The 144,179-nt window shown below is 40.3% G+C and overlaps 6 protein-coding genes and 1 long non-coding RNA gene across 13 annotated transcripts in view; 1 reads left to right on the top strand and 6 right to left on the bottom strand.

Annotated features, from left to right (window-relative positions):
• LOC306894157 (uncharacterized protein) overlaps positions 1-12,688 on the bottom strand; it is a 35,971-nt gene extending 23,283 nt beyond the window's left edge. The window contains exons 1-8 of one of the 3 annotated variants that reach the window (XM_079456453.1): positions 12,422-12,688; positions 12,067-12,174; positions 11,882-11,992; positions 11,696-11,806; positions 11,502-11,603; positions 11,279-11,428; positions 10,509-10,624; positions 9,781-10,438 (exon numbers count right to left, since the gene is read on the bottom strand). In XM_079456453.1, the coding sequence (XP_079312579.1) occupies positions 10,370-10,438; positions 10,509-10,624; positions 11,279-11,428; positions 11,502-11,603; positions 11,696-11,806; positions 11,882-11,992; positions 12,067-12,174; positions 12,422-12,632 (978 nt within the window). In that variant the 5' untranslated portion in view covers positions 12,633-12,688 and the 3' untranslated portion in view covers positions 9,781-10,369. Of the gene's footprint in view, positions 1-9,780; positions 10,439-10,508; positions 10,625-11,278; positions 11,429-11,501; positions 11,604-11,695; positions 11,807-11,881; positions 11,993-12,066; positions 12,175-12,421 lie in introns of those variants that run through there. The other 2 variants (XM_079456451.1, XM_079456454.1) reach the window with 2 other exon arrangements.
• LOC306894156 (uncharacterized protein) lies at positions 1,351-6,741 on the top strand. Its single transcript, XM_079456450.1, has 2 exons — positions 1,351-1,412; positions 3,476-6,741. The coding sequence occupies exon 2, from the start codon at positions 3,493-3,495 to the stop codon at positions 4,612-4,614; it is 1,122 nt and encodes a 373-aa protein (XP_079312576.1). The 5' UTR covers positions 1,351-1,412; positions 3,476-3,492; the 3' UTR covers positions 4,615-6,741.
• A 12,652-nt stretch (positions 12,689-25,340) lies between the features above and the next one.
• LOC306894559 (uncharacterized protein) lies at positions 25,341-28,174 on the bottom strand. Of its 2 annotated transcripts, none has more exons than XM_079457214.1 (9): positions 27,907-28,174; positions 27,551-27,661; positions 27,366-27,476; positions 27,163-27,273; positions 26,977-27,087; positions 26,783-26,884; positions 26,560-26,709; positions 25,999-26,114; positions 25,341-25,928 (listed from the first exon to the last, which is right to left on the bottom strand). In XM_079457214.1, exons 1-9 carry the CDS (start codon positions 28,115-28,117, stop codon positions 25,860-25,862), a joined length of 1,092 nt encoding a protein of 363 aa, XP_079313340.1. In that variant the 5' UTR covers positions 28,118-28,174; the 3' UTR covers positions 25,341-25,859. The 2 variants fall into 2 exon arrangements, 1 of the variants encoding a protein (XP_079313340.1); XR_013786703.1 differs by having other exon boundaries at positions 25,424-25,928; positions 25,999-26,467; positions 27,907-28,137.
• A 7,524-nt stretch (positions 28,175-35,698) lies between these two features.
• On the bottom strand, positions 35,699-94,224 carry LOC306894155 (uncharacterized protein). Its single transcript, XM_079456449.1, has 11 exons — positions 93,988-94,224; positions 93,790-93,897; positions 93,592-93,699; positions 93,237-93,347; positions 37,591-37,701; positions 37,406-37,516; positions 37,220-37,330; positions 37,020-37,127; positions 36,797-36,946; positions 36,026-36,141; positions 35,699-35,953 (listed from the first exon to the last, which is right to left on the bottom strand). Exons 1-11 carry the CDS (start codon positions 94,196-94,198, stop codon positions 35,885-35,887), a joined length of 1,314 nt encoding a protein of 437 aa, XP_079312575.1. The 5' UTR covers positions 94,199-94,224; the 3' UTR covers positions 35,699-35,884.
• Positions 59,598-64,281, bottom strand: LOC306894081 (uncharacterized protein). The gene is made up of 2 exons (XM_079456320.1): positions 64,235-64,281; positions 59,598-61,556 (listed from the first exon to the last, which is right to left on the bottom strand). The coding sequence occupies exon 2, from the start codon at positions 61,552-61,554 to the stop codon at positions 59,767-59,769; it is 1,788 nt and encodes a 595-aa protein (XP_079312446.1). The 5' UTR covers positions 61,555-61,556; positions 64,235-64,281; the 3' UTR covers positions 59,598-59,766.
• Positions 94,225-116,235: 22,011 nt separating the features above from the next.
• LOC306894842 lies at positions 116,236-121,294 on the bottom strand. The gene is made up of 4 exons (XR_013786735.1): positions 121,171-121,294; positions 119,993-120,061; positions 118,785-118,993; positions 116,236-117,779 (listed from the first exon to the last, which is right to left on the bottom strand). It is a non-coding gene; the product is annotated as an uncharacterized lncRNA (long non-coding RNA).
• An 11,377-nt stretch (positions 121,295-132,671) lies between these two features.
• On the bottom strand, positions 132,672-134,812 carry LOC306894154 (uncharacterized protein). 4 transcript variants are annotated; one of them, XM_079456447.1, is made up of 8 exons: positions 134,701-134,779; positions 134,544-134,609; positions 134,185-134,295; positions 134,002-134,112; positions 133,819-133,929; positions 133,597-133,746; positions 133,061-133,176; positions 132,672-132,990 (listed from the first exon to the last, which is right to left on the bottom strand). In XM_079456447.1, exons 3-8 carry the CDS (start codon positions 134,255-134,257, stop codon positions 132,919-132,921), a joined length of 633 nt encoding a protein of 210 aa, XP_079312573.1. In that variant the 5' UTR covers positions 134,258-134,295; positions 134,544-134,609; positions 134,701-134,779; the 3' UTR covers positions 132,672-132,918. The 4 variants fall into 4 exon arrangements, with proteins under 4 accessions (XP_079312573.1, XP_079312571.1, XP_079312574.1 ...); XM_079456445.1 differs by having other exon boundaries at positions 134,544-134,812; XM_079456448.1 differs by having other exon boundaries at positions 134,185-134,227; positions 134,544-134,810.
• Between the last annotated feature and the right edge of the window lie 9,367 nt (positions 134,813-144,179).

Raw genomic sequence — 144,179 nt, 5'->3', positions numbered from 1 at the left:
TCTCGATCAGGGGTGGGGAACCTTGATCCCGGAGGGCCACTGTCCTGCAGTGTTTATCTCCAACCTAATCAAACACACATGAACTAGCTCATCAGAGTCTTCAGGATTACTAGAAACTTGTTTGAGCTGGTTGGAGATAAACTCTGCAGGACAGTGGCCCTCCAGGATTAAGGTTCTCCACCCATGATATAGAGTGAGAAAAGGACTGTGAGAATTACTATGAACCCCTCACATCCAGCCATCATCTCTTTGAAATGTTGCTGTCTGGTCACACTACAGAGCAATGAGTAACAAAACAACCCAAACTTTTTTCCCTACTATGTCATGAACAGTAAGATGTTCTGCCCACTGTGCAATGAATAGTAACCATGTGTAATACTAATAATATCCACCTGATAATACTTTTATAAAATTTTTACATTTTATTTCGTTATGCTGTATATAGCACATATTTTGTACATACAATATATATACACGCATAGTTTTACACTCTTATTCTTATTTCTATTCTATTCTAAACTGTGTATTGTAGTGTGTTATGGACTTTTGTGCACTGGATGCTTCTGTCACCGAACAAATGTCTTGTATGTGCATATATACTTTTAAATAAAGCTCTTTCTGATTCTGTTTTTTTAGAGAATGTGATGGACAACAGGCATCTCAGAATCTTTTGTCATCTTTTGAATATTTTTGTAACAACACTTTTTAAATGTCATGATTTTATATTTTACATGGAAGAGTTTTATTTAGTAATTTAATAACGTTAATTATTAATGTATTTTGCCATCATAACCTTTTACGTAAGTACATATGTGAAGTAATCAGACATGATTAGTGTAGATTTTCAATAATGTCTTTCAGCTATATAATTTTATATAAATCTGGGCCGTGACCTGAATCAACAGTATTTACGGTAGCCTACTCTTAAAAAGGAAAGATCTCCACCTTTTGAAAAAAAAGATATTACAGTACACTTAGTGAATTACATTTTAAATTTCAGGCGGTTTTGACAGTACGATCTTTGATGTTGTGCCGTTAGTTTTTGTAAACAGTATTTTGACTTATTTCCGTCTTCGACCCACCGCAAAGTGCGCATGTGCGTCTGAGAGCGCATGTGTCTTAATGCGCATTAATGAATTTCACTATAATCTTTCACGAGGTCCCATTCAGTCTTTTTAAAGATATTGACCTTACATTTTCACAGAATGTTCGTTGCATTAACGGCATAAGTTGGTTTGTCAACTGCACTGGGAGACACGAGATGGCGATCAGCACCTAAACATGATGTTGCGAGCGAGGCACGCATGCGCAGTGTGAGTGATGACGCGCATGAATCACTTCCGGCCGGAGCGGCTGTATTCCTTCTAGCCACAGCCCATGCGAGCCGATAGCCTCTATTCTGAATAACTGAGGTAAGTACGTCTGTCTTTTTATAAAATCTTATAGTTTCTTTCATAGCTTTGATAAAGCTTCATTTTCTCTTCAATATGGATGGGAAATGAAGCCTCACTGGAGATTGAAAGCGTTGAGAGTATCGAAAACAGCGCCGTCTGTTTGCTATTAAAAACATTGCAGCTAAAAGCCTGTTGAGAAGAAGCGTCGTCATAAGATGTTTAATGCACAAGTGTGCGCGTTTAGTTTCGCCCCAATTTTATGGAGCGATTTAAGTCTCATTAATTATTCACGCGTAAAACAAGATACACACATGCGTAAACAGTTTCGCATGCATAAAACCTAATTTACGTGCACATATTATGTATTTACATTTTTCTATTACATTTTCAACTATTTTCTCACAAATTACGTTTCGCAAACATACAACTGCGCACATAACTTTCGAAAAGTGTTTGTCTTGTCTTGTTTTACGAATGTGCAAATCGTCACACACGTGTGTGTTTTGAGACTCCTGGCGACGCAACCCCTTCTACTTCGGTTGTCGTACTCTTTAGCCAATCAGATTCAAGCTTACCCTTCAACCAATCACAACCCGCTGAGGCTTGCGCAGCTTTGTGGGTACAATTTATTATATTTTTTACTGTTAAATAAAATACAATACTCAATTTACTTTACTGCTGTCCACCTGATCTCATTTCACTATGCGTTCTGTCAAGTCAGTTTGAAATACTCTAATGTTTCCCCTGACTTTGTAGTTCTTTCTTCATGTAAATTATATAGTCTAGTTAGACATACGTGTTATGTTCCTTATTGGCTTCTGTAAACGCCATTGAAGGGATTATTTTACTAATTCAGATTAAATGGAAAGATATATTAGCCTATATAGACCCATACTAATAAATTACTACATTTAAAGTTAACTAGTATTATCAGATTTTAATTTTAAAAAACGACACAAACCGTCTTTGACAATACTACTGACCGCAGATAGAAACACTGTAAGGTAAATAGACATGCCATACAGCAATGAATCGCAAAATGGGAGGAAACTGAAGATTTGCAGTGGATTAAAAAACTTTATTCCACATGTAACCAAAATCATCTATGTTCATGTAACAACTCTATTATTTTGGATTGGCAACCACATAAACACATCGTAATGGTAACGTAAGCAACATTTAAAAACATAAAAACAGACAAGCCTACAAAACAAAATATGTGCCGCCTGCACCAAAGCTGCGCAGAGCCGTTTTCATTGAGTCCTGTAATTGGTTGAATGGTAAGCTTGAATCTGATTGGCTAAAGAGTACGACAACCCAAGTGGAAGGGGTTGCGTCGCCAGGAGAGTCTCAAAAAACACACACACACGTGTGTGGCGATTTGCACATTCGTAAAACAAGACAAACGCGTACATTTTAACTTTTCGAAAGTTATGTGCGCAGTTGTATGTTTGCGAAACGTAATTTGTGAGAGAAAAAAGTTTTGTTTTACGCACGTGAATTGCTTTTCGTAAATGTAAATATATACTATGTGCACGTAAATTAGGTTTTATGCATGCGAAACTGTTTACGCATGTGTGTATCTTGTTTTACGCATGAATAATTAATGAGACTAAAATCGCTCCATACAATTTCTCCATATATTTATTAATTTACCCATTTTGGGGGGCGGAAAGTGTTTGTCGTCGATCACGTGACTTCAGTTAAGCACGTTTCACAGTTGGAAACAAAAATAAATTCTTCTGAAGTTTCGGTGCTTTAACTACAAATTCAACTAGGAAATGATGCTTCTTTGAATCAGTTGTTGAACCAAAATAATTGACGAAATTGTTTCAAAGAACCTTTTAGACACACTGGCAGCAGGAAAAAATCGCTTTCTGAATGAATTGCAGTGTTTTTCATTATAAATTAATCATTATTTTAAGCTCTTCTGTAGATTTCTGATCAAAAGAAAAGATTGTGTTTTGAACCGGCTGATGTAAATGCAGAATTTGTTATTAATTTTAACTGTTTTGTTATTTAAAATGTGTTTTTTCCACCCTGAGTTGACCAATTAAGAAAATGTAATGTGTTCATTTCAGATATATCGGAAGTGAACATGGTCAGTCAATCTAAACTGAATGAAGCCGATGAGAAACAGCAGTATGTTAAACCAATACAGAATGCTTCCCAAAAAGGAACTCTAGGAATGGAAGACAAAAAGCGTGGAAAGAGAACACCAAAAGACGGACGGATGAAAACTCATAGTGAAAAGAAACCTTTCACGTGCCGTGAATGTGGAAAGAGTTTTACATTGGCAAGTTACTTTCGGACACACATGAGAACATGTCATCAGTGTGGTAAAAGGTTTTCAAACTCTGGTAACCTTAAGATACACATGAGAACTCACACTGGAGAGAAACCGTTTACATGCCAACAGTGTGGAAAGAGATTCACAAATGATGGTGACCTTAAGACGCACATAAGAACTCACACTGGAGAGAAACCATTTACATGCCAACAGTGTGGAAAGAGTTTTACATGTGGTGGTAACCTCGGGAGACACATGAGAATTCACACTGGAGAGAAACCATTCACATGTCAACAATGTGGAACGAGTTTTAAACACTCAGATAGCCTTAAGACACACATGAGAATTCACACTGGAGAGAAACCGTACACATGCCAACAGTGTGGAAGGAGTTTCACATGTGGCGGTAACCTTGGGAAACACATGAGGATTCACACTGAGAAACCATTTGCATGCCTTCAGTGTGGAAAGAGTTTCATAAATGAAGGTCACCTTAAGACACACATGAGAATTCACACTGGAGAGAAACCGTTTACATGCCAACAGTGTGGAAAGAGTTTTACAATTAAAAGTAACCTTAACGGACACATGAGAATTCACGCTGAAGAGAAACCATTTACATGCCTTCAGTGTGGAAAGTGTTTTACATCTGGTGGTAACTTTAGTAAACACATGAGAATTCACACTGGAGAGAAACCATTTACATGCCTTCAGTGTGGAAAGAGTTTTACAATTATAAGTAACCTTAAGACACACATGAGAATTCACACTGGAGAGAAACCTTTTGCATGTCATCAGTGTGAAAAGAGATTTACCCAAACAGTTCACCTTAATAGACACATGAAAATTCACATCGGAGAGAAACATTTCACATCAGTTGACAGTGTGGAAAGAGTTTCAGCTGTGAAATTACCCTTAAGACACACATGAGAACTCGCACTGGAATTAAACCCTTTGTCTGCCTTAAGTTAGGAAAGTCTTTCAAAAGTGAATGTGTCCTTAAAAAACACATGAGATATCACACTAGTGAGGAAACCTTCAACTGATCAGTGCAGGCAAACAAAAACTTTATTTCTACATCACATCTAGAGATAGCGCTTTTGTGTACTCTCCATGAAACATGTTATAGTAGGCTACAGCTATTTTGTTCAAACATTATAAACTGAAATGGACAAAATCCATAAAGAATGTCCTCTAAAAAAAATCTTCACCCATCTAGTTACATAGGGCTGATAGGTAATTATAACGGTTGTTATTTTTTTGGTATAGTACGATAAAACTGATTACATCTGCAATTGATGATGCTGATTATTCTACCTTGGGTAAATTCATCCATAAATGGAGATGTTCAGCATCGGGGTCAGCTGTGGCCTAGTGGTCAGAGCGTTGGGCTTGTGATCAGAAGGTTCTAATCTCAGTACCAGCAGGTCATGACTGAAGTGCCCTTGAGCAAGACACCTTACCCCTGATTGCTCTGCAGTAATGTGACACTGTAAACCAAGTACTTGTAAGTCGCTTTGGATAAAAGCTTCTGCCAAATGAATAAATTTAAATGTTCAGTACTCCTGATAGCACACTCCATCTGGCTTTTGTCTATTTCACGTCTGCAATACATAGTTTGCTCATCTGCAAGAAGTCTCGGAGACGTCAGTACATCTTTAATACGTCTGCTAAAGATCTGCTAAACATCTTAGAAAGAGCAGTTTTACATCCATTCTAAATCATAAATATCTTATCTCTAACCCCAGACATCTCCGAGACGTATTGCGGATGTGAAATAGACGTAAGCCAGATGTGTGTGTGCTATCAGGGACAGTTACTAAAGAGACCCTACAAACGCTATTCTTTAAAAGGTATCGCACTGCCTGATAGACTTTGTCCTTGACATAGTCAACTGTCAACAGGTGTTTTTCCTAATGCTTTTAGGTTTGTAGACCAATTTGTAACATTACAGATTTTAAGTGAGATTTCGATCAAACTCAACTCGCGTTAGTCCGTAACAAAGTATTTAAGAAAATATACTTACCGGTGCCAGACAGTCCTTGCAGAGTTTTAACAGTTGGAATTGCCCCACTTTTTAACAAAAGCTTCCGTGCATAGCCGGTCTTGATCTCTCCCAGATTCGTGAAATGCGCTGCACACACTTGAATATTCAGACTGTACTTTTCTGGAACAGTATTGTACATAAAATGTAACCATTCATTTTTAGGGCAAATTAAGTTTTGGAAGCATTTGTTTCGCAACGAAACACAAATGGCTGCACTGGCGAAGGACCGGTACAATGAGATTTAAAAGACAGGCCACCTTACTTGCGTTTGGGCGGTCTTAGTCAAGTCATACCACGAACTGACGTAGATTCGCCGAGGTGTGGTTACACAAGACGTTTCAGGCAGGTATAGGTTCGCATTCGCTTCCAGATAAAATACATCTTTTGTTCCGACACTAAATATTTTGTTATTTTACGTGTCAAATACATTCATGGGCAACTTATAACACACCAAAGACAAAGAAAAACACGTATTTCCGGCGAATCACCCCTTTAATATAAGGTTGGGAAGAAATATCAACTCAGCTTGCAGACAAGGTCATAATACTGAAACAGCATTATTAAATGTAACCCTGGATATAGACACATCTATCAATACTTTGTAACGGCATTGCACTACTAGCATTTCTCGTTAGAAACACATCCAATATTTAATTTCTTTAAAAACCCCTCAATGTAATACTCATTTTAACCTTAGCAGTCCGCCATTTTCGTTTTCAGTGATGTTAAATGGTTGCACGCACAGGCGAGACACCGGCATTAATGTAGATACACTAATCAGGTAAGCCGGAGCAGGTTATGTTCCAGGGATTGTTCATTTCAAGGAAATGTTACTAAGCTTCGGCTGTGTGTACTTTTAACGAACACATGGGGGTGTGGAAGCACAGATTACGTAGTCTATAATATATTATCATTTTTGCAGTATCGCTATAATTATATTTCCAGTCACACCCATTGCGATTGAGCATTCACAACTGATTTTATGCCAAAAAAATATTTGTAATAAAATAATCTTTAAATAACATAACGTGAGCTGTTCTTATTAAATGTAAGGCTAAATGTGTTTACATTGAATACTTTACATGCTTTTTATAAGGTTTATTGTTAAATCTCCAAATATGATTGGATGCATAAATAGTATGCACACCTAACAATTCTTGTAACTTCAGAAGAATTTATTTAGAATTTGCATCTCATTGCTCTTCCCCACTAACTATACAATTTGACGCATCGCAGGGCAGATGTGGTGTAGTGTTAGAGAGATAACCCAAAGGTTTCATGTTTGATTCCCAGTCTGGCATGCCTGATTATCAGGGTAAGTTTTATTCTAGGTTAGTGTTTACAGATTGAATGTCCCTTTATCACTTTAATTCAGAGACATTATAAATTACATTAAAAGACTTTCATACTATCTGTATTTCTTAATCATGTATTTGAACCTCAGCCTGCTCTATGGTATTGAAAGAGCTGTCTCTAAGTTATTGGTCTTTTAAGATATAGGCCTTTTACACCCCATTTAACATTTGGAAAGCTATGGCCTTTTAGCAAACAAAGTCAAACGAATAATGTGTATTTGTGTAAAACAATATTTGTGTATTTGAATGGGATATATCTTAGGCTATATGAGATATTGGACATGTGACTGGGCCTAACATTTAAAACCATTTCTAACACATGTAAACAGTGTCCTGCGCTGTCTCACATCTGTCAAAGCAGAAATAAAACCGCTGCTCTCTGCATGTTTTCTCCGGTCGTGCTCATATAACATTGCATGCACTTATTTGTCTTTTGTCTGCAATGAGCTGAAGCAGGGGGCCAGATGAGCCACATGCAGCTCAAGAGCCACGGGTTGCGGACCCCTGCCCTAACGTTATTCTTTGGAAAGGTATTGCACTGCCTGATAGACCTCGTCCTTGACATCGTCAACTGTTCACAAGCGTTTTTCCTAAGGCTTTTAAATGTGCTGTCGTGGAGATTCTTTCAAAGGAAAGAAACCGACTCCTCTCTAATAGAGAATTATAGGCCAATTTGTAACATTACAGTTTTTAATAATATTTTTTTAAAGTTGCATTACAACAACTTTATCAATACTTAGATAAATATAATATTTGGAAGAAATATCAAGTCAGGTTTTAGACAAGGTCATAATACGGAAACAGCATTATTAAATGTAACCCTGGATAGAAATACATGTACAGTATGTCTCAATACTATGAAAAAAAAGTCTCGACTCCCATCCGAATCGCGAACCAGATTTACATCAATACATATAGTCCTCGCCTAAATTTAGCTAGGACTGCCCGGTAAAACTTCACTCTTCTCCCCAAACACAATAGCTTGTGAGCTTCATTCACAGTAGACCAATCGCATCAGACTAGCCTTGCGCAAAGAGGGGATTCATTTGAGAGTCAGTCAAGTAGTAAGGTAAAATTAACTGTCTATTATTACAAAATAAGTGTTTTACACCATCTATATAAATACATTTGTTGGACACTCCATATACCAAAGTATGACCTTAAAAATCCCTAGTTATGTACTCTTTAACCTCCGGTACACATTTACAAACAATAGAGTGCCTAGTTTCCACTTCCTGTTTTTTGCAAACAATGTTTAGGCTGACGGCATTTTCATGCCAATAAGAATCGAGAGCACTGCTGATGCGGGCGCGCATAGCAGATTACTTTCGCGACAGGATAATGGACCTAAATGCGAGGAAACCACACGCTCATTTGAAACCCTCACATAGGACACGTATAACCAGGGTTCTAAATTAACTTTTTTGATCACCAGCCAATGTGGCTGGTAACTTTCTAAAGTTACCAGCCAATCAGAATTTCCACTAGCCAATTTTTTTCGGGTGAAAATATGAGTAACACTGAATGCATTTGATCATTTTATTAACAATTTTGGCATGAAAAATACATATAAAGTACAATACATACAACAACGTTTTGTTTTTTTCTTTCGCGTACATGCGGCAATCCTGACAAAACATGACGACATTTTCGTGATCAAACACAAGCCATTCACGACCCGTCAGCCATTTGGCATTAAATTTTCTTTTCTTCGTTTCTCTGTTGATATCCTCATCCCCTGCCTCGTTCCTCTTCTCGCCCCCAGAAGTCTGTCCCAACCACCACCTCATTTAGTTTAGCTAATCTTAACTTTATACTTTACTTTGCTAGCTAGCTAGCTATCTAGCTAAACTCTGTCTTATTTCAGTCTGCTCCCTGCTCTGGCTCCGTTCGTTTCCATGGTTTCTCGCGCTGGTTTCACTACAAACTGCGCGCAGCCAATGGGCTTATGAAACGTCACCACGTAGCATTACGAAACAGTGTTCTTGGGAAATGTAGGAAGTACTGTCAGGTGGATAAATGCATAGGATAAATGACCGAGAACAGAGCCTTATGTATCATGCATGTAATGCCTCATGCATCACCGGCCAAACTGGCTAGTAAGTTTTTATTAACACCCGCCAAAATGAATTTTTACCCGCATTTGGCGGGTTGGCGGGTGTTAATTTAGAACCCTGCGAGCAAATTGGAACAGTTGAATTCACATTTCCCACTATATACTTAATTACATTTATCCAGGGCTTCATTTGTGCTGGAACAAGCCGGATTCGGGGCACCTCTGAAATCCCAACCAGCACCAAATTTTGCATATCAAGCGCTAATGGAACTGTTGGTGCTGACAAATATTAATTGTTACCATTGATTCCTCAGCAGTTCTTTTAGTAGTTTAAGAATGACTTGTGAAACTATGTAGAACACAGGTTCTAGACATGATGCACACGCATCACAAATGAGTGACCGTGTATGGGGAGGAGGTGAAGTTTAGTCCGAAGGCGGGACTATTTCTAGTGACGTGGATACCTGTCAGATACTCTGACTAGGCCACCTCTTGTTTGCATGATTCAGATTTGACTCCCTTTTTACAAGCCAATAACTATCCAGTTACCTTCAGACTTACAACTGTCAAACACTGCAACGCTCCATGAAATGGAATTTTCATGATCTAATTTTTCCTACTCTGACGTAATTTTCATTAAGGCAAAATATTTCTTGATTTACACCAGACTGTCACTTCCAACCTGTATGGCCTTCTGCAGAACAAATTTTGAAGATGTTGGCAACAAAACCTTTGATCCCAATTCACTTGCAATAGATTTATATCCATACAATAGAAGTCAAAAGAGAACAACGGTTATTGGTTTCAAACGTGTACAAATATCTTCATTTGGGTTTTGTAGAAGACAGAAAACCACACCTTTAAAAGGGCGACAGGGTGAGTATGACAATATAGATTTTTAAGGCAAGCCATTCCTTAACAGGACAAACGGCATAATAGGGTTGTTTACACTTGTTTGGTATGTGTCAATGGATGGTAAATGACAGAACTGGTATCAACAGGTTTAAGCTTTGGCCCAGAAAAACATTGACCCAAGATTTTCAAATTTAAAAACAGAACAAATTTTTATTCTCATTCCTTACATTTGACTTCCTTTCAGACATCAGAGAGAGGTGGAAATATATGTTAAGGACAGAAAGGACGATGTGGCTTTTGGGTTGGTGTTGTAGAAGCTGGTGTAACAGTTGTGTCTGGTTGAAATCAAGACATGGTCACATTCACAACAGACTAGGACATGGGACAAGAGAGGAAAACAGGGATTCCCTGCCATTGCATCTGCATGACATACTTCCCTCCCTGAAAAACACACACACAAGTTGGCTTTATAGCTTTTAACCTTACACAAGAGAAAATTAACCATAAGTACCTTTTGGGTAACACCACATCCATTATAGGGTGTAGCATAAACAAGACCTCCATGAGTGTGTGAAGTGTGTCCACAGTTAGGCGGCAAATGGCCAAGAGGAACCGGTGCAGAACTATCTGTGAGAAATTAAAGGTGACTCAATGCTGAAAATCTCATTACACTTTTCATTAAGTGTCCAGTGAAATTAAGTAGAATCTAGCAATGAGGTTTCAAATTGCAACCAACGGCTCACTGCATCCCTTTCAAAGCACCGTGGTAAAGGCCAAAGAGGTAATTGTTTTTTCGCTTTTGCCAAAGAATTCCATAAAACTAAGAGCAACAGTTAGATTTTATAGTATATTTGAGCATCCTATAAAGCAGTGTCTCAAACTTTTTCTGCCCTTCCCCATTTGGAGGTAGGGAAGGGTGCCGCTTCAATAAACATCCCGACATGAAATAGTTCTCCAAGGCTACTGTGGTTCCTTGTGACATTTTCTTCGCAGTCTGGTGTTTTATGCAAGGCTTACATTTAAGTGTCGATTTGTTTTGAGTGCACGGTCAATAAATAAAGGAATTCATAAAAATGACCCAATTTCCTCCAGTTTGTTGCGCCCCATCTGTCATGTCTCTATTCCCCACCAGTGGGGCCCCCCCACACTTTGAGAAATGTTGCTATAAAGCATCCTATATTGAGCCCAACTGACACAGGAAGTAGAAACATTACAGCAAACAGTTTAGTGAGTGATGGTCATCAAATAAGTAACAAAACCAAACAGGAATTCCCAACTTACCTCGACAAAGCTCAACTTGGTCCACACCAGAACCAAAGAGTTGCAAATTCATAAAATCCTTATCACACTTCAGCTTTGGAGACATTTCATCCCAGGGTACTTCAGATGGGGCTTCGAAGTGTCCTTGCATTACAGCGCTTCTCGGCAGATCTGAAATACAATGCAAGTGATTGGTAACAGTGTATATGAATCCATAAACACAATGTACAAGTGCATTACATACAAGAGACGCTGTCGTTGATGTTTCCAAAATCAGCAAACTGGTCATAAAGTGTCTCTTGATCTGACATATCAGATAACGGTTCCCCTTCATCACTAGCTTCATCTGCAATCCAAGCCAAGCGATTCATACACATTTGATTCCATATATACAACAATGAATCCATTTATACAACAATGTACCAGTGCATTACAAACCAAAGAAGGTGTCGTCATCAATGGGGTAGTCAAAATCAGCAAACTGGTCATCAAGTCGCTCTTGATCTGACATATCAGAGAATGTTTTATCCCCTTCATCACTAGCTTCATCTGCAATACAAATGCAAGCGATTCATAACCGACATTAAATCCATATACACCATGACTCACAAGTGCATTACATACCAAATAAGGTGTCGTCATCAATGGGGTTGTCAAAATCAGCAAACTGGTCATCAAGTCTCTCTTGATCTGACATATCAGAGAATGTTTTATCCCCTTCGTCACTAGCTTCATCTGCAATACAATGCTAGCGATTCGTAACCGACATTAAATCCATATACACCATGACGCACAAGTGCATTACATACCAAAGAAGCTGTCGTCATCGATGTTTCCAAAATCAGCAAACTGGTCATCAAGTCTCTCTTGGTCTGACATATCAGAAAGCGTTTTATCCCCTTCATCACTAGCTTCATCTGCAATACAATGCAAGCGATTCGTAACAAACATTTAAAGTCCCAGTGAAAATAAAATTACTTTGTCTATCTTTTCAAGAAATGTTTCAGCGTATATTGTTATTAGTTTATCAGTGTAGGTCACAATTCCATTTCCCTCTGAAATGTATCAAAATACTGAAGAACAACTGCAACTTCCGGTTCACATGGACTTTTAATCCTTTTTTAATCCACATACACTGCAATGATGCACAAGTGCATTACATACCAAAGAAGGTGTCGTCATCAATGGGGTTGTCAAAATCAGCAAACTGGTCATAAAGTGTCTCTTGATCTGACATATCAGATAACGTTTCCCCTTCATCACTAGTCGTTTCTGTCCAAGACAAACTTCTGCAGTGTATTAAAGTACTGAGTGTACTGACCGTAAACACAAGTAGAATAACAAATTCATTTCCTCTGCTTTTGCAAAACGCCATTGTGTGCACAAAGATACGCTACTAGTGCACAAACAGTCTACTGTGCTGCTTTATGAGATCCCATATTGCTCGTTTGGTCAATTGTAATGTCCATGGCCAATCACAAACTTAGTTTAATCACTGACGTATAAGGTTCAGGTGTTTCATCTTCATGTGAGACTCTACGCAGAGGAACTGAGTCTGACAGACAAATGGGAATTATTCTGCGTAGCTAAAGTCTAGCACGAGCGTTGCTTGGTTTGAGTTTTCTTTATTTCTTCTCTTTTTTGAAATAGTTTGATGATTTGTGAACGTTTATACATGACATCTTTTTTATCCTGGTAAGGATATTTAGGTCTATAACGTCCCTGTGCAAAAGGCTTTAACAAAAAATAAATGTTGAACTGATTTGTAATAAAATAAAGGATATATTGATCTGTACATGAATACTGTGGCTCTATTTTACAGGCCATTAGCATTTGAAGAAAGAAACAGAATAATGTAGAAATGAAACACTGCTTCTTCACTGTATGAATGAAATAAACACACTGATTTAAAATAAAGATGCAAAAGAGATTTAAGGCTGGTGATTTAGATCCGACTGTTTACTTTCCATTAAAACACAACGGACTGTTTTCATGTGTTTTTGACGTAACCTCGTATTTCATAGTGAAACGCGCAGAAAGACACAATAGAGAACTTGCTTGTAGCCTCACGCTGTATGAGAACTGGAGTCTGTGTGCATGTCGACTGAGAAATACAGAGAAACTTCACTTATTTTCATTGTGTAAGAAGCAAATATGAGAATTCTTCAGAAAATATCAATTTCGATTTTCACGACTATACGGGTAAATGAGATCACGCTCTCAAATAGCAAAACTATAATATGTCACGACTACGCCACCCCAGCATTGACCCAGCTGGGGAAATACCCCTACAAGGGCACACAAGTTCGTTTCTCTCTCTCCCACAATCACAAGACAATGAGACGTGAATCCGTACAGAAAAATATAATTCTTTACTTGATAATCATAAATCATTTAAAAGGCTGTCAGTGAAACAATGGTGCTAGCTGGCCAGGCCACTGGTTTGTATATGAGCAACGGAGCTCAATCACTACACAGACATGCAGGCTCTTGTGACGGAGCTGGGGTGCACCATTAGCTGGGCAGGCTTCGCGGTGGGCCTCAAATTAGCCTGCAAATGAGGACAGCGTGCCCACAACTTCGCAAGCACACACACACTGTGAAAACTACAAGAATACCTCTACCGCACACTTAAAAAGGAGAATTTCCGTCACCAGGCATAAGATGGCTAGCCTGCCCACTTTTGGGTCACCCCACTCCTGCGAAAGAAAGAAGAAAACCAATTAACAAAGTATATAACTGCAGCCTCTCAGAAAACAGCATTAATTGTTAATGTTGCCAACAATAAGCAATCAACGGCAAATACCAAAACCATTGCTTACCGATAGTAGCAAGGCAAAAAGCACAAACACAAATAAATCAATTATATCCAAATCTAAACCCAAGCCAAATATTACAATAAGAAAAAGAAACAAACAAGCGTAAAGTAGCCTTACGCAACACGGCTTATATAAGTCGAAGTATATATGAACTAAACATATATTTTTTATCATTTTTATATCTTCCTCGCCTGTGTTTTATACACACTAAACACAACATAAACTCCAGGCCTGGTCCTCTCTCACTGACGGTCCGGTCACTCTTATGCTCCCGATCTCCTCCGTGATACGAGACTCTCGGCTCTCGTCCCGCCTACTTCACTACAGTATAGCATTGTGACTTATCTATGGTGATATGTATCGTATCACAAGGCCTTTGCCAATACACAGCCCTGATATAATGAGAGTTACAGTTAGAAACACTGTAAATAATAAGCAGTTGAATATTTATCCATCATGAATGAGACCAAAGAAATTGAACATTGTTAGATGTTTTTATGACAACTGCTTAAGAACACGAGAGATCCAGAACTACACACAACAGAAACTCAGAGGACTAAAGAACACAGAGGTTGGTTTCTGTTTTTAAATCTTTATTTCTGACAGTGGAGGAATTATTAAGCTTTCATTTATCTGATAAACCACAAATGCAGAAGATTAGAACTGAAAGTGAATCACTAAACTGCATCAAGTGATCATAACTTGATCTGGTTGTGATCTGGTAAAGGTTCAATAGAATCACATGTTTGGCTATAAGGTGACCATCGTTCTGCTTTGAGTTTGTAGAGCACAGCATTTTGACCCTTTTTCACATTTTCATCAGTCTGATGGTTTTTTATCGTCTTATTGAAAAGAAAACATGCATTTGTTCTTTTACTCGACTACATGAGACACAGTCTGTTGGTTTTTAGTTGTTATTCTTTCTTTTACTCGACTATATTTTTGGGGGCATCGTTTCTGCTGTACTGAACTTAAAGTGACAGCAGCTTTATAAATCACAGTCTGTTATTATTGTTAATAAAACAAGAAAAGACAAAGAAAATCGTCACTAAATGCTCTTGACTGGTGTGACTCTAATAAGGATTGATCTATATTCAATTTATACAGTGAAGACTATGTAGTGTTATTTCACATCTGATGACTTTTATTTTGTACCTGAAAATGTTTTGCATTGATTCTTGATTTATACTTGATTCATTCAATCTAAACCACTGAGATATCATGGCAGTAATGATTTTAATTAAAAAACACATCATTCGGTAACAAAAATTATTATAATAAACATTCATTTGCTCTCTGGATTGCACAATATATAGTGAATAATTTACAGTTTTTCTGCTGAAAATGTCATTACTGTAGTCTGAGTGAATTTATGTTGTAATTTAAACAGAATAAAGTTAAAATATTCTCTTAGGATGTGTTCATTTTATATGGCAAACACTTTTATCCAAAGCAATACTCAGTGCACTGAATGACTGTGTTCCCTGAAAATGAAACTAAGAACTTGTCTTGTGATGTTGTTTTGTACAGAGGCGGACAGAGTACACAGGTTCGTTACTTGAGTAAAAGTACAGATACCCCTTGCTAAATTTTACTCAAGTACAAGTAAAAGTACTACAGTCAGATGTGTACTTAAGTAAAAGTACTGAAGTACATGTTTTTAAAAGTACTTGAGTATCAAGAGTACAAGAGTACATTTTCTAAATATTGCATTTATACTGCCACGGTGCTTACATTTATGTACAGAAAAGTCCTACATGGAGTTATGAAAAATGTTAATACCTTGGAGAATGTTAAAGGAATTTAAAGTAAAATAAAGTAATTTTCTTTTTTTTAACATGTTACTTTATTTAACATTTCTCACTTGGCAACAAGGCAAAAGCACAATGGCAACGTTCTGACAAACCTCTGCTAGAGTTTTAATGGATTTTTGCATCCACATTTGAACCGAACCGTTTTAAACACACCCCATACTCAAGAACATCAAAGCAAATACTCCGCTTACATTAATGTGTAATATTAGAAAATAAAATTCAGCTAAACATTTGTGTGTACATGTGAGCTTCTCTGTTTCTCTGTGGCCCACAGAAAATAACCCACAGCCAGATGTTGTCATAACCACCACCAACGACTACGTTAATCGACTATGAGACTAAAATATAAACCAACCATTGATCAGATTCAGCAAACAAGATTAAATATATAACATGTCTTACCTTGGAAGCGTAGATATCGTTTTACATTATAAATGAAATACAACAACAATAGTGTAAATTATTCAATTTATTACACACTGTTAACGATTTGCTTGTATTTTTACAGTACGTTACTGGCAGCACGGTTGCCAGTAAGTTACTGTATTTTGATATACAGTGCTGTAATAGATTACTACAGTACAAAAAATATTGCTGTATAGATACAACACAGTACTTTACTGTATTTTTACAATATTTTTACTGCAATTTACTGTAATACCTATATTGACAAATTACTATTTAATTCGTATTGGCAATAATTACAAATATTATTATATATTTTAGCTAGTTTGGATATAAATCTGTAGTTATTAATATTATAAAACTGCTATACTTGACATTATGAATCAAAAGGCAATCCAGGCAAATTTTTTATTGAATCATTTCATTGAAACAAAAAGTATTAAAACATTTAAAACAGTATTGAAGAATGATGTATTACATTAACAACATATAATGACTATGTACAGTAGTCAACATTTAAAGTGGATCAAAAAGGCGAGAACAACACCTATTCTTGTAACTTTTTTGACCCACTTCAAATGTTGACTACTATATATATTACAATATTTAAGTGAGCAAAAATATTCATGCATTACATATCAAAACAAACAATAGCAACAAAGTGACAGGTGTCATCTAACACTGGCAAAGAAAACACTGGTCTGTAGTCAAAATGTTCAGGTGTGTGAGTGTTGTGTGGGTGTGGGTATTTTTGTCGAGAAACTACATGACTTGCAGTTGTAACTGGACATCCTGGGATGACTTGCTTGGTTTAAAAATGACCAAATCCAGCCAAAATATCAATGGTGAGACTGTAACACAAAAAGCCAAAAATAACAAAATCTGTTAGCCATTGAAATAAGTACAAATTGTGAAGTAAATGGTGAAAGAAAATTCAGTAACACTTTACTATAAGGTTTTATTCCATAACATTTATTAATGGTTTAGATAATATGAACTAACAATGAACAATATATTTTTCAACATTAATAATATTTGAGAATTCATTATGAATTAACTAATGTGAACAGCGATCAATTGATTGATTTAAAAATGTATTGCCAAATTTTAAAATGTATTAACATCCTATGTTAACAAATAGAACCTTATTGTAAGTGTTACTAAAAAGTCAGAAGTAAAACCAGAAACAAATTTGAATAAAAGTTGTATTATATATACATGGTCAATACTTACAGAAACTCATAAGCCCAGGGTGCAAAAGTGGACCAAACTGTGACGTTAGAGCTGTAAGAAGAAATATATAATGATATGTTACTTGCTGAAATTTAGAAACCATTCTGTTTATTATATACGCTTAAGATAGTCAATCAAAAATGTAGCAAAATGATCATTTAAATGTTTTCTCCTCTATACATTAACATTAAGAGTTCAAATATTTGGGATTGCATTTTCTATACCGTTGGTGTAGCAAAAGTCTATGTGTTTTTGGAAATGCATTTAAAGCTGATCGCGCTCCTCTTTCCGTACAGCGTCATTACGTAAAGGCGGAGTCAGCAGCGCTCTTTAGCAAAGTACGTGCATTGATTTGAGGTGTTGGAAGCAATATCGCTACATATATATTGTCATACAAAACGTTTTGGCCAACTGAATGTAAAACACTCTAAAGAACATCATATCTGCTTCTGCGGATATACCGTAAATACAGAAATAAGCGCCGCAAACACATTTATAAATCTGTTAGTAATGAAATCTGTATGGATCGCACTCATCACAGTTAAATATGACGTTTCATTTTGTGTAAAGCAGTTTGGTAGCTGTGTGGGCTACTTTACAGTGACTTTGTTATTTCGTGTGAGATTTATTTAGGAGGAGTCTTAGTTGAATTGGTCAAAGATTATTTTATTTGAACACAAACGCGAGTTTATCTATTACCAAATACAAGTCGGTTTAGCTTGCCATTATAAACGAACTTCAACTATTCGACAGAAAATAAACTCACCAAAACCCTCATAAATGGTTGAAATAATCCTATATTCATTAAGTGAGATGTGTAAAACGGGTTTAAGCAGTGGGCTGACTTAGTTTAATTTCTGAGGTAGAAGCAACGTTTGTTGGCGACCATATCTCTCTCATTCCACGTTTAAAACAACACTGTGACAAACTGTTGTGCAAAATACAAAAACAAAATAATTTTTTTGTATGAAACACATAAAATAAACCAAACTAAAAACTTACCAAACTGCCAGAAATCGATTATCCTCCTCCAGCTGCAGCCAGGATGGGCTCTGTGTGATTTGACGTGATGACGTTGTGGCACACTTTCGTTACACGTTACAGCAAAGCTACAGCGAGGTTACAGCGAGACCAAAATTTACTGTAAAAGTTTCCCGCTCAATGAAAATTACCCAGAATGCATTATGAGCTGCAGTATTTTACTGTAATATACAGATGCAGTATTGTACTGTGGATTTTTACAGTAATGTGCTGCTAATCTACAGCGACATCTAACAGTGCAATTATTAAATGGATGCCAACTAATTGGGAAAATAAAGACCTGCCCACTACCCCTGACCTCACACTTGATTCCAAAACCACTGTTAGCCATTTTGTGAGCAGTTGTTTATTTTATCGAAAATAAATGCCTGTATATGATCTAAAATGTGGAAAATGCAGACAAACGAGTTCAGCCAAAAAGAATTTCGAACCAACATTACGATGATGTCACGTCAAAACTACATATCATCGGTCTTACCGACTACGTCAATGAAGCTATGGTGACTTAACGGTGTTTATACATTCTCAAATACACATGCTTCCGACGCCTATGCTACATGTACAGATCAGTGTGAAGTAGTTTAATTATCTTTAATGAGTCTCATTATGCACACGTACTTTGTTTCAACAATGTTTTCTGAACGCTAGGGCCATACACAAACGCCGCCCCTGAAATCAATAAACCTAAAACAGCAAAGAAGGCGATATAGCAATGTTCTGACACACCTCTGAACCTGACCGTGTTATACACGCAGCATAGAGCAAAGAAGAGAAAATAATAATGATTAAAGAAAATCAGCTGACCGGTCGCGATGTTTTCAAGTCAAAAAAATATTTTGAAATATGTTATATTTAGCATTTTATATGATGCTATTGGCTATCCTTACCCTTAACTTTATTCTTTATTCATATAAAAATACCCCAAATCGCATGAAAATAACACACAAATCGCATATTCTTCAATCGTGCACGTATTACCTTCTTGCTTTATCACGGATGTCCGGAAGTGTACACAGGACGCGTAGGACTACGTGAGATGATTGACAGCTGTACAGCAAATGATAGAGCTCTGAGGTCTGGGTGATTGTTGCTGATAGGCTCGCCCAATAAGTGGTGCCTGCACAATCCAATCACGTTTGAGGAGGAAAAAACTAATTGATGGTTTCCGAGATTTTTATTTTTTCCTTTTTAGAAGTAACGTGTACTTACGGTTATGGATAGAAATGTAGCGGAGTAAAGAGTACAATATTTTCCTCTCAAATGTACTTGAGTAAAGTCATGAGTACTCCCCAAAAATGATACTCAAGTAAAGTACAGATCCCTCAAAATTGTACTTAAGTACTGTACTCGAGTAAATGTACTCGGTTACTGTCCGGCTCTGGTTTTGTACAATTGTAAAACTGTGTTTAACAGATAGTTTTGTTCACTTCAGATATGATGGAAGTGAATAAGGACAGTCAAGATGAAGTAAAAGATGCGGATCAGAAACATCAACGTGCCAAGATTCCAGAAAGTTTCACTTGAAGAAGCTCTGAGAACAGGAGACAAAAAGAGTGAAAAACAGCACATGAGAATTCCAGAAACCTCACGCATGTCTACAGTGTGGAAAGAGTTTCAGCTGTGAAATTACCCTTAAGACACACATGAGAACTCGCACTGGAATTAAACCCTTTGTCTGACTTCAGTTAGGAAAGTCTTTCAAAAGTGAATGTGTCCTTAAAAAACACATGAGATATCACACTAGTGAGGAAACCTTCAACTGATCAGTGCAGGCAAACAAAAACTTTATTTCTACATCACATCTAGAGATAGCGCTTTTGTGTACTCTCCATGAAACATGTTATAGTAGGCTACAGCTATTTTGTTCAAACATTATAAACTGAAATGGACAAAATCCATAAAGAATGTCCTCTAAAAAAAAAATCTTCACCCATCTAGTTACATAGGGCTGATAGGTAATTATAACGGTTGTTATTTTTTTGGTATAGTACGATAAAACTGATTACATCTGCAATTGATGATGCTGATTATTCTACCTTGGGTAAATTCATCCATAAATGGAGATGTTCAGCATCGGGGTCAGCTGTGGCCTAGTGGTCAGAGCGTTGGGCTTGTGATCAGAAGGTTCTAATCTCAGTACCAGCAGGTCATGACTGAAGTGCCCTTGAGCAAGACACCTTACCCCTGATTGCTCTGCAGTAATGTGACACTGTAAACCAAGTACTTGTAAGTCGCTTTGGATAAAAGCTTCTGCCAAATGAATAAATGTTAATGTTCAGTACTCCTGATAGCACACTCCATCTGGCTTTTGTCTATTTCACGTCTGCAATACATAGTTTGCTCATCTGCAAGAAGTCTCGGAGACGTCAGTACATCTTTAATACGTCTGCTAAAGATCTGCTAAACATCTTAGAAAGAGCAGTTTTACATCCATTCTAAATCATAAATATCTTATCTCTGACCCCAGACATCTCCGAGACGTATTGCGGATGTGAAATAGACGTAAGCCAGATGTGTGTGTGCTATCAGGGACAGTTACTAAAGAGACCCTACAAACGCTATTCTTTAAAAGGTATCGCACTGCCTGATAGACTTTGTCCTTGACATATTCAACTGTCAACAGGTGTTTTTCCTAATGCTTTTAGGTTTGTAGACCAATTTGTAACATTACAGATTTTAAGTGAGATTTCGATCAAACTCAACTCGCGTTAGTCCGTAACAAAGTATTTAAGAAAATATACTTACCGGTGCCAGACAGTCCTTGCAGAGTTTTAACAGTTGGAATTGCCCCACTTTTTAACAAAAGCTTCCGTGCATAGCCGGTCTTGATCTCTCCCAGATTCGTGAAATGCGCTGCACACACTTGAATATTCAGACTGTACTTTTCTGGAACAGTATTGTACATAAAATGTAACCATTCATTTTTAGGGCAAATTAAGTTTTGGAAGCATTTGTTTCGCAACGAAACACAAATGGCTGCACTGGCGAAGGACCGGTACAATGAGATTTAAAAGACAGGCCACCTTACTTGCGTTTGGGCGGTCTTAGTCAAGTCATACCACGAACTGACGTAGATTCGCCGAGGTGTGGTTACACAAGACGTTTCAGGCAGGTATAGGTTCGCATTCGCTTCCAGATAAAATACATCTTTTGTTCCGACACTAAATATTTTGTTATTTTACGTGTCAAATACATGCATGGGCAACTTATAACACACCAAAGACAAAGAAAAACACGTATTTCCGGTGAATCACCCCTTTAAAATAAGGTTGGGAAGAAATATCAACTCAGCTTTCAGACAAGGTCATAATACTGAAACAGCATTATTAAATGTAACCCTGGATATAGACACATCTATCAATACTTTGTAACGGCATTGCACTACTAGCATTTTTCGTTAGAAACACATCCAATATTTAATTTCTTTAAAAACCCCTCAATGTAATACTAATTTTAACCTTAGCAGTCCGCCATTTTCGTTTTCAGTGATGTTAAATGGTTGCACGCACAGGCGAGACACCGGCATTAATGTAGATACACTAATCAGGTGAGCCGGAGCAGGTTATGTTCCAGGGATTGTTCATTTCAAGGAAATGTTACTAAGCTTCAGATGTGTGTACTTTTAACGAACACATGGGGGTGTGGAAGCACAGATTACGTAGCCTATAATATATTATCATTTTTGCAGTATCGCAATAATTATATTTCCAGTCACACCCATTGCGATTGAGCATTCACAACTGATTTTATGCCAAAAAATATTTGTAATAAAATAATCTTTAAATAACATAACGTGAGCTGTTCTTATTAAATGTAAGGCTAAATGTGTTTACATTGAATACTTTACATGCTTTTTATAAGGTTTATTGTTAAATCTCCAAATATGATTGGATGCATAAATAGTATGCACACCTAACAATTCTTGTAACTTCAGAAGAATTTATTTAGAATTTGCATCTCATTACTCTTCCCCACTAACTATACAATATTTGACGCATCGCAGGGCAGATGTGTAGTGTTAGAGAGATAACCCAAAGGTTTCATGTTTGATTCCCAGTCTGGCATGCCTGATTATCAGGGTAAGTTTTATTCTAGGTTAGTGTTTACAGATTGAATGTCCCTTTATCACTTTAATTCAGAGACATTATAAATTACATTAAAAGACTTTCATACTATCTGTATTTCTTAATCATGTTTTTGAACCTCAGCCTGCTCTACGGTATTGAAAGAGCTGTCTTATTGGTCTTTTAAGATATAGGCCTTTTACACCCCATTTAACATTTGGAAAGCTATGGCCTTTTAGCAAACAAAGTCAAACGAATAATGTGTATTTGTGTAAAACAATATTTGTGTATTTGAATGGGATATATCTTAGGCTATATGAAATATTGGACATGTGACTGGGCCTAACATTTAAAACCATTTCTAACACATGTAAACAGTGTCCTGCGCTGTCTCACATCCGTCAAAGCAGAAATAAAACCGCTGCTCTCTGCATGTTTTCTCCGGTCGTGCTCATATAACATTGCATGCACTTATTTGTCTTTTGTCTGCAATGAGCTGAAGCAGGGGGCCAGATGAGCCACATGCAGCTCAAGAGCCACGGGTTGCGGACCCCTGCCCTAACGTTATTCTTTGGAAAGGTATTGCACTGCCTGATAGACCTCGTTCTTGACATAGTCAACTGTTCACAAGCGTTTTTCCTAAGGCTTTTAAATGTGCTGTCGTGGAGATTCTTTCAAAGGAAAGAAACAGACTCCTCTCTAATAGAGAATTATAGGCCAATTTGTAACATTACAGTTTTTAATAATATTTTTTTAAAGTTGCATTACAACAACTTTATCAATACTTAGATAAATATAATATTTGGAAGAAATATCAAGTCAGGTTTTAGACAAGGTCATAATACGGAAACAGCATTATTAAATGTAACCCTGGATAGAAATACACGTACAGTATGTCTCAATACTATGAAAAAAAAGTCTCGACTCCCATCCGAATCGCGAACCAGATTTAATCAATACCTCCGGTACACATTTACAAACAATAGAGTGCCTAGTTTCCACTTCCTGTTTTTTGCAAACAATGTTTAGACTGACGGCATTTTAATGCCAATAAGAATCGAGAGCACTGCTGATGCGGGCGCGCATAGCAGATTACTTTCGCGACAGGATAATGGACCTAAATGCGAGGAAACAGGAGCCCCACACGCTCATTTGAAACCCTCACATAGGACACGTATAACCAGGGTTCTAAATTAACTTTTTTGATCACCAGCCAATGTGGCTGGTAACTTTCTAAAGTTACCAGCCAATCAGAATTTCCACTAGCCAATTTTTTTCGGGTGAAAATATGAGTAACACTGAATGCATTTGATCATTTTATTAACAATTTTGGCATGAAAAATACATATAAAGTACAATACATACAACAACGTTTTGTTTTTTTCTTTCGCGTACATGCGGCAATCCTGACAAAACATGACGACATTTTCGTGATCAAACACAAGCCATTCACGACCCGTCAGCCATTTGGCATTAAAATTTCTTTTCTTCGTTTCTTTGTTGATATCCTCATCCCCTGCCTCGTTCCTCTTCTCGCCCCCAGAAGTCTGTCCCAACCACCACCTCATTTAGTTTAGCTAATCTTAACTTTATACTTTACTTTGCTAGCTAGCTAGCTAGCTATCTAGCTAAACTCTGTCTTATTTCAGTCTGCTCCCTGCCCTGGCTCCGTTCGTTTCCATGGTTTCTCGCGCTGGTTTCACTACAAACTGCGCGCAGCCAATGGGCTTACGTCACCACGTAGCATTACGAAACAGTGTTCTTGGGAAATGTAGGAAGTACTGTCAGGTGGATAAATGCATAGGATAAATGACCGAGAACAGAGCCTTATGTATCATGCATGTAATGCCTCATGCATCACCGGCCAAACTGGCTAGTAAGTTTTTATTAACACCCACCAAAATGAATTTTTACCCGCATTTGGCAGGTTGGCGGGTGTTAATTTAGAACCCTGCGTATAACCATTTCCAACAGTCTTGCACTACATCCGCTCACCTTCTGCTTGATCAATTACTTTGAATTTTGTCAGTCGCGGGACTTGCTGTTGTAATGAACTTAAAATGTCATTGGTTTCTTCCTTTTTTCCGGAAGTCACTCCTTTTGATTGTGATCATCTTGGTATTAAAGAGGTAGTTTTAGCTTGTATGTATTTGGAGCAAATTGGAACAGTTGAATTCACACTTAATTACATTTATCCAGGGCTTCATTTGTGCTGGAACAAGCCGGATCCGGGGCACCTCTGATATCCCAACCAGCACCAAATTTTGCATATCAAGCGCTAATGGAACTGTTGGTGCTGACAAATATCAATTGTTACCATTGATTCCTCAGCAGTTCTTTTAGTAGTTTAAGAATGACTTGTGAAACTATGTAGAGCACAGGTTCTAGACATGATGCACACGCATCACAAATGAGTGACCGTGTATGGGGAGGAGGTGAAGTTTAGTCCGAAGGCGGGACTATTTCTAGTGACGTGGATACCTGTCAGATACTCTGACTAGGCCACCTCTTGTTTGCATGATTCAGATTTGACTCCCTTTTTACAAGCCAATAACTATCCAGTTACCTTCAGACTTACAACTGTCAAACACTGCAACGCTCCATGTAATTTTCATGATTTTATTTTTCCTACTCTGACGTAATTTTCCTTAAGGCAAAATATTTCTTGATTTACACAGACTGTCACTTCCAACCTGTATGGCCTTCTGCAGAAGAAATTTTGAAGATGTTGGCAACAAAACTTTTGGTCCCAATTCACTTGCAATAGATTTATATCCATACAATAGAAGTCAAAAGAGAACAACGTTTATTGGTTTCAAACATGTACAAATAGCTTCATTTGGGTTTTGCAGAAGACAGAAAACCACACCTTTAAAAGGGCGACAGGGTGAGTATGACAATATAGATTTTTAAGGCAAGCCATTCCTTAACAGGACAAACGGCATAATAGGTTTGTTTACACTTGTTTGGTATGTGTCAATGGATGGTAAATGACAGAATTGGTATCAACAGGTTTAAGCTTTGGCCCAGAAAAACATTGACTCAAGATTTTCAAATTTAAAAACAGAACAAATTTTTATTCTCATTCCTTACATTTGACTTTATTTCAGACATCAGAGAGAGGTGGAAAGATATGTTAAGGACAGAAAGGACTATGTGGCTTTTGGGTTGGTGTTGTAACAGTTGTGTCTGGTTGAAATCAAGACATGGTCACATTCACAACAGACTAGGACATGGGACAAGAGAGGAAAACAGGGATTCCCTGCCATTGCATCTGCATGACATACTTCCCTCCCTGAAAAACAAACGGTCAAGTTGTCTTTATAGATTTTAACCTTACACAAGAGCAAATTAACCATAAGTACCTTTTGTGTAACACCACATCCATTATAGGGTGTAGCATAAACAAGACCTCCATGAGTGTGTGAAGTGTGTCCACAGTTAGGCGGCAAATGACCAAGAGGAACCGGTGCAGAACTAGCTGTGAGAAATTAAAGGTGACTCAATGCTGAAAATCTCGTTACACTTTTCATTAAGGGTCCAGTGAAATCAAGTAGAATCTAGCAGTGAGGTTTCAAATTGCAACATGAAATAGTTCTCCAAGGCTACTGTGGTTCCTTGTGACATTTTCTTCGCAGTCTGGTGTTTTATGCAAGGCTTACATTTAAGTGTCGATTTGTTTTGAGTGCACGGTCAATAAATAAAGGAATTCATAAAAATGACCCAATTTCCTCCAGTTTGTTGCGCCCCATCTGTCATGTCTCTATTCACCACCAGTGGGGCCCCCCCACACTTTGAGAAATATTGCTATAAAGCATCCTATATTGAGCCCAACTGACACAGGAAGTAGAAACATTACAGCAAACAGTTTAGTGAGTGATGGTCATCAAATAAGTAACAAAACCAAACAGGAATTCCCAACTTACCTCGACAAAGCTCAACTTGGTCCACACCAGAACCAAAGAGTTGCAAATTCATAAAATCCTTATCACACTTCAGCTTTGGAGACATTTCATCCCAGGGTACTTCAGATGGGGCTTCGAAGTGTCCTTGCATTACAGCGCTTCTCGGCAGATCTGAAATACAATGCAAGTGATTGGTAACAGTGTATATGAATCCATAAACACAATGTACAAGTGCATTACATACAAGAGACGCTGTCGTTGATGTTTCCAAAATCAGCAAACTGGTCATAAAGTGTCTCTTGATCTGACATATCAGATAACGGTTCCCCTTCATCACTAGCTTCATCTGCAATCCAAGCCAAGCGATTCATACACATTTGATTCCATATATACAACAATGAATCCATTTATACAACAATGTACCAGTGCATTACAAACCAAAGAAGGTGTCGTCATCAATGGGGTTGTCAAAATCAGCAAACTGGTCATCAAGTCGCTCTTGATCTGACATATCAGAAAGAGTTTTATCCCCTTCATCACTAGCTTCATCTGCAATACAAATGCAAGCGATTCATAACCGACATTAAATCCATATACACCATGACTAACAAGTGCATTACATACCAAAGGCAGCGTAGTCATGAATGGGGTTGTCAAAATCAGCAAACTGGTCATCAAGTCTCTCTTGATCTGACATATCAGAAAGAGTTTTATCCCCTTCATCACTAGCTTCATCTGCAATCCAAGCCAAGCGATTCATACACATTTGATTCCATATATACAACAATGAATCCATTTATACAACAATGCACAAGTGCATTACAAACCAAAGAAGGTGTCGTCATCAATGGGGTTGTCAAAATCAGCAAACTGGTCATCAAGTCTCTCTTGATCTGACATATCAGAGAATGTTTTATCCCCTTCGTCACTAGCTTCATCTGCAATACAATGCAAGCGATTCGTAACCGACATTAAATCCATATACACCATGACGCACAAGTGCATTACATACCAAAGGCGGCATCGTCATCAATGGGGCTGTCAAAATCAGCAAACTGGTCATCAAGTGTCTCTTGATCTGACATATCAGAAAGCGTTTTATCCCCTTCATCACTAGCTTCATCTGCAATACAATGCAAGCGATTCGTAACAAACATTTAAAGTCCCAGTGAAAATAAAATTACTTTGGCTATCTTTAAGAAATGTTTCAGCGTATATTGTTATTAGTTTATCAGTGTAGGTCACAATTCCATTTCCCTCTGAAATGTATCAAAATACTGAACAACAACTGCAACTTCCGGTTCACATGGACTTTTAATCCTTTTTTAATCCACATACAATGCAATGATGCACAAGTGCATTACATACCAAAGAAGGTGTCGTCATCAATGGGGCTGTCAAAATCAGCAAACTGGTCATAAAGTGTCTCTTGATCTGACATATCAGATAACGTTTCCCCTTCATCACTAGTCGTTTCTGTCCAAGACAAACTTCTGCAGTGTATTAAAGTACTGAGTGTACTGACCGTAAACACAAGTAGAATAACAAATTCATTTCCTCTGCTTTTGCAAAACGCCATTGTGTGCACAAAGATACGCTGCTAGTGCATAAACAGTCTACTGTGCTGCTTTATGAGATCCCATGTTGCTCGTTTGGTCAATTGTAATGTCCATGGCCAATCACAAACTTAGTTTAATCACTGACGTATAAGGTTCAGGTGTTTCATCTTCATGTGAGACTCTACGCAGAGGAACTGAGTCTGACAGACAAATGGGAATTATTCTGCGTAGCGAAAGTCTAGCACGAGCGTTGCTTGGTTTGAGTTTTCTTTATTTCTTCTCTTTTTTGAAATAGTTTGATGATTTGTGAACGTTTATACATGACAACTGTTTTATCCTGGTAAGGATATTTAGGTCTATAACGTCCCTGTGCAAAAGGCTTTAACAAAAAATAAATGTTGAACTGATTTGTAATAAAATAAAGGATATATTGATCTGTGCATGAATACTGTGGCTCTATTTTACAGGCCATTAGCATTTGAAGAAAGAAACGGAATAATGTAGAAATGAAACACTGCTTCTTCACTGTATGAATGAAATAAACACACTGATTTAAAATAAAGATGCAAAAGAGATTTAAGGCTGGTGATTTAGATCCGACTGTTTACTTTCCATTAAAACACAACGGACTGTTTTCATGTGTTTTTGACGTAACCTCGTATTTCATAGTGAAACGCGCAGAAAGACACAATAGAGAACTTGCTTGTAGCCTCACGCTGTATGAGAACTGGAGTCTGTGTGCATGTCGACTGAGAAATACAGAGAAACTTCACTTATTTTCATTGTGTAAGAAGCAAATATGAGAATTCTTCAGAAAATATCGATTTCGATTTTCACGACTATACGGGTAAATGAGATCACGCTCTCAAATAGCAAAACTATAATATGTCACGACTACGCCACCCCAGCATTGACCCAGCTGGGGAAATACCCCTACAAGGGCACACAAGTTCGTTTCTCTCTCTCCCACAATCACAAGACAATGAGACGTGAATCCGTACAGAAAAATATAATTCTTTATTTGATAATCATAAATCATTTAAAAGGCTGTCAGTGAAACAATGGTGCTAGCTGGCCAGGCCACTGGTTTGTATATGAGCAGCGGAGCTCAATCACTACACAGACATGCAGGCTCTTGTGACGGAGCTGGGGTGCACCATTAGCTGGGCAGGCTTAGCGGTGGGCCTCAAATTAGCCTGCAAATGAGGACAGCGTGCCCACAACTTCGCAAGCACACACACACTGTGAAAACTACAAGAATACCTCTACCGCACACTTAAAAAGGAGAATTTCCGTCACCAGGCATAAGATGGCTAGCCTGCCCACTTTTGGGTCACCCCACTCCTGCGAAAGAAAGAAGAAAACCAATTAACAAAGTATATAACTGCAGCCTCTCAGAAAACAGCATTAATTGTTAATGTTGCCAACAATAAGCAATCAACGGCAAATACCAAAACCATTGCTTACCGATAGTAGCAAGGCAAAAAGCACAAACACAAATAAATCAATTATATCCAAATCTAAACCCAAGCCAAATATTACAATAAGAAAAAGAAACAAACAAGCGTAAAGTAGCCTTACGCAACACGGCTTATATAAGTCGAAGTATATATGAACTAAACATATATTTTTTATCATTTTTATATCTTCCTCGCCTGTGTTTTATACACACTAAACACAACATAAACTCCAGGCCTGGTCCTCTCTCACTGACGGTCCGGTCACTCTTATGCTCCCGATCTCCTCCGTGATACGAGACTCTCGGCTCTCGTCCCGCCTACTTCACTACAGTATAGCATTGTGACTTATCTATGGTGATATGTATCGTATCACAAGGCATTTGTCAATACACAGCCCTAATATAATGAGAGCTAAAGTTAGAAACACTGTAAATAATAAGCAGTTGAATATTTATCCATCATGAATGAGACCAAAGAAATTGAACATTGTTAGATGTTTTTATGACAACTGCTTAAGAACACGAGAGATCCAGAACTACACACAACAGAAACTCAGAGGACTAAAGAACACAGAGGTTGGTTTCTGTTTTTAAATCTTTATTTCTGACAGTGGAGGAATTATTAAGCTTTCATTTATCTGATAAACCACAAATGCAGAAGATTAGAACTGAAAGTGAATCACTAAACTGCATCAAGTGATCATAACTTGATCTGGTTGTGATCTGGTAAAGGTTCAATAGAATCACATGTTTGGCTATAAGGTGACCATCGTTCTGCTTTGAGTTTGTAGAGCACAGCATTTTGACCCTTTTTCACATTTTCATCAGTCTGATGGTTTTTTATCGTCTTATTGAAAAGAAAACATGCATTTGTTCTTTTACTCGACTACATGAGACACAGTCTGTTGGTTTTTAGTTGTTATTCTTTCTTTTACTCGACTATATTTTTGGGGGCATCGTTTCTGCTGTACTGAACTTAAAGTGACAGCAGCTTTATAAATCACAGTCTGTTATTATTGTTAATAAAACAAGAAAAGACAAAGAAAATCGTCACTCAATGCTCTTGACTGGTGTGACTCTAATAAGGATTGATCTATATTCAATTTATACAGTGAAGACTATGTAGTGTTATTTCACATCTGATGACTTTTATTTTGTACCTGAAAATGTTTTGCATTGATTCTTGATTTATACTTGATTCATTCAATCTAAACCACTGAGATATCATGGCAGTAATGATTTTAATTAAAAAACACATAATTCGGTTAAAAAATTATTATAATAAACATTCATTTGCTCTCTGGATTGCACAATATATAGTGAATAATTTAATGTTTTTCTGCTGAAAATGTCATTACTGTAGTCTGAGTGAATTTATGTTGTAATTTAAACAGAATAAAGTTAAAATATTGTCTTAGGATGTGGTCATTTTATATGGCAAACACTTTTATCCAAAGCAATACTCAGTGCACTGAATGACTGTGTTCGCTGAAAATGAAACTATGATCTTGTCTTGTGATGTTGTTTTGTACAATTGTAAAACTGTGTTTAACAGATAGTTTTGTTCACTTCAGATATGATGGAAGTGAATAAGGACAGTCAAGATGAAGTAAAAGATGCTGATCAGAAACATCAACGTACACAAAGATTCCAGAAAGTTTCACTTGAAGAAGCTCTGAGAACAGGAGACAAAAAGAGTGAAAAACAGCACATGAGAATTCCAGAAACCTCACGCATGTCTACAGTGTGGAAAGAGTTTCAGCTGTGAAATTACCCTTAAGACACACATGAGAACTCGCACTGGAATTAAACCCTTTGTCTGACTTCAGTTAGGAAAGACTTTCAAAAGTGAATGTGTCCTTAAAAAACACATGAGATGTCACACCAGTGAGGAAACCTTCAACTGATCAGTGCAGGCAAACAAAAACTTTATTTCTACATCACATCTAGAGATAGCGCTTTTGTGTACTGTCCATGAAACATGTTATAGTAGGCTACAGCTATTTTGTTCAAACATTATAAACTGAAATGGACAAAATCCATAAAGAATGTCCTCTAAAAAAAATCTTCACCCATCTAGTTACATAGGGCTGATAGGTAATTATAACGGTTGTTATTTTTTGGTATAGTACGATAAAACTGATTACATCTGCAATTGATGATGCTGATTATTCTACCTTGGGTAAATTCATCCATAAATGGAGATGTTCAGCATCGGGGTCAGCTGTGGCCTAGTGGTCAGAGCGTTGGGCTTGTGATCAGAAGGTTCTAATCTCAGTACCAGCAGGTCATGACTGAAGTGCCCTTGAGCAAGACACCTTACCCCTGATTGCTCTGCAGTAATGTGACACTGTAAACCAAGTACTTGTAAGTCACTTTGGATAAAAGCTTCTGCCAAATGAATAAATGTAAATGTTAAGTACTCCTGATAGCACACTCCATCTGGCTTTTGTCTATTTCACGTCTGCAATACATAGTTTGCTCATCTGCAAGAAGTCTCGGAGACGTCAGTACATCTTTAATACGTCTGCTAAAGATCTGCTAAACATCTTAGAAAGAGCAGTTTTACATCCATTCTAAATCATAAATATCTTATCTCTGACCCCAGACATCTCCGAGACGTATTGCGGATGTGAAATAGACGTAAGCCAGATGTCTGTGTGCTATCAGGGACAGTTACTAAAGAGACCCTACCAACGCTATTCTTTAAAAGTTATCGCACTGCCTGATAGACTTTGTCCTTGACATAGTCAACTGTCAACAGGTGTTTTTCCTAATGCTTTTAGGTTTGTAGACCAATTTGTAACATTACAGATTTTAAGTGAGATTTCGATCAAACTCAACTCGCGTTAGTCCGTAACAAAGTATTTAAGAAAATATACTTACCGGTGCCAGACAGTCCTTGCAGAGTTTTGGAATTGCCCCACTTTTTAACAAAAGCTTCCGTGCATAGCCGGTCTTGATCTCTCCCAGATTCGTGAAATGCGCTGCACACACTTGAATATTCAGACTGTACTTTTCTGGAACAGTATTGTACATAAAATGTAACCATTCATTTTTAGGGCAAATTAAGTTTTGGAAGCATTTGTTTCGCAACGAAACACAAATGGCTGCACTGGCGAAGGACCGGTACAATGAGATTTAAAAGACAGGCCACCTTACTTGCGTTTGGGCGGTCTTAGTCAAGTCATACCACGAACTGACGTAGATTCGCCGAGGTGTGGTTACACAAGACGTTTCAGGCAGGTATAGGTTCGCATTCGCTTCCAGATAAAATACATCTTTTGTTCCGACACTAAATATTTTGTTATTTTACGTGTCAAATACATGCATGGGCAACTTATAACACACCAAAGACAAAGAAAAACACGTATTTCCAGTGAATCACCCCTTTAAAATAAGGTTGGGAAGAAATATCAAGTCAGCTTGCAGACAAGGTCATAATACTGAAACAGCATTATTAAATGTAACCCTGGATATAGACACATCTATCAATACTTTGTAACGGCATTGCACTACTAGCATTTTTCGTTAGAAACACATCCAATATTTAATTTCTTTAAAAACCCCTCAATGTAATACTAATTTTAACCTTAGCAGTCCGCCATTTTCGTTTTCAGTGATGTTAAATGGTTGCACGCACAGGCGAGACACCGGCATTAATGTAGATACACTAATCAGGTGAGCCGGAGCAGGTTATGTTCCAGGGATTGTTCATTTCAAGGAAATGTTACTAAGCTTCGGCTGTGTGTACTTTTAACGAACACATGGGGGTGTGGAAGCACAGATTACGTAGTCTATAATATATTATCATTTTTGCAGTATCGCTATAATTATATTTCCAGTCACACCCATTGCGATTGAGCATTCACAACTGATTTTATGCCAAAAAATATTTGTAATAAAATAATCTTTAAATAACATAACGTGAGCTGTTCTTATTAAATGTAAGGCTAAATGTGTTTACATTGAATACTTTACATGCTTTTTATAAGGTTTACTGTTAAATCTCCAAATATGATTGGATGCATAAATAGTATGCACACCTAACAATTCTTGTAACTTCAGAAGAATTTATTTAGAATTTGCATCTCATTACTCTTCCCCACTAACTATACAATATTTGACGCATCGCAGGGCAGATGTGGTGTAGTGTTAGAGAGATAACCCAAAGGTTTCATGTTTGATTCCCAGTCTGGCATGCCTGATTATCAGGGTAAGTTTTATTCTAGGTTAGTGTTTACAGATTGAATGTCCCTTTATCACTTTAATTCAGAGACATTATAAATTACATTAAAAGACTTTCATACTATCTGTATTTCTTAATCATGTTTTTGAACCTCAGCCTGCTCTACGGTATTGAAAGAGCTGTCTCTAAGTTATTGGTCTTTTAAGATATAGGCCTTTTACACCCCATTTAACATTTGGAAAGCTATGGCCTTTTAGCAAACAAAGTCAAACGAATAATGTGTATTTGTGTAAAACAATATTTGTGTATTTGAATGGGATATATCTTAGGCTATATGAAATATTGGACATGTGACTGGGCCTAACATTTAAAACCATTTCTAACACATGTAAACAGTGTCCTGCGCTGTCTCACATCTGTCAAAGCAGAAATAAAACCGCTGCTCTCTGCATGTTTTCTCCGGTCGTGCTCATATAACATTGCATGCACTTATTTGTCTTTTGTCTGCAATGAGCTGAAGCAGGGGGCCAGATGAGCCACATGCAGCTCAAGAGCCACGGGTTGCGGACCCCTGCCCTAACGTTATTCTTTGGAAAGGTATTGCACTGCCTGATAGACCTCGTTCTTGACATAGTCAAATGTTCACAAGCGTTTTTCCTAAGGCTTTTAAATGTGCTGTCGTGGAGATTCTTTCAAAGGAAAGAAACAGACTCCTCTCTAATAGAGAATTATAGGCCAATTTGTAACATTACAGTTTTTAATAACATTTTTTTAAAGTTGCATTACAACAACTTTATCAATACTTAGATAAATATAATATTTGGAAGAAATATCAAGTCAGGTTTTAGACAAGGTCATAATACGGAAACAGCATTATTAAATGTAACCCTGGATAGAAATACATGTACAGTATGTCTCAATACTATGAAAGAAAAGTCTCGACTCCCATCCGAATCGCGAACCAGATTTACGTCAATACATATAGTCCTCGCCTAAATTTAGCTAGGACTGCCCGGTAAAACTTCACTCTTCTCCCCAAACACAATAGCTTGTGAGCTTCATTCACAGTAGACCAATCGCATCAGACTAGCCTTGCGCAAAGAGGGGATTCATTTGAGAGTCAGTCAAGTAGTAAGGTCAAATGAACTGTCTATTATTACAAAATAAGTGTTTTACACCATCTATATAAATACATTTGTTGGACACTCCATATACCAAAGTATGACCTTAAAAATCCCTAGTTATGTACTCTTTAACCTCCGGTACACATTTACAAACAATAGAATGCCTAGTTTCCACTTCCTGTTTTTTGCAAACAATGTTTAGACTGACGGCATTTTAATGCCAATAAGAATCGAGAGCACTGCTGATGCGGGCGCGCATAGCAGATTACTTTCGCGACAGGATAATGGACCTAAATGCGAGGAAACCACACGCTCATTTGAAACCCTCACATAGGACGCGTATAACCATTTCCAACAGTCTTGCACTACATCCGCTCACCTTCTGCTTGATCAATTACTTTGAATTTTGTCAGTCGCGGGACTTGCTGTGGTAATTAACTTAAAATGTCATTGGTTTCTTCCTTTTTTCCGGAAGTCACTCCTTTTGATTGTGATCATCTTGGTATTAAAGAGGTAGTTTTAGCTTGTATGTATTTGGAGCGAATTGGAACACCGTTGAATTCACATTTCCCACTATATACTTAATTACATTTACCCAGGGCTTCATTTGTACAACTGGAACAAGCCGGATCCGGGGCACCTCTGAAATCCCACCCAGCACCAAATTTTGCATATCCTCAAGCGCTAATGGAACTGTTGGTGCTGACAAATATCAATTGCTACCATTGATTGTTTACACTTGTTTGGTATGTGTCAATGGATGGTAAATGACAGAACTGGTATCAACAGGTTTAAGCTTTGGCCCAGAAAAACATTGACCCAAGATTTTCAAATTTAAAAACAGAACAAATTTTTATTCTCATTCCTTACATTTGACTTCCTTTCAGACATCAGAGAGAGGTGGAAATATATGTTAAGGACAGAAAGGACGATGTGGCTTTTGGGTTGGTGTTGTAGAAGCTGGTGTAACAGTTGTGTCTGGTTGAAATCAAGACATGGTCACATTCACAACAGACTAGGACATGGGACAAGAGAGGAAAACAGGGATTCCCTGCCATTGCATCTGCATGACATACTTCCCTCCCTGAAAAACACAAACACACAAGTTGGCTTTATAGCTTTTAACCTTACACAAGAGAAAATTAACCATAAGTACCTTTTGAGTAACACCACATCCATTATAGGGTGTAGCATAAACAAGACCTCCATGAGTGTGTGAAGTGTGTCCACAGTTAGGCGGCAAATGGCCAAGAGGAACCGGTGCAGAACTATCTGTGAGAAATTAAAGGTGACTCAATGCTGAAAATCTCATTACACTTTTCATTAAGTGTCCAGTGAAATTAAGTAGAATCTAGCAGTGAGGTTTCAAATTGCAACCAACGGCTCACTGCATCCCTTTCAAAGCACCGTGGTAAAGGCCGAAGAGGTAATTGTTTTCGCTTTTGCCAAAGAATTCCATAAAACTAAGAGCAACAGTTAGATTTTATAGTATATTTGAGCATCCTATAAAGCAGTGTCTCAAACTTTTTCTGCCCTTCCCCATTTGGAGGTAGTGAAGGGTGCCGCTTCAATAAACATCCCGACATGAAATAGTTCTCCAAGGCTACTGTGGTTCCTTGTGACATTTTCTTCGCAGTCTGGTGTTTTATGCAAGGCTTACATTTAAGTGTGTCGATTTGTTTTGAGTGCACGGTCAATAAATAAAGGAATTCATAAAAATGACCCAATTTCCTCCAGTTTTTTACGCCCCATCTGTCATGTCTCTATTCCCCACCAGTGGGGCCCGCCCCACACTTTGAGAAATGTTGCTATAAAGCATCCTATATTGAGCCCAACTGACACAGGAAGTAGAAACATTACAGCAAACAGTTTAGTGAGTGATGGTCATCAAATAAGTAACAAAACCAAACAGGAATTCCCAACTTACCTCGACAAAGCTCAACTTGGTCCACACCAGAACCAAAGAGTTGCAAATTCATAAAATCCTTATCACACTTCAGCTTTGGAGACATTTCATCCCAGGGTACATCAGATGGGGCTTCAAATGGTTTTTGCATTACAGCGCTTCTCGGCAGATCTGAAATACAATGCAAGTGATTGGTAACAGTGTATATGAATCCATAAACACAATGTACAAGTGCATTACATACAAGAGACGCTGTCGTCAATGATGTTTCCAAAATCAGCAAACTGGTCATCAAGTCTCTCTTGATCTGACATATCAGAAAGAGTTTTATCCCCTTCATCACTAGCTTCATCTGCAATCCAAGCCAAGCGATTCATACACATTTGATTCCATATATACAACAATGAATCCATTTATACAACAATGTACCAGTGCATTACAAACCAAAGAAGGTGTCGTCATCAATGGGGTTGTCAAAATCAGCAAACTGGTCATCAAGTCGCTCTTGATCTGACATATCAGAAAGAGTTTTATCCCCTTCATCACTAGCTTCATCTGCAATACAAATGCAAGCGATTCATAACCGACATTAAATCCATATACACCATGACTAACAAGTGCATTACATACCAAAGGCAGCGTAGTCATGAATGGGGTTGTCAAAATCAGCAAACTGGTCATCAAGTCTCTCTTGATCTGACATATCAGAGAATGTTTTATCCCCTTCATCACTAGCTTCATCTGCAATACAATGCAAGCGATTCGTAACCGACATTAAATCCATATACACCATGACGCACAAGTGCATTACATACCAAAGGCGGCATCGTCATCAATGGGGCTGTCAAAATCAGCAAACTGGTCATCAAGTGTCTCTTGATCTGACATATCAGAAAGCGTTTTATCCCCTTCATCACTAGCTTCATCTGCAATACAATGCAAGCGATTCGTAACAAACATTTAAAGTCCCAGTGAAAATAAAATTACTTTGTCTATCTTTTCAAGAAATGTTTCAGCGTATATTGTTATTAGTTTATCAGTGTAGGTCACGATTCCATTTCCCTCTGAAATGTATCAAAATACTGAAGAACAACTGCAACTTCCGGTTCACATGGACCCAATCATTTTTTAATCCACATACACTGCAATGATGCACAAGTGCATTACATACCAAAGAAGGTGTCATCATCAATGGGGTTGTCAAAATCAGCCAACTGGTCATAAAGTGTCTCTTGATCTGACATATCAGATAACGTTTCCCCTTCATCACTAGTCGTTTCTGTCCAAGACAAACTTCTGCAGTGTATTAAAGTACTGAGTGTACTGACCGTAAACACAAGTAGAATAACAAATTCATTTCCTCTGCTTTTGCAAAACGCCATTGTGTGCACAAAGATACGCTACTAGTGCACAAACAGTCTACTGTGCTGCTTTATGAGATCCCATATTGCTCGTTTGGTCAATTGTAATGTCCATAGCCAATCACAAACTTAGTTTAATCACTGACGTATAAGGTTCAGGTGTTTCATCTTCATGTGAGACTCTGCGCAGAGGAACTGAGTCTGACAGACAAATGGGAATTATTCTGCGTAGCGAAAGTCTAGCACGAGCGTTGCTTGGTTTGAGTTTTCTTTATTTCTTCTCTTTTTTGAAATAGTTTGATGATTTGTGAACGTTTATACATGAAATCTGTTTTATCCTGGTAAGGATATTTAGGTCTATAACGTCCCTGTGCAAAAGGCTTTAACAAAAAATAAATGTTGAACTGATTTGTAATAAAATAAAGGATATATTGATCTGTGCATGAATACTGTGGCTCTATTTTACAGGCCATTAGCATTTGAAGAAAGAAACGGAATAATGTAGAAATGAAACACTGCTTCTTCGCTGTATGAATGAAATAAACACACTGATTTAAAATAAAGATGCAAAAGAGATTTAAGGCTGGTGATTTAGATCCGACTCTTTACTTTCCATTAAAACACAACGGACTGTTTTCATGTGTTTTTGACGTAACCTCGTATTTCATAGTGAAACGCGCAGAAAGACACAATAGAGAACTTGCTTGTAGCCTCACGCTGTATGAGAACTGGAGTCTGTGTGCATGTCGACTGAGAAATACAGAGAAACTTCACTTATTTTCATTGTGTAAGAAGCAAATATGAGAATTCTTCAGAAAATATCAATTTCGATTTTCACGACTATACGGGTAAATGAGATCACGCTCTCAAATAGCAAAACTATAATATGTCACGACTACGCCACCCCAGCATTGACCCAGCTGGGGAAATACCCCTACAAGGGCACACAAGTTCGTTTCTCTCTCTCCCACAATCACAAGACAATGAGATGTGAATCCGTACAGAAAAATATAATTCTTTATTTGATAATCATAAATCATTTAAAAGGCTGTCAGTGAAACAATGGTGCTAGCTGGCCAGGCCACTGGTTTGTATATGAGCAACGGAGCTCAATCACTACACAGACATGCAGGCTCTTGTGACGGAGCTGGGGTGCACCATTAGCTGGGCAGGCTTAGCGGTGGGCCTCAAATTAGCCTGCAAATGAGGACAGCGTGCCCACAACTTCGCAAGCACACACACACTGTGAAAACTACAAGAATACCTCTACCGCACACTTAAAAAGGAGAATTTCCGTCACCAGGCATAAGATGGCTAGCCTGCCCACTTTTGGGTCACCCCACTCCTGCGAAAGAAAGAAGAAAACCAATTAACAAAGTATATAACTGCAGCCTCTCAGAAAACAGCATTAATTGTTAATGTTGCCAACAATAAGCAATCAACGGCAAATACCAAAACCATTGCTTACCGATAGTAGCAAGGCAAAAAGCACAAACACAAATAAATCAATTATATCCAAATCTAAACCCAAGCCAAATATTACAATAAGAAAAAGAAACAAACAAGCGTAAAGTAGCCTTACGCAACACGGCTTATATAAGTCGAAGTATATATGAACTAAACATATATTTTTTATCATTTTTATATCTTCCTCGCCTGTGTTTTATACACACTAAACACAACATAAACTCCAGGCCTGGTCCTCTCTCACTGACGGTCCGGTCACTCTTATGCTCCCGATCTCCTCCGTGATACGAGACTCTCGGCTCTCGTCCCGCCTACTTCACTACAGTATTGCATTGTGACTTATCTATGGTGATATGTATCGGATTGTGGTGATGCGATTGCCTGACCCACCTATGTTTGAGGAAATGGTACGGTCCGGGGGTATAAAGGTAGATAGGACTGGCATGTCACACAGGTGTGTCCTATAGGGCTTCCGGGAGTACTTTTATTTCCGGTGGGTTGGGCTACACGTCCAAGAGGTAAGAGCTACCAGTGGCAGTTAAAGTGTTGATATTTAATGTCAAACAGGGTAAATGGAGATGCATTTAAATTACAGTGTGGTTGAGGAGTACTGCGGGCATTTGTGAATGGCCATGTATTTTCGAGAGCCATTAGTGAAGTCTGCGTCAAGTGCGTGGTGCATTACGGGTCATTAGCTGCAGGTGTGTTACTCATTTTCACGTATAGGGTTGTGGGAATGTATTTTCCCTCTAAATTCATTTGCTTGTTATATTTTTGCAGTGACTTTGGGTGTTGGAGGTGTTGCAGCAGGCTGAACCGACGCCAGTTCGCAGGCTGATACCGGCGCTATTTGGGGCTGTGATTCTCCCTTATGGACTAGCGCTATCGTACCTGCATGTATAACGACTGCTTGAACTGGAGTGTTTTCCGAGATAGACAGTGCCACTATTGTTCGCACTGATTCGTCCAACTTACCATTTCTCCTACCTGACTGCCTAGTGGATTCCTGAACCGGGTTGTTTCCAGACCCGTTACTTTTAGTGCGACGCTTAATTTACCTTCCACTTTCATTTCACTGCGTAGCGGATGTATGAAGCTGACTGTTCCGGACCGAAGTGGACAGTCCGTAGAGTCGTGTTTATTTCCGTTTTTGCTCTTTCACTCGTTGCCGTGCCTGGGACAGCGTCTTTGTCCCGGTTGGTGTGGAGGATCTATTCCCATTTAGCTGGCAGTTATTTCCAGTGTATAATAACCATTCAGTGTCTGTTGACGTGCTTCGATATCGCGTTCTGCGTGTCTATAGGCACGACATTTGGCTCTCTTTCTCGGAGGACTGGTGATTACCGGACTAGCTATTATTATCGATGTCATTTTGGGCGTAACTTGTTTTGTTTAAATTGATTTTGTTTAATTCGTTTTGTTTAAAATTTATTTTGTTTAATTCGTTTTGTTTAAGTGATTTTGTTTACTTCGTTTTGCCTAAGTGATTTGGTTTTGTTTAAGTGATTTTGTTTACTTCGTTTTGCTTAAGTGATTTGGTTTAATTTGTTTTGCTTAAGTGATTTGGTTTAATTTGTTTTGTGTAAGTGATTTGGTTTACTTCGTTTTGCTTAAGTGATTTTGTTTACTTCGTTTTGCTTAAGTGATTTTGTTTACTTCGTTTGTTTTGTTTAAGTGATTTGGTTTAATTTGTTTTGTTTAAGTGATTTGGTTTAATTTGTTTTGTGTAAGTGATTTTGGGATTGAGTTTATTAATTTTCTTTTCGTTCCAGAATTAGGGGGAATTAGTCGCGGTCGAGATCCTCTGTATGTGGTGCTGTGGTTGACTTGTTTGTAGTGTCCACAATATCGAAACATTTGGCGTGTGGTGACGTGAGTGAGCACAACGGTTGTCGGATCAATCAGACGACTTTCCCCAATTCTGGGTTGGACGTTTTAAGTGTGTGTATGCTTTGTACGAAGATGATGGCCTGTTTCTTTTAATGACTTTAATTAAATGTGATTTTGTATTTTAGATGGTGTGTGTGAAATAAATTGTTTACCAGCTTCCCTTTTGTCTGCTACCTGTCTCAGCCAATAACGAACCTGTGAGCTTTTGGTGATTTACTTAATTTTGGGTCCCTGGCCCTATCCGGGGTGGCGTAGTCGGCTCATGCTTTGATTAATCTCCTTTCACCGTATGCCATCGCCACATTTGGCGTAGTCGGCAGGGTCTTGGCTGTTGTACGGGTACAGACGTAGGGATTTGTATTTTTTTTTCACACATATATATATTTTCTTTCTTCTACTTGACCATATGGTGGAGACGCGTCTGGTGATTACCCCTTATATTGTGTAGAGATGGAGGCTGAATTACAGGAAATGAGAGACCTTGTGGCTCAGTTGAAGGCCGATAACGATCGACTGCGACAGGAGCAGACACCGGTTGAGTTGCTTGATCCTGGCGCAGGCTCTAGTAGTGCGTCACGGCCATTAACGCCTATATCTGTAGGATCCAATGTTAACACCGTTGAGCGCTTTGTTTTTGTTCCTCGTGAACGGCGCTGTCCCAAATTTAATGGTAGGTCTGGTGTAGGCATTGACGAGTGGGTCGAAGAAGCTCAGGCGTGCATGCGCATGCGGACGATGACGGCTGTCGAGCAGGCTTTCTTTTTGTTTGATCATCTTGAGGGAGAGGCTCGGGATGAGATTAAATATCGGCCGAGCCCTGATAAAGATAATCCTGAGAAGATTATTTCTGCGTTGCGTGAAGTGTATGGCTGTCTCGAGTCCTATATTACGCTTCAAGAAGCCTTTTACTCACGGCGACAGTTGGAGGGAGAAACGTTACAAGAGTTCTCCCTGGCGCTCTTGAGTTTATTTGATAAGCTTAAACAACAGTCTCCGCATGCCATTTTAGATGCGCAGGTGGTAGTTAGGGATCAGTTTATTGAATGTGTGTTGGATAATGCCTTGCGCAGAGAATTGAAACAATTGGTAAGGCGTCAGCCTGCTGCAACACTGTTAGATGTCCGAGGGGAAGCAATTCGCTGGGAGAGAGAGGGAGTGCCAGGCGGTGTACGGGGGCGCAGTCAGTCTGTTCCTTTGGTGCAGGGACATCAATGTGGCGTTAAAGATGATTCTGGGGTAAATCCTGAGCAGGGACATCATTCACAGGAATTTAGGGAGTTGAAGGACATGCTGATTCGACAGCAACAGCAAATTGATCAGCTTTCTCAGACTTTAGCCCGTAACCATAGTCCCCAGTCTCATGGTCAGCCACTGCGTTCTAGTTACGTGATTTGCAGACGGTGTCAACAGCCTGGCCATTTTGCTCGAGACTGTCAGTGGCAGCCCCATTCGTCTGGCCCTCAAAACCATTCCCGGGGTAACCTGATATCTCGTGATGCTAGGTCAAGTGTCCCTAACCAGCCGGAAAACTAGTACCCACCGGACTGCAGAGTCTCAGTTCGGTTGGAGGTAAGAATGGCTCTTGTGATTTTCGTGCCAGCGGTTCTGTGCCTCGTTTAGTCTCCTCATGCCCACATTTAGTTGCAAATATTGGCGGTGTGCCCATACCCTGTTTGATAGACACTGGTTCCATGGTATCGACCATTACAGAGAGTTGTTTTCGGTCTGGATTCGAACCATGGGGCCAGCGTCGATTACAAAACTGTCATTGGTTACAGCTTAGAGCAGCCAATGGACTGGAAATCCCTTATATAGGGTATATGGAATTGGACGTTGAACTGTGTGATCGTGTGGTATCAGGGTGTGGCATATTGGTTGTGCGTGATCCACCTGGGGGTAATTCTAGTGTTCCTGGGATTTTGGGAATGAATGTTCTTGGTCGCTGTTATCGTGAGCTTTTCGGGCAGTACGGACCGACCCTATTTGAGCTACCATTAGTGACCCAAGACGTGGGAATATCTCGGGCCTTCCAAGCCTGTCAGAAAGTAGATGGCGTTCTGGCATACGGGGGCAATGTAAGAGTCCGTGGGCATCGGGTTTGTCGCGTTCCAGGGGGCACTATGAAGTTTGTAACAGCAACATGTTCGTCCATGTTTAGAGATAAGATCGTGTTATTCGAGCCCCTTGACACTGGTCTGCCTGCTGGCTTATTGGCCTCTCCGTCGTTAGTGTATGTCGACGGTGGTTTGGTTTGGGTGCCTGTTGTCAATGTGGGTGTTCTCGACGCTGTTTTATACCCGAAAACCATCCTCGGGAAGTTGCGGGAAGTGTATCTGGTGGATTCACCTGCCGGACTGACTGAGGTATCTGCGGTTCCTGCTATCACAGTGACTTGTGATATGATGGCAGCCCCTGAGGCAGCACAGGTCGAGAACATAGAACTGTCAGGGCTGTCGGATGAGGAACAGGGCAAGGTTAGGGCTCTCCTTCAGGAATTCCAGGCGGTGTTCTCTGCTGGGGAGGGAGACTTGGGTTGTACCGACCTCCTGTCCCATGAAATTCCTTTAATCGACGAGACGCCTGTTCGACAACGCTATAGACGGATTCCTCCATCTGAATATGAGTTAGTTAAGACTCATATTGGCCAGCTTTTAGACACCCAAGTGATCCGGGAAAGTTGTAGCCCGTACGCCTCCCCATTAGTATTGGTTAAGAAGAAGGACGGTGGCCTACGCATGTGCGTAGACTACCGCCAACTCAATGCTAAAACTCGGAAAGATTCGTTTCCACTGCCTCGAATCGATGAGACATTGGATTCATTGACAGGGGCTCGCTGGTTCACTACGCTAGATCTGGCCAGCGGATATAATCAAGTCCCGGTTGCAGAGGCTGATCGCTACAAAACAGCTTTTTGTACACCTTTTGGTTTATATGAATGGAACCGTATGCCTTTTGGTTTGTGTAACGCACCAGGCACCTTCCAGCGGTTGATGCAACGGCTGTTTGGCGACCAGCAACATCAGTCTCTCCTGCTGTATCTAGACGATATTATTGTCTATTCCTCCTCTGTGCAACATCATTTACAGAGGTTGAGGATGGTGCTGGAACGGTTGCGGGCTGCTGATCTTAAGGTAAACTTGGCCAAGTGTGCATTTTTTAGAGAAAAGGTGCAGTACTTAGGACACGTAATATCCCCCCAAGGAGTGGCCACAGACCCGGCAAAGGTTGAGGTTGTGGCGCAGTGGCCACGCCCCAAGACTGTGTCAGAGCTACGTACCTTTCTGGGATTTGGTAGTTACTATCGGCGATTTGTGGAAGGGTTTGCTCAGATAGCAGCACCGTTGCATCGGCTGGTAGGGGAGGTAGGACAAGGGAAGGGGAGAACTAAGATACAGGAGTTGGATGCGTTATGGTCCGAACAGTGTGAACAAGCATTCCGGACCCTGAAAGCTAAGCTTGCCACCACACCAGTCCTGGCATATGCTGATTTTAAGTTACCGTTTATCTTGGAAGTCGATGCCAGCTATGTAGGGTTAGGTGCTGTACTGTCTCAAGAGATTGGGGGCAAGGTGAGACCAGTGGCCTATGCCAGCCGTAGCCTGCGTCCTGCAGAGCGTAACACTGCTACCTATAGTTCTATGCGGCTTGAGTTTTTGGCTCTAAAATGGGCCATGGCTGAAAAGTTTCGTGAGTACTTATTGGGCCATCGTTGTATCGTTCGTACAGACAATAACCCCCTTAGTCATTTGGCGACTGCTAAGTTAGGTGCCACCGAACAGCGATGGGCAGCTGAACTAGCGGCCTTTGATTTCGAAGTGCAGTACCGATCCGGGAGATCTAACCAGAATGCGGATGCGCTATCACGCATGACTCCTAAGGAACGGTACCTGGAAAGGGAAGGCTCGTTGGGAACATTAGTTCCTGAACTGCTTAGGCGTGCTGGAGTGGTGGATCGGGCAGACTCCCCCACTGTGAGGGCCATGCAGGTGATGCCAAATCGATCTAGACCAGAGTTGGCTCGATTACAGGAGGAGGATCCCATTATCAGTTCAGCTTTTAAATTTTGGCGCCAAGGGCAAGGCCCAGGGCCCCAAGAACGACGACAGTTACCCAAGCTAGTGTTGGTGTTACTCCGGCAATGGGAGCGGTTGGAGGAACTGGGGGGCCTATTATATCGACGGGTTTGCAGTCCTGATGGTGGTGCAAAGGTGTTGCAGCTGGTGCTGCCTGTTGTGTTACAGACTGAAGTGTTGACCCAACTGCATCAGTGTCATGGGCACCAAGGCACCGAGCGCACTTTGGAACTGGTGCGACAGCGGTGCTACTGGCCTGGGATGTCGGCCGATGTAGCCCGTTGGATACAGCAATGTGAGCGGTGCCAGCAAGCCAAAGAGGCTGCCCCAGTCCCCAGAAGCTACATGGCCCATCTGTTAGCTTCCCGTCCAAATGAGATAGTGGCCATTGATTTTACGGTCCTAGAACCTTCTCGTTCGGGGCATGAAAACGTGTTAATAATGACAGACATTTTTAGTAAATTCACAGTGGCAATCCCTACTCGGGACCAACAGGCGGCGACTGTGGCTCGCGTCCTGGTTGACGAATGGTTCTTTAAGTTTGGGGTCCCAGGCCGTATCCATTCGGACCAGGGACGTAACTTCGAATCGCATCTTATCCAGCAGTTGTGCACCCTTTACCAGGTGGGTAAGTCTCGTACTACCGCATACCATCCAGCTGGTAATGGCCAGTGTGAACGGTTTAACCGTACCCTGCACAATTTGTTGCGGACCTTGCCCACTGGAAGGAAGAGGGATTGGGCCTCTTGTTTGTCCCAGGTGGTATTTTGCTATAATACCACTCCCCATCAAGCCACCGGTGAGAGTCCTTATTTTTTGATGTTCGGGCAAGAGCCTAGACTGCCTGTGGATTTCTTGCTTGGTCGGGTGCAAGAACCAGTGGCTGGTGGAGTCCATCATTGGATGGAAGAGCATCAGGCTTGCCTTAAAGTGGCCTTCGAAGGTGCCCGTGAGCGGTTGCAGGCCGCAGCTCAGCATCGCAAGGCGAAGCATGATCAACGGGTAAAAGAGCAACCGCTAGAAGAGGGCCAAAGGGTCTATCTGCGAGAACGTGGGTTCTCCGGGCGCCATAAGATCCAGGATCTGTGGGGCTCGATCATCTATCAGGTAGTTCGAGTGCCACGGGATGGGGGATCGGTGTACTCTGTAGCACCAGTGCAAGATCTCACTAAAGTCCGTAACGTGCATAGAGTGTCCCTAAAACCCAGAGTTCAAAGGGATCCCATGCCGACCGAGTCCTTTAAGGATTGGCCGGAGTTGCCAGTACCTTCAGTAAGAGAGGAAGGCTTTGAGGAATTTGAGGATGGGGATTTAGCCTTGGTGGTGACCCAGGCCCCATCAGAAATTCCAGAGAGCATTGGGGTGAATAGAGCATCGCCAGAGGTAAGGGCGAGTCCTGCGGTACCTGGGGGTGCAGTTGGGGGGAGCGAGAGGAGTGTAAGTGTACCATTAGACGTAGTACCAGATTCTATCGGACCGTCTAGTATCTCCGAAAGGATCGTTAGACCTAGACGTGCTAGGGCCGGGCAGCATACGAATTTGTACCATTTACCACGGACCGTAGGGGCTGAGGCTCATCAGATTTCTGCTGGGTCTACTTCAGGGCTAAATCGTGCTATGGCTTTCAGACCTTGAGGCTACGTTGTTCATCGTCGGGACTACGATGACTTGTGGGGGGGGTAGATTGTGGTGATGCGATTGCCTGACCCACCTATGTTTGAGGAAATGGTACGGTCCGGGGGTATAAAGGTAGATAGGACTGGCATGTCACACAGGTGTGTCCTATAGGGCTTCCGGGAGTACTTTTATTTCCGGTGGGTTGGGCTACACGTCCAAGAGGTAAGAGCTACCAGTGGCAGTTAAAGTGTTGATATTTAATGTCAAACAGGGTAAATGGAGATGCATTTAAATTACAGTGTGGTTGAGGAGTACTGCGGGCATTTGTGAATGGCCATGTATTTTCGAGAGCCATTAGTGAAGTCTGCGTCAAGTGCGTGGTGCATTACGGGTCATTAGCTGCAGGTGTGTTACTCATTTTCACGTATAGGGTTGTGGGAATGTATTTTCCCTCTAAATTCATTTGCTTGTTATATTTTTGCAGTGACTTTGGGTGTTGGAGGTGTTGCAGCAGGCTGAACCGACGCCAGTTCGCAGGCTGATACCGGCGCTATTTGGGGCTGTGATTCTCCCTTATGGACTAGCGCTATCGTACCTGCATGTATAACGACTGCTTGAACTGGAGTGTTTTCCGAGATAGACAGTGCCACTATTGTTCGCACTGATTCGTCCAACTTACCATTTCTCCTACCTGACTGCCTAGTGGATTCCTGAACCGGGTTGTTTCCAGACCCGTTACTTTTAGTGCGACGCTTAATTTACCTTCCACTTTCATTTCACTGCGTAGCGGATGTATGAAGCTGACTGTTCCGGACCGAAGTGGACAGTCCGTAGAGTCGTGTTTATTTCCGTTTTTGCTCTTTCACTCGTTGCCGTGCCTGGGACAGCGTCTTTGTCCCGGTTGGTGTGGAGGATCTATTCCCATTTAGCTGGCAGTTATTTCCAGTGTATAATAACCATTCAGTGTCTGTTGACGTGCTTCGATATCGCGTTCTGCGTGTCTATAGGCACGACATTTGGCTCTCTTTCTCGGAGGACTGGTGATTACCGGACTAGCTATTATTATCGATGTCATTTTGGGCGTAACTTGTTTTGTTTAAATTGATTTTGTTTAATTCGTTTTGTTTAAAATTTATTTTGTTTAATTCGTTTTGTTTAAGTGATTTTGTTTACTTCGTTTTGCCTAAGTGATTTGGTTTTGTTTAAGTGATTTTGTTTACTTCGTTTTGCTTAAGTGATTTGGTTTAATTTGTTTTGCTTAAGTGATTTGGTTTAATTTGTTTTGTGTAAGTGATTTGGTTTACTTCGTTTTGCTTAAGTGATTTTGTTTACTTCGTTTTGCTTAAGTGATTTTGTTTACTTCGTTTGTTTTGTTTAAGTGATTTGGTTTAATTTGTTTTGTTTAAGTGATTTGGTTTAATTTGTTTTGTGTAAGTGATTTTGGGATTGAGTTTATTAATTTTCTTTTCGTTCCAGAATTAGGGGGAATTAGTCGCGGTCGAGATCCTCTGTATGTGGTGCTGTGGTTGACTTGTTTGTAGTGTCCACAATATCGAAACATTTGGCGTGTGGTGACGTGAGTGAGCACAACGGTTGTCGGATCAATCAGACGACTTTCCCCAATTCTGGGTTGGACGTTTTAAGTGTGTGTATGCTTTGTACGAAGATGATGGCCTGTTTCTTTTAATGACTTTAATTAAATGTGATTTTGTATTTTAGATGGTGTGTGTGAAATAAATTGTTTACCAGCTTCCCTTTTGTCTGCTACCTGTCTCAGCCAATAACGAACCTGTGAGCTTTTGGTGATTTACTTAATTTTGGGTCCCTGGCCCTATCCGGGGTGGCGTAGTCGGCTCATGCTTTGATTAATCTCCTTTCACCGTATGCCATCGCCACAGTATCACAAGGCCTTTTCCAATACACAGCCCTAATATAATGAGAGTTAAAGTTAGAAACACTGTAAATAATAAGCAGTTGAATATTTATCCATCATGAATAAGAAATTGAACATTGTTAGATGTTTTTATGACAACTGCTCTCACTTTGCTTGGGTTTCTTATTTGTGATGTGGCCGAGATGTTTTTGTCATTTATGTCACACATGGAGATAAATGTTGGTATTTGATATAGTGGACAGCATCTTGGTCAACAATTGTTGTTTTTAGTGATGTTATATAAGTGAAGCTGAGTTGAGTTATTGACAATGTCTCTCTAACATCTCCAGTTCACACCAACAGTGATTGACACCTTCAGTAAAGCTCCTCCTACATCAAACCACCAATAAATACCAGAAAGCAACAAGCAGAAGAATCACTTCAGGTGTAAGAACTGAAATCTTCACACAGTTGTTGGAGTTTGTGGAAGAGAAGCTTGAGAACACGAGAGATCCAGAACTACACACAACAGAAACTCAGAGGACTAAAGAACACAGAGGTTGGTTTCTGTTTTTAAATCTTTATTTCTGACAGTGGAGGAATTATTAAGCTTTAATTTATTTGATAAAGCACAAATGCAGAAGATTAGAACTGAAAGTGAATCACTAAACTGCATCAAATGATCATAACTTGATCTGGTTGTGATCTGGTAAAGGTTCAATAGAATCACATGTTTGGCTATAAGGTGACCATCGTTCTACTTTGAGTTTGTAGAGCACAGCATTTTGACCCTTTGTTTCACATTTTCATCAGTCTGTTGGTTTTTTATCGTCTTATTGAAAAGAAAACATGCATTTGTTCTTTTACTCGACTACATCCCAGCCAGCAATGACATGTGGGGCCCAGTGGGGTTAAGTACGGGTTTCATGGTTACCGTGTGGGCATGGGCTTTGGCTGGGTGAAATCAGCCGGTCCCATGTAGGTTTTGTAGTATGAGTCCCACATAGGAAGCCCATATGAGCTAATTACATGGGCCCCATAAGGGACAGGCATGGGCCAAGTGGGCATGGGTTTGAACTGGGAACACATATATGGGTCCTGCATGGTATATTTATGGGCCAAGTGGCCATGGGTTTGAACTGGGAAAACATATATGAGTTTTCAGTACTCTTTCCACCACTGCCTGTTATGCACACAACACCTAATTAGGCTCATTCATAATAAAGCCAGCGAAGCAGTTAACGTTTGTTAATTCTCTCACATATCCTTTAATTTACGAATTTTACAGTATTTAATTGTTATTTGGTCAGGCAGTTCTTAGGACATCTATAAGGGGCCTGTAATGCAAAGACCTTGTTTCGTGCTCAAAACGTTAACTGCTCATTCGGAAAGCACTGCTGCTAGCTGTGACTTCGAGGAGAAATTCATATCAGACATTCACAAATTGAGGTAAGTTGAAATATTATGTTGCCAGAAAAATAACACTGCATATTGTACAGTGGTCTGTGCTGTTTAATCTGATGTAGAATAACCAAAAATTTTGACTTTTAAAGATTATGTTTTTTGTTTAATGTAACAATTTTGTATTATTGTATTAATGTATTTTTTGGAGAGATGTTTTTTTTTCAGAGATTTTTTTTTAAATATAGTTTTGATTTGTTTACATGTGACATTTAAATAATTTTTTAAAGATCATTTTTGTTGTTCAATTTGACAATAAATTTCTTGCAGTTCTTATATTCATTCTTCGTTTTTAGTTTTTCTTAGATTGTTTCCTTAAACCATTTGGCATGGTTGGGCTTAGATGTGAGGTCAGATGTGAGGTCAGATGTGGGGTCAGTTGTGGCCTGGGGGTTAGAGCGTTGGGCTTGTGATCAGAAGGTTGCTGGTTCAAATCTCAGTGCCAGCAGGTCATGACCGAAGGGCCTTTGAGCAAGACACCTTACCCCTGATTGCTCTGCAGTAATCTGTCACTGTAAAAAACTACTTGTAATAAACTACTTGCTTTGGATAAAAGCGTCAGCCAAATGAATGAATGTAAATGTAAATAGGCCTTGCATCAATTGCCCAGTTAGGACCCACATAAGATCCTTACAGAGCCCACTTTAAGCCCATAGGGGCATTCACGGTTGGTGCAAGCCCACTTTAAACCCCTTTAGGCCCCTTTACAGGTCCCACTTAAAACCCATCTGGGCATCCACGGCTGGATCCCGGGTGCAAGACCTTTTTAAACGCCCTATAAGCAGGTGGGGCCCAAATGGGTCTGTCATGAATTGCCCAGTTAAGATCCCACATAACACCCTTATAGATCCCTTTTAAAGCCCATCTGGGCATCCACGGCTGGATCCTGGGTGCAAACCCCTTTGGGCAGGTGGGGCCCAAATGGGTCTGACATGAATTGCCCAATTAAGACCCATGCAGTACCCTTACAGGTCCCACTTTTAGTACATCTGGGCTTCCACGGCTTGCCCCAATGTGGATCCCGGGTGCAAGCCCATAATGGGGCCCACATTTGCCGCCCATGAAGCCCTCATCTGGGCCCCAGATATCATTGCTGGCTGGGATGAGACACAGTCTGTTGGTTTTTAGTTGTGATTCTTTCTTTTACTCGACTATATTTTTGGAGGCCTCGTTTCTGCTGTACTGAACTTAAAGTGACAGCAGCTTTATAAATCACAGTCTGTTATTATTGTTAATAAAACAACAAAAGAAAAGAAAATCGTCACTCAATGCTCTTGACTGGTGTGACTCTTATAAGGATTGATCTATATTCAATTTATACAGTGAAGACTATGTAGTGTTATTTCACATCTGATGACTTTTATTTTGTACCTGAAAATGTTTTGCATTGATTCTTGATTTATACTTGATTCATTCAATCCAAACCACTGAGATATCATGACAGTAATGATTTTAATTATAAAACACAATTCTGTAACAAAAATGATTATAATAAACATTAATTTGCTCTCTGGATTGCACAATGAATTATTTACAGTTTTGTTTCTTTTTCTGCTGAAAATGTCATTACGGTAGTCTGAGTGATTTTTATGTTGTAATTGAAACAGAGTAAAGTTAAAATATTCTATTTATCAATCAGCGGTTGAATTGACGGTTGAATGTTCTCATTTTAATAGCGAGTATTTCATTTACAGATCAATGGCTGTAAATTGACATTATTAAACCGTTTGTAAAACAACAGTATTTTGCTGTTGAAAATTGGCCGTATTTTTACGGAAATATTTCACATCTTTTGAGGTTTACAGACGTGTGGAGTTACAAAGCAAATATAATGGCAGTTAATATTATACGAGCGGAGAACTGCGTTGCTGATAAATGAACTGTTTCATTGCTCAAACTGCCTGAATAGCGTCATCTAAACCAGGGCTCTCACGTCTCACGCATTTACCGTGAGACAAGAAAACAAGAGATAACTTGTCCGGCTTTATGCAATTAACGGACGAGGCGAATTAATTGTGAAGAGGAACGAAACGTGTCCGTTACAGCATCACGTTCGCGTCCGATCCGATCAAATAAATACAATATAGTTTTTTATAGATATTTGCCATATTAATTTGTTGGACCTTCATATTAAATATATATAAAAGCACAGACTGTGCATATGCAGTGCTAGAAATGCAGTTTGTCTCTTAAGACCCCAGTTTGTATCACTGTTTCTTACTGTCATGAAACTGCTCCGAGACAGGCAGGTTAGATCCAAATGCAGCATTTATTAGTAGAATGGTTAAACAGGCAGAGATCAACGACAGCGTAAGGTATGTAGGGGATATCCAGAATCATCAACGGTCACAGGCAGAGGTCAGGGCAGGCAGCAGAGAGTCGTAGTCAATATCAAAATGCAAAGTAATACACGGAAAAGATAAATACCGGAAAACGCTCAGAAATGCAGACAGGCTAACAAGACTTCGCAAAACATGGGTGTGTAGAAGTGGTATATATATGTGTGTGTGAATGATATGCAGGTGTGTGTGCAATCAGTGCTGATGAGTCCAGGTAGTGAGTTATGGGAAATGTAGTTTGTGAGTGAGTGATAAGTTTGATGTGGAGTGCCCTCTGGTGGTTCTCAAGGGCACTCCAGCTGGTGATTGTTACATAGCCCCCCCTTTGAGGAGCGGATTCCAGACGCTCCTAACACTGTCCAGGAGGGAGGGGGAGCGGAGGCGGACCCGGGGGTGGGATGGAGGGCCAGGACCGTGGAGCGGAAGAGAACCCGGAGACTGAGGCTCAGCAGGCGACCAGGGCGGAGCAGGCTGTGCAGGCGGCCAGGGCGGCGCTGGCTGTGCAGGCGGCCAGGGAGGCGCTGGCTGTGCAGGCGGCCAGGGAGGCGCTGGCTGTGCAGGCGGCCAGGGAGGCGCTGGCTGTGCAGGCGGCCAGGGAGGCGCTGGCTGTGCAGGCGGCCAGGGAGGCGCTGGCTGTGCAGGCGGCCAGGGAGGCGCTGGCTGTGCAGGCGGCCAGGGAGGCGCTGGCTGTGCAGGCGGCCAGGGAGGCGCTGGCTGTGCAGGCGGCCAGGGAGGCGCTGGCTGTGCAGGCGGCCAGGGAGGCGCTGGCTGTGCAGGCGGCCAGGGAGGCGCTGGCTGTGCAGGAGGCCAGGGCGGCGCTGGCTGTGCAGGAGGCCAGGGCGGCGCTGGCTGTGCAGGAGGCCAGGGCTGAGACGTCCCTTCAAGGGGACCAGGCAGACCTATCGGTTCAGGGGTATAGAGCGTGTCCGAGGGTTCAGGAACCGGCACAGGCTCAGGAACAGGCCATCTTGTCCGAAGACACTGGCGTGGAGGCGGCCATCTTGGGATGAGGCTCAGGTATGGCAGACGGGACGTGAACAGTCGTTGACTCTGGCAGATCGACTCGGACTTGGGTTGACTCTGGCAGATCGACTCGGACTTGGGTTGACTCTGGCAGATCGACTCGGACTTGGGTTGACTCTGGCAGATCGACTCGGACTTGGGTTGACTCTGGCAGATCGACTCGGACTTGGGTTGACTCTGGCAGATCGACTCGGACTTGGGTTGACTCTGGCAGATCGACTCGGACTTGGGTTGACTCTGGCAGATCGACTCGGACTTGGGTTGACTCTGGCAGATCGACTCGGACTTGGGTTGACTCTGGCAGATCGACTCGGACTTGGGTTGACTCTGGCAGATCGACTCGGACTTGGGTTGACTCTGGCAGATCGACTCGGACTTGGGTTGACTCTGGCAGATCGACTCGGACTTGGGTTGACTCTGGCAGATCGACTCGGACTTGGGTTGACTCTGGCAGATCGACTCGGACTTGGGTTGACTCTGGCAGATCGACTCGGACTTGGGTTGACTCTGGCAGATCGACTCGGACTTGGGTTGACTCTGGCAGATCGACTCGGACTTGGGTTGACTCTGGCAGATCGACTCGGACTTGGGTTGACTCTGGCAGATCGACTCGGACTTGGGTTGACTCTGGCAGATCGACTCGGACTTGGGTTGACTCTGGCAGATCGACTCGGACTTGGGTTGACTCTGGCAGATCGACTCGGACTTGGGTTGACTCTGGCAGATCGACTCGGACTTGGGTTGACTCTGGCAGATCGACTCGGACTTGGGTTGACTCTGGCAGATCGACTCGGACTTGGGTTGACTCTGGCAGATCGACTCGGACTTGGGTTGACTCTGGCAGATCGACTCGGACTTGGGTTGACTCTGGCAGATCGACTCGGACTTGGGTTGACTCTGGCAGATCGACTCGGACTTGGGTTGACTCTGGCAGATCGACTCGGACTTGGGTTGACTCTGGCAGATCGACTCGGACTTGGGTTGACTCTGGCAGATCGACTCGGACTTCCCTTTCATGCAGTGGCGCTGGGCTGGCGGCCACCTCGTGCAGTGGCTCTGGGCTGGCGGCCACCTCGTGCAGTGGCTCTGGGCTGGCGGCCATCTCGTGCAGTGGCGCAGGGCTGGATGCCATCTCGTGCAGTGGCGTAGGGCTGGGGGATGCTGTGAGATTGTGGAACCCCTCATCCACAAAGCCCACAGTAAAGGACGAGCCGCTTAGCCGAAGGGCAAGGTCAATATACTGAGCTAAAGTCCATTGAGGAGTGTTGTCAGGCATGAGGTACTCTAACATGTCCTCAAGCCCATAGCGGAACATGTCCTTCAATACCGCCTCCTTCTCGTCCACCCCATGACAGAGCTCACAAAACTCCTCAACGTACTCTTCTATCGGGCGGTTACCTTGGCTGAGGCGAAATAGACGGATGACAGGGTCCATCGTAGGTGTTGCTGCTGGATCTTGGGTGGCGAAGTCTTCTGTCATGAAACTGCTCCGAGACAGGCAGGTTAGATCCAAATGCAGCATTTATTAGTAGAATGGTTAAACAGGCAGAGATCAACGACAGCGTAAGGTATGTAGGGGATATCCAGAATCATCAACGGTCACAGGCAGAGGTCAGGGCAGGCAGCAGAGAGTCGTAGTCAATATCAAAATACAAACTAATACACGGAAAAGATAAATACCGGAAACCGCTCAGAAATGCAGACAGGCTAACAAGACTTCACAAAACATGGGTGTGTGGAAGTGGTATATATGTGTGTGTGAATGATATGCAGGTGTGTGTGCAATCAGTGCTGATGAGTCCAGGTAGTGAGTTATGGGAAATGTAGTTTGTGAGTGAGTGATAAGTTTGATGTGGAGTGCCCTCTGGTGGTTCTCAAGGGCACTCCAGCTGGTGATTGTTACACTTACCAATAAATATTATAGAAAGAAACTAAAGATTATGCAGTCATGATCATATCAATGTATATTGTTTGTGTCTTTCAGTCTTGACTAATGTCATATCTGCATTATAGGCCCCAGATTATTTTCTGAAAATGAATGATCATATTTACAGGAAATAATATTATTAATAATAGTAATAATATACAGCAAAAAGGAATTGAATTGATAAGGAAGCTGATCGATTACATCTCTCAGATGGTGTTTGACCTAATGTGCACCTACCAGCACTGAAGCCAAATGACCTGAATCTGCACAAGTCAACAATCTACAGTCATATTTATTGGACTGTTTAAAGACATCATTTGCTGATCCAAACCTGTTACACTGCGGCTCAAGTCAGAACAGATTCATGAAATGACCTTTGAGCAACTGATAGGAATGAAGGATTTCAGTGTATATAGAGTCTAAGGGATGAACCTGACAGGGTCTGTACACTTCATCAGAAAAGAGAGGAGACCCGTGATGGAGATTCAGCCTGTGATGATTTCCTAACCACTACACTTAAACCACCGGACTGAGCTTCATGAGTTACTTTTGGAATATCATTTTATATGTTATTTAAAAAAATTAAAACATCAGACATGCTTATTCCCAAATGCATTTAAGTGTTTATCTTCATGAATAATAGAGTCATCAGTGTCATATTTTACCAGCAATCAGAAATGTTAGGTCTGAAAAAATAGATAGTTTAAAATCTTCAATCTTTTAAAAACTAAATCTCTAGGTTTGGCTTTTTTTGCATGTAATCGACCTTTAAAGACTTCGAAAGTTTCTGCGTCTTGTGTGGAGAGAAACCAATAATGCACAATACATTAAAACAATAATATACCACAATAAAATCATATTTTCTTCATCTCAGTACCACATTACTGTGAATACTCAGCAGATTAATGTCTTTCACATGATGTGGAGTCCTGCAACTGCTGCTGAGTTTTGCATCTTTTGACATAATAACCAGCCAATAGCAGTGTTGCTCTCCAGGATCAAAGTTCAGAGCAGGGGTCTCCAACCTATTTGTAAGCGAGGGCTACCAAAATATCTAAAATCCTCTAGAGGGCTACTTGTTGATAACATACATTCAAACTTAAAAAATGCGATGCCTTGTTTTTACACTCACAGAACCAAATTCAGCTTTCTTTCAGATATTAAAGCTTATAACACTGGCTAACAATAACCTTTCATGACAGTGTATTACTTGGATGATTGGTATAGTCACAGATTTGTCAGCTGTCTTGAGCATTATTGGTGAGCACTGTGTTTAGCGGGCACCTTACAGAAGCAATGCAGCACCAAACACAACAGGCTTGTTCGAGATGCATCTTCTCACAGACCGATCATAACTTCAAAGCACTGCCAAACCGATCCAAAAGCACAAGGAGTCAAATGCTGTCCCGATCGGTTGCGTTACTATGGATGCTCATGGGTTTGCGAAAAATATTCAAATACATCAAATACGTTCGTGCAGCTTGCAGTAACTTACATAAAAGGATATTATAATCAAGCTGCTATTAACTCGACATGCTGCTATTTGAAAATGGCGCTCCCAAGTTTCTGTTCATCTTGTTGGTCACGGTAACCCAGCCCCTGACGCAAGCGGTTCTTTCTTGGCTCTGTTCCAGACCAGCAATGATCTGGTGCTACTACTCTTTCTGGTTCGGAGCTGGTGCTTTGTGTGTGGAAAAACAAAGAACGGATTTGAAACTAGGCTCTGGCTCGGAACCAGCACCAGCTCTGCCTTGGTGGAAAAGGGGAATCAGTGTTTCCTCCATAATGAGTTTGTGAATTTAAAAGAATGCTTCAACTAATCCATTACACCTTAAAGGTGCACTATGCAAGAGTCATTCATGGTTAGGTGTAGTCCTAACCCTAAATTTAAATAGTATTTTATAATATGTCCCTCTTTTGTGATTTCAGATTATAGATAAACATGTGCTTGTGGATCTACATCAGATGACCATGGCAACCCAGGTGTGGAAATGGAGGACTGTTTTTAATCTGAAATCTGTGTAATCTATGATGGACGATTCTTCTGACACCATATGAATGCATACGGTCGTCTGGCAGAAGCTAGATCATTTAGATTATAAAGTTATTAATATGGATACAAACACATCTTTTTGCTTAAGAAGGCCTTTATTATCATAATGTAGCTATGTTTTCATGCTCTGCTTGTATTTCTACTGTCCAATTAACATTAAACGTTTCTTTGCAATTCACAAAAATTACTGTTCTGTTTCATTGGAGGGACCCATTACATTTTTATAGTTTTGGTTTTACTGGGAGAAACAACATTTGATGATTATTTTTCCATTGTCCAATCATTTTGTTAAAATATATTTATTTCATATTTTTATCTTTGATTTTATGTTCTTATTGGGGTTTTATCCATTGTTCTCAGTTATTTTACAAAGATAAACTATATTTTAATAGTACATTACTGTATAGTTAAACAGAAACTTAATAAAGTGACAAATAAAAGCCATACATTTACAGAGATTAACCTGAAAGGTAGTTGTTTTTAATGTATTTTCACATAATTGATCTGTTTTTCTACAGCTTGATAAAAATTATTAACAGTAATATACTATAATTGAATGAATTATGACTAAAATATTCTCTGTATTTTTACAGTTTTTTGTATTGTTATTTGACAGAATCCGTCTGGCAACTTTGCTGCCAGAGATTTACATTTTTTTTACGTTTTTTTTACAGTGTAGGCATAGCCTGCCAGGGCATGGTAAAACCCTAAATAAACCACATTTACATCTTTAATGATAATTTATAAAAAAATTATAAATATAGTTAATTTGCAGCATTTGGAGTTTGCTATAATGTGCTTAATCACTAGTCGAATATAAACAGACATCACACCCTGGAGAAAGTTATTCCTGGAGGGAACATTCAGAGGGGGAAACATTTAAAACACTTTCAATTCACTGATTTATGTAATTTTACATACATTTCTGTCATGAACAGGAAAATAATCAATAAAACATTTACAGTAATTGTCTGTAAAAGTACATCTTTTAAATCTGTAAAAAGTTAGAGTAATGTTCTGTAGAAAAAATATATAATCTGTAAAAATAGTTTGAATTGTAACGGTCACCAGCTGGAGTGCCCTTGAAAACCACCAGAGGGCACTCGATATCAAATTTATCATTCACTCACAAACTACATTTCCCATACCTCACTACCCGGACTCATCAGCACTGATTGCACACACACCTGCATTTCATTCACATTCACTCTATATATACCATGTGCACTTATTCACACACTGCGAAGTCTTGTTAGCATGTCTGCATTTCTGAGCGTTACCTGTATTTAGTCCCTGTCTTCTGTTTTTTTTTATTTTGTGCCTTGTTCCCTGATTACCCTGTTGCCTCTGGTCCCTGCTTGTTTTTGTTTGTTTCTTTGTTTTGTTTGTTACTTTGTTTGAACTGCCTGCCTGTGTATGACCTCTGCCCGTTATTTGGATTACGCCTTTGGATTACCCACTAATAAAGCTGCAATTGGATCTCACCTCTAAGTCTCGGAGCAGTTCATGACAGAAATGCTTTTAAAAACATAATTTTGATGTAATTGTAAAATACAATACTGTCATTTCAATGTAAAAACTATAAATTGCAGCAAATATCTGTAAAACAACAACATTTTACTGTTTAATGAAAAAATACAGAATATTACCTGTAAAATAACGGTAATTTTTTCAGTGTGATCACTGGTTCTTCTACTGATATACAGTAAATACAGAAATACAGAACAAAACAAGTTTTAAAGCTTGAACTGATTTATTTCTTTCATGCAGTCTCCTGTAAAACATGTATGATGATACAGTACAGATTAAAGACAAACACAACTAGAACAGTAAGTGTTATCTTGTGTTTCTTCAACTGTGAAATGTTTCTCTCCACTCTTGAGTTCTCGTATCCTTCTTGAGGTTACTCATAAATCCTTCCACACTGTAGACATGCATGAGGTTTCTCTCCAGTGAATTCTCATGTGTGTCTTAAGGTTTCCTGTATTTGTAAAACTCTTTCCACACTGTAGACATGCGTAAGGTTTCTCTCCAGTGTGAATTCTCATGTGTTCTTTAAGGTTTCCTGTTTTTGTAAAACTCTTTCCACACTGTAGACATACATGAGGTTTCTCTCCAGTGTGAATTCTCATGTGTAACTTAAGGCTACTTGTATATGTAAAAGTCTTTCCACACTGTAGACATGCATGAGGTTTCTCTCCTGTGTGAATTCTCATATGTGCCTTAAGGCTACTCGTAGCTGTAAAAGTCTTTCCACACTGTAGACATACATGAGGTTTCTCTCCAGTGTGAATTCTCATGTGTGACTTAAGGCTACTTGTATGTGTAAAAGTCTTTCCACACTGTAGACATGCGTGAGGTTTCTCTCCAGTGTGAATTCTCATGTGTGTCTTAAGGTTACTCGTATCTGTAAAACTCTTTCCACACTGTAGACATGCGTGAGGTTTCTCTCCAGTGTGAATTCTCATGTGTGTCTTAAGGCTACTTGTATATGTAAAAATCTTTCCACACTGTAGACATGCGTGAGGTTTCTCTCCAGTGTGAATTCTCATGTGTGTCTTAAGGCTACTTGTATATGTAAAAATCTTTCCACACTGTAGACATGCATGAGGTTTCTCTCCGGTGTGAATGCTCATGTGTTTCTCAAGGTTTCCTGTTTGTGCAAAAGTCTTTCCACACTGTAGACATGCGTGAGGTTTCTCTCCGGTGTGAATTCTCATGTGTCTCTTAAGGTCACCTGTTTCTGTAAAAGTCTTTCCACACTGTAGACATGCGTGAGGTTTCTCTCCAGTGTGAATTATCATGTGTCTCTTAAGGCTACTCGGATCTGTAAAAGTCTTTCCACACTGTAGACATGCGTGAGGTTTCTCTCCAGTGTGAATTATCATGTGTCTCTTAAGGCTACTCGGATCTGTAAAACTCTTTCCACACTGTAGACATACATGAGGTTTCTCTCCAGTGTGAATTCTCATGTGTGTCTTAAGGCTACTCGGATCTGTAAAAGTCTTTCCACACTGTAGACATGCGTGAGGTTTCTCTCCAGTGTGAATTCTCATGTGTGTCTTAAGGTGACTCATGTTTGTAAAACTCTTTCCACACTGTAGACATGCGTGAGGTTTCTCTCCGGTGTGAATTCTCATGTGTGTCTTAAGGCTACTCTTAGCTGTAAAACTCTTTCCACACTGTAGACATGCGTGAGGTTTCTCTCCAGTGTGAATTCTCATGTGTGTCTCAAGGTTACCTGTTTGTGTAAAAGTCTTTCCACACTGTAGACATGCGTGAGGTTTCTCTCCAGTGTGAATTCTCATGTGTGTCTTAAGGCTACTCGGATCTGTAAAACTCTTTCCACACTGTAGACATGTGTGAGGTTTCTCTCCAGTGTGAATTCTCATGTGTGTCTTAAGGCTACTCGGATCTGTAAAACTCTTTCCACATTGTAGACATGCGTGAGGTTTCTCTCCAGTGTGAATTCTCATGTGTATCTTAAGGTGACCTGTCTTTGTAAAAGTCTTTCCACACTGTAGACATGCGTGAGGTTTCTCTCTGGTGTAAATCCTCATGTGCTGTCTTTCACTCTTTTTGTCTCCTGTTCTCAGAGCTTCTTCCAGTGAAACTTTCTGGAATCTTTGTGCACGTTGATGTTTCTGATCGGCATCTTTTACTTTATCTTGACTGTCCTTATTCACTTCCATCATATCTGATGTGAACAAAACTATCTGTTAAACACAGTTTTACAATTGAACAAAACAACATCACAAGACAAGATCATAGTTTAATTTTCAGTATAAAGTATTGCTTTGGATAAAAGTGTTTGCCATATAAGACGACCACATCCTAAGAGAATATTTTAACTTAAATCTGTCTAAATTACAACATAAAATTAGCTTAGACTGTACATTATTGACATATGTATTTGATTGACAAAATGTATTCATTGTGCAATCCAGAGAGCAAATGTATGTTTATTATAATCATTTTTTTTACCAAATTATGTGTTTTATAATTAAAATCATTACTGCCATGATATCTCAGTGGTTTGAATTGAATGAATCAAGTATAAATCAAGAACAAATGCAAAACATTTTCAGGTACAAAATAAAAGTCATCAGATGTGAAATAACACTACATAGTCTTCACTGTATAAATTGAATATAGATCAATCCTTATTAGAGTCACACCAGTCAAGAGCATTGAGTGACGATTTTCTTTGTATTTTGTTGTTTTATTAACAATAATAACAGACTGTGATTTATAAAGCTGCTGTCACTTTAAGTTCAGTACAGCAGAAACGATGCCCCCAAAAATATAGTCGAGTAAAAGAAAGAATAACAACTAAAAACCAACAGACTGTGTCTCATGTAGTCGAGTAAAAGAACAAATGCATGTTTTCTTTTTAATAAGACGATAAAAAACCAACAGCAGGGCTCTAGACTAACTTTTTGCACTGGTTGCACTGGTGCGCCTAATTTTTTTTCTTAGGTGCACCAGCATAAAATTTAGGCACCCAAATTTTTGACCGGATCCCCTTTAGGCGATATTGACTTGTTAATGATTAACTAAAAATCTGGTAAAAATAAAGTTTTTACCAAAGAAAGGTAACTTACTGAAAAAGTATGCTTCACTGAACTGAAATATACATTTGTACACAACATCTGTGTCTCCGTCGATTAGGAATGCCATGTATGGTGTCAGTACACGATCCGTTCCACCTGCACAATCCGTTCCGAGCATGCGCATAATTACGTATTAAAAAACATCATGGTTTTCCTACACTATTGGTACCACGCAGGCGATGAAACATTTGACGGCAGGCGGCACAACTGGCGGCATATTTTTTGTTTTGTAGGCTAACGTTACATAGTTTAACCGTTCAAGGCGAGTCTGTTTTTAAATGTTGCTTACGTTACCATTACGATGTGTTTATGTGGTTGTCAATCCAAAATAATAGAGTTGTTACATGAACATAGATGTTTTGGTTACATGTGGAATAAAGTATTTTTATCGACTGCAAATCTTCAGTTTCCTCCAAACTCCATTTTGCGATTCATTGCTGTATCATGTCTATTTACCTTACTGTGTTTGGATCTGAGGTCAGTAGTATTGTCAAAGACAGTTTGTGTCGTTTTTTTTAAATTAAAATCTGATAATACTAGTTAACTTTAAATGTAGTAATTTATTAGTATGGGTCTATATAGGCTAATATATCTATCTATTTAATCTAAATTAGTAAAATAATCCCTTCAATGTCGTTTACAGAAGCTAATAAGGAACATAACACGTATGTCTAACTAGACTATATTCATTTACATGAAGAAAGAACTACAAAGTCAGGGGAATCATTACAGTATTTCAAACTGACTTGACAGAACGCATAGTGAAATGACACCAGGTGGACAGCAGCGAAGTAAATTGAGTATTGTATTTAATTTAACAGTAAAAAAATCTAAACAAGGTAAAACAAAGCTGCGCAAGCGTGGAAGAGATCGTGCAGTGTCGTAAATCATCGCAAAACAAAATCATCATTTGCGCATGAGCGGTTTCTACTACGTCGTTGTGCGCATGCGCGAACAGATCGTGCAGGTGGAACGGATCGTGTACTGACATACGGACTGTTCGCAACATGCACAGACGTATTTTTTTAAACGTATCTGCGATGACACCTATTATTTGGACGCGCAACATCATTGTATTAGTACCCGTCACAAATGCACTTTTGCCGGCCATGGTCTTCCCACACTCTTTACAGTAAATGCAGTGCATTATTTCATCAGCTTTACTGTATCTTAGCCAGGGAAACTTGTCGAGTCACTCTCTTCGAAATCTATACACTTTCGTCCTTTTAATTTCAGTCGGCTCGGACTCGATCATTATCGAATGCCGTCTCCAGACCAATGCTTGACATAACCTGGGTGGTTGATGGCTCCGTGTCAGAGCATTGTTTAAGATTATTCACAGATCTTTTCGAAAAAAAATGCAATCGTTCTTTTCATCTTTTCTACTCACCTCTATCTCTGTCTGATTGCACCACACGTGATTTCAAATGTAAACGCAGCGCGCGTACAGGAATATCTCGACCACGGCCAATCAGAGGGGGGTGCGCCCTACACTATCTCTAATTGGTCTAGACCACGTTATGGGACTTATGTGTGACAGGGAGACTTGAGTCGCGGAGACTTTTTTGCCAAACACCTTATAGCCAAACATGTGATTCTATTGAACCTTTACCAGATCACAACCAGATCAAGTTATGATCATTTGATGCAGTTTAGTGATTCGCTTTCAGTTCTAATCTTCTGCATTTGTGGTTTATCACATAAATGAAAGCTTAATAATTCCTCCACTGTCAGAAATAAAGATTTAAAAACAGAAACCAACCTCTGTGTTCTTTAGTCCTCTGAGTTTCTGTTGTGTGTAGTTCTGGATCTCTCGTGTTCTCAAGCTTCTCTTCCACAAACTCCAACAACTGTGTGAAGATTTCAGTTCTTACACCTGAAGTGATTCTTCTGCTTGTTGCTTTCTGGTATTTATTGGTGGTTTGATGTAGGAGGAGCTTTACTGAAGGTGTCAATCACTGTTGGTGTGAACTGGAGATGTTAGAGAGACATTGTCAATAACTCAACTCAGCTTCACTTATATAACATCACTAAAAACAACAACTGTTGACCAAGATGCTGTCCACTATATCAAATACCAACATTTATCTCCATGTGTGACATAAATGACAAAAACATCTCGGCCACATCACAAATCAACTACAGAAACCCAAGCAAAGTGAGAGCAGTTGTCATAAAAACATCTAACAATGTTCAATTTCTTTGAAGTTTCCCACTCTGGTGTCATGCTGCTCCCTCTTGAGACATTGGCCATATGTACTGTAGCATATATGACGATAAAACACAATTAAAAATATTACAGATTGTAGCTGTTAGACTATCGATACACTATCATGAAAAATATTGCGCTGTAGTCTATTGACCGGTTACAACAAGACCCTCAGGTTATAAAACTGTCTGGTGTTTTAAATCACAGAAGTTTTGAGCTTTTAAAATCGATATCAAATTCTGCCTATTTAAAACACAAACATCTGTTTGTGAGGACATTTCCATGAGAGTTTAAGATATCAGCATAATGAAGGAGGTGAAAATGGAAACTATGGGTGTAGAATAATGACAGCTGTTAACACTGATGTGTCTGTTATACTGAAACAAAAAGAAAACGTTCATGATCATCAGCAGAAGACCGGCAGCTCTATTAACACCAATGGATGTGTTTTCACTGTTAGGCTAATGTCACTAATGAAACAAACCTTTCAGGACAAACATACAAATCAGGATTTTAAGTCTCAGTATATATGAACTAAACATATGTTTATCATTGTTATATCTTCCTCACTGTGCTCCTGTGTTTTGTGTTCATCTCTTGTGCTAAGACTGACTCAACTCTGAATACATCAGACCAAATCCCTCTGAATTCATCTGATCCGACAGAAAAGGTGCATCATGTCAAGACCATATTATATATTATACTGAAGGAAACTAGGCTTTATATTTAACTGTATTATTAAGGCTCGTTACGTTATAATGTTGATTCTAGTTTGTAATAATGACACTTTTCCGCATGTTCACAAGACCGTCAAGAATCCTTGAAATGAAACTTAACGAGAGAATCCGCCGGTCGTTCATTCTCTCTGAACGGATTTGAAACGATACATCGGCGTCTTATAATAAATTCGTTCCCTGAACTTCTCCGCGATTAGTTGAGTTTTAAACGTCTGAAATGTCACATTGTTCGTCAACAGACTCATTGAAAGCGGTCACAGCAAACAGCGCATACAGGCGCGCAGACAGCACTATAGTGACGGGGAGACAAGACCCCTCAGACTCATAGTGACCCGATCTGCCCCTCACTGTCCCAACGAAAGACGACAAACATCAAACATGTGTAAAACTGAGGATTCATGAGGATGTCCGCTATGTACATTAGCCTGAGTAGTGACGGACAGGCCCGCAGCTGCTTCAGTATTTTCCCGTCACTGCTTCACAATCGTGTCGGTCATCGACGTTCAGTCTCTGTGTGCTGCTGCCGCTGCGACTCCTGGCCCCGCCCCCGGGGTCCTACGAGGACCTGTTAGCTGCCTCAATTGTGCCTGTAGTAGCGGTAACCATAGTGATCAAATACCGTCGTCTATGACTGAACTGGTGATATTTGTCGACTTTTCTTGATGTTTTTCACCAAACAGTTTTTCTGTGCAGCATACGAATGGTTTATAGTATACCTGTTTATAAGTATTTTTATGTAAATAATCATTATAGCATGTTTAAGAATACTTTTCAACCTTTTACAGCAACATACAATCCAATGATGTCTGTAAGACCTAGAGGCCTAAAGTTGAATAAAGCTCAGAGGATGAGGCACAGAAAACCTCTGATCAGTGTATCTTATCTTTTTAAACATGAGGTAATGATGCGCCGACCACGATTATAAACGTATCCTGTTGCCTAGGATCTACTGGTGGCGAGGCAGAATAATTGGGTATTAAAATTTACATTTACATTACATTTAGTCATTTAGCAGACGCTTTTATCCAAAGCGACTTACAGATGAGGAAACATTGGAAGCAATTATGACAACATAGGCAACGAAAATACATAAGTGCATCAAACTAGTCCATTAAAGCCTAGCACAGTATACAAAGCTAAGAATAGTGAGGTTTTTTTTTTTTTTTTTATAAAGAAGGAAAGGGAAGAGCATTAGGAAAAACTCAATCAGTGACGTGTTGACGGAAGAGATGCGTTTTTATGCGTTTTTTAAAGATGGCAACCGAGTCTGCTGATCTTGTAGCAGCTGGTAGATCATTCCACCAATGTGGAACAGATCCAGTGAAGGTACGGGAGAGTGACTTTTTTCCTTAAGAGATAAAATAAGAGATAACAGGAACTTATCTGATTGGTACAACAGAAACCCCCCTTGCATTAGTTTCACTATAACTATGGGCTGGAAAACACTGTCATTTCAGATGCTTTGGGAAGATCTCAACTTTCTTTGATTTGAACAAATAAAGTTATCTCTTTGACACCTGGACCTTCTTTATCTGAGCGATTCTTTGAAACCACAAGATCAACTTTCCATGACAAGTGTAAGTTGTTTGTACTACTGTCATGGTTTTTGGAAACGGCTTGTAATTTGGTGAAGTGTTTTTGTTCCACTTAAAATAAAATTCAATTGCCTAACGTCACATTTGTCACTTATCTGTTATTAGCCTAACAGTGAAAACACATCCATTGGTGTTAATAGAGCTGCCGGTCTTCTGCTGATGATCATGAACGTTTTCTTTTTGTTTCAGTATAACAGACACATCAGTGTTAACAGCTGTCATTATTCTACACCCATAGTTCCCATTTTCACCTCCTTCATTATGCTGATATCTTAAACTCTCATGGAAATGTCCTCACAAAACAGATGTTTGTGTTTTAAATATTCATATAATATAATATCATTCAGAGATTGTTTCTTTTCAAATTGATGATAAATGAATCCAGTCGATTTTCAGTTAGTTTGTGTCGTCTGTATTAATGTAGGGTTCTGTAAATCTTCCATGATAGTGTATCAATAGTCCAACCATTTCTTTAAATTGTGTTTTACATTAATGAGACTTGCATTGCATTATCCTTTACATTTATACATAAGTATCTGCAATCGAACCCACAACCTTGCGCTGTTAACACAATGCTCTTACCACTGAGATACAGGAAAGCTGTTTTGACATCACATACAGTGCATATGGCCAATGTCTCAAGAGGGAGCCAGCATGACACACCAGCTTCCAGAGCCGCCACCTGGATGCACTTTGATTTTATTGATGCATGTTTCAGCGCTCATGTAACATGCATTCATTGTGATTTCAATGATGCGAGATGTCTCCCTAAAATGCAATCTAAAGTATGCACAAACTAACATTATGGCAAAACAGACATAATAGGAATTGGTTTAAATGAAGCTTTAATGGTGTCTACTGGTATGCGAGTGTTGGGATGTTAAAATCAAGTTGTATTTTCAGCTCTATTTGAGACATTTTTATTTGTAAAAATCTATCGCAAAATGTATGGTATGAAAATCTATTTTATTGTGACTTATGTATCGTGCTGCAGTGTTCACATTGGATGATGGATCTGCGACAGGAGGTTACACACTGTGTGACTTTACAATAGGTCACAATCACTGACAACTGTCTGCTCCGCAAACAACGTTTCACAACCAAACGCACGCGCGAAGTGATGCGTGATATTAGCGTTCTCGCGGGAACCTAACTTTGCCTTGTATCTTGCTTTCTCATTGGCTGTAGGTTATCGCAGATGTCATTTTTCAGTCAAAACTCATTTCACACAGCAGGATTTTGAGTCGCCGTCAGCAGGTATATATATATTTAGCATGCCAAATATTTCACGGGAGTCTGCGACGCGTCTGCATTAGAGCGAACGGACTCGGAAGCTTGAGCCACGTGGTGTGGAAGAGAGCGAGCGACTGCACACCTGCATGTTTGCAGAAATCTGACAGAAAAGCCATTGATAACATTTATTCCTCGTATTGTTTGTACAGCACTAAAAACTCACAAACTTTTGAAAGAGTAAGTCCAAATATATTTGTAAGCAGGATGATGGGGAAAACAAACCAGTGGGCGCTCCGTGTTTAACTCATTTTGTTTTATTCCATTTCAGAATGTGTATTTCTGTATTGTTTTTTAAATGCTTTGTTTATTGAAAACAAACCGTGCACGCGTTTGCATTTACAGTAAAGTTAGGAAGACCTGGAACACCTTAGGTGTGCAGAATCTTATTGAACTACATTATTGAAATGGCCACATGTGTGTAATACAGCGTTTCTCAAACTGTGGGGCGCGCCCCACTGGTGGGGAATAGAGACGTGACAGGTGGGGCGCGCCGAACGGGAGGAAATGTTCCTTTTTATGCCTTATATGGAAACGTGAGATCAAATCTTCCGGCATTTTGTATTCATGGTTACAAATAAAATTGTAGTGAGGTAGGCGGGGAGAGATCCGGGATTCGAGGCCGGTGCGTGAATGATAACGAGCTGTGCGCGCACTGGTCTGGTATCACGGAGGAGATTGTGAACCATAAGTGGACGAGCGACCGGACCGTCAGTAAGAGAGGACCGGGCCCGGAAATTGTGTTTGTGTTTGTCTTTTACGTCCTTGTTTATTTGATTTGATTAAAGATGTTAAATGTTCGCCGGTTCTCGCCTCCTTCCTTCCCTTCATGGAACTTTGTTACACTGGTGCCGCAAACCAATAGTACGGTGCGCGTACAGCTGACGCTCGTTATCATTCACGCACCGGCCTCGAATCCCGGCTCTCGTCCCGCCCACCTCGCTACAGAAATTGTTTACCTTTTGAGCGGTATCCGGGTTGGTTCCATATATGGGATATTATTTCTGTGCCCCTGAGAATACGGTCCCAGATATGAGATTAAGAATGTTCAGTGACTGCCAGATTCAAATTGTGCTTTCACGCGTTGGTTTGCGCTGAGCCAGAGACGGACGAGCTCAGCGCTGTCATAGATCACAACTATACAGTGTTTTCAACCTAATAATGTTTATTTTAGGTTTCAGCCATTTAAATACACATAAGCACAAGTAAAACAATTCATTTGGAGTTTGTAAAATACACACTCGTGTCTTTGGAAGCAGCAATAACAATCTATTCAAATATAATTTGACGACGTGTGTTATTCACATCAGACAAACATAGTGGAAGTTACTATAAAGTTAACAAGAGTTAAAGTTCTCGGAGTTCACCTTTCTTGCATGTATTTCGGGAGAAACTGATGACAGACAAAACTCTCTGAACTGCGTCGTAAAGAAACATGGTTGCACCCGTCTCACGTAGATCAAGATTATTTATAAATGACCAAACACACTCACTTACACATTTTTGAGAATCGGAATATCAGATAGTTGATGACGTGGTAAGCAAGTTTGTGAATATTTTGAAATAAAAAAGAAATTAAGGCGATCTGTCATAAGGCGTGGCTGCGGTGTGTCACGTGACAAATATGACGCGTCGCCATGGAAACATTAAGGGGTAATCATTACTAGTCTACATGGAGTCTATATTAAAAGAACATTAGATATGAGACCCCGAGAAAAACGTAACCTGGAACCGAAGTACCAAAATAACGTGACATCGGCATATTAATTGTAACTGAACAGACTTTCGCAGCCATATTTAAATGTTTTTTTTACAGATTTCAAAATGGCACTTTTATATCTTTTATATTTTTGAAATTAGTAGTGCACAGCTGCACTTTTATTTTCTCTATTTTTTTATTTCATGAAAGTTATTATGACACAGCTGCACTTTTATTTTCTTTATTTTAGAACTTTCTGTTATTTGATGTATATAGTTTGTATTTTAGATACAACTTGTTACTCTGATACTACTTGTTAGTTCAAAAAATTGGAACATGTTAAGCTTGTTGCGCATTTCATTAGCATTGTGTTGGGGCGATGGGGGCAGGTGGGGCTTGAAAATTCCCCCTTGTCTAAAGTGGGGAATGACCAAAAAAGTTTGAGAACCACTGGTGTAATAGAATGTTAAGAAAAAAATAATTCACTCACCAGATTGTCACTTCAAACCTGTATGACTTTCTTCTGCAGAACACATTTTAAAACAATGTTGGGAACAGAAAACCTTTGGTCCCCGTTCACTTGCATTAGATTTATGTCCATACAATAAAAGTAAATATTTTAACTTAAATCTGTCTAAATTACAACATAAAATGAGCTTAGACTCTACATTATTGACATATGTATTTGATTGACAAAATGTATTCATTGTGCAATCCAGAGAGCAAATGTATGTTTATTATAATCATTTTTTTTACCAAATTATGTGTTTTATAATTAAAATCATTACTGCCATGATATCTCAGTGGTTTGAATTGAATGAATCAAGTATAAATCAAGAATCAATGCAAAACATTTTCAGGTACAAAATAAAAGTCATCAGATGTGAAAAAACACTACATAGTCTTCACTGTATAAATTGAATATAGATCAATCCTTATTAGAGTCACACCAGTCAAGAGCATTGAGTGACGATTTTCTTTGTCTTTTGTTGTTTTATTAACAATAATAACAGACTGTGATTTATAAAGCTGCTGTCACTTTAAGTTCAGTACAGCAGAAACGATGCCCCCAAAAATATAGTCGAGTAAAAGAAAGAATAACAACTAAAAACCAACAGACTGTGTCTCATGTAGTCGAGTAAAAGAACAAATGCATGTTTTCTTTTTAATAAGACGATAAAAAACCAACAGCAGGGCTCTAGACTAACTTTTTGCACTGGTGCGCCTAATTTTTTTTCTTAGGTGCACCAGCATAAAATTTAGGCACCCAAATTTTTGACCGGATGCCCTTTAGGCGATATTGACTTGTTAATGATTAACTAAAAATCTGGTAAAAATAAAGTTTTTACCAAAGAAAGGTAACTTACTGAAAAAGTATGCTTCACTGAACTGAAATATACATTTGTACACAACATCTGTGTCTCCGTCGATTAGGAATGCCATGTATGGTGTCAGTACACGATCCGTTCCACCTGCACAATCCGTTCCGAGCATGCGCATAATTACGTATTAAAAAACATCATGGTTTTCCTACACTATTGGTACCACGCAGGCGATTAAACATTTGACGGCAGGCGGCACAACTGGCGGCATATTTTTTGTTTTGTAGGCTAACGTTACATAGTTTAACCGTTCAAGGCGAGTCTGTTTTTAAATGTTGCTTACGTTACCATTACGATGTGTTTATGTGGTTGTCAATCCAAAATAATAGAGTTGTTACATGAACATAGATGTTTTGGTTACATGTGGAATAAAGTATTTTTATCGACTGCAAATCTTCAGTTTCCTCCAAACTCCATTTTGCGATTCATTGCTGTATCAGTAGTATTGTCAAAGACAGTTTGTGTCGTTTTTTTTAAATTAAAATCTGATAATACTAGTTAACTTTAAATGTAGTAATTTATTAGTATGGGTCTATATAGCCTAATATATATCTATCTATTTAATCTAAATTAGTAAAATAATCCCTTCAATGTCGTTTACAGAAGCCAATAAGGAACATAACACATATGTCTAGACTATCATTTACATGAAGAAAGAACTACAAAGTCAGGGGAATCATTACAGTATTTCAAACTGACTTGACAGAACGCATAGTGAAATGACATCAGGTGGACAGCAGCGAAGTAAATTGAGTATTGTATTTAATTTAACAGTAAAAAAATCTAAACAAGGTAAAACAAAGCTGCGCAAGCGTGGAAGAGATCGTGCAGTGTCGTAAATCATCGCAAAACAAAATCATAATTTGCGCATGAGCGGTTTCTACTACGTCGTTGTGCGCATGCGCGAACAGATCGTGCAGGTGGAACGGATCGTGTACTGACATACGGACTGTTCGCAACATGCACAGACGTATTTTTTTAAACGTATCTGCGATGACACCTATTATTTGGACGCGCAACATCATTGTATTAGTACCCGTCACAAATGCACTTTTGCCGGCCATGGTCTTCCCACACTCTTTACAGTAAATGCAGTGCATTATTTCATCAGCTTTGTATCTTAGCCAGGGAAACTTGTCGAGTCACTCTCTTCGAAATCTATACACTTTCGTCCTTTTAATTTCAGTCGGCTCGGACTCGATCATTATCGAATGCCGTCTCCAGACCAATGCTTGACATAACCTGGGTGGTTGATGGCTCCGTGTCAGAGCATTGTTTAAGATTATTGCACAGATCTTTTCGAAAAAAAATGCAATCGTTCTTTTCATCTTTTCTACTCACCTCTATCTCTGTCTGATTGCACCACACGTGATTTCAAATGTAAACGCAGCGCGCGTACAGGAATATCTCGACCACGGCCAATCAGAGGGGGGTGCGCCCTACACTATCTCTAATTGGTCTAGACCACGTTATGGGACTTATGTGTGACAGGGAGACTTGAGTCGCGGAGACTTTTTTGCCAAACACCTTATAGCCAAATATGTGATTCTATTGAACCTTTACCAGATCACAACCAGATCAAGTTATGATCATTTGATGCAGTTTAGTGATTCGCTTTCAGTTCTAATCTTCTGCATTTGTGGTTTATCACATAAATTAAAGCTTAATAATTCCTCCACTGTCAGAAATAAAGATTTAGAAACAGAAACCAACCTCTGTGTTCTTTAGTCCTTTGAGTTTCTGTTGTGTGTAGTTCTGGATCTCTCGTGTTCTCAAGCTTCTCTTCCACAAACTCCAACAACTGTGTGAAGATTTCAGTTCTTACACCTGAAGTGATTCTTCTGCTTGTTGCTTTCTGGTATTTATTGGTGGTTTGATGTAGGAGGAGCTTTACTGAAGGTGTCAATCACTGTTGGTGTGAACTGGAGATGTTAGAGAGACATTGTCTATAACTCAACTCAGCTTCACTTATATAACATCACTAAAAACAACAATTGTTGACCAAGATGCTGTCCACTATATCAAATACCAACATTTATCTCCATGTGTGACATTAATGACAAAAACATCTCGGCCACATCACAAATCAACTACAGAAACCCAAGCAAAGTGAGAGCAGTTGTCATAAAAACATCTAACAATGTTCAATTTCTTTGAAGTTTCCCACTCTGGTGTCATGCTGCTCCCTCTTGAGACATTGGCCATATGTACTGTAGCATATATGACGATAAAACACAATTACAAATATCACAGATTGTAGCTGTTGGACTATCGATACACTATCATGAAAATATATATTGCGCTGTAGCCTATTGACCGGTTACAACAAGACCCTCAGGTTATAAAACTGTCTGGTGTTTTAAATCACAGAAGTTTTGAGCTTTTAAAATCGATATCAAATTCTGCCTATTTAAAACACAAACATCTGTTTTGTGAAACATTTCCATGAGAGTTTAACATATCAGCATAATGAAGGAGGTGAAAATGGGAACTATGGGTGTAGAATAATGACAGCTGTTAACACTGATGTGTCTGTTATACTGAAACAAAAAGAAAACGTTCATGATCATCAGCAGAAGACCGGCAGCTCTATTAACAGCAATGGATGTGTTTTCACTGTTAGGCTAATGTCACTAATGAAACAAACCTTTCAGGACAAACATACAAATCAGGATTTTGAGTCTCAGTTTATATGAACTAAACATGTTTTATCATTGTTATATCTTCCTCACTGTGCTCCTGTGTTTTGTGTTCATCTCTTGTGATTCAACTCTGAATTCATCTGATCCGACAGAAAAGGTGCATCATGTCAAGACCATATTATATATTATACTGAAGGAAACTAGGCTTTATATTTAACTGTATTATTAAGGCTCGTTACGTTATAATGTTGATTCTAGTTTGTAATAATGACACTTTTCCGCATGTTCACAAGACCGTCAAGAATCCTTGAAATGAAACTTAACGAGAGAATCCGCCGGTCGTTCATTCTCTCTGAACGGATTTGAAACGATACAGCGGCGTCTTATAATAAATTCGTTCCCTGAACTTCTCCGCGATTAGTTGAGTTTTAAACGTCTGAAATGTCACATTGTTCGTCAACAGACTCATTGAAAGCGGTCACAGCAAACAGCGCATACAGGCGCGCAGACAGCACTATAGTGACGGGGAGACAAGACCCCTCAGACTCATAGTGACCCGATCTGCCCCTCACTGTCCCAACGAAAGACGACAAACATCAAACATCTGTAAAACTGAGGATTCATGAGGATGTCCGCTATGTACATTAGCCTGAGTAGTGACGGACAGGCCCGCAGCTGCTTCAGTATTTTCCCGTCACTGCTTCACAATCGTGTCGGTCATCGACGTTCAGTCTCTGTGTGCTGCTGCCGCTGCGACTCCTGGCCCCGCCCCCGGGGTCCTACGAGGACCTGTTAGCTGCCTCAATTGTGCCTGTAGTAGCGGTAACCATAGTGATCAAATACCGTCGTCTATGACTGAACTGGTGATATTTGTCGACTTTTCTTGATGTTTTTCACCAAACAGTTTTTCTGTGCAGCATACGAATGGTTTATAGTATACCTGTTTATAAGTATTTTTATGTAAATAATCATTATAGCATGTTTAAGAATACTTTTCAACCTTTTACAGCAACATACAATCCAATGATGTCTGTAAGACCTAGAGGCCTAAAGTTGAATAAAGCTCAGAGGATGAGGCACAGAAAACCTCTGATCAGTGTATCTTATCTTTTTAAACATGAGGTAATGATGCGCCGACCACGATTATAAACGTATCCTGTTGCCTAGGATCTACTGGTGGCGAGGCAGAATAATTGGGTATTAAAATTTACATTTACATTACATTTAGTCATTTAGCAGACGCTTTTATCCAAAGCGACTTACAGATGAGGAAACATTGGAAGCAATTATGACAACATAGGCAACGAAAATACATAAGTGCATCAAACTAGTCCATTAAAGCCTAGCACAGTATACAAAGCTAAGAATAGTGAGGTTTTTTTTTTTTTTTTTTATAAAGAAGGAAAGGGAAGAGCATTAGGAAAAACTCAATCAGTGACGTGTTGACGGAAGAGATGCGTTTTTATGCGTTTTTTAAAGATGGCAACCGAGTCTGCTGATCTTGTAGCAGCTGGTAGATCATTCCACCAACGTGGAACAGATCCAGTGAAGGTACGGGAGAGTGACTTTTTTCCTTAAGAGATAAAATAAGAGATAACAGGAACTTATCTGATTGGTGCAACAGAAAACCCCCTTGCATTAGTTTCACTATAACTATGGGCTGGAAAACACTGTCATTTCAGATGCTTTGGGAAGATCTCAACTTTCTTTGATTTGAACAAATAAAGTTATCTCTTTGACACCTGGACCTTCTTTATCTGAGCGATTCTTTGAAACCACAAGATCAACTTTCCATGACAAGTGTAAGTTGTTTGTACTACTGTCATGGTTTTTGGAAACGGCTTGTAATTTGGTGAAGTGTTTTTGTTCCACTTAAAATAAAATTCAATTGCCTAACGTCACATTTGTCACTTATCTGTTATTAGCCTAACAGTGAAAACACATCCATTGGTGTTAATAGAGCTGCCGGTCTTCTGCTGATGATCATGAACGTTTTCTTTTTGTTTCAGTATAACAGACACATCAGTGTTAACAGCTGTCATTATTCTACACCCATAGTTCCCATTTTCACCTCCTTCATTATGCTGATATCTTAAACTCTCATGGAAATGTCCTCACAAAACAGATGTTTGTGTTTTAAATATTCATATAATATAATATCATTCAGAGATTGTTTCTTTTCAAATTGATGATAAATGAATCCAGTCGATTTTCAGTTAGTTTGTGTCGTCTGTATTAATGTAGGGTTCTGTAAATCTTCCATGATAGTGTATCAATAGTCCAACCATTTCTTTAAATTGTGTTTTACATTAATGAGACTTGCATTGCATTATCCTTTACATTTATACATAAGTATCTGCAATCGAACCCACAACCTTGCGCTGTTAACACAATGCTCTTACCACTGAGATACAGGAAAGCTGTTTTGACATCACATACAGTGCATATGGCCAATGTCTCAAGAGGGAGCCAGCATGACACACCAGCTTCCAGAGCCGCCACCTGGATGCACTTTGATTTTATTGATGCATGTTTCAGCGCTCATGTAACATGCATTCATTGTGATTTCAATGATGCGAGATGTCTCCCTAAAATGCAATCTAAAGTATGCACAAACTAACATTATGGCAAAACAGACATAATAGGAATTGGTTTAAATGAAGCTTTAACGGTGTCTACTGGTATGCGAGTGTTGGGATGTTAAAATCAAGTTGTATTTTCAGCTCTATTTGAGACATTTTTATTTGTAAAAATCTATCGCAAAATGTATGGTATGAAAATCTATTTTATTGTGACTTATGTATCGTGCTGCAGTGTTCACATTGGATGATGGATCTGCGACAGGAGGTTACACACTGTGTGACTTTACAATAGGTCACAATCACTGACAACTGTCTGCTCCGCAAACAACGTTTCACAACCAAACGCACGCGCGAAGTGATGCGTGATATTAGCGTTCTCGCGGGAACCTAACTTTGCCTTGTATCTTGCTTTCTCATTGGCTGTAGGTTATCGCAGATGTCATTTTTCAGTCAAAACTCATTTCACACAGCAGGATTTTGAGTCGCCGTCAGCAGGTATATATATATTTAGCATGCCAAATATTTCACGGGAGTCTGCGACGCGTCTGCATTAGAGCGAACGGACTCGGAAGCTTGAGCCACGTGGTGTGGAAGAGAGCGAGCGACTGCACACCTGCATGTTTGCAGAAATCTGACAGAAAAGCCATTGATAACATTTATTCCTCGTATTGTTTGTACAGCACTAAAAACTCACAAACTTTTGAAAGAGTAAGTCCAAATATATTTGTAAGCAGGATGATGGGGAAAACAAACCAGTGGGCGCTCCGTGTTTAACTCATTTTGTTTTATTCCATTTCAGAATGTGTATTTCTGTATTGTTTTTTAAATGCTTTGTTTATTGAAAACAAACCGTGCACGCGTTTGCATTTACAGTAAAGTTAGGAAGACCTGGAACACCTTAGGTGTGCAGAATCTTATTGAACTACATTATTGAAATGGCCACATGTGTGTAATACAGCGTTTCTCAAACTGTGGGGCGCGCCCCACTGGTGGGGAATAGAGACGTGACAGGTGGGGCGCGCCGAACGGGAGGAAATGTTCCTTTTTATGCCTTATATGGAAACGTGAGATCAAATCTTCCGGCATTTTGTATTCATGGTTACAAATAAAATTGTAGTGAGGTAGGCGGGGAGAGATCCGGGATTCGAGGCCGGTGCGTGAATGATAACGAGCTGTGCGCGCACTGGTCTGGTATCACGGAGGAGATTGTGAACCATAAGTGGACGAGCGACCGGACCGTCAGTAAGAGAGGACCGGGCCCGGAAATTGTGTTTGTGTTTGTCTTTTACGTCCTTGTTTATTTGATTTGATTAAAGATGTTAAATGTTCGCCGGTTCTCGCCTCCTTCCTTCCCTTCATGGAACTTTGTTACACTGGTGCCGCAAACCAATAGTACGGTGCGCGTACAGCTGACGCTCGTTATCATTCACGCACCGGCCTCGAATCCCGGCTCTCGTCCCGCCCACCTCGCTACAGAAATTGTTTACCTTTTGAGCGGTATCCGGGTTGGTTCCATATATGGGATATTATTTCTGTGCCCCTGAGAATACGGTCCCAGATATGAGATTAAGAATGTTCAGTGACTGCCAGATTCAAATTGTGCTTTCACGCGTTGGTTTGCGCTGAGCCAGAGACGGACGAGCTCAGCGCTGTCATAGATCACAACTATACAGTGTTTTCAACCTAATAATGTTTATTTTAGGTTTCAGCCATTTAAATACACATAAGCACAAGTAAAACAATTCATTTGGAGTTTGTAAAATACACACTCGTGTCTTTGGAAGCAGCAATAACAATCTATTCAAATATAATTTGACGACGTGTGTTATTCACATCAGACAAACATAGTGGAAGTTACTATAAAGTTAACAAGAGTTAAAGTTCTCGGAGTTCACCTTTCTTGCATGTATTTCGGGAGAAACTGATGACAGACAAAACTCTCTGAACTGCGTCGTAAAGAAACATGGTTGCACCCGTCTCACGTAGATCAAGATTATTTATAAATGACCAAACACACTCACTTACACATTTTTGAGAATCGGAATATCAGATAGTTGATGACGTGGTAAGCAAGTTTGTGAATATTTTGAAATAAAAAAGAAATTAAGGCGATCTGTCATAAGGCGTGGCTGCGGTGTGTCACGTGACAAATATGACGCGTCGCCATGGAAACATTAAGGGGTAATCATTACTAGTCTACATGGAGTCTATATTAAAAGAACATTAGATATGAGACCCCGAGAAAAACGTAACCTGGAACCGAAGTACCAAAATAACGTGACATCGGCATATTAATTGTAACTGAACAGACTTTCGCAGCCATATTTAAATGTTTTTTTTACAGATTTCAAAATGGCACTTTTATATCTTTTATATTTTTGAAATTAGTAGTGCACAGCTGCACTTTTATTTTCTCTATTTTTTTATTTCATGAAAGTTATTATGACACAGCTGCACTTTTATTTTCTTTATTTTAGAACTTTCTGTTATTTGATGTATATAGTTTGTATTTTAGATACAACTTGTTACTCTGATACTACTTGTTAGTTCAAAAAATTGGAACATGTTAAGCTTGTTGCGCATTTCATTAGCATTGTGTTGGGGCGATGGGGGCAGGTGGGGCTTGAAAATTCCCCCTTGTCTAAAGTGGGGAATGACCAAAAAAGTTTGAGAACCACTGGTGTAATAGAATGTTAAGAAAAAAATAATTCACTCACCAGATTGTCACTTCAAACCTGTATGACTTTCTTCTGCAGAACACATTTTAAAACAATGTTGGGAACAGAAAACCTTTGGTCCCCGTTCACTTGCATTAGATTTATGTCCATACAATAAAAGTAAATATTTTAACTTAAATCTGTCTAAATTACAACATAAAATGAGCTTAGACTCTACATTATTGACATATGTATTTGATTGACAAAATGTATTCATTGTGCAATCCAGAGAGCAAATGTATGTTTATTATAATCATTTTTTTTACCAAATTATGTGTTTTATAATTAAAATCATTACTGCCATGATATCTCAGTGGTTTGAATTGAATGAATCAAGTATAAATCAAGAATCAATGCAAAACATTTTCAGGTACAAAATAAAAGTCATCAGATGTGAAAAAACACTACATAGTCTTCACTGTATAAATTGAATATAGATCAATCCTTATTAGAGTCACACCAGTCAAGAGCATTGAGTGACGATTTTCTTTGTCTTTTGTTGTTTTATTAACAATAATAACAGACTGTGATTTATAAAGCTGCTGTCACTTTAAGTTCAGTACAGCAGAAACGATGCCCCCAAAAATATAGTCGAGTAAAAGAAAGAATAACAACTAAAAACCAACAGACTGTGTCTCATGTAGTCGAGTAAAAGAACAAATGCATGTTTTCTTTTTAATAAGACGATAAAAAACCAACAGCAGGGCTCTAGACTAACTTTTTGCACTGGTGCGCCTAATTTTTTTTCTTAGGTGCACCAGCATAAAATTTAGGCACCCAAATTTTTGACCGGATGCCCTTTAGGCGATATTGACTTGTTAATGATTAACTAAAAATCTGGTAAAAATAAAGTTTTTACCAAAGAAAGGTAACTTACTGAAAAAGTATGCTTCACTGAACTGAAATATACATTTGTACACAACATCTGTGTCTCCGTCGATTAGGAATGCCATGTATGGTGTCAGTACACGATCCGTTCCACCTGCACAATCCGTTCCGAGCATGCGCATAATTACGTATTAAAAAACATCATGGTTTTCCTACACTATTGGTACCACGCAGGCGATTAAACATTTGACGGCAGGCGGCACAACTGGCGGCATATTTTTTGTTTTGTAGGCTAACGTTACATAGTTTAACCGTTCAAGGCGAGTCTGTTTTTAAATGTTGCTTACGTTACCATTACGATGTGTTTATGTGGTTGTCAATCCAAAATAATAGAGTTGTTACATGAACATAGATGTTTTGGTTACATGTGGAATAAAGTATTTTTATCGACTGCAAATCTTCAGTTTCCTCCAAACTCCATTTTGCGATTCATTGCTGTATCAGTAGTATTGTCAAAGACAGTTTGTGTCGTTTTTTTTAAATTAAAATCTGATAATACTAGTTAACTTTAAATGTAGTAATTTATTAGTATGGGTCTATATAGCCTAATATATATCTATCTATTTAATCTAAATTAGTAAAATAATCCCTTCAATGTCGTTTACAGAAGCCAATAAGGAACATAACACATATGTCTAGACTATCATTTACATGAAGAAAGAACTACAAAGTCAGGGGAATCATTACAGTATTTCAAACTGACTTGACAGAACGCATAGTGAAATGACATCAGGTGGACAGCAGCGAAGTAAATTGAGTATTGTATTTAATTTAACAGTAAAAAAATCTAAACAAGGTAAAACAAAGCTGCGCAAGCGTGGAAGAGATCGTGCAGTGTCGTAAATCATCGCAAAACAAAATCATAATTTGCGCATGAGCGGTTTCTACTACGTCGTTGTGCGCATGCGCGAACAGATCGTGCAGGTGGAACGGATCGTGTACTGACATACGGACTGTTCGCAACATGCACAGACGTATTTTTTTAAACGTATCTGCGATGACACCTATTATTTGGACGCGCAACATCATTGTATTAGTACCCGTCACAAATGCACTTTTGCCGGCCATGGTCTTCCCACACTCTTTACAGTAAATGCAGTGCATTATTTCATCAGCTTTGTATCTTAGCCAGGGAAACTTGTCGAGTCACTCTCTTCGAAATCTATACACTTTCGTCCTTTTAATTTCAGTCGGCTCGGACTCGATCATTATCGAATGCCGTCTCCAGACCAATGCTTGACATAACCTGGGTGGTTGATGGCTCCGTGTCAGAGCATTGTTTAAGATTATTGCACAGATCTTTTCGAAAAAAAATGCAATCGTTCTTTTCATCTTTTCTACTCACCTCTATCTCTGTCTGATTGCACCACACGTGATTTCAAATGTAAACGCAGCGCGCGTACAGGAATATCTCGACCACGGCCAATCAGAGGGGGGTGCGCCCTACACTATCTCTAATTGGTCTAGACCACGTTATGGGACTTATGTGTGACAGGGAGACTTGAGTCGCGGAGACTTTTTTGCCAAACACCTTATAGCCAAATATGTGATTCTATTGAACCTTTACCAGATCACAACCAGATCAAGTTATGATCATTTGATGCAGTTTAGTGATTCGCTTTCAGTTCTAATCTTCTGCATTTGTGGTTTATCACATAAATTAAAGCTTAATAATTCCTCCACTGTCAGAAATAAAGATTTAGAAACAGAAACCAACCTCTGTGTTCTTTAGTCCTTTGAGTTTCTGTTGTGTGTAGTTCTGGATCTCTCGTGTTCTCAAGCTTCTCTTCCACAAACTCCAACAACTGTGTGAAGATTTCAGTTCTTACACCTGAAGTGATTCTTCTGCTTGTTGCTTTCTGGTATTTATTGGTGGTTTGATGTAGGAGGAGCTTTACTGAAGGTGTCAATCACTGTTGGTGTGAACTGGAGATGTTAGAGAGACATTGTCTATAACTCAACTCAGCTTCACTTATATAACATCACTAAAAACAACAATTGTTGACCAAGATGCTGTCCACTATATCAAATACCAACATTTATCTCCATGTGTGACATTAATGACAAAAACATCTCGGCCACATCACAAATCAACTACAGAAACCCAAGCAAAGTGAGAGCAGTTGTCATAAAAACATCTAACAATGTTCAATTTCTTTGAAGTTTCCCACTCTGGTGTCATGCTGCTCCCTCTTGAGACATTGGCCATATGTACTGTAGCATATATGACGATAAAACACAATTACAAATATCACAGATTGTAGCTGTTGGACTATCGATACACTATCATGAAAATATATATTGCGCTGTAGCCTATTGACCGGTTACAACAAGACCCTCAGGTTATAAAACTGTCTGGTGTTTTAAATCACAGAAGTTTTGAGCTTTTAAAATCGATATCAAATTCTGCCTATTTAAAACACAAACATCTGTTTTGTGAAACATTTCCATGAGAGTTTAACATATCAGCATAATGAAGGAGGTGAAAATGGGAACTATGGGTGTAGAATAATGACAGCTGTTAACACTGATGTGTCTGTTATACTGAAACAAAAAGAAAACGTTCATGATCATCAGCAGAAGACCGGCAGCTCTATTAACAGCAATGGATGTGTTTTCACTGTTAGGCTAATGTCACTAATGAAACAAACCTTTCAGGACAAACATACAAATCAGGATTTTGAGTCTCAGTTTATATGAACTAAACATGTTTTATCATTGTTATATCTTCCTCACTGTGCTCCTGTGTTTTGTGTTCATCTCTTGTGATTCAACTCTGAATTCATCTGATCCGACAGAAAAGGTGCATCATGTCAAGACCATATTATATATTATACTGAAGGAAACTAGGCTTTATATTTAACTGTATTATTAAGGCTCGTTACGTTATAATGTTGATTCTAGTTTGTAATAATGACACTTTTCCGCATGTTCACAAGACCGTCAAGAATCCTTGAAATGAAACTTAACGAGAGAATCCGCCGGTCGTTCATTCTCTCTGAACGGATTTGAAACGATACAGCGGCGTCTTATAATAAATTCGTTCCCTGAACTTCTCCGCGATTAGTTGAGTTTTAAACGTCTGAAATGTCACATTGTTCGTCAACAGACTCATTGAAAGCGGTCACAGCAAACAGCGCATACAGGCGCGCAGACAGCACTATAGTGACGGGGAGACAAGACCCCTCAGACTCATAGTGACCCGATCTGCCCCTCACTGTCCCAACGAAAGACGACAAACATCAAACATCTGTAAAACTGAGGATTCATGAGGATGTCCGCTATGTACATTAGCCTGAGTAGTGACGGACAGGCCCGCAGCTGCTTCAGTATTTTCCCGTCACTGCTTCACAATCGTGTCGGTCATCGACGTTCAGTCTCTGTGTGCTGCTGCCGCTGCGACTCCTGGCCCCGCCCCCGGGGTCCTACGAGGACCTGTTAGCTGCCTCAATTGTGCCTGTAGTAGCGGTAACCATAGTGATCAAATACCGTCGTCTATGACTGAACTGGTGATATTTGTCGACTTTTCTTGATGTTTTTCACCAAACAGTTTTTCTGTGCAGCATACGAATGGTTTATAGTATACCTGTTTATAAGTATTTTTATGTAAATAATCATTATAGCATGTTTAAGAATACTTTTCAACCTTTTACAGCAACATACAATCCAATGATGTCTGTAAGACCTAGAGGCCTAAAGTTGAATAAAGCTCAGAGGATGAGGCACAGAAAACCTCTGATCAGTGTATCTTATCTTTTTAAACATGAGGTAATGATGCGCCGACCACGATTATAAACGTATCCTGTTGCCTAGGATCTACTGGTGGCGAGGCAGAATAATTGGGTATTAAAATTTACATTTACATTACATTTAGTCATTTAGCAGACGCTTTTATCCAAAGCGACTTACAGATGAGGAAACATTGGAAGCAATTATGACAACATAGGCAACGAAAATACATAAGTGCATCAAACTAGTCCATTAAAGCCTAGCACAGTATACAAAGCTAAGAATAGTGAGGTTTTTTTTTTTTTTTTTTATAAAGAAGGAAAGGGAAGAGCATTAGGAAAAACTCAATCAGTGACGTGTTGACGGAAGAGATGCGTTTTTATGCGTTTTTTAAAGATGGCAACCGAGTCTGCTGATCTTGTAGCAGCTGGTAGATCATTCCACCAACGTGGAACAGATCCAGTGAAGGTACGGGAGAGTGACTTTTTTCCTTAAGAGATAAAATAAGAGATAACAGGAACTTATCTGATTGGTGCAACAGAAAACCCCCTTGCATTAGTTTCACTATAACTATGGGCTGGAAAACACTGTCATTTCAGATGCTTTGGGAAGATCTCAACTTTCTTTGATTTGAACAAATAAAGTTATCTCTTTGACACCTGGACCTTCTTTATCTGAGCGATTCTTTGAAACCACAAGATCAACTTTCCATGACAAGTGTAAGTTGTTTGTACTACTGTCATGGTTTTTGGAAACGGCTTGTAATTTGGTGAAGTGTTTTTGTTCCACTTAAAATAAAATTCAATTGCCTAACGTCACATTTGTCACTTATCTGTTATTAGCCTAACAGTGAAAACACATCCATTGGTGTTAATAGAGCTGCCGGTCTTCTGCTGATGATCATGAACGTTTTCTTTTTGTTTCAGTATAACAGACACATCAGTGTTAACAGCTGTCATTATTCTACACCCATAGTTCCCATTTTCACCTCCTTCATTATGCTGATATCTTAAACTCTCATGGAAATGTCCTCACAAAACAGATGTTTGTGTTTTAAATATTCATATAATATAATATCATTCAGAGATTGTTTCTTTTCAAATTGATGATAAATGAATCCAGTCGATTTTCAGTTAGTTTGTGTCGTCTGTATTAATGTAGGGTTCTGTAAATCTTCCATGATAGTGTATCAATAGTCCAACCATTTCTTTAAATTGTGTTTTACATTAATGAGACTTGCATTGCATTATCCTTTACATTTATACATAAGTATCTGCAATCGAACCCACAACCTTGCGCTGTTAACACAATGCTCTTACCACTGAGATACAGGAAAGCTGTTTTGACATCACATACAGTGCATATGGCCAATGTCTCAAGAGGGAGCCAGCATGACACACCAGCTTCCAGAGCCGCCACCTGGATGCACTTTGATTTTATTGATGCATGTTTCAGTGCTCATGTAACATGCATTCATTGTGATTTCAATGATGCGAGATGTCTCCCTAAAATGCAATCTAAAGTATGCACAAACTAACATTATGGCAAAACAGACATAATAGGAATTGGTTTAAATGAAGCTTTAATGGTGTCTACTGGTATGCGAGTGTTGGGATGTTAAAATCAAGTTGTATTTTCAGCTCTATTTGAGACATTTTTATTTGTAAAAATCTATCGCAAAATGTATGGTATGAAAATCTATTTTATTGTGACTTATGTATCGTGCTGCAGTGTTCACATTGGATGATGGATCTGCGACAGGAGGTTACACACTGTGTGACTTTACAATAGGTCACAATCACTGACAACTGTCTGCTCCGCAAACAACGTTTCACAACCAAACGCATGCGCGAAGTGATGCGTGATATTAGCGTTCTCGCGGGAACCTAACTTTGCCTTGTATCTTGCTTTCTCATTGGCTGTAGGTTATCGCAGATGTCATTTTTCAGTCAAAACTCATTTCACACAGCAGGATTTTGAGTCGCCGTCAGCAGGTATATATATATTTAGCATGCCAAATATTTCACGGGAGTCTGCGACGCGTCTGCATTAGAGCGAACGGACTCGGAAGCTTGAGCCACGTGGTGTGGAAGAGAGCGAGCGACTGCACACCTGCATGTTTGCAGAAATCTGACAGAAAAGCCATTGATAACATTTATTCCTCGTATTGTTTGTACAGCACTAAAAACTCACAAACTTTTGAAAGAGTAAGTCCAAATATATTTGTAAGCAGGATGATGGGGAAAACAAACCAGTGGGCGCTCCGTGTTTAACTCATTTTGTTTTATTCCATTTCAGAATGTGTATTTCTGTATTGTTTTTTAAATGCTTTGTTTATTGAAAACAAACCGTGCACGCGTTTGCATTTACAGTAAAGTTAGGAAGACCTGGAACACCTTAGGTGTGCAGAATCTTATTGAACTACATTATTGAAATGGCCACATGTGTGTAATACAGCGTTTCTCAAACTGTGGGGCGCGCCCCACTGGTGGGGAATAGAGACGTGACAGGTGGGGCGCGCCGAACGGGAGGAAATGTTCCTTTTTATGCCTTATATGGAAACGTGAGATCAAATCTTCCGGCATTTTGTATTCATGGTTACAAATAAAATTGTAGTGAGGTAGGCGGGGAGAGATCCGGGATTCGAGGCCGGTGCGTGAATGATAACGAGCTGTGCGCGCACTGGTCTGGTATCACGGAGGAGATTGTGAACCATAAGTGGACGAGCGACCGGACCGTCAGTAAGAGAGGACCGGGCCCGGAAATTGTGTTTGTGTTTGTCTTTTACGTCCTTGTTTATTTGATTTGATTAAAGATGTTAAATGTTCGCCGGTTCTCGCCTCCTTCCTTCCCTTCATGGAACTTTGTTACACTGGTGCCGCAAACCAATAGTACGGTGCGCGTACAGCTGACGCTCGTTATCATTCACGCACCGGCCTCGAATCCCGGCTCTCGTCCCGCCCACCTCGCTACAGAAATTGTTTACCTTTTGAGCGGTATCCGGGTTGGTTCCATATATGGGATATTATTTCTGTGCCCCTGAGAATACGGTCCCAGATATGAGATTAAGAATGTTCAGTGACTGCCAGATTCAAATTGTGCTTTCACGCGTTGGTTTGCGCTGAGCCAGAGACGGACGAGCTCAGCGCTGTCATAGATCACAACTATACAGTGTTTTCAACCTAATAATGTTTATTTTAGGTTTCAGCCATTTAAATACACATAAGCACAAGTAAAACAATTCATTTGGAGTTTGTAAAATACACACTCGTGTCTTTGGAAGCAGCAATAACAATCTATTCAAATATAATTTGACGACGTGTGTTATTCACATCAGACAAACATAGTGGAAGTTACTATAAAGTTAACAAGAGTTAAAGTTCTCGGAGTTCACCTTTCTTGCATGTATTTCGGGAGAAACTGATGACAGACAAAACTCTCTGAACTGCGTCGTAAAGAAACATGGTTGCACCCGTCTCACGTAGATCAAGATTATTTATAAATGACCAAACACACTCACTTACACATTTTTGAGAATCGGAATATCAGATAGTTGATGACGTGGTAAGCAAGTTTGTGAATATTTTGAAATAAAAAAGAAATTAAGGCGATCTGTCATAAGGCGTGGCTGCGGTGTGTCACGTGACAAATATGACGCGTCGCCATGGAAACATTAAGGGGTAATCATTACTAGTCTACATGGAGTCTATATTAAAAGAACATTAGATATGAGACCCCGAGAAAAACGTAACCTGGAACCGAAGTACCAAAATAACGTGACATCGGCATATTAATTGTAACTGAACAGACTTTCGCAGCCATATTTAAATGTTTTTTTTACAGATTTCAAAATGGCACTTTTATATCTTTTATATTTTTGAAATTAGTAGTGCACAGCTGCACTTTTATTTTCTCTATTTTTTTATTTCATGAAAGTTATTATGACACAGCTGCACTTTTATTTTCTTTATTTTAGAACTTTCTGTTATTTGATGTATATAGTTTGTATTTTAGATACAACTTGTTACTCTGATACTACTTGTTAGTTCAAAAAATTGGAACATGTTAAGCTTGTTGCGCATTTCATTAGCATTGTGTTGGGGCGATGGGGGCAGGTGGGGCTTGAAAATTCCCCCTTGTCTAAAGTGGGGAATGACCAAAAAAGTTTGAGAACCACTGGTGTAATAGAATGTTAAGAAAAAAATAATTCACTCACCAGATTGTCACTTCAAACCTGTATGACTTTCTTCTGCAGAACACATTTTAAAACAATGTTGGGAACAGAAAACCTTTGGTCCCCGTTCACTTGCATTAGATTTATGTCCATACAATAAAAGTAAACAATCGTTATTGGTTACCAACATTTTTTTATAATCCCTTCATTTGTGTCTTGCAGAAGGCAGAAAATCTCAACTTAAAAATGACGATGGGGAGTATGACTATATTGATTTTTAAGATAAACTATTCCTTAATGGGACAAATTGTACACAATGTAGCCGGGGAGCTAGCTCCTTTAGCTTGAAGGGTGTGGCCGAGTACATGGTTTGAGAGGACACTAAAATATGAGGTCTGGTCCCTTTGTTTAGATTGCACGTGTATGGAAGCCTTTGGGTGAGCTCTCCTTGTCATGTGTGCATGGCTATTGCCCAGAGCAGATGTGAAGTACTTCCTTGTTATTCTGAGTGGACACCATTGGAGAGAGGGAATAAGTGGGTCACCAGCTGATAGACTATCGGTAATGCTGGGTGTTTTGATTGAGGATTTTGGTCCAGTGTTGATGGCAGTGTTGCAGTAGGTGTAGTTGTTCCTCCGGTTATGGTTGTGTTTTCCCTTCGCTGGTTTGTCCCTGTAGGTGGGTGCTGTATGTTTCCAATCTAGCTGTGGACTAGGATGGTGGTGTATGGGACTGACTAGCGAGGTGGTTTCTTTTTTTCTACCTTGTCCCTTCCCAGTCTCTCATTTCTGGCCATTAGAACATGCGCCATACTACATTGACGCCTGCCGCACGTGGATAACACTTGTGCATGGTTTGGTGTGGCATTGTTTTTGGCAGGTCAGACAAGTCAGAAAACACAACGACAATTCGGTCAAACCGGAAAAGGTAGGTCTTTTGTGTGACCGGGGTAGTTACTGCTGATTGGACGGAACCCCTGTCAATCAAGATAAACAGGAAGTACAGTTCTGTAGCTAGCGGTACAGAATAACAAGAAGAAGTAGCTGGCGGCAGTGTACACAAATATATAATGTACTGTCCTTATTGTGGGTTCAAATTTGGTGTTTTGCATCTGCTCTGAAAGCATTCCTGACATCGATTAGGCCTAATAGGGAATCGTTTTTTCGTCTGAATAAACCTGCATTCTTCAGGTGTCTTTCAAGAGAGCGCAAGCTGATCTTAATAGCATGATATGTTAGAAGCATTTCTAGAATCACACCATATGAATGTCCTTCTTGAAAGTAGTGCTGAACAAACTCCATTATTTTCTATGAAAACACACACCTGACTGTTTATCTTGATTGACAGGGGTTCCGACCAATCAGCAGTAACTACCCCGGTCACACAAAAGACCTACCTTTTCCGGTTTGACCGAATTGTCGTTGTGTTTTCTGACTTGTCGTTGTGTTTTCTGATTTGTTATTTTGTTTCCGGAATTGTTGTTGCGCTTTATGGTTTGTTAATGCGTTTTCAGATTTGTAATTGTGATTTGGGATTCGTTTTTTGGCTTTTAGATTTGTTGTTTTGTTTGGCACTTTACGGCTTCCGTACAAAATAATGTTGCTGCTGATATCTACATTTATATTTTGGTTAAACCCTATTGTTCCAATGCCATGCATGAAATATCTAAATTTTATTAAAGGAAAATAAGAACTGGTAAATATAAGGTAGCATGCACAATAAATGACTAGAAGCTGGAAAACATTCCTTATGCAATAAGGCTGGTTTATCATGGATTTTTTTACCATTAGCTTCTTTTAGCTCAGCTGTGCTGTCAGACATACAGGCTACTTAACATCTGCTGGGTGACATGGAAGCTGGAAGGGCCACATTTCTCTCTCTTTAAAGATCCGTGCTATATGTGTATGTATGTATATCAGCACAGACCTTTAAGGGGAGAGAGATGTGACCCTGAAATGATTTTTCTATATGTATGTGTGTGTGTGTGTGTGTGTCATATTTGTACTTTTTAAAATCCCAAATGTTAATGTAATTTCAACAGCAGCACAACCTTACTGCATAATAGTTGTCTTATCTGATGCCATCCCTAGGCTGATTTAAACATTTTATTTAGTCTGCTATATTTAACAGCGAGTTCATTTTATTCAGGCGTGAGGATGGTGGATCAGGAAAGACAGGGGAAAGCAACAGGTAGGTCTAACATTAGGTGGAAGTGTAGAGGGAGCTTGATACCAACTTGATAACAACAGATTAATTTCTTAATATTATTAATATGGAAAAGGTGGGGGTGTAAAGGTTACAACGATACACTTGTGTTACGTTTCGGTACGGATCGTTACGTTTTAGATACGGCAAAAAGAAAGAAATGGCCATGAATACATTTTTATATATTTGTGTTCATATACCATATAATAATGGTAGGCTTACAGTAGCTGTCTGATATACTTTTAAAATAAACCTTTATTATTTCGAGCCCATACATGATGATGTCCGGCACACTTTTATTTAGCAGGGGGGACGCCAAAACTGTTTCTGCATACCCCCCTAACACTGGGTAGTTGCGCCCCTGATTGTATGTGTCTTTCAGTCTTGAGTAATGTCATAGACTGCATTATAGGCCCCAGATTATTTTCTGAAAATAAATGATCACATTTACAGGAAATAATATTAATAATAATAATATTAAGCAAAAAGTAATTGAATCGATCAGGAAGCTGATCAATTACATCTCTCAGATGGTGTGTGACCTAATGTGCACCTACCAGCACTGAAGCCAAATGACCTGAATCTGCACAAGTCATTGTGTAATTTCTGGGTTGGTTTGAGATGATTTGATGATGCTTTCACATGCAAAGTGCAGTATTATATACGTGTTATAATCTACCTGTTTTAGTATTAAGAAGTATTCATAGGAACATTGGAATATGTGGGAGTATTAGTGGTATGATCAGAAACCACATTTAACCAAAGAAGAATGACTAAGACTATGCAGTTGATTATGCAATGATTTAAGGGCTATGATCAGCATACTAAGCCATAATCAAGTATCATTTATTTACATTTATCAAACATATATACTCACATTTATGGTTTAAGAGCACGGCATTTTAAAAATTCAGGGTTGTCTAAAAACGCATGATCAACACTTTTTGAAAACTTGAACACCTGCACATACACCACACACAAATTTAATTAAATATAACTTATCACACATAGTCAAGGACGCCAGCTGAACATGAGTTCACTAGGGTGCTCAAACATGAGCTCATTTTTAATAAAAGCCAATGATAAATCATGTTTAGGCGGAAAACCCCAGAAAAGTGTCCAAATAAGGGCACATGAGATATTTGTCTATGAAATCCTGATTCTTTATTGGTTGACTTGTAATAATGTGCCAACCACGATTAAATACGTATCCTGTTGCCTGGGATCTTTTGGTGGCAGAAGCAGGGTTATTGGTTTTTAAAAAAGAGATAACTGGAATTTACCCGATTGGTGTAACAGAAGACGTCAGGTTCACTATAAATATGGGCTTGAAAACACCAACTTTAGATGCTTTGGGAAGATCTCACTTTGTTTGGCATGCGCAAATAAAAGTAACTTTGACACCTGGACCCTCTGAGCAATTCTTTGAAGCTACAAGAACAACTTTCCACGACAGTCAACAATCTTCAGTCATATATATGACGGGACTGTTTTAAGACAACCTGAAGTTTCTAGTCCGAAGGCGGGACTATTTCTAGTGAAGTGGATACCTGGCAGATACTCTGACTAGGCCACCTCTTGTTTGCAGGATTCAGATTTGACTTTTTTAAAAGCCAATAACTATTTATTTACCTTCAGACTTACAACTGTCAAACACTGCAACACTCCATGAAATGTAATTTTTATTAAGACAAAGTATTTCTTGATTTACACCAGACTGTCACTTCCAACCTGTATGGCCTTCTGCAGAACAAAATTTGAAAATGTTGGCAACAAAACCTTTGGTCCTAATTCACTTGCAAAGCACAGAAAAACATTGACCCAAGATTTTCAAATTTAAAAACAGAACATTTTTATTCTCATTCCTTCAATTTGACTTCCTTTCAGACATCAGAGAGGTGGAAAGATATGTTAAGGACAGAAAGGATGATGTGGCTTTTGGGTTGGTGTAGAAGCTGGTTGAAATCAAGGAGGCAGATATCCAGACACGGTCACATTCACATTCACAACAGACTAGGACATGGGACAAGAGAGGAAAACAGGGATTCCCTGCCATTGCATCTGCATGACATACTTCCCTCCCTGAAAAACACAAACACACAAGTTGGCTTTATAGCTTTTAACCTTACACAAGAGCAAATTAACCATAAGTACCTTTTGTGTAACACCACATCCATTATAGGGTGTAGCATAAACAAGACCTCCATGAGTGTGTGAAGTGTGTCCACAGTTAGGCGGCAAATGACCAAGAGGAACCGGTGCAGAACTATCTGTGAGAAATAAGTCCAAAGGTGATTCAATGCTGAAAATCTCGTTACACTTTTCATTAAGGGTCCAGTGAAATTTAGCAGCATCTAGCGTTGGTTTCAAATTGCAACTAATGGCTCACCGCAGCCCCTCCCTTTCAAAGCACTATGTGGTAAAGGACCAAAGATGTCATTGTGTTTTCACTTTTGCCGAAGGATCTACACACTCTGGAGAGAAGTTTGCCCATTTAGTGCTACAGTGGAAACTTGGCAAAGTCCATAAAACTAGAAGCACCAGTTCGATTTTATAGGATATTTGATCATCATATAAAGTATAATTTATTGAGTCCAACTGACACAGGAAATAAAAACATTACAGCAAACAATTGTCAATTTTGCCAGTGAAGGTCATACAAGTCAAAGACAAACAGGAATTCCCAACTTACCTCGACAAAGCTCAACTTGGTCCACACCAGAACCAAAGAGTTGCAAATTCATAAAATCTTTATCACACTTCAGCTTTGGAGACATTTCATCCCAGGGTACTTCAGATGGGGCTTCAAATGGTTCTTGCATTCCAGCGCTTCTCGGCAGATCTAAAATACAATGCAAGTGATTGGTAACAGTGTATATGAATCCATAAACACAATGTACAAGAGCATTACATACAAGAGACGCTGTCGTCATCAATGATGTTTCCAAAATCAGCAAACTGGTCATCAAGTCTCTCTTGATCTGACATATCAGAAAGCGTTTTATCCCCTTCATCACTAGCTTCATCTGCAATACAAATGCAAGCGATTCGTAACAAACATTTAAAGTCCCAGTGAAAATAAATTACTTTTTCTATCTTTTCAAGAAATGTTTCAGCGTATATTGTTATTAGTTTATCAGTGTAGGTCACAATTCCATTTCCCTCTGAAATGTATCAAAATACTGAACAACTGCAACTTCCGGTTCACATGGACTTTTAATCATTTTTTAATCCACATACACTGCAATGACTCACAAGTGCATTACATACCAAAGAAGGTGTCGTCATCAATGGGGTTGTCAAAATCAGCAAACTGGTCATAAAGTGTCTCTTGATCTGACATATCAGATAACGTTTCCCCTTCATCACTAGCTTCATCTGAAATACAATGCAAGCGATTCATACACATTTGATTCCATATATACAACAAGAAACCATATACACAACAGTGACAAGTATATTACATACCAAAGAAGGTGTCATCATCAATGGGGCTGTCAAAATCAGCAAACTGGTCATAAAGTGTCTCTTGATCTGACATATCAGATAACGTTTCCCCTTCATCACTAGCTTCATCTGAAATACAATGCAAGCGATTCATACACATTTGATTCCATATATACAACAAGAAACCATATACACAACAGTGACAAGTATATTACATACCAAAGAAGGTGTCGTCATCAATGATGTTTCCAAAATCAGCAAACTGGTCATAAAGTGTCTCTTGATCTGACATATCAGATAATGTTTCCCCTTCATCACTAGTCGTTTGTGTCCAAGACAAACTTCTGCAGTGTATTAAAGTACTGAGTGTACTGACCGTAAACACAAGTAGAATAACAAATTCATTTCCTCTGCTTTTGCAAAACGCCATTGTGTGCACAAAGATACGCTACTAGTGCACAAACAGTCTACTGTGCTGCTTTATGAGATCCCATATTGCTCGTTTGGTCAATTGTAATGTCCATGGCCAATCACAAACTTAGTTTAATCACTGACGTATAAGGTTCAGGTGTTTCATCTTCATGTGAGACTACGCAGAGGAACCACGTATGATAAATGTGTCCGTGGTCACTTTTGCGATTCCATGTGTATTTACTTCGTTTATTTATTAATAAGTTTAAATTGTTTATTTTTATATTTCAACAATTTTATGATACTTAGTGGGCACATACACAACATTATCGCTTATTTTATACAATTTATTCCTTTATTAAAGGTCTTGTGTTTATATTTTAGTGTTCCCATGATGCCTTATGGTACCTGTCACTTCAGGGTTTAGCATTTTTGAGAGAAGATGCGACGTTTCTTTCAAGGTGTTTATTACGACATAAGAAGATTGTATAAACCTCTCTTAACTCACAAGCAGGCAAGGATATATTGATCTGTACATGAATACTGTGGCTCTATTTTACAGGCCATTAGCATTTGAAGAAAGAAACGGAATAATGTAGAAGTGAAACACTGCTTCTTCACTGTATGAATGAAATAAACACACTGATTTAAAATAAAGATGCAAAAGAGATTTAAGGCTGGTGATTTAGATCCGACTGTTTACTTTCCATTAAAACACAACGGACTGTTTTCATGTGTTTTTGACGTAACCTCGTATTTCATAGTGAAACGCGCAGAAAGACACAATAGAGAACTTATTTTCATGTTTATGTCTTTTATGTTTACACTCAACATTCACATTCATACACACGATACATCCATGCACTCGCACTACATTACTGATATTTACATCCACACCTGATATTTTGGTTCTGTCGGTGAAACTTGTGTTACATGTATAATAAATGTATGTTTTGCACTGCTTGTTTGAGGCATGGTCTCCTATCTTTTGTTATGGCTCTGAGCCAGTCGGAACATTGTGTAAAAAGCAAATATGAGAATTCTTTAGAAAAAATCGATTTCGATTTTCACGACTATAAACTATAATATGTCACGACTACGCCACCCCAGCATTGACCCAGCTGGGGAAATACCCCTACAAGGCCACACAAGTTCGTTTCTCTCTCTCCCACAATCACAAGACAATGAGACGTGAATCCGTACAGAAAAATATCATTCTTTATTTGATAATCATAAATCATTTAAAAGGCTGTCAGTGAAACAATGGTGCTAGCTGGCCAGGCCACTGGTTTGTATATGAGCAACGGAGCTCAATCACTACACAGACATGCCGGCTCTTGTGACGGAGCTGGGGTGCACCATTAGCTGGGCAGGCTTAGCGGTGGGCCTCAAATTAGCCTGCAAATGAGGACAGCGTGCCCACAACTTCGCAAGCACACACACACTGTGAAAACTACAAGAATACCTCTACCGCACACTTAAAAAGGAGAATTTCCGTCACCAGGCATAAGATGGCTAGCCTGCCCACTTTTGGGTCACCCCACTCCTGCGAAAGAAAGAAGAAAACCAATTAACAAAGTATATAACTGCAGCCTCTCAGAAAACAGCATTAATTGTTAATGTTGCCAACAATAAGCAATCAACGGCAAATACCAAAACCATTGCTTACCGATAGTAGCAAGGCAAAAAGCACAAACACAAATAAATCAATTATATCCAAATCTAAACCCAAGCCAAATATTACAATAAGAAAAAGAAACAAACAAGCGTAAAGTAGCCTTACGCAACACGGCTTATATAAGTCGAAGTATATATGAACTAAACATATATTTTTTATCATTTTTATATCTTCCTCGCCTGTGTTTTATACACACTAAACACAACATAAACTCCAGGCCTGGTCCTCTCTCACTGACGGTCCGGTCACTCTTATGCTCCCGATCTCCTCCGTGATACGAGACTCTCGGCTCTCGTCCCGCCTACTTCACTACAGTATAGCATTGTGACTTATCTATGGTGATATGTATCGTATCACAAGGCATTTGTCAATACACAGCCCTAATATAATGAGAGCTAAAGTTAGAAACACTGTAAATAATAAGCAGTTGAATATTTATCCATCATGAATAAGAAATTGAACATTGTTAGATGTTTTTATGACAACTGCTTGAGAACACGAGAGATCCAGAACTACACACAACAGAAACTCAGAGGACTAAAGAACACAGAGGTTGGTTTCTGTTTTTAAATCTTTATTTCTGACAGTGGAGGAATTATTAAGCTTTCATTTATTTGATAAACCACAAATGCAGAAGATTAGAACTGAAAGTGAATCACTAAACTGCATCAAATGATCATAACTTGACATGCGAGTAAACATGCTTCACCTCTCCCCTCTAATACAACACGGAATCAGGTTGTTGTATCACTTAACTTGCACTTCTTTCATATTAGTGTATTTTATTCATAGCACACATTGTTAATTATCACTGTCGTTGCTAACTTATCCTGATATCTCAATAACCTCTCCTGGTTATTTACTTGAAAATCTTAAACCAAAACACTCAGCGCCGTTAGCATAGCACAAGCGTGCTAGCGGGCTTTCTGTTTACACTGCTAAATATCATCTCGCCTTCTAGCTGTCTTGTGTGCTAACGGTTTCTCTCTTAAGCGTATATACTAAGAATCACCGAGCAGCCTTGGTAAGTTGGAATTACTCTTCAAACCCGGTGAGTTATGGCTTCTTCTCTTATTATTGTCACTTGCACCTCATGTCATATGTTTAGCTTAGCCTTCTCTGTCAGCGGCGAGGGCTTTACATGCGATAAATGCAGGTAAATAGCTAGGCTGACAGAGAAGATCTCAGAATTAGAGTCTCGCATTCAATCTTTATCTGAGGATAGTAAGAATGTAAGGAGCTTAGAAAACACTTTGGATGCGAGCAATACTAGCGCGCACAGTTCGGTTCCGGTTGAACAACCCCCGCAGCTGGGAAACTTTGTGACTGTGAGACGGTGTAGTCGCAGGTCAAAACATCCCTCAAACGTTCCGACTACAGTCTCGAACAGGTTTGCCCCGCTCAGTGACGCACAGACTGAGAAACCTGCTGAAAGTGCCCTAGTTATCGGTGATTCTATTGTTCGGAACGTTAACATAGAGGCACCAGCCACCATAGTCAAATGTTTACCGGGAGCCAGAGCGCCTGACATCAAGTCAAATTTAAATGTGCTGGCTAAGGCTAATCGTAAATTCAGTAAGATTGTTATTCACGTCGGCACAAATGATGTTTGACTCCGTCAATCGGAGATCACTAGAGATAATATTAAAGAGGTGTGTGAGCTCGCAAGCACGATGTCAGAAACTGTAATATTCTCTGGCCCCCTCCCCACATATCGTGGTGATGAGATACATAGCAGAGTATCATCACTAAATGGCTGGTTGTCTGAGTGGTGCCTGCAGAATGATATTGTTTTTATAAATAACTGGAAGAGTTTTGAGGGCAGAACTGACCTGTTAAAAAAGAGATGGTCTCCACCCCTCCTGGGCTGGAGCTTCTCTACTGTCTAGAAATATTGCACATAGTCTTAATGCTAAAACTTGACTCACTGGGGCCCAGGTCAGGGAGCAGACAGAATGGCTTAACCAACGGTCTGCTTGCCGTCTCACGTTGCAGAACACACATAATACACAACATGCGATAATACTTTCTCCCAAACATCATAAAATAGAGACTGTGTCTGTCCCCCGGATTAGTAAACATAAAATAAAGCGTAAACCTCTCAAAGGTAATTTAGTTAACGTTAAACTAACTAAACATGAACATAATACAGATAATCAACTGTTACGACTCGGATTGCTAAATATTAGATCTCTCTCTAATAAAGCACTTTTTGTTAATGATATGATAACAGATCATAAAATAGACATGCTCTGTCTCACAGAAACAAGGCTAAAGCCAGATGATTATATTGCATTAAATGAGTCTGTCCCCCAAGATTACTATTATACACACGAGCCTCGCCTAAAAGGCAGAGGGGGAGGTGTTGCTGCACTTTACCGTAACTCTTTTAGCATTTCCCAGAAGTCTAATCCTAAATACAATTCTTTTGAAGTCATGGTACTTTATGCATCAATACCTAATACTAAGGACAAAACATCTTTAAAATTTACTCTGGCTATTGTGTATAGGCCTCCAGGGCACCACACAGATTTTATTAAAGAATTTGGTGGGTTCTTATCAGAACTAGTACTGTCTGCAGACAGAGTCCTTGTTGCTGGGGACTTTAACATTCATGTAGATAATCATACAGATGCTTTAGGAATGGCTTTTAAAGACACTCTTAACTCCATGGGCGTTAGTCAACATGTGTCAGGACCTACTCACCTTCGTAATCATACTTTAGATTTAATTTTGTCTTTGTTTTAATTTAAATCATACTTTAGATTTAATAAACGTGGTCGATGTTAAAATCCTTCAGCAGAGCGAAGACATCTCAGATCATTATCTGGTATCATGCTTGCTGCAATACCCAATGGTGGCAAATCAAACTCCAAGTTACAAATATTGTAGAACAATAACTTCGACTACAAAAGGTGCGTTTCTTGATAATTTGCCTGAATTGTCTCAAATCTCTAGCATTAGTAATAACGTTGAAGATCTTGACTTTACCATTGAAAATATTAATGCCACCTTCTCGGAAACGCTAGACATAGTTGCTCCCTTGCGCTTAAAGAAGATTAAAAATGACAGACCGACACCGTGGAAAAATGAACACACTCAGGCTCTAAAGAAAGCGGCACGAAAAATGGAGCGCAACTTTAAGAAGACTAAATTAGAGGTATTTCGTACTGCCTGGAAGGATAGTACAAAAAAATACTGGAAAGCCCTAAAAACGTCTCGATCCGCCTACATTTCATCATTAATAGAAGAAAACCAAAATAACCCTAGGTTTTTATTTGATACAGTGGCTAAATTAACCAAAAATAAATCGTCAGCGACTTCTGATGCTGTATACCAGCATAGCAGTGATAATTTTATGAACTATTTCACAAATAAAATCCAAGATATTCGAGAGAAAATTATAACTATGCAACCAGATGCGAAACCCGCTGAACATATGACTAACTACAGCGCCTCTAAGGAGAAATTATGTTTATTTTCTACTATAGATCACGATGAACTATCGAAAATCATTAGATCATCTAAATCGATGACATGCATGCTAGACCCTATACCTACAAATCTTCTGAAAGAGATGCTCCCAGAAATTATAGATCCTCTACTTAGCATTATTAACTCATCTCTGACATTAGGACATGTGCCTAAAGCATATAAGGTGGCTGTTATAAGGCCCCTTGTCAAAAAACCCCATCTGGACCCTGGAGAACTAGTTAACTATAGACCTATTTCGAATCTACCTTTCTTATCTAAAGTTCTGGAAAAAGTAGTCTCAACTCAAATATGTTCCTTCCTCCAAAGGAATGAGATTAATGAAGATTTCCAGTCTGGATTTAGAGCACATCACAGTACAGAGACTGCTCTGATTAGAGTTACAAATGATCTGCTTATGGCGTCTGACCGAGGTTGTATCTCCTTATTGGTGCTGCTAGATCTTAGTGCTGCATTCGACACCATTGACCACAGCATGCTCCTACATAGACTTGAAAATGATGTCGGTATTAAGGAAATAGCTTTGAAATGGCTTAGATCTTATTCATGCGACCGTTTCCAATATGTAAAAATAAACAATGAGGTATCACGCAAATCGCAAGTCCAGTACGGTGTACCACAGGGCTCAGTACTAGGGCCTATGCTCTTCGCATTATACATGTTACCCCTAGGAGATATAATAAAGCGACACGAAATAAGCTTTCACTGCTATGCTGATGATACGCAACTTTATATTTCCTCGAAGCCTCACGAAACACAGCAATTCCATCGAATAGTGGAATGCATAGTCGATATAAAAAAGTGGATGAGTAGCAATTTTTTATTACTGAACTCGGACAAAACTGAAGTGTTACTTATAGGACCGAAAACCGCCCTACGTAACAACCAAGAATACTGCTTAACTATTGATGGATGTTCCATAAAACCCTCATCTTCAGCTAAGAATCTTGGCTTTATATTCGATAGTACTCTGTCATTTGAGAACCAGGTCGCCAACACCTGTAAGATTGCGTTTTTCCATCTTAAAAATATATCTAAATTACGTCATATGCTGTCATCATCAGATGCGGAGAAGCTTATACATGCCTTTATGACATCAAGACTAGATTACTGTAATGCACTATTAGGTGGTTGCCCTGCAGGCCTATTACAAAAACTCCAACTGGTCCAAAATGCGGCAGCTCGAGTTCTTACACGTACAAAAAAGTATGAGCATATTAGCCCGGTTCTGTCAACCTTGCACTGGTTACCTATAAAGCATCGCATAAATTTTAAAATCTTGCTTATTACCTATAAAGCCTTGCATGGTTTAGCTCCTCACTACTTGAGAGAACTTCTTACGTATTATAGTCCATCACGTGCACTACGCTCTCAGGCGTCAGGTCAGTTGGTAATACCTAGAATTTCAAAATCAAGTGCAGGCGGCAGATCCTTTTCTTATCTAGCGCCTAAACTTTGGAACAGTCTTCCCTGCAATGTCCGGGAGGCGGACACACTCTGTCAGTTTAAATCTAGACTAAAGACGCATCTTTTTAATCTTGCATACACTACATTATCATAATATATGTATTTCAAAGATCTAGGCTTCACTAGTTAGATCAACCGGAACCAGGGACACTTCCAATAACAACTGATGCATTTGTTGCATCAAAGAGTGCAGAACAGAACTCTACTCTCAGCCAGTCTTGTCTCATTGTTCCAAGGTTACAAGAGCGGAGCGGGCAGGGCGCAATCCATTCCTAGACCTGACAAATGCTGGACGAAGGAAGTGACGTCCCTACAAAACTTCAGCCACTATTAGATTATTAATGATAATTTAAAATTTTTTTATTTTTATTTTTGCCTTGTTGTGCAAGCACTGTTGAGCTTGTGCAGAGGCTGCAGTTTTTGCCAGAGGGGAACTGGAATCCCCCGGTTAGGCCTGGTTTCCCTCCTAGGTTTTTTTTCTCCTCCAATGGAGTTTTGGGTTCCTCGCCACCGTTTGCATACTGTTTTGCACTGTTTTGCCTGGCCCCCCGGCTGCTAGAATTTGGTAGTCTTATTTAATTAACACTGCATATAGGAATTTATTGTGTGTCTGATATTTGACCTGTGTTTTGAATTCCATAACCTTTTATGTTTTACTTATATTCATTTTTTCTTGTACAGCTGCTTTGTACCAATGAAAATTGTAAAAAGCGCTATATAAATAAAGCTGACTTGACTTGACTTGACCTGGTTGTGATCTGGTAAAGGTTCAATAAAATCAGATGTTTGGCTATAAGGTGACCATCGTTCTGCTTTGAGTTTGTAGAGCAGAGCATTTTGACCCTTTTTTCACATTTTCATCAGTCTGTTGGTTTTTTATCGTCTTATTGAAAAGAAAACATGCATTTGTTCTTTTACTCGACTACATGAGACACAGTCTGTTGGTTTTTAGTTGTTATTCTTTCTTTTACTCGACTATATTTTTGGGGGCATCGTTTCTGCTGTACTGAACTTAAAGTGACAGCAGCTTTATAAATCACAGTCTGTTATTATTGTTAATAAAACAACAAAAGACAAAGAAAATCGTCACTCAATGCTCTTGACTGGTGTGACTCTAATAAGGATTGATCTATATTCAATTTATACAGTGAAGACTATGTAGTGTTATTTCACATCTGATGACTTTTATTTTGTACCTGAAAATGTTTTGCATTGATTCTTGATTTATACTTGATTCATTCAATCTAAACCACTGAGATATCATGGCAGTAATGATTTTAATTAAAAAACACATCATTCGGTAACAAAAATTATTATAATAAACATTCATTTGCTCTCTGGATTGCACAATATATAGTGAATAATTTAATGTTTTTCTGCTGAAAATGTCATTACTGTAGTCTGAGTGAATTTATGTTGTAATTTAAACAGAATAAAGTTAAAATATTCTCTTAGGATGTGTTCATCTTATATGGCAAACACTTTTATCCAAAGCAATACTCAGTGCACTGAATGACTGTGTTCCCTGAAAATGAAACCATGATCTTGTCTTGTGATGTTGTTTTGTACAATTGTAAAACTGTGTTTAACAGATAGTTTTGTTCACTTCAGATATGATGGAAGTGAATAAGGACAGTCAAGATGAAGTAAAAGATGCTGATCAGAAACATCAACGTGCACAAAGATTCCAGAAAGTTTCACTTGAAGAAGCTCTGAGAACAGGAGACAAAAAGAGTGAAAAACAGCACCTGAGAATTCACACCGGAGAGAAACCTCACACATGTCTACAGTGTGGAAAGACTTTTACACATATGAGTCACCTTAAGACACACATGAGAATTCACACTGGAGAGAAACCTCACACATGTCTACAGTGTGGAAAGACTTTTACACAAACAGGAAACCTAAAGATTCACATGAGAATTCACTGGAGACAAACCTTTCGTGTATCATCAGTGTAGGCAGTCTTTTGTGTTGTGGTTTCGGTCTTGTCTGTGTGTCGTCTGGCATGGGAGGTGTGTTTATTTTGACGAGCACTCCGTTGTTTGACGGCAGGGCATGTGCTCAATGTCTACGTCACTTGCCCCGCCCGCGTGTTCCCTCTCACCGGTGATTTACCTGGTTGTCACTCTAGCACCTGTTACCCATTTTTCCCCCTTAGTTAATTAATTCCCGTAATATTTCACACCGGCTCTCTATTTACCACTCAGTAGATTTCACTTTATTACCCTTCTGCTTCTCTCGTCCTTTGTCTGACCGTTGCATCTTTCAAGCCAGTTCAGACTTTAGGCCTATTTATTCTTGACATAGTGTAATGGGAGATTAGGTCCCGTCTAGTAGGGGAAAATTTACTATGACTGCCCTGGAAGACTGAGAGACAAAAGGATCTTAGTACCCGCCCCTAGTGCTTTTGGGTCTCTTAAAACACTCAGGCGTGTACGTTGTTCCCTACCTTATTGATTAACATCACTTTATACTGACAAGGGTAGGCTTCGGTTAGAGTAAGGCCAGTGAATGTTTCCCTATAGTGAAATGTATGTAGAATACGGTTTCATATACCCCTCCCTTCCCGAGTCTAATAAGGTAGATGAGACGCCCCTACTCCCTGGCAGCATTCTTGTTTGGGTATGGAAATAAAACAATAAAAATAAAAACAAAAAGTTGCAGTTTGTGTGGTTCTCTTACACGCACTAGAACACAAATCACATTCAATATCACCATTAGAATTATTTTACTTTCACAGTTGAAAATCTCAGCAACACTTCAAACAGTATAATCTCTTATAAATCACGTTTGACTGACCCGGAGATGAACTATACGGAGATGTCGTTGGATGGCAGCGTAAAACAAAAATAATACTGAAGCTGTACTCTTCACGGAAAAAGCGCTACGTAAACTGTGGTGTGCAGCAGTCTCTGTCTCATGTGCGAACGAAACACGGCTAACCACCTTGAAATAATTGATTTAATAGCGCGGTTTCTCATTCAAAACTTACTAAGCACACTACTTGGGAAAAGGAGATGACGGATTGTTGAGTTTTGTTACACTGTTGTTGCAGTTAGCGTTGGGTTCGGGGAAAAATAAACGAGAGATGGATCATCTTTAGCCGCTCTTGGCATATTAATTTTTTTCGTTGCTGACACATCAGTCTCACGGTCAGACAGCCATCAGTAAGAGTACCTTAAAACAACTTGAACAAACATAATAACTCAAACGCGTCTTCTGTGGCTTAAACTGTAGTGCCCCCTTGTGGCATACACATATAGAAAAATACAGACCAGTACAGCATTACATAAATATACAACTGAGGACATAATGAACAGATTTTAACATGGATTTCTTCAATCGCCACAGTTTAAGTGAAAAAATAACGTTATACAAACTCACAATTTCATCGTAGCCGTCGTAGAGCACTCCAGCAGATAATATGGCCTACGTAGTAAAAATAAACGACACAAACAAAATTCCTCAACTCTACTTACTTACGCATTTGGCAGACGCTTTTATACAAAGCAACTTACAATGCATTACATTGCATTATAGGTATCTGCAATCCCCTGGGATCCAACCCACAACCTTGCGTTGTTAACGCAGTGCTCTTACCACTGAGCTAGAGGAAAGAGATGACGGAATTACACAGGTTACAGTTCACAAAACACGTCCTTTATTCGACTACGGCCCTGATTCAGCTCTGTTGAGGCAACTGTATCAGTCGAACTTCTCGAGCACGACACTACACTCACTTCTGTATCCGACACTCTCTCGTACACCGCTCGCTTCTCTCTCCTCTCGCAACTCACGCAAGGGCAGTTCAACTGTCAAAATAAAAGTCTCACAAAAAATAATCACAAAAATATGTACTCGTTACAATAGTCTTTCCTTGTCTGGTCTCGGTGCCTAGCTTTTGGTTTAACAGAACCTCTCTTAGTGTTTGTTGCTGCCCGATTTCCTTAAGACTCTGTTGCACCCTCTCTAGTCCCCGCTGGCATCCAGGACCTCTCTTGCCACACTCCACCGACACTTCGGCCACGGACCTTGGATGGCTCCGTCCGCTTGCATTCTTGCCCACCATCGAGTGGACTTCCCGTGTTCAACCCACCTCCTTCTCTCATCTGTGGTGGTTGTGGGACTTTGAGTTGCAGACTACATCGCCGGCTGACGCCTTGTTCCCGCAGCTATTTGGCCCCCCTCTTGAATCTTCCCTTGTCTGCCATGACACTTTTTCATGACTTCAGTGTGGAAAGATTTATGAGAAACCTCAAGAACTATACGAGAACTCAGAGCGAAGAGAAACATTTCACAGTTGTTAAAACACAAGACACACTTACTGTTCTAGTTGTGTTTGTCTTTAATCTGTACTGTATCATCATACATGTTTTACAGGAGACTGTATGAAAGAAATGCATCAGTTGAAGCTTTAAAACCAGTTTTGTTTAAACCATAAACACGATTAAAGTTTCAATCAAATAATATTCTCTTAGGATGTGGTTATCTACGATATCTACGGCTTTGTTTTGATTTTGACTTGCCATGTGCTTTCTCGTGTCTCGTCAGTGTTTCCCGCCCTTTTGTCTCGTTAGCCTTCCCATTAGTGTTTCATTGCCTGCGCTTGGGTCCTTCCCCTACCATTCGTGACAACTCAAGCGCAGTTTGGAAAGGCAGATCAGCAACATTGCTATTGGCCGGTTATTATGTCAAAACACTTAAAACTCTGCAGCAGTTTCAGGAGTCCACATCATGTAAAAGGCATTAATGTGCTGAGTATGCACAGGCATGTGGTACAGAGAGGAGGAAAAAATGATTTAATTGTGCTATATTACTGTTTTCTCTCCACACAAGACACAGAAACTTTTTGAAGTCTTTAAATTACATGCAAAAAAAGCCAAACCTAGAATCATGAAACACGGGACGTGATGGTACCTGTCCATTGTGCCAATGGATGGAATGAACATGAGGTGTGCCTTGAAGTTGAGAGTGGCGTGAGACGTATATCTTAGACGTAGGAATGCTGTAAATTTAGGAATGCTGTAAATTTGGGACTCATCATCAGTAGTGTACCTTTGAATCAGGGTTACGGCCTTTCAACACTATACACCCTCATCAAAGTTGGCCAGCTACATGGTGATCAAACCTGAACTTGTGTGCAAAATGTACCATGCGAATTGCCTGGTTGTTTAAATGGCGCAGCCCACGGGACTATGCAAGGCAGTCCCGTGTCAATCCTTCCCTTAGGATATTCCTAGAGCTGATGCATACCTTGATGATGAATTCACCCTCCTACTAAGGGGTTGAAACCTGGGTTCACCAGTTGTGGGGGGATAATTGAGTGGGTCATGTTGACCCTCTTTAATCCCAGCAAGGGTCCTTCCGTTTAATCCATTTACTTCAGAGACTGATCTTATTTATGTGACATCTAATCTAATCGTCTGTCGCAGAGCCTGTCCATGGATGCCAAAGCGACTTACAAGTAGTTTTTTACAGTGGCAGAGCACAGGGCACTTCAGTCACAGTCATGACCTGCTGGCACTGAGATTTGAACCAGCAACCCTCTGATCACAAGCCCAACGCTCTAATCACTAGGCCACAACTGACCCCACAACTGAAGATCTTTCAGCAGTCTGATGGTGGATGAAGCCACAAATCCTCTGCATCCCACTTCAACCGGATAGACTTTAGCTTTCCATCGTTGTTGTTGAGCGTCTGTTGCCACTTTGTAGTGCAGTTTCTTAAGCTCATAGGCCTCTTCTGTTGAATTCTCCCAATGGGACTGTGAGCTCTATGATGTAAACAGACTTCAATGAACCAGAGGGACCAGAGTACCAAGTCTGGCCTAAGGGTGGTAGCTGCAATCTAAGGTGGAAAGAGTAATTGCTGGCCAATATCAACTAGCATCATCCAGTCCCAGGCGGTGGCTATTTGTCCAGCTTCTGGTTTGGTAGGGGGTTGGCTGGGTTTTTTCTGTCCCTCTCGGATGAAGGTTGGGGCTGTGATGGGATTGGTAGCTCTCAGGGGCAAGGAGTTGGTGGTATTCCTCTTGCTCTCAAGAGCTGCTGCCAGACTCTTGAGGACCTCGTTGTGCCTCCAGGTGTAGCGACCGTGTGTGACTGGAGAGTCGCTGGAATCAGGCAAAAGGCACAGGTTGGGTCCAAGCCTCCTCTTGCCAACTGGACGTCCCCTACAATATCATTGTGCTTTAGGGCTGATGTAGCTAGCTAGAGATTTTGTTTTGAAAAGATTGGAGATTTTAAAACGATTAATTTTTTCAGACCTAACATTTCTGATTGCTGGTGAAATATGACTCATGACCAGGGCCAGTAGGAATCTGTGTCCGCGGGTATCCGCAGATATTTCTGAGGATTTCCGCGGAATAGTACCATGTATTTGATTGAGAACGCATCAAGTACTCTGCTGTTAAGGGTTGTAATCTGACGATTTTATGGTGTGATCGATTCCAAAGACATCCACAGTCTACTTCTCAAGCGAATCTTATAGATCGTGATCATTTCTACAGAACAAGCTAATTTTACCTCACGCAAAGCAAAAGTAAAAAACACTTATTAAGCAGCATGTCTATATTAATGTCCACACGATATGGTCGTCGTGTTCGTATTGCGTTTTTGTTGATAAAAGTAAGCTTAGCCTACACATTATACTAAATACTATATTGGGTTTAAGAAGCGCTGCGTAATCAGACGCAGCAAACTCACACACAACAATGCAATGAGCGAATAAGTTTGTTAACGCGCTTATGTTTTTTCCACATTAATTCCTTTCTTCTTCATCTCATGTGCTGAAACAGTATCACTGAAAGATCCATTAAAGTAGTCAAAAACACGACTGAGATCGTCATAGTTTAAAGCTGTGAACAGCGTTTACATGTATGATCATCATTATAAAAAGATTTTTTATTTTTTTATTTTACATTCTTATGTATATAAATGATACATTTGTATTAAACCCCTCAACAGATCAATGTATTAACTTCGATTTGATTAAAACATAAATAAGAGCTATTCACAGAACTATAATATTCACAGCATTAACTTTCTGCTCATTTTAGAGAATTCTTTCAAACTCATCCATGTCTAGTCCATGTGCTATTGCTTTTTCATGAGATCAAATGTTTTTAAAGGTTTATTTCCTCTCATGAAGCATTGTTTGGCGGAATGGTGTCAAAACTCTTGCCAGAGTAGAGAATGAGCTCTTACATGACGCAGTAGGGACACTCAGAGTCATGACCATTGCAGAAATATACAATTTATGAAGACTTGCAAATGCATCTTTGTATTCCTGCCGGATTTAGCAAACAGCAGAACGTGTAACACTGGGCGTCACTTTTTTTACTCGTTTAATGACCCTTTGGCATCGCTTTTCGATGTGCAGGGCTCGCGAATCTTACCGTCATTATGAAATTATATATCATTTGGATTGATGATGTGGTATGAGAGGCCGTTCAAGACAAACTCTCATTATAATAAATAAGTCAGACTGATCGCATCTGCTCTCTGCGAGCGGGCTGCAACAAAACTCTACACCAGTGACTCCCTCTAAACTTCTGACTGGTCATTACGTTCATGCGCTGTCTCTGAGTGGTAGTGATGCTCACTGCTGTGAATACGGAAAAACTCTTTGATCAGACTGTCACTGGATCTGCACTGTTCAAAAAACTACTGAAAACCATCTCTTATGTGAAGAGTTGAAGAGTGAGTCTCTTGGTGTATCGGCTGTGTGAACGGGAGAACCTCGGTCTGGCGTCTGCGTTTATGGTGACCAGTAAATGGTACCAGCAGTGACGAGCCTACAGAAACTTGCTTTCATAATAGCGAGCAGTGATGTTACATGAGTTTGCAGTAAAGAGGATTGCCTTTGTCTGTCACTAGCCACCGTTTTTCTGAGCTTAATCATTCTGTTTAATTCTGTATTTCTTTGTGTGTGTGTGTGGTGTGTGTGTGTCTTGGGGAGTGCCACCATCATTCTGTGATGACGCAGACCTAGGTGGACTTAAGCTGGAGTCCTGTTAGTAGTAGCCTGATAATCTAAATGTCATGGCTGTTTTTTTTATTTATTTGGCAGTCATTAAATCCCAACATTGGGCCTATGGGCATTGTGCAAGATCTCTTTTGGGAACAGTGTCTATTTTGTAATGTAATGTTCACTAGTGAAGTGTGAAATACTGTGTTAGTGTATGTATGCACGGCCGAGTTGGTTTGAAGTGTCTTTTGCAGTGTTGGATTGTGTTTTTGTGAACAGTATTTACTTACCCAGGTAGCAAACAGACGTTGGGCCAACGTCAATATTGGTTGGTTACGTTGGCCCAACCTATCTGACAGAAATACAACGTTGGGCCAACGTTGGTATGGTCAGCTGCAATTGCCCACCACTTCCCTCAAATTATATATATACCCAGGTAGCAAACAGACGTTGGGTGCTGACATTGGCCCAACGTAATTTTGTCCGTTGGGCCAACGTTGGGCCAACCATGTTATTTACTTTGTTTTACTTTGCTTTGCATTTTTTCTGCTGTTTTTTTGTTACCAATAAATTTAATTTTTATAACCAATTCAGTTTGTCTGTTGTTCTTTTTTAATGCAATTCAACAATGAATAGGCCATATCACAATCTTAAAATGGTGTGTTGGGCCAACGTTGGGTGCTGACGTTGGCCCAACGTTGGCCCAATGTTGTTTTAGTGGTTTTTAAGTTGGCAGAAGGTTGGCAAGGTATTTTTTAGGTTGGCAGAAGGTCTGCTGGCCGTCCAATAACATGGTTGGCCCAACGTTGGCCCAACGGACAAAATTACATTGGGCCAACGTTAGCACCCAACGTTGGCCCAACACAACAACAAACGTTGGGCCAACGTTGGGCCAACGTGTGTTTGCTACCTGGGTATTGACTATTCACTGTACTCTTAATATTGTTAGACTTTATCTCTTGTAATTCATTTATGATACTTTCATTCACAGTTATCTACTGCTCACTTGCACACCAGAAATATTATACTGAATGCTCATTTGCACTAATGGACCACTTTAATAACTGCATTAACTTATCTACTGCACTGTAACTTAAATTAGGAACATCAAACTCACAGAATCTTGACAGGGAACAAGTACACCGAACGAGCACAAGACAATAGAAAAGAGGGCATTAAATAGGGAGACTAACAAAGGAGATACCGATGGGCAGGTGTGGGTAAAAAGGCACAGGAGAGGGCGGGGCTATTGCTATCGTACTATTGCTCTTTTATATATAGCATATTTCTCCCTGAACTCTTTGCAAGTCGCTTTGGATAAAAGCGTCTGCTAAATGACTAAATATAATATATATTAACAACATACATATCACACGAACAACAACTCGTAAAGCAATTTACATTACAACAGCTCCGTCATGTATTCATGTAAACAGACTTAACACACGACATTACAGAACGAAACAAAGTGTCTGTGTGCACGTAATTAAATTCACACCCTGTGTACAATATTCAGTTATTTATGCTATTTATTTGTCTATAGTTAGTAAAGCAGCATAATCACAAGCATAAACTTGTCATCGGGTGAAAATAAGTATCATAATAGCAAACAGGATGTGCTAGCATAGCCTTAGCACTGCGTGATACACTAACCTCGTAACAGCGGCAAAACATCAATTTAAATATACAACATTATACTATGACTATGAAGGGTTTGTCTATGAATAAAACATGGTCTTATAATCAGTCATAGACGCACAGTAACCCATAAAAGGCGAAGATCATTTTCCACGGGTGCAGGTGGAGGCTGCTGTTTAGAACGTTAAGCACTGAAGTGTCCATCACTACAAGTTCCCTTTAGTATATAATGCAAACATGTGACGCCAATATATATACAGGGAGAAATTAAACAGATTATCGAAACGAAAAGGGAAAAAACGGAGAGTTTTTGAAGTGTTTATCTCTGTTTTCTTTAAAATGTTTGTAATGTTTTTCTCTATACGCGTCATACCACTCTACCTCGAGCAGGGAACCAGCTCAGCATTCTTGCTGGGGGGCAAAGGGAGGGGGTGTCATCTTTGAATACTCCATCATTTCTGAATACTCCACATTGCGTTTGTCTGGGCTGTCCACAAGATTAAGGAATAAGAAAATTCCACAACACCATTATCTCAAACTGGACAGCCTGTTTATAATCAAAATTAAATATTTTTGCAGGTTCATCACCAAAGGAATTTCAGAGATGTGGGCCTAAATGTACAAAAATGCTTTATTCAATAACTGTAAAAAGGAACTGCTAACTTGCCAAATTGGCAAAACTAGACACAACGAAAATAAAAAATAGATTATTTCCATCACTCAGGGGTCTGGAGCGATTAGCTAGTTGCAAACTTACGATAAATGGCAAACCACACACTTCACACACACACACAAGATGAAGTAGAAGCAATGATAGCACAGCACTCAGTGTAAACACCACAGATAATAAACTAGCACACAGCATACAGCTTCTACCCTCCCGACACACCAATAGATAGAAATAAAACAAAATATTAAACACATGCAGATAATAGATCAAAACAAATCAACAAACGAATAATAGCAAGTCTTCACTTGAGCTCTGCAGGAAGCGAACAAGAGCAAAACAGCCACGTGGTCGCATTAGCTCACCGTTAACCCCAAAAGGTCATTGACATCCTTTTGCACATTACTGAACCTGGCGGACATGAAGCAAACGTTATAATAGTTAGTATTGGTCATGTTGTTGTATCCCTGTTTTGTTCTGTTACAGAAACTGTTACCCCTTACTCGCTGTCTGCACCTGGGTCCTCTGTCCTTGTCTCACCACTCGAGAATCATGACAATATTTGAAGACATAATTGAACTTCGTAAGAACCGATATCGAGGACATTTAGAGAAACGATTGTGTGAGAGCTTAATGGCTGTATTTCCAGACTTTGACATTTGATGATTATGAACCGTATTTAGGAAAATATATTTAGCTCTTTATTCACACTGCTTCTTCCGGGTGAACGCTGGCGCTATTAACTGCCGCTACTCAGGGAGGGAATTTTTAAAACTGTATCGCTTCAAGATCTTCCTGCACTTATGAATGCATGGATACATCTATGAACTGCTTAAAATCATTATAAATAGTCTGACCTGTGTATCCACACTGTTTCCGCGAGTTTGTACGCTGGTTGATCTACCTGTGTAGGCTATTGACTACCGGTTACTGACTATTCTCCGTGGTACAGTTGTCAGGCAGTTCAACTATGAAGATTACTGAACTACTGGTGCGGATGAACTACATCTGGGTCGTCCTTTCTGCATTATACCACTCGGTGGCATGGACGATGCTCCAGTATTCGGCGGTGGAACTTATCCAGCTCCGTTTGCGTCCTTTTAATCTTCTGTCAACTCCACATCTTCCCTTGGATATTGTGTACATACCACGTCAGAAATATTTACATCGCGGGTCTCGGCGGAGTTATAACATTGATGAGTCGTGTCAAATACGATCCTTTTGGTCATCTAAACCACGCTCGCCGAGGAGGCTTACACGGACTGTTGATCACAGTGTATTTACCAACCCGGCCAGATCGGTTGGCAACGATCCTGGTAAAAACAATTTCTCCTTTGGATTACTTAATATACGATCACTTTCCACTAAAGGACCCCTGGTGTACGATCTACTGACCGACCGTGAGTTTGATTTTTTATGTTTAACTGAGACATGGCAGAAAACAGATGACTTTTTCCATCTAAACCAGTCTGTTCCCCCAGGATATAGTTATGTTTGCAAATCTCGTGCTACGGGAAGGGGAGGGGGGCTAGCAATACTTTATAAAGATAAATTTAAGGTATCTCAGTTAACTGTGTCTACATATTCTTCTTTTGAATCAATTGCCTTAAAAATTAATGGTGTGATTTCTACCTTCCTTATAACTATCTACCGCCCTCCCAAAATCAATAATACCTTTTTTACTGAACTATCTGAACTCTTGACTCAACTATGTTCCATATCTTCAAATGTTATTCTTCTGGGAGATTTTAACATTCATGTAGATAACGTCAGTAATGTATTTACAGGTGAATTTCTATCATGTTTGGATTGCTTTGGTATACAACAATTTAACACATTGCCCACTCCTTCTAAGGGGCATATTCTTGATCTTGTTTGCTGCTCTGGTTTAACACCTTTGAATTGTACTGTTTCTGATTTATCCATATCAGATCACTTTCTGGTGTAATTTTGTGCCAAATTGGCCATTTTTAAGGTAAACCCGTGTCGCTCGATTACATTTCGGAATATTAAGAACATTGATCTGCCTACTTTTGCAGATGAACTTGCCATCTTTTCCAGTAAACCTGATTTCTCTACTGTTGATGTACTGGTAAAATATTATGATGATGGACTAAACATGATTTTAAATGAATTTGCACCTATGAAAACACGAACTGTTTCATTTATACATTCGGCTCCTTGGTTTACACCTGAACTGCGTGAACTTAAAACTATAGGCCGTAGGTTAGAGCGGCTGTACCACAGGTCTGGCCTTACTGTTCATAAAGAGATGTACACTCAACATATTCTAAATTACAAAAAAGCTCTGACTAGAGCTAAATCTGATTACTACTCCAACACAATTGGAGTTAGCAATGGGAACTCCAGGTCTCTCTTTTTGGTGGTAAACAATATTCTGAAACCACCTGATTCTTTGCCATGTGATATGTATTCCACTGACTTATGTGATCGCCTTTTGACTTTTTTCACATCTAAGGTTGAAAATATACATCAGCAATTACTTACTGGTATTATCAACAATGCCTCCTGTCAGCCTATCACTCACGCACCTCCCCACGCTGTTTTCTCTATCTTTACACTACCAACTACTTCAGAGATTGTGGGTTTGATGGGTAAACTTAAAGCTTCAACTTGTCAATTAGATCCTCTGCCAACTCCTTTAGTGAAAGCTTGTTTACCAGCCCTTTTGCCGTTGATTACAAAAATTGTTCATGCCTCACTTGCTTATGGTTTTGTATCTCCATCTCTTAAATCTGCTATTATCACACCCATACTTAAGAAGCCAGGGGGTGATCCATTTAATTTTGACAATTTCCGTCCAATTTAAAATTTACCATTTATTTCTAAGGTAGTTGAAAAATGCAATGCAATTCAAATTCATGAGCATCTCTCCAATAATAACTTGTATGAACAATTCCAATCTGGTTTTCGTCCCCACCACAGCACTGAGACTGCCCTTATCAGAATGATCTACTGATGGCAGCTGACTCTGGGCTTTTAACCATACTTGTCCTTCAATTGGTATTACTGGCACTGCTCTGTCTTGGTTTAGGTCATATCTATATGGACGCAGTCAGCGCATTCAATTAAAAGGTTTTAGTTCAAGAATATCGACAGTCACCACTGGTGTTCCCCAAGGTTCTGTTTTGGGCCCGCTTCTTTTCATTATCTATATGCTATAAGGAAATATGGTATCCATTTTCACTGTTATGCGGATGATACCCAACTTTACCTGTCTGCCAAACCCACCGGATCTTTTCCTCCGCCATCTTTTGTCAAGCTGTTTGGCTGAAATTAAAGTTTGGCTATCAGCAAACTTCTTGAAGTTAAATGGCAATAAAACTGAGGCTCTGATTATTGGCACAAAATCTGCTGTGTCTAAATCAAACTGCTTTTCTTTATACATTGACAATATTGAAATTTGTCCTTCTTCTGAGGTCAAAAGTTTGGGTGTCATCATGGATGGCACACTATCCTTCAAAGCACACATTAATAATATCACACGAATTGCATATTTCCATTTGCACAATATCAACCGCCTATGTCCCTTTCTCTCAAATAGTCATACTGCAGTTCTTATCCACGCACTAGTCACCTCACGTATAGACTACTGTAATGCTTTTCTCACAGGAATTTCCTCTAAATTGCTGTATAAGCTCCAGTTGGTTCAGAATTCTGCAGCTCGTGTTCTCTCTAGAACACCCTATACTGACCACATTTCTTCAGTTCTCCAGCAGTTGCACTGGCTTCCAGTAAAGTATAGAGTTGAATTTAAAATCTTGCTACTCACTTATGAGGCACTTCATAATCTTGCACCAAAATACCTAACTCACCTTCTCCATGTTTACATTCCTTCTCGTGTACTCAGATCTACTTCAATTTCTCTTGTTGTACCTCGGATCCGACTTACCACCATGGGTGCTAGGTCTTTTAGTTATGCTGCCCCCCGCCTATGGAACTCTCTTCCTCTTGATGTTCGCAATAGTGAGTGCTTGCTTACTTTTAAACGCGTCTAAAAACATACCTTTTAAAATAGGCTTTTGTATAACTTGTCTTACTCAGGCTTATCTGCACTGTACATGTATATGCTGTTGGTTATTACAGAGCTCACTTTAATCGCGCTGACATGTCATCTGCGCGATTCAATTTTCTAGTGCCAACCAATGGGCAGCGCGGCGCCAACCAATACGCTTCGCTGACCAATTAAAACATATACAAGTTCTTTGGGCGCAACTCATTTACATTTTACCCATAAACCTCTGCTATTATTAACGTAAATAGTTGAGGTAAAATGGCTAGGGGCAAAACGTACAATAATAAAATAAATTACCTGAACATGTAAACTGTCTGATATAATTACCAGGAGGATGACGTGCTCCTCAAGACTACGATATTGGAAGTCATTGAAGTTTTTGCTTTGCACAGGTCCTTTTTCATAGCCTCTATTTTATAGAGTCTATAGGTATGTGCAGTTCTTCAAAGTATCGATGCACAACACTACCGTTTACTTGTACACTATTAAAGATAATAATAAAAAAGATTCTGCATTTCATCCTGATTTCCTTTGTCTTCTGTAGGAAAAAACTGATAGACTGCAGCAGAGATCCAATGTAAATATTTTTAAGGAAAGAGGTTTTTTTGATTGTACATTTGAGTGTACGGTTTGCACTGTTTAAATTGGTGGGCACAGCGCAGGTGGTGGCGCTAGGAAACACGTCTGTGTGCGCTGACGAGTCGGCTGTGTGGCTCGGTCCAACGAATCGCGCAGATGACATGTCAGCGTGGCCCGAGCTCTGTAATACCCCGCTGTCTCGTCCCACTATTGGCTTGTTTGGCTTCCCATAGTTTGCGTGATTCGAGCAAGTTGACAAATCTGAACTTTGGAGAAAACTTTCGCTGCGTTTACCCACCAGGAGCTTGATCTAATAGTGACGTGATTATGACATAGCGAGCGGAGGCAGACCGAAACAACAACGAAGGACTGCGCCTCTGAAGGATTTGATGGATCCAAACACAGCGCTGAACGAGTGTAAGATTACTTCTTTGTCTAGGTATACAGCTTTCATGAATTGAAGGGTCTAGTAGACGGAGCAATCAGAGGAACCGGATCCGGGGACCAAGAATGACACAGACACAGAAGTGTAGTTCACTCAAAGTCAAAGTTTACTAAAGATGGGTTCAGTATATATATATGCATAAGTGAGGAAGTGACGAACATATCACTTATATCTGCACATCTCACACAATAACACAATAAATCTGACATTTGTTAGGTCAACGTGTACTCAGCACGCCGTCATAATGGAGATCCCTCAGACAAAACATATATCTGTCCTTACATGTTGAAACAGCCGGGACACAGAATTCTGGATTCTCACAACGAGTCTATATGTCTATCTTCAGCCTTCCATAGCACATAATGCGCATACACTCTCAACAAAATCCATGTCCTCCATTTCGCAATTAGATGGGAGCCACCTGACAGAAGCCCCTTCCATGACGCCCGGTGTGCCAGATAACCAGTCCAGCCCTGGAATCCTGAGGTTACTCATAAGCCCTTCCACACTGAAGTCATGCAAAAGACACTGATGACACACAAGGTTTCTCTCCAGTGAATCCTCATGTGTCTCTTAAAGTTTCCTTTTTGTGTAAAAGTCTTTCAACATTGTAGACATGTGTGAAGTTTCTCTCCAGTGTGAATCCTCATGTGTGACTTAAGGTTTCCCGTTTGTGTAAAACTCCTTCCTCACTGTAGACATACATGAGGTTTCTTTCCAGTGTGAATTCTCATGTGTGTCTTCAGGTTACTCGTAGCTGTAAAACTCTTTCCACACTGTAGACATACATGAGGTTTTTCTCCGGTGTGAATTCTCATGTGTGTCTTGAGGCTTCCTGTTTGTGTAAAACTCTTTCCACACTGTAGACATATATGAGGTTTCTCTCCGATGTGTATTCTCATGTGTGTCTTAAGGTTTCCTGTTTGTGTAAAAGTCTTTCCACACTGTAGACATGCGTGAGGTTTCTCTCCGATGTGAATTCTCATGTGTGTCTTAAGGTTACTCGTAGCTGTAAAACTCTTTCCACACTGTAGACATGCGTGAGGTTTCTCTCCAGTGTGAATTCTCATGTGTGTCTTAAGGTTACTCGTAGCTGTAAAAGTCTTTCCACACTGTAGACATACATGAGGTTTTACTCCAGTGTGAATTCTCATGTGTGTCTTAAGGTTACTCGTATCTGTAAAACTCTTTCCACATTGTAGACATACATGAGGTTTTTCTCCGGTGTGAATCCTCATGTGTGTCTTAAGGCTTCCTGTTTGTGTAAAACTCTTTCCACATTGTAGACATACATGAGGTTTTTCTCCAGTGTGAATCCTCATGTGTGACTTAAGGCTTCCTGTTAGTGTAAAACTCTTTCCACACTGTAGACATACATGAGGTTTTTCTCCAGTGTGAATTCTCATGTGTGTCTTAAGGCTTCCTGTTTGTGTAAAAGTCTTTCCACACTGTAGACATGTGTGAGGTTTCTCTCCAGTGTGAATTCTCATGTGCTGTTTTTCACTCTTTTTGTCTCCTGTTCTCAGAGATTCTTCCAGTGAAACTTTCTGGAATCTTTGTGCACGTTGATGTTTCTGATCAGCATCTTTTACTTCATCTTGACTGTCCTTATTCACTTCCATCATATCTGAAGTGAACAAAACTATCTGTTAAACACAGTTTTACAATTGTACAAAACAACAGCAGAAGACGAGATATTAGTTTCATTTTCAGGGAACACAGTCATTCAGTGCACTGAGTATTGCTTTGGATAAAAGTGTTTGCCATATAAGATGAACACATCCTAAGAGAATATTTTAACTTTACTCTGTTTAAATTACAACATAAAAATCACTCAGAATGTACAGTAATGACATTTTCAGCAGAAAAAGAAACAAAACTGTAAATTATTCATTGTGTAAACCAGAGAGTGTTATAATGTTTATTATAAATATTTTTTTTGCCGAATTATGTGTTTTATAATTAAAATCATTACTGCCATGATATCTCAGTGGTTTGGATTAAATGAATCAAGTATAAATCAAGAATCAATGCAAAACATTTTCAGGTACAAAATAAAAGTCATCAGATGTGAAATAACACTACATAGTCTTCACTGTATAAATTGAATATAGATCAATCCTTATTAGAGTCACACCAGTCAAGAGCATTGAGTGACGATTTTCTTTGTCTTTTCTTATTTTATTAACAATAATAACAGACTGTGATTTATAAAGCTGCTGTCACTTTAAGTTCAGTACAGCAGAAACGATGCCCCCAAAAATATAGTCGAGTAAAAGAAAGAATAACAACTAAAAACCAACAGACTGTGTCTCATGTAGTCGAGTAAAAGTACAAATGCATGTTTTCTTTTCAATAAGACGATAAAAAACCAACAGACTGATGAAAATGTGAAAATAGGGTCAAAATGCTGTGCTCTACAAACTCAAAGCAGAACGATGGTCACCTTATAGCCAAACATGTGATTCTATTGAACCTTTACCAGATCACAACCAGATCAAGTTATGATCATTTGATGCAGTTTAGTGATTCACTTTCAGTTCTAATCTTCTGCATTTGTGGTTTATCAAATAAATGAAAGCTTAATAATTCCTCCACTGTCAGAAATAAAGATTTAAAAACAGAAACCAACCTCTGTGTTCTTTAGTCCTCTGAGTTTCTGTTGTGTGTAGTTCTGGATCTCTCGTGTTCTCAAGCTTCTCTTCCACAAACTCCAACAACTGTGTGAAGATTTCAGTTCTTACACCTGAAGTGATTCTTCTGCTTGTTGCTTTCTGGTATTTATTGGTGGTTTGATGTAGGAGGAGCTTTACTGAAGGTGTCAATCACTGTTGGTGTGAACTGGAGATGTTAGAGAGACATTGTCAATAACTCAACTCAGCTTCACTTATATAACATCACTAAAAACAACAATTGTTGACCAAGATGGTGTCCACTATATCAAATACCAACATTTATCTCCATGTGTGACATAAATGACAAAAACATCTCGGCCACATCACAAATCAACTACAGAAACCCAAGCAAAGTGAGAGCAGTTGTCATAAAAACATCTAACAATGTTCAATTTCTTTGGTCTTATTCATGATGGATAAATATTCAACTGCTTATTATTTACAGTGTTTCTAACTGTAACTCTCATTATATTAGGGCTGTGTATTGACAAAGGCCTTGTGATACGATACATATCACCATAGATAAGTCACAATGCAATAGATTTTTATACTATACATTTTGCAATATCAAGTCAAGTCAGCTTTATTTATATAGCGCTGTTTACTATTTTCATTGTTACAAAGCAGCTGTAAAAGAAAACATTAACTATAAGCAAAACATAAAATGTTATGCAAGTCAAAATGAGGTCAGATATCAGACAGACTATAAATTCCCATATGCAGTGTTCATTAAATAAAACTTTAAAATTCTAGCAGCTCTCCCCATTAGAGGAGAAAAAACCCTCAGATGGAAACCAGGCCTAACCAGGGGATTCCAGTTCGCCAGTGCAAGGTTGACAGAACCGGGCTAATACGCTCATACTTTATTGTACGTGTAAGAACTCGAGCTGCCGCATTTTGGACCAGTTGGAGTTTTTGTAATAGGCCTGCAGGGCAACACCTAATAGTGCATTACAGTAATCTAGTCTTGATGTCATAAAGGCATGAATAAGCTTCTCTGCATCTGATGGTGACAGCACATGACGAAGTTTAGATATATTTTTAAGATGGAAAAACACAATGTTACAGGTGTTGGCGACAATATATTTTTACAAATAAAAATGTCAAAAAAAGAACTGAAAATACAACTTGCTGATGTGTTTTTATCATCCCAACACTCACATACCAGTAGACTCCATTAAAGTTTCCCACTCTGGTGTCATGCTGCTCCCTCTTGAGACATTGGCCATATGTACTGTAGCATATATGACGATAAAACACAATTAAAATATCACAGATTGTAGTGGTTGGACTATCGATACACTATCATGAAAATATATATTGCGCTGTAGCCTATTGACCGGTTACAACAAGACCCTCAGGTTATAAAACTGTCTGGTGTTTTAAATCACAGAAGTTTTGAGCTTTTAAAATCGATATCAAATTCTGCCTATTTAAAACACAAACATCTGTTTTGTGAGGACATTTCCATGAGAGTTTAAGATATCAGCATAATGAAGGAGGTGAAAATGGGAACTATGGGTGTAGAATAATGACAGCTGTTAACACTGATGTGTCTGTTATACTGAAACAAAAAGAAAACGTTCATGATCATCAGCAGAAGACCGGCAGCTCTATTAACACCAATGGATGTGTTTTCACTGTTAGGCTAATGTCACTAATGAAACAAACCTTTCAGGACAAACATACAAATCAGGATTTTAAGTCTCAGTATATATGAACTAAACATATGTTTATCATTGTTATATCTTCCTCACTGTGCTCCTGTGTTTTGTGTTCATCTCTTGTGCTAAGACTGACTCAACTCTGAATACATCAGACCAAATCCCTCTGAATTCATCTGATCCGACAGAAAAGGTGCATCATGTCAAGACCATATTATATATTATACTGAAGGAAACTAGGCTTTATATTTAACTGTATTATTAAGGCTCGTTACGTTATAATGTTGATTCTAGTTTGTAATAAAGACACTTTTCGGCATGTTCACAAGACCGTCAAGAATCCTTGAAATGAAACTTAACGAGAGAATCCGCCGGTCGTTCATTCTCTCTGAACGGATTTGAAACGATACAGCGGCGTCTTATAATAAATTCGTTCCCTGAACTTCTCCGCGATTAGTTGAGTTTTAAACGTCTGAAATGTCACATTGTTCGTCAACAGACTCATTGAAAGCGGTCACAGCAAACAGCGCATACAGGCGCGCAGACAGCACTATAGTGACGGGGAGACAAGACCCCTCAGACTCATAGTGACCCGATCTGCCCCTCACTGTCCCAACGAAAGACGACAAACATCAAACATCTGTAAAACTGAGGATTCATGAGGATGTCCGCTATGTACATTAGCCTGAGTAGTGACGGACAGGCCCGCAGCTGCTTCAGTATTTTCCCGTCACTGCTTCACAATCGTGTCGGTCATCGACGTTCAGTCTCTGTGTGCTGCTGCCGCTGCGACTCCTGGCCCCGCCCCCGGGGTCCTACGAGGACCTGTTAGCTGCCTCAATTGTGCCTGTAGTAGCGGTAACCATAGTGATCAAATGCCGTCGTCTATGACTGAACTGGTGATATTTGTCGACTGATGATATTACAATAACTTTTCTTGAGGTTTTTCACCAAACAGTTTTTCTGTGCAGCATACGAATGGTTTATGAAAATGATTTAATGACACAATGTTTCAATCAGTATACCTGTTTATAAGTATTTTTATGTAAATAATCATTATAGCATGTTTAAGAATACTTTTCAACCTTTTACAGCAACATAAAATCCAATGATGTCTGTAAGACCTAGAGGCCTAAAGTTGAATAAAGCTCAGAGGATGAGGCACAGAAAACCTCTGACCAGTGTATCTTATCTTTTTAAACATGAGGTAATGATGTGCCGACCACGATTATAAACGTATCCTGTTGCCTAGGATCTACTGGTGGCGAGGCAGAATAATTGGGTATTAAAAATAAGAGATAACAGGAACTTATCTGATTGGTACAACAGAAACCCCCCTTGCATTAGTTTCACTATAACTATGGGCTGGAAAACACTGTCATTTCAGATGCTTTGGGAAGATCTCAACTTTCTTTGATTCGAACAAATAAAGTTATCTCTTTGACACCTGGACCTTCTTTATCTGAGCGATTCTTTGAAACCACAAGATCAACTTTCCATGACAAGTGTAAGTTGTTTGTACTACTGTCATGGTTTTTGGAAATGGCTTGTAATTTGGTGAAGTGTTTTTGTTCCACTTAAAATAAAATTCAATAGCCTAACGTCACATTTGTCACTTATCTGTTATTAGCCTAACAGTGAAAACACATCCATTGGTGTTAATAGAGCTGCCGGTCTTCTGCTGATGATCATGAACGTTTTCTTTTTGTTTCAGTATAACAGACACATCAGTGTTAACAGCTGTCATTATTCTACACCCATAGTTCCCATTTTAACCTCCTTCATTATGCTGATATCTTAAACTCTCGTGGAAATGTCCTCACAAAACAGATGTTTGTGTTTTAAATATTGATATAATATAATATAATTCAGAGATTGTTTCATTTAAAATTGATGATAAATGAATCCAGTCGATTTTCAGTTTGTTTCTGTCGTCTGTATATAATGTAGGGTTCTGCAAATCTTCCATGATAGTGTATCAATAGTCCAACCATTTCTTTAAATTGTGTTTTACATTAATGAGATAATTGCATTATCCTATACATTTATACATAAGTATCTGCAATCGAACCCACAACCTTGCGCTGTTAACATGTAGAACATTCTAAATGTGTTCTTGCGTGTTCAAAATTGGAGGGAGGCCAGTCAAAGTAAATCTTGAAGTTTATTGATCAGAAGATTCAAAAAATACAACAGCCGTTGGGTTGCCTTAGACAAAGTGTCTTTACAAAAAACAACCCCGGAAAACAGTTCCGCATCATATTTATAGTTATTTCACGCCGTCTATCTTCTCTGTGGACCGGTGACGTGTTGCCTGGTATTAGTCCAATCAGCTCTCACCCCATCGTTCTCAGAATGTCTGCAAAACATTCAATGACAACCTACACAGCCCAATTCTACCCAGCAACAACATAGTTTAAAAGGTCAGACAATGGAATATGTGTGTGTGTGTACATTTTCTCCTTTTTTGGCGTTACATTTATCTCTTCAGTTGCATGCATATATTCTGAGACCTAATCTCTGCCACTTCCTCTTTCTTTTGCATGTGACACCCACACTTCCTCTTTCAAGTACACAGTATCAGCCCTTAACTTTTCATGGTTAACTCCAACACATTATTTGAGGTTAAGGTTATCGTTATCGTACGCAAGTAATAGAATAATAAAACACTTCTAAAAGTAATAATGCATATAGAATAATACTGCATAGGAAACATATGAATGAATATTCCACAATCAATAGTCCAACCATTTCTTTAAATTGTGTTTTACATTAATGAGATAATTGCATTATCCTATACATTTATACATAAGTATCTGCAATCGAACCCACAACCTTGCGCTGTTAACACAATGCTCTTACCACTGAGATACAGGAAAGCTGTTTTTGACATCACATACAGTGCATATGGCCAATGTCTCAAGAGGGAGCCAGCATGACACACCAGCTTCCAGAGCCGCCACCTGGATGCACTTTGATTTTATTGATGCATGTTTCAGCACTCATGTAACATGCATTCATTGTGATTTCAATGATGCGAGATGTCTCCCTAAAATGCAATCTAAAGTATGCACAAACTAACATTATGGTAAAAAAGACATAATAGGAATTGGTTTAGATTAGATTAGATTAGATTCAACTTCATTGTCATTACACATATACAAGTACAGTGTAACGAAATGTAGTTTAGGTCTAACCAGAAGTGCAGTTAGCAAGTGCAGGATATACAGTTAGAATAAATACAGAATACAATAGTGAGAATATAATACAGTGGGCATGGATTATAAAAATATTTTGCAGTAGGAATGTTCTATGAAAATATGACAGTAGGTATATACTATGAACAATATATACAGATGACTATATACTATGAACATTAATGTACAGGTGGATATGAACAGATAATAATTTAGACTAAAATAGTGCAAGTGACTTAGGTATGCATAAATTATTGACATTCGGCTATTAAAGTTGCAGTGCAATAGGTGAGTTAATGCAGTTGTTGAAGTTGCAGTTACTAAAGTTACGGTGCAGTATATGAGTTAATGCAGTTATTAAAGTTACGGTGCAGTATATGAGTTAATGCAGTTATTAAAGTTACGGTGCAGTATATGAGTTAATGCAGTTAATAGGTTGCAGTCCAGAAGATGAGTTAATGCAGTTAATAGAGTTACAGTGCAGTTGATTAGTTAATGCAGTTACTGAAGTTACAGTGCAATTGATGAGTAGATGCAGTTAATAGAGTTACAGTACAGTTGGTTAGTTAATGCAGTTATTGAAGTTACAGTGCAATAGATGAGTAGATGCAGTTAATAGAATTACAGTGCAGTAGATGGGTTAATGCAGTTATGGAAGTGGTCCATTAGTGCAAATGAGCATTCAGTTAAATATTCCTGGTGTGCAAGTTAGCAGTATAGAGTGCAAATGATGCTGTGTGTGTGTAAACAGTCCTGTAGAGCAGATAACATGAAGTACTGGTGTGTACAGTTCAGTCATGCATGCAGCCCTGTAGTGCAATGTAAACAATGTTGTAGCAGCATTGGAGTTAAGGGTATGAGAGGTAGTGGAATCAGTGGGGGCAGAGTTCAATAATGAAACAGCTCTGGGAAAAAAGCTGTTTCTTAGTCTGCTGGTTCTTGTCCGAAGGCACCGGAAGCGCCTACCAGAAGGCAGTAGAGTAAACAGTCTATGAGCGGGGTGAGAGGAGTCCTTGAGAATGCTGCGAGCTCGACGCAGACAGCGTTTCTTCTGGATGTCCTCAATGGCAGAAAGTGTAGTCCCTGTGATGCGCTGGGCTGTTTTCACCACCCGCTGTAGTGCCTTGCGCTCAGCAACAGAACAGTTCCCGTACCAGACTGTGACACAGTTGGTCAGGATGCTCTCTATCGTGCAGCGATAGAAGTTCACCAGGATAGTTGAAGACAGTTGGTTCTTCTTCAGTGTCCTAAGAAAGAAGAGACGCTGGTGAGCCTTCTTGACCAGGCATGAGGTGTTGGTGGTCCAGGACAGGTCCTCCGAAATGTGAGTCCCCAGGAACTTAAAACTGGAAACACGTTCAACAGCCATTCCATTAATGTGGATGGGGTCGTGTGTGTCTCCTTTCGCCTTCCTGAAGTCCACGATGATCTCCTTTGTCTTGGAGGTGTTAAGGAGCAGGTTGTTGTCTGTGCACCATGTGGCCAGGTACCGGACCTCCTCCCTGTATGCAGTCTCATCGGTGTTGCTGATGAGACCAATCACCGTTGTATCGTCTGCAAACTTGATGAAGGAGTTAGATCCGTTCACAGGCCTGCAGTCGAGTGTGAAAAGGGAGTAGAGAAAGGGGCTCAGTACGCAGCCCTGTGGTACACCAGTGTTGAGGGTGGTGGTGGTGGAGCAGATGGGGCCTAACCTAACAAGCTGAGGCCTGTTCGTCAGGAAATCCATAATCCAATTGCAGGTAGGGTTGTTGATTCCTAGGTTTCCAAGTTTGATTTCAACAGGAGGCGCACTTCCTTGTTCATCGATGGCTTCTGATGAGGGTACGTGGTGATCTGCTTCTGGGTTGTGACACTATCAATGGTGGAATTTATGTAGTCCAATACAGAAGAGGTGTAGCTGTTGATGTCCGTGTGAGAGCCACTGGTGGCCTGAGAAGCAAACAGACTCCAGTCTGTGTGTAGAAACCTTTCCTGGAGTGTAAAGTCTGCCCCCGCAGGCCACACCTTGATGGTCTTCACTGATGGCTTCACACGATTAATGAGGTTAATGTACTTGGGGGTGAGGAACAAAGAAAGGTGATCAGATTGACCCAGGTGGGGGAGGGGTTTCGCGGCGTAAGCTTTAGCCATGTTTGTGTAGACATGGTCCAAAGTTTTGTTTCCTCTTGTGTGGCAGGAAACATGCTGATGAAATTTAGGGAGCACTGTCTTTAAGTTAGAGTGATTAAAATCTCCCGCAACAATAAATGCAGCCTCCGGGTGAGCAGTCTGTTGTTTACTGATGGCTGCATGAAGTTCTTTCATAGCAAGCTTGGCATCAGCATCCGGTGGAATATAAGCTGCCGTTATAATGGTGGAAGTGAATTCCCGTGGCAGATAAAACGGTCTACATTTAACCATGAGAAACTCAAGGTTAGCCGAGCAGTGTCTCCCGACAATAACAGAGTTCGTGCACCAAGTTTTGTTGATGTAGATGCACAATCCACCTCCTCTTGTCTTACCGGATTCCTCTGCCGTTCTATCCGCCCGGTTTGTGTTGTAGCCCGCTAACTCAATAGCGTTGTCCGGTATACCGCTGTGTAGCCATGTTTCCGTGAAGATTATGACATTGCAGTTCAAAAGTCTTTTGCTGTTGATGATGCAGAGTCTAATCTCGTCCATTTTGTTCACTAATGATCAAACATTAGCAAGGAAAATGCTGGGTAAAGAGAGCCGGTGTTTAAATGAAGTTTAAATGAAGCTTTAACGGTGTCTACTGGTATGCGAGTGTTGGGATGTTAAAAACAAGTTGTATTTTCAGCTCTATTTGAGACATTTTTATTTGTAATAATCTATTGTTAAATGTATAGTGTGAAAATCTATGTTATTGTGACTTATGTATCATGCTGCAGTGTTCACATTGGATGATGGATCTGCGACAGGAGGTTACACACTGTGTGACTTTACAATAGGTCACAATCACTGACAACTGTCTGCTCCGCAAACAACGTTTCACAACCAAACGCACGCGCGAAGTGATGCGTGATTTTAGCGTTCTCGCGGGAACCTAACTTTGCCTTGTATCTTGCTTTCTCATTGGCTGTAGGTTATCGCAGATGTTATTTTTGGGGGTCAGCTGTGGCCTAATGGTTAGAGCGTTGGGCTTGTGATCAGAAAGTTGCCGATTCTAATCTCAGTGCCAGCAGGTCATGACTGAAGGGCCCTTGAGCAAGACACCTTACCCCTGATTGCTCTGCAGTAATGTGCCACTGTATGAAACTACTTGCAAGTCGCTTTGGATAAAAGCATCTGCCAAATGAATAAATGTAAATGTAAATTTTTCAGTCAAAACTCATTTCACACAGCAGGATTTTGAGTCGCCGTCAGCAGGTATATATATATTTAGCATGCCAAATATTTCACTGGAGTCTGCGACACGTCTGCATTAGAGCGAACGGACTCGGAAGCTTGAGCCACGTGGTGTGGAAGAGAGCGAGCGACTGCACACCTGCATGTTTGCAGTAATCTGACAGAAAAGCCAGTGATAACATTTATTCCTCGTATTGTTTGTACAGCAGTAAAAACTCATGCAAACTTTTGAAAGAGTAGGTCCATCAAAATATATTTGTAAGCAGGATGACCAGTGGACGCTCCATGTTTAACTCATTTTGTTTTATTCCATTTCAGAATGTGTATTTCTGTATTGTTTTTTAAATGCTTTGTTTATTGAAAATTACAGTAAAGTTAGGAAGACCTGGAACACCTTAGGTGTGCAGAATCTTATTGAACTACACTAAAATGGCCACATGTGTGTAATAGAATGTTAAGAAAAAAAATAATTCACTCACCAGATTGTCACTTCAAACCTGTATGACTTTCTTCTGCAGAACACATTTTAAAACAATGTTGGGAACAGAAAACCTTTGGTCCCCGTTCACTTGCATTAGATTTATGTCCATACAATTAAAGTGAACAATCGTTATTGGTTACCAACATTTTTTTATAATCTCTTCATTTGTGTCTTGCAGAAGGCAGAAAATCTCAACTTAAAAATGACGATGGGGAGTATGACTATATTGACTTTTAAGATAAACTATTCCTTAATGGGACAAATTGTACACAATGTAGCCGGGGAGCTAGCTCCTTTAGCTTGAAGGGTGTGGCCGAGTACATGGTTTGAGAGGACACTAAAATATGAGGTCCGGTCCCTTTGTTTAGATTGCACGTGTATGGAAGCCTTTGGGTGAGCTCTCCTTGTCATGTGTGCATGGCTATTGCCCAGAGCAGATGTGAAGTACTTCCTTGTTATTCTGAGTGGACACCATTGGAGAGAGGGAATAAGTGGGTCACCAGCTGATAGACTATCGGTAATGCTGGGTGTTTTGATCGAGGATATTGGTCCAGTGTTGATGGCAGTGTTGCAGTAGGTGTAGTTGTTCCTCCGGTTATGGTTGTGTTTTCCCTTCGCTGGTTTGTCCCTGTAGGTGGGTGCTGTATGTTTCCAATCTAGCTGTGGGCTAGGATGGTGGTGTATGGGACTGACTAGCGAGGTGGTTTCTTTTTTTCTACCTTGTCCCTTCCCAGTCTCTCATTTCTGGCCATTAGAACATGCGCCATACTACATTGACGCCTGCCGCACGTGGATAACACTTGTGCATGGTTTGGTGTGGCATTGTTTTTGGCAGGTATTATGTTTCCAGGTTCGAATCTCAGTACCAGCAGGTCATGCCCTTGAGCAAGACACCTTACCCCTGATTGCTCTGCAGTAATGTGCCATTGTAAAAAAAACCTAGTAAGTCGCTTTGGATAAAAGCGTCTGCCAAATGAATAAATGTACATTATGAGTTTCGGAACATTTACCCAAGCCTTTCAAATTTAAAAACAAAATCATTTGTACTTTCATTCCTTACATTTGACTTTATTTTAGACATCAGAGATGGAAAGATATGTGAAGGACAGAAAGGATGATGTGGCTTTTTGGTTGGTGTTGTAGAAGCTGGTGTAACAGTTGTGTCTGGTTGAAATCAAGGAGGCCGATATCCAAACATGGTCACATTCACAACAGACTAGGACATGGGACAAGAGAGGAAAAAAGGGATTCCCTGCCATTGCATCTGTATGACATACTTCCCTCCCTGAAAAACACAAACACACAAGTTGGCTTTATAGCTTTTAACCTTACACAAGAGCAAATTAACCATGAGTACCTTTTGTGTAACACCACATCCATTATAGGGTGTAGCATTAACAAGACCTCCATGAGTGTGTGAAGTGTGTCCACAGTTAGGTGGCAAATGGCCAAGAGGCACCGGTGCAGAACTATCTGTGAGAAATAAGTCCAAAGGTGATTCAATGCTGCAAATCTCGTTACACTTTTCATTAAGGGTCCAGTGAAATTTAGCAGCATCTAGAGGTGAGGTTTCAAATCGCCACCAACGGCTCACCGCAGCCCCTCCCTTTCAAAGCACTACGTCGGTAAAAGCCCTAACATGTCATTGTGTTTTCACTTCTTTGCTGAAAGATATAACGCACTCTGTAGAGCAGTTTGCACATTTAGGGCCACAGTGGAAACATGGCGAATTCCATGAAAACGCAACAGTTAGATTTTAGGATATTTGAGCATCCTATAAAGTATCTTATATTGAGCCCAACCCTTATCACACTTCAGCTTTGGAGACATTTCATCCCAGGGTACTTCAGATGAACCTTCAAATGGTTCTTGCATTACAGTGCCCCCTGGCAGATCTGAAATACAATGCAAGTGATTCATAACAGATTTGAATCCATGAACACAACAATGACGTATAAGTGCAGTACAAGAAGTCAGAAAACACAACGACAAGTCAGAAAACACAACGACAATTCGGTCAAACCGGAAAAGGTAGGTCTTTTGTGTGACCGGGGTAGTTACTGCTGATTGGAGGGAACCCCTGTCAATCAAGATAAACAGGAAGTACAGTTCTGTAGCTAGCGGTACAGAATAACAAGAAGAAGTAGCTGGCGGCAGTGTACACAAATATATAATGTACTGTCCTTATTGTGGGTTCAAATTTGGTGTTTTGCATCTGCTCTGAAAGCATTCCTGACATCGATTAGGCCTAATAGGGAATCGTTTTTTCGTCTGAATAAACCTGCATTCTTCAGGTGTCTTTCAAGAGAGCGCAAGCTGATCTTAATATCATGATATGTTAGAAGCATATCTAGAATCACACCATATGAATGTCCTTCTTGAAAGTAGTGCTGAACAAACTCCATTATTTTCTATGAAAACACACACCTGACTGTTTATCTTGATTGACAGGGGTTCCGACCAATCAGCAGTAACTACCCCGGTCACACAAAAGACCTACCTTTTCCGGTTTGACCGAATTGTCGTTGTGTTTTCTGACTTGTCGTTGTGTTTTCTGATTTGTTATTTTGTTTCCGGAATTGTTGTTGCGCTTTATGGTTTGTTAATGCGTTTTCAGATTTGTAATTGTGATTTGGGATTCGTTTTTTGGCTTTTAGATTTGTTGTTTTGTTTGGCACTTTACGGCTTCCGTACAAAATAATGTTGCTGCTGATATCTACATTTATATTTTGGTTAAACCCTATTGTTCCAATGCCATGCATGAAATATCTAAATTTTATTAAAGGAAAATAAGAACTGGTAAATATAAGGTAGCATGCACAATAAATGACTAGAAGCTGGAAAACATTCCTTATGCAATAAGGCTGGTTTATCATGGATTTTTTTACCATTAGCTTCTTTTAGCTCAGCTGTGCTGTCAGACATACAGGCTACTTAACATCTGCTGGGTGACATGGAAGCTGGAAGGGCCACATTTCTCTCTCTTTAAAGATCCGTGCTATATGTGTATGTATGTATATCAGCACAGACCTTTAAGGGGAGAGAGATGTGACCCTGAAATGATTTTTCTATATGTATGTGTGTGTGTGTGTGTGTGTGTGTCATATTTGTACTTTTTAAAATCCCAAATGTTAATGTAATTTCAACAGCAGCACAACCTTACTGCATAATAGTTGTCTTATCTGATGCCATCCCTAGGCTGATTTAAACATTTTATTTAGTCTGCTATATTTAACAGCGAGTTCATTTTATTCAGGCGTGAGGATGGTGGATCAGGAAAGACAGGGGAAAGCAACAGGTAGGTCTAACATTAGGTGGAAGTGTAGAGGGAGCTTGATACCAACTTGATAACAACAGATTAATTTCTTAATATTATTAATATGGAAAAGGTGGGGGTGTAAAGGTTACAACGATACACTTGTGTTACGTTTCGGTACGGATCGTTACGTTTTAGATACGGCAAAAAGAAAGAAATGGCCATGAATACATTTTTATATATTTGTGTTCATATACCATATAATAATGGTAGGCTTACAGTAGCTGTCTGATATACTTTTAAAATAAACCTTTATTATTTCGAGCCCATACATGATGATGTCCGGCACACTTTTATTTAGCAGGGGGGACGCCAAAACTGTTTCTGCATACCCCCCTAACACTGGGTAGTTGCGCCCCTGATTGTATGTGTCTTTCAGTCTTGAGTAATGTCATAGACTGCATTATAGGCCCTAGATTATTTTCTGAAAATAAATGATCATATTTACAGGTAATAATATTGTTAATAGTAATATTAAGCAAAAAGTAATTGAATCGATAAGGAAGCTGATCAATTACATCTCTCAGATGGTGTGTGACCTAATGTGCACCTACCAGCACTAAAGCCAAATGACCTGAATCTGCACAAGTCATATTGTGTAATTTCTGGGTTGGTTTGAGATGATTTGATGATGCTTTCACATGCAAAGTGCAGTATTATATACCACAGTTATAATCTACCCGTTTTAGTATTAAGAAGTATTCATAGGAACATTGGAATATGTGGGAGTATTAGTGGTATGATCAGAAACCACATTTAAACAAAGAAGAATGACTAAGACTATGCAGTTGATTATGCAATGATTTAAGGGCTTTGATCAGCATACTAAGCCATAATCAAGTATCATTTATTTACATTCAAACATATATACTCACACTTATGGTTTAAGAGCACGGCATTTTAAAAATTCAGGGTTGTCTAAACGCATGATATACACTTTTTGAAAACTTGAACACCTGCACATACACCACACACACACGTGTACAAATTTAATTAAATATAACTTATCGCATATAGTCAAGGACGCCAGCTGAACAGGAGTTCACTAGGGTGCTCAAACATGAGCTCCTTAATAAAATCCAATGATAAATCACGTTTAGTCTGAAGACCCCAGAAAAGTGTCCAAATAAGGGCACATGAGATATTTGTCTATGAAATCCTGATTCTTTCTTGGTTGACTTGTGATAATGTGCCAACCACGATTAAATACGTATCCTGTTGCCTGGGATCTTTTGGTGGCAGAAGCAGGGTTTTTGGTTTTTAAAAATAAGAGATAACAGGAATTTACCCGATTGGTGTAACGGAAGACGTCAGGTTCACTATAAATATGGGCTTGAAAACACCAACTTCAGATGCTTTGGGAAGATCTCACTTTGTTTGGCATGCGCAAATAAAGTAAACTTTTTGACACCTGGACCCTCTTTGAGCAATTCTTTGAAGCTACAACAACAACTTTCCACGACAGTCAACAATCTTCAGTCATATATATGACGGGACTGTTTGAAGACATCAGTCGCTGATCCAAACCTGTTACACTGCGGCTCAAAACAGAATCATGAAATGACCTGAAGTTTCTAGTCCGAAGGCGGGACTATTTCTAGTGACGTGGATACCTGGCAGATACTCTGACTAGGCCACCTCTTGTTTGCATGATTCAGATTTAACTCACTTTTTTAAAAGCCAATAGCTATTCATTTACCTTCAGACTTACAACTGTCAACCACTGCAACACTCCATGAAATCTAATTTTCATTAAGGCAAAATATTTCTTGATTTACACCAGACTGTCACTTCCAACCTGTATGGCCTGCTGCAGAACAAATTTTGAAAATGTTGGCAACAAAACCTTTGGTCCTAATTCACTTGCAATAGCACAGAAAAACATTGACCCAAGATTTTCAAATAAAAACAGAACATTTTTATTCTCATTCCTTACATTTGACTTCCTTTCAGACATCAGAGGTGGAAAGATATGTTAAGGACAGAAAGGACGATGTGGCTTTTGGGTTGGTGTTGTAGAAGCTGGTGTAACAGTTGTGTCTGGTTGAAATCAAGGAGGCAGATATCCAGACATGGTCACATTCACAACAGACTAGGACAAGAGAGGAAAACAGGGATTCCCTGCCATTGCATCTGCATGACATACTTCCCTTCCTGAAAAACAAACACACAAGTTGGCTTTATAGCTTTTAACCTTACACAAGAGCAAATTAACCATAAGTACCTTTTGTGTAACACCACATCCATTATAGGGTGTAGCATAAACAAGACCTCCATGAGTGTGTGAAGTGTGTCCACAGTTAGGTGGCAAATGGCCAAGAGGAACCGGTGCAGAACTATCTGTGAGAAATAAGTTAAAGGCGACTCAATGCTGAAAATCTCATTACACTTTTCATTAAGGGTCCAGTGAAATTTAGCAGCATCTAGCGGTGAGGTTTCAAATCGCCACCAACGGCTCACCGCAGCCCCTCCCTTTCAAAGCACTATGTGGTAAAGGACCAAAGATGTCATTGTGTTTTCACTTTTGCCGAAGGATCTACACACTCGAGAAGTTTGCCCATTTAGTGCTACAGTGGAAACATGGCCAATTCCATAAAACTAGAAGCACCATTTCGATTTTAGAGGATATTTGAGCATCGTATAAAGTATCTTATATTGAGGCCAACTGACACAGGAAATAAAAACATTAAAGCAAACAATTTGTCAATTTTGCCACTGAAGGTCATACAAGTCAAAGACAAACAGGAATTCCCAACTTACCTCGACAAAGCTCAACTTGGTCCACACCAGAACCAAAGAGTTGCAAATTCATAAAATCTTTATCACACTTCAGCTTTGGAGACATTTCATCCCAGAGTACATCAGATGAGCCTTCAAATGGTTTTTGCATTACAGCGCTTCTCGGCAGATCTGCAATACAATGCAAGTGATTGGTAACAGTGTATATGAATCATAAACACAATGTACAAGTGCATTACATACAAGAGACGCTGTCGTCATCAATGAGGTTTCCAAAATCAGCAAACTGGTCATCAAGTCGCTCTTGATCTGACATATCAGAAAGCGTTTTATCCCCTTCATCACTAGCTTCATCTGCAATACAATCCAAGCGCTTCATACACATTTGATTCCATGTATACAACAATGCACAAGTTCATTACATACCAAAGGCGGCATCGTCATCAATGGGGTTGTCAAAATCAGCAAACTGGTCATCAAGTCGCTCTTGATCTGACATATCAGAAAGCGTTTTATCCCCTTCATCACTAGCTTCATCTGCAATACATTGCAAGCAATTCATAACCGGCATTTCAATTCCATATACTTGTCATTGTGTAGATAACATACCAAAGAAGGTGTCGTCATCAATGATGTTTCCAAAATCAGCAAACTGGTCATCAAGTCTCTCTTGGTCTGACATATCAGAAAGCGTTTTATCCCCTTCATCACTAGCTTCATCTGCAATACAAATGCAAGCGATTCGTAACAAACATTTAAAGTCCCAGTGAAAATAAAATTACTTTGTCTATCTTTTCAAGAAATGTTTCAGCGTATATTGTTATTAGTTTATCAGTGTAGGTCACAATTCCATTTCCCTCTGAAATGTATCAAAATACTGAACAACAACTGCAACTTCCGGTTCACATGGACTTTTAATAATTTTTTAATCCACATACACTGCAATGATGCACAAGTGCATTACATACCAAAGAAGGTGTCGTCATCAATGGGGTTGTCAAAATCAGCAAACTGGTCATAAAGTGTCTCTTGATCTGACATATCAGATAACGTTTCCCCTTCATCACTAGTCATTTGTGTCAAAGACAAACTTCTGCAGTGTATTAAAGTACTGAGTGTACTGACCGTAAACACAAGTAGAATAACAAATTCATTTCCTCTGCTTTTGCAAAACGCCATTGTGTGCACAAAGATACGCTACTAGTGCACAAACAGTCTACTGTGCTGCTTTATGAGATCCCATATTGCTCGTTTGGTCAATTGTAATGTCCATAGCCAATCACAAACTTAGTTTAATCACTGACGTATGAGGTTCAGGTGTTTCATCTTCATGTGAGACTCTACACAGAGGAACCACGTATGATAAATGTGTCCGTGGTCACTTTTGCGATTCCATGTGTATTTACTTCGTTTATTTTGTTTAAATTGTTTATTTTTATATTTCAACAATTTTATGATACTTAGTGGGCACATACACAACATTATCGCTTATTTTATACAATTTATTCCTTTATTAAAGGTCTTGTGTTTATATTTTAGCGTTCCCATGATGCCTTATGGTACATGTCACTTCAGGGTTTACCATTTTTGAGAGAAGATGCGACGTTTCTTTCAAGGTGTTTATTACGATATAAGAAGATTGTACAAACCTCTCTTAACTCACAAGCAGGCAAGGATATATTGATCTGTACATGAATACTGTGGCTCTATTTTACAGGCCATTAGCATTTGAAGAAAGAAACGGAATAATGTAGAAATGAAACACTGCTTCTTCACTGTATGAATGAAATAAACACACTGATTTAAAATAAAGATGCAAAAGAGACTTAAGGCTGGTGATTTAGATCCGACTGTTTACTTTCCATTAAAACACAACGGACTGTTTTCATGTGTTTTTGACGTAACCTCGTATTTCATAGTGAAACGCGCAGAAAGACACAATAGAGAACTTATTTTCATGTTTATGTCTTTTATGTTTACACTCAACATTCACATTCATACACACAATACATCCATGCACTCGCACTACATTACTGATATTTACATCCACACCTGATATTTTGGTTCTGTCGGTGAAACTTGTGTTACATGTATAATAAATGTATGTTTTGCACTGCTTGTTTGAGGCATGGTCTCCTATCTTTTGTTATGGCTCTGAGCCAGTCGGAACATTGTGCAAAAAGCAAATATGAGAATTCTTTAGAAAAAATCGATTTCGATTTTCACGACTATACGGGTAAATGAGATCACGCTCTCAAATAGCAAAACTATAATATGTCACGACTACGCCACCCCAGCATTGACCCAGCTGGGGAAATACCCCTACAAGGGCAGACAAGTTCGTTTCTCTCTCTCCCACAATCACAAGACAATGAGACGTAAATCCGTACAGAAAAATATAATTCTTTACTTGATAATCATAAATCATTTAAAAGGCTGTTAGTGAAACAATGGTGCTAGCTGGCCAGGCCACTGGTTTGTATATGAGCAACGGAGCTCAATCACTACACAGACATGCAGGCTCTTGTGACGGAGCTGGGGCTCACTATTAGCTGGGCAGGCTAATAGTAACTTACATACAAGGATATTATAATCAAGCTGCTATTAACTCGACATGCTGCTATTTGAAAATGGCGCTCACAAGTTTCTATTCGTCTTGTTGGTCCCGGTAACACAGCCCCTGACGCAAGAGGTTCTTACTTGGCTCTGTTCTAGACCAGCAATGATCTGGTGCTACTACTCTTTCTGGTTCGGAGCTGGTGCTTTGTGTGTGGAAAAACAAAGAACCGATTTGAAACTAGGCTCTGACTCAGAACCAGCACCAGCTCTCCCTTGGTGGAAAAGGTTGAATCAGTGTTTCCTCCATAATGAGTTTGTGAATTTAAAAGAATGCTTTAACTAATCCATTACACCTTAAAGGTGCACTATGCAAGAGTCATTCATGGTTAGGTGTAGTCCTAACCCTAAATTTAAATATTCATTCATTCATTCATTCATTCATTCATTCATTCATTCATTCATTCATTCATTTTCTTCCGCTTATCCGGGGCCGGGTCGCGGGGGCAGCAGTCTAAGCAGAGATGCCCAGACATCCCTCACCCTAGACACTTCCTCCAGCTCTTCCGGGGGGACACCGAGGCGTTCCCAGGCCAGCCGGGAGACATAGTCCCACCAGCGTGTCCTAGGTCTTCCCCGGGGTGTCCTCCCGGTCGGATGGGCCCGGAGCACCTTCCGGGGAAGGCGTCCAGTAGGCATCCGTAACAGATGCCCAAGCCACCTCAGCTGACCCCTCTCGATGTGGAGGAGCAGCGGCTCTACTCCGAGCTCCTCCCGGGTGACCGAGCTTGAGGAAGCTCATTTCAGCCGCCTGTATCCGGGATCTTGTCCTTTCGGTCATGACCCAAAGCTCATGACCATCGGTGAGAGTAGGAACGTAGATTGACCGGTAAATTTAGAGCTTCGCCTTGCGGCTCAGCTCTTTCTTCACCACGACGGACCGGTACAGCGACCGCATTACTGCAGAAGCTGCACCGATCCGTCTGTCAATCTCCCGTTCCATCCTTCCCTCACTCGTGAACAAGACCCCGAGATACTTAAACTCCTCCACTTGAGGAAGGAACTCTCCACCAACCTGAAGTGGGCAAGCCACCCTTTTCCGACTGAGGACCATGGCCTCGGATTTGGAGGTACTGATTTTCATTCCAGCCACTTCACACTCTGCTGTAAACCGTCCCAGTGCATGCTGAAGGTCCTGGTTTGAAGGGGCCAACACGACAACATCATCCGCAAATAGCAGCGACGAGATCGTGTGGTCCCCAAACCTGACACCCTCCGGCCCATGGCTGCGCCTAGAAATTCTGTCCATAAAAATTACGAACAGAAGGGCAGCCCTGCCGGAGTCCGACATGCACTGGGAACAAGTCCGACTTACTAAATTTAAATAGTATTTTATAATATGTCCCTCTTTTGTGATTTCAGATTATAGATAAACATGTGCTTGTGGATCTACATCAGATGACCATGGCAACCCAAGTGTGGAAATGGAGGACTGTTTTTAATCTGAAATCTATGATGGACGATTCTTCTGACCCCATATGAATGCATACGGTCGTCTGTCAGAAGCTAGATCATTTTGATTATAAAGTTATTAATATGGATATTTTTCTTACAAACACATCTCTTTGCTTAAGAAGGCCTTTATTATCATAATGTAGCTATGTTTTCATGCTCTGCTTGTATTTCTACTGTCCAATTAACATTAAATGTTTGTTTGCAATTCACAAAAATTACTGTTCTGTTTCATTGGAGGGACCCATTACATGTTTATAGTTTTTCTTTTACTGGGAGAAACAACATTTGATGATTATTTTCCCATTGTCCAATCATTTTGTTAAAATAAATAGTCTTTGATTTTATGTACTTATTGGGGTTTTATCCATTGTTCTTAGTTATTTTGCAAAGATAAGCTATATTTTAAAAGTACATTACTGTATAAATAAAGAGAAACTTAATAAAGTAACAAATAAAAGCCATACATTTACAGAGATTAAACTGAAACATGGGCGAGGCTAGCCCCTTTTTAGGGGTGCTTCAGCATGGGGATTGTTTCAGCACCCCTAAAACTTGGAGTAAGAACAAGCCCGTAGGCAGGGGGGGTTCGGGTGGTTCGAACGAACCCCCCATCACTGCCAAAGGTCCACAAAGCAACGTCTCTGAATGATAAGGGGGAGGGTTTTATATATATTTTTTTAATTAAAAGGATTTCTATATTTTATCCACTCAATATTGCAGGGCCAATATCACTGAATATCCCACTATGTTTTATTATTATAATTACGCTATGTTTATAAAATGTCCAAAACATACTACGTAGTTTGAGGTTTAAGGATGAAAATGAAAACATCCCCGCTTTGCTAATGGTGTCATCCTCTTCTCTTCTTCTCCTCTCTACCTGCACGACCGTCATCCAGCGCGAAACACACGCGGAGTGAGAACCCGTTATGTAGTGTTGTGAATCAACTAAGTTGCTCGAAAGCTGTCTCACACTTCTTTCCTTTTACATAGAGTTGTTATTATTGCCTAATGTTTATTATATCATTATTTTAGTATTAAGTAGCTTATATATTCATATATAATATCATATTCAGTGTTGTTTCACTAAACCCCACCCTCTTGTGGTGAGTTGTGGTAATATAGCCTTTTGAGTGTTGATTGAGCTGCACTTTGAATACGGTTAATAGATGTCTCATCTCAAATGTGGCTATCCCGGTGGCTCACCTTTGCTCTACTGCTCCCAATTTAGCTGTATTCAAATACCGCAAAGGATTATTATCAGTGTCCACAACACAGGGTGACCCTTGTAGATTTTCCCTAAATTTCTCAGAGACTGCCCACTTAAGGGCCATGTGACGAGTCACCCCTTGCACAATCAGCGCCGCCGTGGAGACGGAGGAAATCAGAGTGGCGCACCTGTTACCACCTGCGGCTCATCAGAGCCGTTATAAAAGCTGAAGCCACGGTGAGCAAGCTCTCCGCACGCACGCACGCACGCACAACCTCCAACCTCCGTATGTCTTCTGTGTTTTATGAGGTTCAGACGACTGACCCTTCGGCAGGACGACACCGCCACCCAAACAACCAGCGCAACAAACCACCCACTCAAAGGTCTGGTATCCAGGACTTATCTGCCGTGGCTAGTAGGAGCGCCTTTCCCAGTCTTTTCCCGCTCCCGCGGCTATTTCAATAAAAGTTGCCCTCCGGGGTTGTTTGGCATTTATAGTGTACGTGTCGTTACTCTGCTCGCCACAACTGGTGGAAAATGCAGGCAAAGTAACAAACGAAACATATCCGCTATAAAGCACCGCTCTCTCTCGATGTGGAGCCTGGAGTCTCTATTAAAAATTTATTCCAGCGGGTGAAAAGATATTCTACTTGAAAATCTATCATGGTGGAGAGGCCAGGAAAGCAGTTGAAAGATTATTTTATCAAAACTCGGAAGATGCATAAGGGAGCGTTGAAGGTTTAACCTGAAGATTCTTCTCATTGAAGTCGAACTCTGTCCCATCTGTAAACTGTCCTACAGGTATAACACTTCATTCACTGAAACTGTGCAGTTTCAAGATTTTGGATCAAAGCTTGAGCTGACAAAGAAACTCCACGAGCTGCTTCATGGTACCAACAAAGCTTGATCACGTTGGTTTGGTTTTGTCAACCCAAAACTAATCCAATAACCCTGAGTTTGTTCAGCTATATTCATGGTACAGGCCCCTGGTCTCCTTTGTGTTGAATCCTTAACTTGAACTCTTGTATGATATGGTTTAAAATATAACGACTGGAAATGTATTATAAAACTTGTCCACAGATTTTTCTCCGGTGTCTATAGGGTTGTTTGAACAATACATTCTTCCAAATATCATTTAGTCAGGTTTAGTTTAGCCTAAAAATGCATTTAAAGAGATTTTTGGACCAACAATCTGCCACAATTCAAACATTAAACAACTAGTCACAGAAACAAACTACAGTTTAGTCAAGATTTATTAGGTTTGTTCAAGAACCTGAAAGACAAAACATTACACTAGGCATCAGGAGAACACCCAATTAAGAACTTATCCTTTCATGTACCCGCTTGATATTTAGCAGGGGTGGGTCTGTGGGGTCCTGGCCTGTGGGGTCCTGGCCTGTGGGGTCCAGCAGGGGTTGGTCCTGGCCTGTGGGGTCCTGGCCTGTGGGGTCCTGGCCTGTGGGGTCCAGCAGGGGTTGGTCCTGGCCTGTGGGGTCCAGCAGGGGTTGGTCCTGGCCTGTGGGGTCCTGGCCTGTGGGGTCCTGGCCTGTGGGGTCCAGCAGGGGTTGGTCCTGGCCTGTGGGGTCCTGGCCTGTGGGGTCCTGGCCTGTGGGGTCCAGCAGAGGTTGGTCCTGGCCTGTGGGGTCCTGGCCTGTGGGGTCCTGGCCTGTGGGGTCCAGCAGGGGTTGGTCCTGGCCTGTGGGGTCCTGGCCTGTGGGGTCCTGGCCTGTGGGGTCCTGGCCTGTGGGGTCCTGGCCTGTGGGGTCCTGGCCTGTGGGGTCCTGGCCTGTGGGGTCCTGGCCTGTGGGGTCCTGGCCTGTGGGGTCCAGCAGGGGTTGGTCCTGGCCTGTGGGGTCCTGGCCTGTGGGGTCCTGGCCTGTGGGGTCCTGGCCTGTGGGGTCCTGGCCTGTGGGGTCCTGGCCTGTGGGGTCCTGGCCTGTGGGGTCCTGGCCTGTGGGGTCCTGGCCTGTGGGGTCCTGGCCTGTGGGGTCCTGGCCTGTGGGGTCCTGGCCTGTGGGGTCCTGGCCTGTGGGGTCCAGCAGGGGTTGGTCCTGGCCTGTGGGGTCCTGGCCTGTGGGGTCCTGGCCTGTGGGGTCCAGCAGGGGTTGGTCCTGGCCTGTGGGGTCCTGGCCTGTGGGGTCCAGCAGGGGTTGGTCCTGGCCTGTGGGGTCCTGGCCTGTGGGGTCCTGGCCTGTGGGGTCCAGCAGGGGTTGGTCCTGGCCTGTGGGGTCCTGGCCTGTGGGGTCCTGGCCTGTGGGGTCCTGGCCTGTGGGGTCCTGGCCTGTGGGGTCCTGGCCTGTGGGGTCCTGGCCTGTGGGGTCCTGGCCTGTGGGGTCCTGGCCTGTGGGGTCCTGGCCTGTGGGGTCCTGGCCTGTGGGGTCCTGGCCTGTGGGGTCCTGGCCTGTGGGGTCCTGGCCTGTGGGGGTCAGAAGGTGCAGTGGGGGGCCCTGGCCTGTGGGGTCCAGCTCGGGTTGGTCCTGGCCTGTGGGATCCTGGCCTGTGGGGTCCAGCAGGGGTTGGTCCTGGCCTGTGGGGTCCTGGCCTGTGGGGTCCTGGCCTGTGGGGTCCTGGCCTGTGGGGTCCTGGCCTGTGGGGTCCTGGCCTGTGGGGTCCTGGCCTGTGGGGTCCTGGCCTGTGGGGTCCTGGCCTGTGGGGTTCAGAAGGTGCAGTGGGGGGCCCTGGCCTGTGGGGTCCAGCAGGGGTTGGTACTGGCCTGTGGGGTCCAGCAGGGGTTGGTACTGGCCTGTGGGGTCCTGGCCTGTGGGGTCCTGGCCTGTGGGGGTCAGAAGGTGCAGTGGGGGGCCCTGGCCTGTGGGGTCCAGCAGGGGTTGGTACTGGCCTGTGGGGTCCAGCAGGGGTTGGTACTGGCCTGTGGGGTCCTGGCCTGTGGGGTCCAGCAGGGGTTGGTCCTGGCCTGTGGGGTCCTGGCCTGTGGGGTCCAGCAGGGGTTGGTCCTGGCCTGTGGGGTCCAGCAGGGGTTGGTCCTGGCCTGTGGGGTCCAGCAGGGGTTGGTCCTGGCCTGTGGGGTCCAGCAGGGGTTGGTCCTGGCCTGTGGGGTCCTGGCCTGTGGGGTCCAGCAGGGGTTGGTCCTGGCCTGTGGGGTCCTGGCCTGTGGGGTCCAGCAGGGGTTGGTCCTGGCCTGTGGGGTCCTGGCCTGTGGGGTCCAGCAGGGGTTGGTCCTGGCCTGTGGGGTCCTGGCCTGTGGGGTCCAGCAGGGGTTGGTCCTGGCCTGTGGGGTCCTGGCCTGTGGGGTCCAGCAGGGGTTGGTCCTGGCCTGTGGGGTCCAGCAGGGGTTGGTCCTGGCCTGTGGGGTCCTGGCCTGTGGGGTCCAGGCCTGTGGGGTCCAGGCCTGTGGGGTCCAGCAGGGGTTGGTCCTGGCCTGTGGGGTCCAGCAGGGGCTGGTCCTGGCCTGTGGGGTCCAGCAGGGGCTGGTCCTGGCCTGTGGGGTCCAGCAGGGGCTGGTCCTGGCCTGTGGGGTCCAGCAGGGGCTGGTCCTGGCCTGTGGGGTCCTGGCCTGTGGGGTCCTGGCCTGTGGGGTCCTGGCCTGTGGGGTCCTGGCCTGTGGGGTCCTGGCCTGTGGGGTCCTGGCCTGTGGGGTCCTGGCCTGTGGGGTCCTGGCCTGTGGGGTCCTGGCCTGTGGGGTCCTGGCCTGTGGGGTCCTGGCCTGTGGGGTCCTGGCCTGTGGGGTCCTGGCCTGTGGGGTCCTGGCCTGTGGGGTCCTGGCCTGTGGGGTCCTGGCCTGTGGGGTCCTGGCCTGTGGGGTCCTGGCCTGTGGGGTCCTGGCCTGTGGGGTCCTGGCCTGTGGGGTCCTGGCCTGTGGGGTCCTGGCCTGTGGGGTCCTGGCCTGTGGGGCCCTGGCCTGTGGGGCCCTGGCCTGTGGGGCCCTGGCCTGTGGGGCCCTGGCCTGTGGGGCCCTGGCCTGTGGGGCCCTGGCCTGTGGGGCCCTGGCCTGTGGGGCCCTGGCCTGTGGGGCCCTGGCCTGTGGGGCCCTGGCCTGTGGGGCCCTGGCCTGTGGGGCCCTGGCCTGTGGGGCCCTGGCCTGTGGGGCCCTGGCCTGTGGGGCCCTGGCCTGTGGGGCCCTGGCCTGTGGGGCCCTGGCCTGTGGGGCCCTGGCCTGTGGGGCCCTGGCCTGTGGGGCCCTGGCCTGTGGGGCCCTGGCCTGTGGGGCCCTGGCCTGTGGGGCCCTGGCCTGTGGGGCCCTGGCCTGTGGGGCCCTGGCCTGTGGGGCCCTGGCCTGTGGGGCCCTGGCCTGTGGGGCCCTGGCCTATGGGGCCCTGGCGGCCTATACATGGTTATGGGTACTTGAGGGTCAGAACGTACGGTGGGGGATGCTGTTGGCAGTGTCAAAGGGCAGGAAAGAGTCACTTCACGGTCAAGGTATAACAAAGGGAGATACCTTTCCATATCCTGAAAAAAAGACAAAAGCACATTAATATTGGCTTTCATAATAAACAATCCGGTTGTCAAGTACACATAGAAAAGCAAAGAAAAAAGGTGTAGTTGACAGGACTATTACGTCTTACCTTCATTACCCAACAGCTTCCAGTAAATGGTGCTGTAACCACCAGATCACCACGAACAGTATCCAATGTGAACCCACATTTAGAGTACTCTGACAGCAGAGGCTGCCATGATCCATCAACTGAAAGGAGGGGGAAAATCCTCAAGAACTAGTCAAGTTTAAATTCACTCAAGAATAAGACAAAAACTACCTTTGATCATAACAGTTTCAGCCCCGAGTCCAAGCAAGACAACCATTCCAGTGGGCAAGCAAGTAGCTGTAGGATGGGAAGCAAAATCCGTAGGAAGGGGAGAACTCACAGGGCATGACGCCTGCACAGGTGCCCCCATTATAATCATAGACACAATATAACTTCCACCCTGTCAGAAGAGAGAAAAGATTAAGACCCATTTGCACAAACAACTGCAGCAAAAATGTATAAATGACCTGTTGTCGGACAGGACAGCCACTGAAAGGAACAGAAAACGAAACATCCCGACGAATCCTCTTCACAGAGATACTGCAGCTGGCTGGGATTTCAGACACAGGCACTGGAGAACCCACTCCTATTTAAGAGAAACCATACCATAACAGACCTTCAATTGGGAAAAGGAAACCAAAAGGTTGTATAGGCTTACCTCTATCAACTAGGAAGTGGGGCATTCTTGGACCAGGAACACGCAATGTCATGGCATCATTACCACAGTGCACAGAAGGACCCAGACGTTTCAGCTTATCCTCAGCAAGTTGGAATAGTGCTTAATTTAGTGGAATAAAACAAGTTAACAAGTTGCCCATTTAAAAAAACATGCAATGTAAACA

This window comes from Barbatula barbatula (genome assembly GCF_947034865.1).
Source record: "Barbatula barbatula genome assembly, chromosome: 5".
In the NCBI taxonomy this organism is placed as follows: domain Eukaryota; kingdom Metazoa; phylum Chordata; class Actinopteri; order Cypriniformes; family Nemacheilidae; genus Barbatula; species Barbatula barbatula.
This window is presented reverse-complemented; position numbering and strand designations above follow the sequence as displayed.

Bases quoted from the DNA above. Each gene is read 5' to 3' on its own strand.
- LOC306894156 (XM_079456450.1), top strand. From the start codon at position 3,493: ATGGTCAGTCAATCTAAACTGAATGAAGCCGATGAGAAACAGCAGTAT.
- LOC306894559 (XM_079457214.1), bottom strand. From the start codon at position 28,117: ATGGCGTTTTGCAAAAGCAGAGGAAATGAATTTGTTATTCTACTTGTG. The intron at 27,477-27,550 runs GTATGTAATGCA...ATTGTATTGCAG, and splicing joins TGATGACGATGCCGCCTTTG to ATGAAGCTAGTGACGAAGGG. The intron at 26,710-26,782 runs GTATGTAATGCA...ATTGTATTTCAG, and splicing joins CATCAACGACAGCGTCTCTT to ATCTGCCGAGAAGCGCTGTA.
- LOC306894081 (XM_079456320.1), bottom strand. From the start codon at position 61,554: ATGATGGAAGTGAATAAGGACAGTCAAGATAAAGTAAAAGATGCCGAT.
- LOC306894155 (XM_079456449.1), bottom strand. From the start codon at position 94,198: ATGGCGTTTTGCAAAAGCAGAGGAAATGAATTTGTTATTCTACTTGTG. The intron at 37,702-93,236 runs GTATGTAATGCT...ATTGTATTGCAG, and splicing joins TGATGACGACAGCGTCTCTT to ATGAAGCTAGTGATGAAGGG. The intron at 35,954-36,025 runs GTACTTATGGTT...TGTGTTTTTCAG, and splicing joins GATGTGGTGTTACTCAAAAG to GGAGGGAAGTATGTCATGCA.
- LOC306894154 (XM_079456445.1), bottom strand. From the start codon at position 134,754: ATGGCGTTTTGCAAAAGCAGAGGAAATGAATTTGTTATTCTACTTGTG. The intron at 134,113-134,184 runs GTATGTTATCTA...AATGTATTGCAG, and splicing joins TGATGACGACACCTTCTTTG to ATGAAGCTAGTGATGAAGGG. The intron at 133,177-133,596 runs GTAAGTTGGGAA...TATTTCTCACAG, and splicing joins CCAAGTTGAGCTTTGTCGAG to ATAGTTCTGCACCGGTTCCT.